Source organism: Magnolia sinica, chromosome 2, assembly GCF_029962835.1.
Source record: "Magnolia sinica isolate HGM2019 chromosome 2, MsV1, whole genome shotgun sequence".
NCBI lineage: Eukaryota > Viridiplantae > Streptophyta > Magnoliopsida > Magnoliales > Magnoliaceae > Magnolia > Magnolia sinica.
In genome coordinates this window covers 26,834,176-26,978,354 of record NC_080574.1, presented here as the reverse complement: position 1 = coordinate 26,978,354, position 144,179 = coordinate 26,834,176, and the positions used below count along the sequence as shown (strand labels likewise).

The window sequence follows — 144,179 nt, the reverse complement described above, 5'->3', positions numbered from 1 at the left end:
CCCATCAGGGGTCGGTTGAAGGTCTATTTAAGGAGCACATAGGTGCTCATTTAGGGAGGGGTAGCAGACACAAAGGGTCCTTAGAGGGATTCGGACTAACCGGGGTGAAGGTCATGTCAATTTAGCAGTTAAAGTACAATTACTAGAAGTCGATTGCGTGGGTTAAAATATGCTTCAATCCCTACCTAGCCAAAAAAAACGCGTGGGTTAAAATATGCTTCAACCCCTACCTAGCCAAAAAAAACCTTGACCATGCAGTCCCTCTGCCTCACTAAAAGTGCAAATATTCTAAAGAAGAAGAAGCTACCGGAGCCAAAAGAAAGGTTAATTAAGATTGAGGATATCCATTATTTTTATGGAAAGATGGTGTTTAGTCTTCTATTTTTCTTCGACATCCGGTTTCAAGTTGTATTCTGCTCTACTTATTCAAAGTATATCCACTACACCTATATATATATATATATATATATATATATATATATATATATACACACATTATTCTCCTTTGTCTATTTTCTTTCACTTTATTTGCTTGTATGAGGTTTTAAACCCTATAAAGTAAGAATAGATGCTATATATATATTTTTTTTAAAATAAAATTTGTTAATTTTTTTTAAATTTTTTGCCTTTTTACTTGCTTGGGTCTTAATTAAACCCTGTGAAGCAAAGGTAGACACTGCTTACTTTCTTTTTTCTTAGGGCCTTTGGTTATGTGAAGTAAGGTTAGGTCACATTTCATTTTATTTATTACAATTTTATTTTATTTGTTTACCTAAAGTCACTTAATTCTATGAAATAAGACTTAATAATTCTATTTTTTTTCATTTTTGTTTGCCCAACCTTCATAGGTTATGTGAAGCGCAGAAAAATATAAAAGTGCTAAAATTATACTATATTTTTAAAAATCATAAAATTTTATAAATTAAAGACCGCACATCTTGAAAAATGGTGTCTAACCTACTCCTTTTCTATCATTAAGGCCCTAGCTTGAAATCTATGGTCGCAGACTAACCAAAGGAGTCACTCGAGTTGGGAAATCTCTGTGTTCCCCAATCCAACCGTCAAGCAATTATATGATTTTTAGTGGGTGGTATAGTCTAAGTTTCATTTGACTAGTAACGACTTTAGCAGTTTCACATTAAGTCACATTCTTGTGTGGGAGCATTCATAGTCATGGGTAATCAAAGGTAGGGCCCACACGATGAACGGTTCAATTCACTGGTATCATTTATAGTGCAATCATCTTGGACTATCCATTTTCAAGCCATATTCAGATTGATGGGATGATTATGATCATTTGATTAGAGATAATTTCAAGGAATGCAAATGATAACATGTGGGCCAATGAACAATTTCAATCGATGATATATCAAACATCTTCTGAAATAATAATTCCAAACCAGCCACTTCCCTACCATTAGCCAGATGGTCTATATCATTGACCAAAGTGATTTTTGAGATGTGCATGCAATCAAGGGTGGGGGCACAATCTAAATTAATGACTCTACCTTTATAGAATCATTACCATGAAATATCCATTTTTCCTCACCATTAATCAAATGATTAGAATTGTCTTATCAAAATTATTCTTAAGAGTTACCAATAATCAAAGGTGGTCTAAATTTCCAATCTAATCAATACGGATTATCTACTTCCATTGCCATTGATCGGACAGTTCATGTCATCCAATCAAAGTGATATTTTGACTTAAAAGCACTCAATGGTGGGGCTTACATGATAGATGTTCCAAATCCAATAATCAAACCTTTTCTCATGCAATTGATCCATACCACACATTTCCAAATTTTCTTTAATCATACACTGGGTGTGGGACATCCTTGATATACTTTCAAACCACGGAATTACCCTCCGATGTTGCAGAAGATGGCCCAAGATTGATTTTGGTTGCTTCTTGTACTCTGGAGGCTGTTTCAATACTCTGACAGATTTATGGTTCTCATGGCTACTTTGATTTACCATAGTGGCATGGTCCTTGGTATACTGTTGAATTGCTGAGTTGACCATTTGATCAATGCGAAATTTGGAGCTGTTGATCGTGATGGTTGAAACTTTATCTGCCATTGCAAATACACCTTGAACGGCTTGAATCATTGATAAAAGATCTTGGCCCTTGCCATGTACGACTGCAATGTAAGATATAGAAAGAAAGCATGGTTTTGCATTAACTAAATATTATCTAAAATTGTCATTTAGGGAACAACATGGTGTGGACCGTTTTGTTTATTGGTATTTTTTTATTGCCAAAAAGGACAAATTGTTTTTTGGGCCATTGATCAAATGTTCAAACCATCTGATCGATGTGAATTTTGGAAATAAGAGTTGAGGCTTGTTTGGAGGTTTCTGCTTCATGATCCTTCCTTTTTCACGATCATGACCATACATTTTCTTGGCCATTGATCAAATTGAGGTGCGGCCCACATGATGGATAATCAGTACCAAGGAATTGGAAACCTTATCTACTGTACAAATTTTTCACTGAATGCATCCGGACTGGGGCTGTTAATGGGCCCGTGTTGGGCCTAGTAAAATGAAGATCTCAAATAGGCCTGGCTGCTAGGGCCCAAGATAACACCTGGCTCGGCCCATTGATAGCCCTAGTCCGGACCTTAGTCGCTGATTCTGTTTTTTCTTTAACATCCCAACCGTTTATATGATGGGCTCACGGTAGATAGGAGCCAATCCAAGAAAACTCTCATATTTAAATAGGGAGGTTTACAAAAAATAAAACTAATTAATATGAAATTTACAGCAAATGCAGCCCCTTGCTTGGATGAGTTCCATCATGATGTTTATGTAAGATCCATCTGACATCCACCAGGTGCATCAGCTCATGTTAGGCCAAGGGCCCAAATATCACCCCCATCCATCAGTCAAGTGAACCAAATAATTGGATACAGTGTACAAAGCAATGGTCACCCTTTAAACTGTTTCCTTGGTATGGCCCACCTAAATCATGGATGGGGCTTTTAGGGTCAGTCTAAATTTTGGTGTGGCATCTAATGGTTGGAGTGGATTATATATAATAATCATGGTGGGCCTGTGAAAATCAAGGGTGTATTTCTCTCTTAACTGTTTTCTTTGATGTTGCCCACCTAAATTATGAGTCATCTTAAATTTTTTACTCTGGACCTAAATTGGGATTAGACATCTAATGGTCAGAATGGATTTTGCATATATATCACAGTGGGCCTTATCAAAAATCAAGTTTGGGTGTCTCATGAGTGTTCAAAAAAGGGAAGGCTCCGCCTGTTTATGTAATATACACTCAAACCATTAGATATTTAGTCCCATGTTAGACTCAGATACAAAAATCAATCTGACTTGTGATTTTGCTGGGTCAAACCAATGGGAGAGAGACGTCCACCCATGATTTTTATAGGGGCCGCCGTAACAATCATATGAAATCCACTCCAATCATTAGATTCCACACAAAAATCTAAAATAACACACTTCCATGATTCACTTAGGCCACACAAATGGGAACAGTTTGGAGGGTGAGCGTTGTCCTACATAATGTTTCCAATCATGTTGTCCACTTACTCACAAATGAACCTGATTTTTGGGCCCTTGGCCTAACATGGGTGATGCACCTTGCGGTCGATGTTGATTTTATATAAGAGTCTATCACTAAGACATGAATAAGGACCCTAGTTTTAACCAACCTAAGAGTTTTTATATTACTTAGTTATACTTGTATAAAAACTCATTAATTGTAATCAACTCATCGAGGATGTTTGAGACGGATAACCGGCAAGATGAAGAAGCATGGAATTAAAATGAATACATTCAGGGCACTTAGGAGTGACATGGAGAATGAGAGAGAAATTAGACTTAAATAGTTTGATCATGTGTATGAAAAATAAAAACTACACCAATTAGAAGGATTGAGTGAGTACAAATTAACAACTTTAAAAGGTTAAAAACCCAGAAGAACATGGATAGAAGTAGTAAGAAAAGAATCAATGACCAATGGTTTAACTATAAGCATCATCATTGTTAGTGGAATGGCAAAATATGATTCATGTAGCCAACACCAATTAATTACAGTAATGGTTAGATGATGATGATGCGACCCCCCCAATGGATGGTTAGGAACATCCACCTTTGAAAATGATGAATTGATAGGTTTTTGGGTAGAGCTAGGTTGGGCCCAGCCAATTTCTGGCTCGGCGGACCTAGCGCAGCCAAGGCCCAACCCTAGGGATGATACATTAGCAGGTGATAGGGCTGTCACTGGGCCATCCTGGGGTTGGCTTCAGCCCATTTTGAACTTTTTGGACTGGACATGTTCGAAATTTTTATTTTGCTTGCCCAAGCCTGGCCCATTGACAGCCCAAGCTGGTGATCCACAATTTCTGGGGTTGGGATGCCAAAAGATAAAACTCTTAGACCGGAAGATCCTAACCCCTTGAATGATGACCATGGATAGACTTCCAAGAAAATACAACAATGATCCACATTTAATAAAAGAAGCCTATGATTGTAGTTTTAGGACCCTCTGATCTAAGAGACTTCAAGGGCATCTCTCATTCATGGCTAGGCCTATCAGGTCAATGGTCTAGATCATCAAATCACGAGTCTGGCAGGCATGGAATTCAAAGAATCTACTCTCACTGCGGCTCAAACCCTGTATAAACCCAGACAATTTGTGCCCAGACCATAATATGGCATTTGTCAATTAATCCAGCCTAACTTACCATCGACAAAACGCGCATAAGATCCGAGCCATACATCACGTATACAGTCTCTTGATAGTGTGTGACCTCCAAAATGACACCAATCTGATGTTAGGTAACAACAGTTGATAAATCAGTGCCAAGAAAGCTGCAGAAAAACAGAGTCAGGTACATGGCCCCACCACGGATTAAATAAAATTCTATTACGGAAAACTGATACATGAACCCCAAAAATCTGTCCTTGTTTTCTAATTTACAATGCTGCTGACAACAGTGCCAATACTGCAAACAACACTACAATACTCCTAACACTAGCATTGATCCCACTAAGAAACATACTAATACTACTAATACTATTAACACTAGTACCAACTACAGTGTTGGTCCTAGCACCATTGGTATCAGCAGTACTAGTATTAGCAGTATCAAAATCAGCATTAGGAGTAGTGGTGATGTCAGTAGTAATACAAGTACTAGTATATATCTAAAAGAGGATGAGGAAAAATACTTTAATTCGAGTAGTGAGAAGGGATATGAAAGCTTGTATGGTCACTGACAATAAATAAGAAACAGACATCCATCTATCGCTATGTCATCATGGGGACTGAGTACATTGCTTGTTGCAGGGTCAATTTTAAAAAAGTATGGTTGAAACATTTCATTGTGCATAGCTAGGCCTGGGGTTGGATAAGGGCTGGATTCCGTCGAGGCAAGCCTAGCATTCAAAAAAAAAAAATGGATTGGGGTCGGCACATTGCCGGATGTACTAATAGCTGAGACGATGACATAATAGTAGTAGAGTATGCATTTTGTGTAGTGATAGTTCAATTGGTGAGGGGGTCCATAATCATGGGTGCCCAAGAACCATGGTTTTTAGACTTGGTGGCTTTGATAGACTATAGTATGGTCTTGAGTTAAGTCACAACTCACTTGAATTGGGAAAATTGTTGGTCTGAAATCCAGTCACATGATGCACTAATGAGATTTGCAAGCGTGCCAGAACAGATTTGTAGTGCGATTCAAACCGAACACCACTGACCCGTATTGAGATAGAGCTGAGCTGTCCTCCGTATGTTTGGAGGATAACACAGAGATACATATGTGCCACGTGGCTGAATCTAGGCTGTTCATCTGGTGCTACCAGATTTGGTCCACACAGACTCGCATCCCATTTGTCAGTGTCTTAAAACCATGGGAAGAACATGGGCAGAAGCTTCAAATTCAAGCGCAATTGATGTCTGGCGGGATAACCAAGATGGTGTCAGGCAAAATGGTAAAATGAACTTGTAAGGAATTCCATGGAATGGGATCAATGGGACTTGTTATGGAATTTCAAGGATCCTGAGAGAGGAAAGATCTGACAGGAAAAGGTGGGAGCCTGGGCGACATGTCACAGGAGAGGTTGCTTGAAGAATCTGGTAATGGATTGGAGAGACAATGGCTAGGCTTTTATAAGCAAAAGACGAATTATGTAGTACAGTTAGGAAGGGGAGAGAGAGAAGCCAGTACAAAGAGAGAGAGGAGATAATAAGAGTCGAGAGATTCCTCGTTGGAGTGCATATGGGGTTGACGCGATTTTCGAAGGAAGCGGATTAGGTGAGATCCGGACTCGCCGGAGAGCGGTGCGACCCTTACCGTGGGGCCACCTTCATGTATGTATTCCCTATCCACGCCATCCATCCGTTTCTCCATATCATTTTAGGGCACTGTTCAGATTCAAATTTCAAGTAAACCACACCACTGAAAACTGTGGTGATTGAGGCCATAAAGGTTTTGGATCGACATGATATTTGTATTTTAACTTCATCTAGCTTGGATGGCAAATAAACATTACGGTGTGCCCTAGGTGGCCCCAAGTAGTTTTTAATGGTGGGCATTCAATCACTACTGTTTTATGTGATGTGGTCCACTTAAGATTTGGATTTGTTTAACTTTCGGAATCACATCCTCAAATGATATGAGAAAAAAATGGATGGACTGAGTAGATGGATAACACATTCATCAAGATGGGCCCCATGGTCAGGGTAACACCCATTAACGCTTTACCCCAGCAACACCTACTTGACTCACATGAGAGGAAGATGGATGCGGATTGCCCTGCTAGTAGCGAGGTGGCTACAGTGCTCTGTGAGTCCTACCATGACGTATGTGTTTTATCTACGCCTTATACCTACTTTCCACGTAATTTTAGGTCATGAACCCAAGGATAAGACAGATCCATTCTAAAGTAAACTATGCCACGAGAAAACAATATTTGATAGAACACTCACCGATAAAAACTTTCTAGCGCGATTGTAATGTTTATTTAACATCCAACTTGTTGATTAAGTCATGCTGATTTGGATGAAAAGAAATCACCAATATCAGTTTCATCGATAACTTATGCCGCCACTTATAAGTTTTTATTGGTGTGTGTTCAATCACAAATATTTCCATTGACACGGTTCACATGATATTTAGATATGGTCCACATGAAAGTTTTAGGCTAATGTCCTAAAATGATGGGGGAGGGGGGGGAATACCGATGATATTGAGGAAACAAAATACATCATGGTGGGACCCCAGAGTACCATCCAGTAGCTACCGGCTACTTGGCAATCCACGTCATAGGAAGATACCCTTGCTTGTGCTCCCTACTTTTCTGGTACTAACCCTACTGGTACTACACTTATTGGTACTACACTCACTGTGATATGGGTAGTACATTACTAAAATATTAAAAATTGTGGGTAGTACATTACTAAAATATTAAAAATTAGCTACTGGACCTCACACCAGATGTATACTCTGTGAGCATGATCATGATGTGTGTTATATCAACTGCCCATCTATTTGGCGAACTCGTCTTAAAGCTTTAGGTGAAAATTAAGAGATATAACCATCAAGTGGACCACACTGAAAAATGTAATGGGAGATTGAATGTCTATCATTGAAATCTTTTTTGGGTTTACATTAGTTTCGAATTAATATGAAATTTGTTTTTCCTCTTAACTCAGGGTTTTGTGGCCTTACAAACAGATTGGATGGAAAATAAGGGTTATGGTGGCCCTACAAATTGTTTAATGGTGAAAATCATTATCTACGCTGCTATATGTGGTGTGGTCCATATGATCTTGGGATATGATTGATTTTTTGCATAATACTTTAAAATGACCTATAAAAATGGATGAACGGTGTAGATATAATAAATACATCATATGTGGCCCATGTAACTTTAATGTCCTTTGAACCGCTCGTACAACTCGGAGCTCGAGGAGTGTCAGTGATCGTCTTGGCACGGACACGTACCTACAGCAGCTATATAGCTGCTGTGTGGTACACCAGCCAATCGCTTCCCTTCACCTTCAGGTAACTGATGGATAAAGGAGTGCGGATTAGGTGAGACGCTGACATCACCCAAAACCGGACGGACACGGATTTGATATTGACAGGTTGAGTAGCTAGGCTGCTACTGACGTTACGTGGACTCGGTCCTAATGTATGTATTATATCCGCACTAGCTGTTAATTTAATACATGAGCTAGATGTAGATCCCAAGCTTTCGCAAACCAAGCTAAAGAAAATAGCGGAAAAATTGATGCCCACCGTTGAAACCTTCCTAAGGCCATGATATGTTTTTTGAAGTTCAGACTGCTGAAAAGTTTTTTTTTTTTTTTTTTTTTAACATTAAAGGGTGGACCGTACCACAAGAAACAACGGTGATTGATTGCCCTACGAAATATCAGCTTACTCATAAACTTTTGTGTCCTATAAATGGTTAATCACCATTGTTTTTTATGGTACGGTCCACCTTATGATTGGACCTGCTTCATTTTTTGGGTAATGACTAAAATGATATGAGAAAACCGGACGGATGACATTGATACATATTACATACATCAAGGTGTGCCACGTGGTAACCCTACAGTAAATGCCGCACCCTCTTCTGTAAGGCCTGGGTCTCACCTAATCCACTCTCTTGATCCGGACCTCATTTTAATGATTTGGAAGCGGGTTGCTAGTATGCTACAGGGGCACGGATTGGATATTGACAAGGTCAGTAGCTAAATCGCTACCAAAGTAACGTCGCCTACCTCTATGGACCCCACCATGATGCATGTGTTGTATCTATACCGTCCAACCATTTTTAGAGATCTTTTTATGGCATTACAAAGAGAATGAGATAGATCTAAATTTCAAGTGAACCCACCACAGAAAACCGTGGGAGCCGTCACACCCACCGTTGAAACATTTATAGGGCCCACCGTGATGTATTTTTGAGATTTATCGTATTCATAAGTTAACATAGAGATAGATAAAGTGATAACAAAAATATCAGCTTCATCAGAAACTACTATAGCCCCTAAGAAGTTCTGAACTTAGGATGTACACTATTTTCTATGGTGGGGTCTACTAGAACTTTAGGTTTATCTTGTTCTCTTTGTAATGCCATAAAACAATATCTAAAAATGGTTGGACGGTATGGATACAACACATGTATCATGGTGGGGTCTAGAGAGCTTGGTAACATCACTTCAATAGCGATTTGGCTACTGACCTTGTCAATATCCCACCCGTGCCCATGCTGCACACCACCACTTATGTCACCAAGTTCTATAGGTCCCACTATGATGTATGTGTTATATCCACACCGTCCATCCATTTCGTGAAATCATTTTAGGGAGTAGGCCAAAAAATGAGGCACATCCAAAGCCAAAGCTTAAGTGGACCACACCACATAAAGTAGTGGGGATTAAACGCCTACCATTAGAAACCATTAGAAACTTATTGGGGCCCATAAGAGTTTTGAATCGAGCTGATATTTGTGTTTTCCATTCATCCAGACTTGCGTGATCTTATGAACAAGTTGGATGGCAAATAAGCATCATAGCGGGCCCATGGAAGGTTTTAACGATGGGTGTCAGTGTCCCCATTGCTTTCTATGGTGTATGAAAATACGTAGTGGGATACCACGACTATGTACGAAAGCTTATAAAAGCTATGGAATGAACACATGTATCATGGGGGGGGATGATTAACCCTAATTACAATTTTGCCAATGAAATCCAATTGCCTACTCACATGATAATGAGCTTGTGTGTGCATTACAAGTTAAGTGCATTAACCCTAATTACAATTTTGCCAATGAAATCCAATTGCCTACTCACATGATAATGAGCTTGTGTGTGCATTACAAGTTAAGTGCCTAATATGCAATTCAATTTAAGCAATCATAAAATTTAACAAATTAATTATATAAAAATATACGCAATAATCATAAACACAAGCATATATAATGGTTCAGTTTTTCAACTTCACTTCTAGCAGGCACATCTTCCTAAGTGTATCAATATTAACTATCAGGTGCTTTAAATTAAGTTCACTTCTAACCTTTAGAACCTTACACAATGACTGTAATCACACATAAGAACCTAGCGTACATTCCCATAGGATACTTCTGCAAGAGACTTTAGTTGGTTTACTATCAACCAACTAACAAGCTCAGGCCTATTTCAAGGACCTATGTTTATTCCGGCTGGAGGTTCCCATAGAGATTAACTCGTACACACTCGTGTTCGGTGAATTCAACCATGCACAAGAGCCTAAGTCTTACAAAAGAACCTATCAAGTTTGGGTTATAAACTCTTACCCTTAATCCTGTATAAGGAAATAGAGTATGGACTCACAAATTGACAAATCACTTGTCAAACTAAGCCCCGTTGATGCGTTGTCTCGAATTGCTTGATTGATGCTCTTCATGTTTCAATCAGCTTTCCTTTTGCTTATCGATTATTTATGTCGATGTTTGCCAGTGCTCCATTGAATCTCCTACAACTAAGGATTAAATTTGATACCTAGTAGAGATTCACCTAGATGGAGTGTTCTAAAGGATTTAGACAATATTTTTTACTATTGGTTTAAGTCCAATATCTAGAATAAGGTGGAGATTAAGTTCATCTTTTTTATTGAGGTTAAAATTCTCTTTTAAGTGATAAATCATATGTAAGATAACTTAGATCCCATGAATTTAGAGGCTATAAATGTGTAATATGAGTGAGAAATCTTCCAAGCTTCTATTGCACCAAAATTCATCTTTTTTACTTAAGAAATGAATGCCATTTTATGAGATATCTATTTACAACAGCTAATTAACGACTTTGTCAATCCAATCGAAAGGTCATTCGATGGGATTGAAGGTCCTTTAATAGGATCAGGATCTTATTGAGAAAATCTAGAAGAATGTCTATTGAGTTGCTAGATAGTTTCTTTGATTAGATTGAGTGGTCCTTCAATTCGATCAAAACTCATTGATAGGCCGTCGATGAGATCGAGGACCACTCGAAAGTTGTTGTTTTTTGTGGTTATATTTACTGCAGCTTAGCACATTTTTTAGCCTTGCTTATGATATTTTAGTTAAGCTTCTAAGGCTGATAGATGATCAATAAGGTTTACCTATGAAGGATGTGATCATCTAGATGTTATGGGGTTGCTTTGGATCAATGTTAGGGTTATTAGGGCACCTCATATACTTATTCTTTGCTCATTGATGCTTTAGTATTCATGTGTCTTCGGTCTTCAATTTTTAAGGGCTCAACTGATTTCTTGACACCCAAACGCACACAATTGACAGACAAGTTACACAAATAAGTGCACTAACAATGTAGTCCACTTGAGCTTTGGATTGCCTTATTTTTGGACCATGCTCTGAAATGATCTCAAAAAATATATAGATGGTGTGGATATAATAAATATATCATGGTGGCCCCCACAAACTTGGTGACATCAAACCCGATGTCCATGCAATCAGTTTTTGGTTTTAACCTGAGTTCCATTTTGTACCTATTAAGTAATTGGCTGGATACAGTTCTAGCCTTTTGGAGTAGGTTAAAAGCTAGTCCAAAAGTTGGAAAGGTTCTTTGAGGATGACCCGGGAGCTTCCAATGAAGTTGAGCTTTGTTGGCCCCATTGTGATGTACATTGGACATCTACACCATCAATTAAATATACCCTTTCATAGTGCACCATGGGCTGAAAAATCAGTCTAATCCATGACTTAAGTGGGCCACGCCATATACAACCATTGAGAGTAGATACCCATCCATTGTAAGAAAAATTTATTGTTTATAGGGCTCAAGAATTCGAACATCTTGTCCAACCATCGCGTGAGTCCCAATTGGACGAGGGTCACACCAAATTTTAGGCTATGCTAAAACTCAAGCCCCACCTACCTTTATATGTTCTAGCCATGAGTTTAAAAAGGTTTTTAACTGTGTGTGCCACATGAGTTTTGGCTATGACTAATGTATGGACCCACCAAATAGGAGGTGTGGTACACATCATGATGGGCCCACAAAGCTCAAGCTCATAGGAGTTCCCATAAACTCAGCGTCATAGAACCTTCCCCCTCCCCATATATATATATATATATATATATATATATAATCTCATGGTGCACCCCCAAATCTGCCACCGAGCTCCTTATTTCTTGGCATGGTCTTAAGTTTGGGAAGCTCAAATCCATCGTCTGGCGCATGACTATTCTAGCCATTTGGTGGGCCATATGGACTGAAAGGAATGACCGATGCTTCAACAATAATGCCTCTCTAAGACTTCCGTGGGCTCTAGGGCGAAGAAAATGATTATAGAATGGACTACTAATGTCTGGGATCTAATTAACTTCGACTTTGGTTTTTAGGTTGCTAGGGCGCTACTGCTACCTCAGCAGTCTCGCCTGTTTTCTTCTTGTCCTTTTTCCAGTTTTCTTTTCTCTTTTCAGCTTCTTGTATCCTTTTTGCTGCTTGATGAATTTTCTGTTTGTTGCCTTAGAAAAAATAAATAAATAAATAAAAATTTCCTAAGCCACAATCATGTGAGAGAGCAAATCAAATTTCTAAAGTTACAAGCTATCTAAGAGAGACTGATTACAACCATGAATGTCAAATCACTACATGTGTGTGCAATCTAATCTATCCATTTGAGTGGGCCAAAACCACATAAATAGTCTTATTTGTCTTGAACCGAACTCAAAACTGAGATCCAAAGACCCCATGAATACCAAACTCATATCCAAAATCAATTGTGGTCAGGTCTTTCAAAACGACACCCCAACCCGGCTATCTTGGTATATTATGGTTATTACAGGACCCAAACCCGAACCAGTCCCATTGACAGCCCTAAATACAAGAATCACATGCACCAGATTCTCAGGTGTGACAAGTTCAGCCCAAGGTTTCCTATTAGAGAGGGGGGACCATCGACCCAAAAAATTCAAGATTATAGCCAGGAATCTCAGGAAAATTTTATTTTTCCACTCGAATATACACAGTCTGGTTTCTCTCGACCGTCAATCTGTAGGCCACTGATCCAAAGGTTAAGATTATCCATATGTATGATGATCCGAACATTTTCTGCTATGGGCCGTGATTACCAAAAACTGCTTTGATCGGACTACCTAGAAATCTAATAATGGGGCCTTATCCTCACCAAATGAGAGCCATTGCCGATTTTGTATGCCACCGGTTAAAAGGCTAGGATCATCAGGACGTTGTTATTTTTTGGATCAAAGCCTATTACTGATGGAAATACCAAATGAGCGGTTTGGATCTCGTCTACGCATGTCATGCCTGCAGAAATGACTGAAAGACTCTTCTTGATTATTGAATCCGCTACCAAACTTTCCACCAGTAACTACCGCCTGCCTCAACTAACCTTACCTACTAGAAGGGTGGGATTTGATTTTTATTATTATTTAGGAGTTGATCAGGTGTCACCCGGGTAACACGTTAGCCTGACCATGGGGCCCACCTTGATGAATGTGTTATATATCCACACCGTCCATCCATTCTTCCATGTCATTGTAGGACGTGGTCCCAAATTTTCATCAGATCCAATTCTCAGGTAGGCCATACCACAGGAAAAAGTATTGATTGAATGCCCACCATTAAAAACTACCAAAGGCCCACCGTAATGTTAGTTTTCCATCCAACCTATTAATAAGGTCAAACAGGAGGGAAAATATACAGATCAGCTTAATCCAAAACTTTTATGGCCCACGATAAATTTTTAATGGTCAATTAACACAGTTTTCAGTGGTGTGGTCCACCTGAGATTTGGATCTGTTTAAGTTTTGGGATCAAGTCTTAAAATGTAATGGAAAAATGGATGGAAAGCGTGGATATACAATAAATTCATCAAGGTGGGCCCTGTATGACCACAGTAATACTCACTAACATGTGACCTCAAAACCATGTAGCTCAATGGGATTGGGACCCGGTGGAATTTAATCGGGCCCGGGCTCATCTCTGCAGATGGCTTAGTAACCTCAAAACCAGGTAGGTCAAATGGCATTAGGACTTGGTGGTATTTAACCGGGCCACGTGCCACCGTGAGAGATGAGCCCGTGAAAAGCATTTAGGTATGTACGTACTTGAGTAGGTAGAGATGGGCACCGGACGACTGGATCCGGCTAACTCTCTCAATCGTTCCGACCGAACCAGATGGGTGATTGGATGTGGTGTTTCCATCCGTTCTTTCATATCATTTTTGGATGTGGTGCCATAATGTAATCATATCCAAATATCAGGTGATCCACACCACAAGAAACTTGGATGCCCATCATTAAAAACTAAGGCCCACTTAAGGCTCATCGTAATGTTAATTTACCATCCAACCTGTTGATAAGGTCAAACAGACCTGGTTGAAGGACAAAATACAAAGATCAGCTTGATCCAAAACTTTTATAACCCACAGCAAAATTTTAATGATCAATCAAGACAATTTTCAATGGTGTGGTATACCTGGGATTTGGATCCACTTAAGTTTTAGTATCAAGCCTTAAAATGAGATGTAAAAATGGATGGAAAGTGTGGATATACAACACATTCATCAAGATAGGCCCTATACGATTAGGTAACACCCACGAGTGTGGGCGTTAGGTAACACCTTATCTCCTCCGGTTACAAGGTTGTTAGGCCGGGGCACATATCGGTGGATGGCTCGGTAAGTTTACAGTAACTTAAGTATTCTAAGAGTTTTAATTGTAGTTTGCTTCTGATTTCTCTCATTATTTGGTATCCTTATTTAAAGGATTATAAATTCATTTATTTTATTCATTAATCAATTTCGAATTTTATAGAATTTATTTTCTATTTTGTTTGCTTTCTTTTTCACAGATTTGAAAAGCCTCTGAAAGGAGTCCAAAGAAATTCTGTAGATTCGGAATAGTTATCCTTTGAAGGAAATACTCAACCTCATCACGTTCATCCTTACGTCAAGAAGTACCAACAATCAAAGATGTACCACAATTAATGGATTATCCAAATCAATTATCAGAAAATTTTTGATCTAATCAATGCAGATTGTCTACTTCAATTGCTATTGATCGAACAGTTTAATGTCATCCAATGAATGAGATATTTTGATGTAAAAGCACTCAATGTCAGGCTTATATGATGGGCAATTCAAATTGATAATCAAACCTTCAATTGATCCAGACCACACATATTTATCCATTGATCGAGTGGTTTAGATAATTGGATCAAAGCTCCTTTTAAAAAAAAAAAAAACAACCATGGTCGATTAAAGGTGTGGCACACATGATGAACAGTCAAAATTAATAATTGGATCTTTACATGATCAGTTAGTACAGATAAATGCATTTTCGAGTTGGGATTCTGAACTACCCATGTATTTTATAATAAACAATCACAACAGAACCATTTGTGAAGTGGGTTCTTTGGTGTTTGGGTGCAAACAAAACCCACTTTGATTGATCATTGAATGAGGAGTGGGCTTGCATCTTGGACTCTCTTAGGTATGGACATGATCACAGTGAAGAAGAAAGAAGAAAACATAGTTGCATTGCAGAAGAAGCCGGATGTCGCAGATAGATTGCCCTGTGGTACGTATGAGTATCAAGTTTGAATTTTGGCAGAGCATTAATGCTACTATGATTGTTAATGGGAAATCAGTTATTTCTATTTTTATTATATGCTTTAAAGGGTTATTTATTTTATAACTAACAAGTAGAGACATGTAGAATTGTTCTATTTCACATTTAGATTTTCAAAGTTTCATATATCTAATTTCCCCTTCATTATGCACTTGGTGAGGCTTGTACCATGGAGGATTCTGCTCCATGATCTTACCTTTTTAATAGGATCAATCATGAAAGCACATCAAGGTGCGGCCCACATGATGGATAATCTATACATATGAAATTGGAAACCTTATCTACTGTGCAAAGATGAATCACCTGTATAATTCCTTTCCCATTCAAAACTTTCACTAAATGGATCTGGATGCATTGAAATAGAATCCATTAGAACTTTAGCAGCTGAATCTGTTTCTTTTTTAAGAACCCAACAGTTTATGCCATGGACCTCACTGTAGGTAGGAGCCATCCAAGAAAACTCTCATATTTATTTTTTTATATAAAAAAAAAAAAAACCAACTTACCTTACTAATACAAAATTTACATTATAGTGACTTAAAAAAAAAAAAAAAAAAAGTTTTTAAAAAGGTACCTCATTAATGAATAAAAATATCATTTCACTACCTTTCCAATACATTTCTTTAACAACTAATTGGACGGGTGTGTGAACAAATGAGTCGACTGCTTGGATGGGTCCCATCGTGATGTTTATGTAACATCCATCTGACCTCCAGCTGCATCACCTGGGGCCGAAAAAATCACCTCCATCTGAATATTCATGATTTTGAACTAACATGGGACGCCCAAAAATAAAACTCTTAGACTGGAAGATCCTAACCCCTTGACTGATGACCATGAATACACTTCAAAGAAAATAATACAACATTGGTCCACATTTAATAAAAGAAGCCTATGATTGTGGGGTTAGGACCCTCCAACTAATAGAATTTGAGGGCATCTCTTATTCATGGTGATGCCTACCATCTGAACGGTCTGGATCATCAAATCAAGATCCTCATGAGGCTCAAACCCTCTATAATTCAGACAATTTCTACCCAGATCATAACATGGCACTTACCAATTTATCCTGCATAACTTACCATCGACAAAACATGCATGAGATCTGAACCGTACATCGGTGTCTTGTCTCTTGGTAGCGTGTAACCTCCAAAATAATACCAATCCATGTTAGATAATAACCGCTGATAAATAAATACGAAAAAAGCTGCAGAGAAAACAGAGTTAGGTATATGCCCCACCACAGATTAATTACAATTCTATTACTGAAAACTGATACATGAATCCCCAAAATCTCTGTCCTTGTTTTCTAATTTGCAATAATGACAACAGTGCCAATACTACCAAAAGACTACAATACTCGTAATACTATCTTCGATCCTACTAAGAAATATACTAATACTACTAATACTAGTAACACTAGTAACAACTACAGTGTTGGTACCAGCACCATTAGTATCAGCAGTACTAGTATTAGCAGCATCAAAATCAGTATCAGGAGTAGTAGTATCAGTAGTAATATCAGCGCTCGTATTTAAAGGAGGATGATGAGAAATACTAGCACCTTTCATGCTTGCTGACGATAAGTAAGAAATAGACATCCATTGCTCTTTCATTCACCGAGGCTGAGTATATTGCTTTTTTAGCGATACTTCAATTGGTGAGGGGGTTCATAGTCATGGGTGTGCAAGAACCATGGTTTTTAGACTCGGTGAGTTGGGTCACAACTCAACCGAGTTGGGAGGGGACGAATTGTGGTGTTGAATTGGACTAGTAGTACTGAATCTGAGTTGACTCGTACGACTCGCATCCTGCCTATCGGTTTTTTAAAACCATGGGAAGAACATGGGTGGAAGCTTCAAATTCTAGCCCAATATATGTTGCTCTCAGGCAAATTGGTGAAATTAACATGTAAGGAATTTCATGGAATGGGATCAATGGAACTTGTTGTGGAATTTGAAGGATCCTGAGAGAGGATGGATCTGAGGAAAAAGGTGGGAGCCCGGGCGACATGCCAAAAGAGAGATTGTAAAGGAATCTGGCAATGGATTGGAGAGATTTATAGAAGAGAAAGAAAGAGAGAGTTTTGAAAAAGGAGGACAGGCAAGGAAAACAGAGATTCCTTCTTGAAGTGGATGTAAGAGGGGAAGAGGATTCAGTGCTGCCCGGGCCTCCCCCGAGACGGTGCGGCCCTTACCGTGGGGCCTACCTTGATATATTTATTTTATATCCATGCTGTCCATCCGTTTTTACGGATTATTTTAGGGCGCTAGATAAAAAATGAAGCAGATCCAAATCTAAAGATAGACAATGCTATGGAAAAGGTGGTGATTGAACACTTGCTATTAAAAACTTCTAGGGCCCACCGTAAAGTTTCCTTAATGTTTATTTTCCATCCAATCTATTGATAAGGTGACAAAAACCTGGATGGAGGTAAAAAACAAATATCAGCTTGATCCAAATCTTTTATGGTCCATGATAAGTTTTTAATGGTCAATCACCTCTTTTTCTTTAGTATGGTCCATCTGAGATTTGAATCTAATTCATTTTTTGTATCATATGCTGAAATAATCTTTTGAAAAGGATGGACGGCTTGGATATAGAATAAATTTATGAAGGTGGGCCCCACGGTAAAGGCTGCACCGTCAGCATATCCGCTCGGATGTAGAAGGTAGATGCGATACTTTACTAATTACTACTGTGGGAGGAAGATACCCTTGCTTGTACTACAACTTTTCTGGTACTAACCCTATCGGTACTACCACGACACCTGCAGTAATGGTAGTACATCATTATAATATCACCAACAGTACCCTTACCAAGGATCCGACCCGATTTTAATAGCTCCGGGTTTCATTTTGGACCCGTTAGAAATTTAGCCGGGTATGGTTCTAGACCTTCGGAAGCATGCTGATTACCACGTACCACCAACCTCGCTGGTGTGTTGACGTCATCAATTTTTGTGAGATATGTGTTATATTCAAACCGTCTGTTTAATCAGCGAGCTTCTTGTAAGGCTTTAGCCAAAAATAAGATTGATCCAAAGACAAGTGAACCATACTACAAAAAGCATCATATGGGCTGACCAGAACACCTGGTGGGTAGCCCGTAGGGGGGAAACCTCCGGCCAATGTCCACGGACTCATACTTAAAATGATCTAAAAAAAAAAGAAGAAGATGGATGGTATGGATAAAAATCATACATCACGGTGGGCCTCACATAGCCATTTCTTGATTCCCACCAACTGCTTATGATTAATTAATGCTAATTGATGCCCAATTAGAGGATTTGAAAATTTCTTTTTGAAGGGTAAGTGGCTCGGGTGGGCCCCACTGCGATGTTAATTTTAAATCTGCCTTGATGTGATGGTAGTCTCCCTATTTTTGACCCAGGACTGAAAATTAGTCCCATCCATGGTTAAGAGGGTCTATAAGATTGAAAGCGGTGGATAGAAAAAGCTCAACCTCCAAACTACTTTCCTTAATGTGGTCCATTTGACTCTTTTATGGGGCCTTATTTTTGGGTCCCAAGCTTAGCCTTGAGTGTGGCATCAAGTGGTGGAGTAGAGTTTACATATTCATCACAGTAGGCCTACACAAATCAAGAGTGCTATAATGAAATTACATATCTAATAGTTAGAGTAGATCTCATATACATATCACGGTTGGCCCTTTCAAAAATCAAGCTTTAGATTTGTGTCCCTGCTGCTCCACTTATTTCCTTCTAAAGTAAGACGTAAAAAAGATTTTTTTTTTTAAAAAAAAAAAAAAGATGAAGAAGAAGAAGAAGAAGATGAGTGGATTAGGTGCAATTGGGCCCCTGGCCTTAGGGCTTACTTTTATGTGTGTTGTATATCCACATTGACCATCCATTTTTCTAACACATTTTAGTGCATGAGCTCAGAAATGAAAGAGATCCAAATCTAAGGTAATCACACCATAGAAAACAATGGTGATTGAACGCTTTCCAATAAATGAATTCTTAGACCCACTTTAGCATTTATATGCCATCCAACTTGTTAATAAGGTTACAAAGACATTGATGAACGGGGAAAATATTCAGCTTGATCCATAACTTTTGTGATTATAAAATGTTTTTAATGGTCAACCACCACTTTTCGTGTGGTGTGGTCCACCTAGGATTTTTATCAACAATGGAGTACTTAGATATTCAATACATACATCAAGGCGGCTTCATAATTAGGGCCGCCCTGTGTTGGGTGAGGCCAAGCCGCACTTAATCGACTCCTTCCAAAAAGATGAGTTTTTGAATCCAACTGATTGAAGCTATAGACTATCTACCTGATAATGTTGAAAATATTAATTTTATATAACATCCAACCCTTTCAATAGGTTAGCCCCATTACCAGGATCACCTAACCCAATTCTCACTAGTATCCACACATCAACCAGTACACACCATATAAAACAATGTTAACACATTGATGAATAGATAAACACAACTCTGGTGCACTCAATAGCTGTTGTGGAATTTTTCAATAGGTAATGCTCACCATTGCTTGTCTAGTAGCCAGGTTGGATTTTCTTTTTTACTCTTTTAAATGGCTGGTTGTTATATACACATGAAAGGTTGGGAGTTATAGACTCGGTAGACCATTACCTCTGGTTTGAGAGCCCGTAGACTTTAAACTTCCTCATTAGGAATAAAAATTACAACCACATGATAATGTGTTTTTATGGGGCCACCATTAGATGCATCATTTCGTTCTAAGTCCATCGCAGAAAAAAAAAAAATAATAATAATAATAATAAATCAAGCTGACTTGATACGATGAGTATATAAAATCTTATTTGACCGTTCGGTGCCACAGCAAAAGGTAGGCATGAGGACAAAAATTAGGCCTATATAGGATTCAAGTAGGCCACAACATAGGGTAATAATTTAGAGCCCTAGCTTTTCATATCCACTTTCGAATAATGATCCACATGGATTAGGTATGGGACTAATCTGTGGTTATTAAATCTAACGTAAGATGACACACCTAATGATAGGGATGAATTTTTTACTAATGCCACTGTGGGGCTAACCCAAGTTGGCCATCACTTTTTTCAAAGTAACTTGAATTTTCTCTCAGCCATTTAGTAGCATTCATTAGCATTAATTAATTAATTATTAAATTAAGGATCTGATACACGTCTGCCTATATATATATATAGATATATATATATATATATATATATATATATATATATATATATATATATGGAAAAGGTTCCATGCAGTCGAGCTCATGGGAACTTCCCATGAGGTCAAGCTGTGTGGGCCCCACCGTGATGCGTGTCGACCATCAACACTGTGCATTTGATGGGTCTCATTTAAATTATGGTATATCCCAAAAATCAGCCGTATATGGATCTCAGGTGGGCCATACCACCTAAAATTATATGAAGACATGCCTAAAACATATAAAAGCACTTGGTAGGGCCCACCTGAAATTTGGATGCATCTGAAATTTCTTCTACCCTTCATCCAAGTGGGACACACATAATGGATGGGCTGGATTTGTAAACCACATATCAGTGGGCCAGCATATGATTATGAATGTTTTAATGGAGGGTAACCCCTCTCAACTTTTGTATGTGTTGTGGCTCACACAAGTCACGGATTGACTTGATTTTTAAGCCCCAAGCCCACCATAGAATGGTGCATCTTACTTATGGGGCAGATGTTTGACACGGATCATGATGGGGCCACACAATCAACCTCATGGGAAGTTCCCATGAGCTAGATAGCATAGAACCTTAAATTAGATGGAAAAACGAATGGACGGTGTGGATAGATCACATACATTCAAGGGGGGCCCAACTGAGTTTACTCTGTACGATAAGATAAGAGCATACTGAGTAACTTACTCATTACGCAATCCAATTTCTAAATTAAGGAACTAATTACACGTCTGCCTAGTTGCGTGTGAGCATCTCTCTCTCTCTCTCTCTCTCTCTATATATATATATACACACACACACTCACACGCTATTAGATGTCCAATTACTTGCCTCTTTATTTATTAAGTAATTAAATGCTAATAAATATTGCTGGTAAAGTTATTTCCAAACTAAGGAAGGGAGTTGTTGGCGTGGTGGGCCCCACCGCGGTCTTAATATAAATTCTATTTACGCTTTACACGCTTGTAATAAACCCTACTTATACTCGTACGTACTAAAGTGGCACGTGTGTACAATCTACTCTATCCATCAAGTGGGCCAAAACCATATAAATGTTCTTATTTGTCTTGAACCTAACTCGAAACTGGGATCCAAAGACCCGATGGATACCCATATCCAAAATCAATTGGTCTTCAAAAACGACACGGACCCGGTTAGCTTGGTAGGTTATGGATATTAGAGAACCCGAACCCAGACCAGACCCGCTGACAGCCCTGAATGAAGGGACCACATGCATGGGATTCTCATGTGTGACAAGTGCGGCTGCGTCGGGCCCTATGGATGGACCACAACCCAAAAGCTCAAGATTCCTTGTAAGAATCTTATGAAATTTTGCCTTTTTCGGCTTGAATATTCTTGATCTTCGCCTAGTTTCTCCCAACCGTCTATCTGTAGGTCACCAATCCAACGGTTAAGATTGTCTTATATGTATGATGATCCGAACACTTTCTGTTATGGGCTATAGCATTGATTGTGTCATCACCGAAAATTGCTTTCGTCTAAGTAGCCATCCAAAAATGGGGCCTTTTCCTCACCAAATGAGAGCCATTGCCGATTTTGTGTGCTGCCATTTAAGAGGATAGGACCGTTGGAACGTTGTTGTTTTTTGGATCAAAGCCCATTACTGCTGGAAATATGAAATGAGCGGTTTGGATCTCATGCCTGCAAAAATAACAAGGTAATCAAGGACGCGGATTGCCTGAGACCACAGCCACAAAGTTCCTGTGGTGGGAAGCTATACAGGGACACAGAGATGCCCGTGACAAATACTTCCAGCTGTGATGGGAATCTATATGGGGCCCACGGAGATTCATGTAACTAAAAAAAAATCCGGTTGGGGAACGGATTGGCTAACCCCCTACACCAGCCAATGGCTAGTGGTCGGTGCTCTGTGGGCTCCACCATGATGTATGTGTTTCATCCATACCGTCCATCTATTTTTCTAGATCATTTTATGGCATAAGAAAAAAAAAATTAGATATATCACAATCCCAATTGGACCACATTACAGGAAACAGTTTTGAATGAACGTCAACCATTAAAAAAAAAATTGGGGCCATAAAAGTTTCGGATCAAGTTGATATTTATTTTTTAACCTTCATCTGGGTCTTTATGACCTACTCAACATACTGGATGACAAATAAACAGTACATTGGGCCTTAGGAGGATTTTAATGGTGGATATCCAATCACTACTGTTTTCCTGTGGTGTGGTCTACCTGAAATTTATATTCCTCTAATTTGTGGTCTCACACCATAAAATAATCTAGAAATATAGGTGGACGGAATGGATGAAAGACATACATCACGGTGGGGTCCACAGAGCACCGACCACCAGCCATCGGGCTGGTGGCAGGGGCAGTAGCCAATCCATTTCCGGTTGGGGCGTTGTGAGTGGTTTACATCATGATTGCTGCATTAAATGCCACCAGGGATGATGTGGCTTAATCGAATTGGAAGCGGATTGCGTAGTGAGTAACTCAGTACGCTAAACGTAGTGAGTAAACTCTGTGGGGTCCATTGTGATTTATATATTTTATCCATTCCTTCCATCAATTTTACCGGATAATTTTAAGCTTTAGCCCAAAAATGAATCATATAAAAATATGAAATGGACTACACCACGAGAAAAAGTGTGAATTGAATGTCTACCGTTGAAAATTTTTTGAGGGCCACTAAAGTTTTGGATCAAGCTTATATTTGTATTTTCCCTTCATCAATGTTTTTTTGATCTTATGAACAGTTTGGATGACAAATAAACTTCAATGTGGGGCCTAACAAGGTTTCAACGGTGGAAATCAGTATTCCCACTGTTTCCTGTGGTATGGTTCAGTTGAGCTTTTTATGTTCTTCAATTTTGGTTGCAACCCTTTAAATGAGCTGGTAAAACTGATGGATGGTGTAGATTAACCACAAACATTCACGGTGTGCTCAACAGTGTTTATTAAGTGCGATTTTGAGCGTAACAAAAATTTTCAGATTCTAAAATAAATACGGGAGATTCAAAACTCACGGCTGACGTCAGAAAAAAAAAGAAACAACAAAGCTCGGATTGAATGCAACCGAAGCGGATTAGCTACTGTATGGCACACACCAGCTATCAAGCTGGTGTATGTATACGATGGCACTTGGAGAAGAGTCGGGCGGTCATCGACCATATAACAGTGCCAACGATGAAAATAAATAAAAACAAAGTTTTGCAGGCTTTTCATAATGTATTTATTATATTTATATTGTTCATCCATTGGGCGAGATCATTTTGGGACATGCTCAAAAAATAAATTATATCCAATGATCAAGTGGGCTGCATCTAGGGTTCTACACGAGCCGGGCTAGCTCAGTTAACTCACTTGACTCGGCCTGAAAAAGCTCGACTCAATCCGACCCGGAACTGAGTTCAGTTCGAGATGAACCATTTTCTTCGGCTCGAAATTGAGTTCGGGCCAAGTTCGAACAGGTCCCAGTTCGGCCCAACTCGATCCGAAACCCGACTCGGCTCGACCCAGCCGACTCGGTTATATATATATCCTCACCGTAACCATTTGAAACTGAGAAGTAAGAATGTCGTCCGACTTATAAATTTACTGTAAGGTCCGAAACTGGCTCAAATTCACCCGATTGCTGACCGGGTCGAGTTTGGGTTGGACATGTTAGCCTAGTGATCGGGCCGAGCCTGGTTCGAGGTGGGTTTGGCTGGTGACCGAGCCGGGCCGGGTTGAGCCCAGTTCAACTTGGTTCGATCCGATGTACAACCCTAGCTACATCACAAATATCAGTGAGGACAATGATTCCCACCGTTATAACATTTGTAGGACTACCATAACTTTTTTTCTCCATCCAATCGTTAAAACATTCATATGGCACATCGTAATATATATTTTTTCTATCCAATTTGTCCATTACGTTAAAAAACATGGACTAAGAGAAAAAATAAACATCAAATTGATCTAAAATTTTTGTGACTCTAAGAATGTTTCAATGGTAGACCTTCGATCCCCACTGCTTTCTATAGTGTGGTCCACTTGAACTTTGGATCTATCTTCTTTTTGGATCTACCCTTAAGGATAAACTCGTAAAATGGACTAACAGTTTGGATATAATGCGTGCCTCATAACATGACTCATAGAAATTGGCGACATCAATACACCATTAAGGTGGCTGGTGTAGGTTACACCAGCCAATCCGCTTCCGAATGCTACCATTGAAACTTTGTGGGGGTACATGAGTTTTGAATCGGGATGATATTTGTGGTTATAGTTATGGCAGGATGGTCCTGTCAAGGAATCTGTGGAGTCTGTTATAATATATATGTTGAAATTTGTGAATTTTGAAAAAATCAAAATATTCGAAAATTTCAATTTTTTTGTTTTGCCACCAAAACATTTTTAAAGAAATTTCAAATAAAAAGTATAGTTAATGCTTTTGTCCCACATCGGAAATGAAAACGGAAAAATCATGATTTATATGTAGAGATGTATGTAGTACTTTTACTTGGAGCTTTGAAGATTAAGAGGCTCCAATTGCATGTTCTAGTGCATAACACACGCACATGGGCACGGGTGTGGGATTGCCACGAGGGGGCGAATTACGCTTTAATGGTAGTGAAATGAAAATAATTAACTTTATTTTATTTTTTATTTTTCGGTATTTCTAACACATTTTTCTAAGGGTGTATATTTTACCCATGCTACCTATCCATTTTAATATATTATTTTAAAGCATGAGCCAAATTATATATTTTTTTTAAAAAAAAATAAGTTTTAAAAAGAGCAAAATATGAAATACAAAAATCAAATTAACTGCTAGTGGACCACGCCATAAGAAGCAATGGAAATTGAAAGTTTATCATTGAAAATTTTCTGGGAGAGGCTGAAGTTAATATTTATGTTTTCCTTTTATACATGTCACGACCTTATCAACTAGTTGGATGTTTTTCAACTGTAAGAATTCAATTTCACTTCTTCCTATTGCATGGTACACTTGAGCCTTCGAAAATAAACTTTCAAAATGGGTGGATGAGATGTATAAAACACATACATCATAGTAGCCCCGTATATTCCCCGATGGGATCGTCTGTCTCTCGCCAGATCGAGGTAGTACCCAATCCGTGTCCAGTTAGAAGCGCATATAAGCAATGGTGGGCTCTAGAAAGTTTTCAACGGCTGATATTTCCATTCTCACTGTTTATTTTCTTGGGGTCCACATGAGTTTTGAATCGATCTTATTTTTGAAATCTTTTCCTATCATGAGGTTGAGCAACTAATGTAAGGAGTGGATTCCTCACGGGCATCTCTGTAGGCCCACATAGCTTCCGAACACAGGAACTTCCTGCCGCCAGGCAATCCGCTTCCGGAGATCAAACGCAAGCTCTGCTCGGGCAGTAAATCCAGTACCAGACTTTCAGAAGCGGATTGCGTCCTGCCCTCGCCTGGTCCGTATTCTGTGCAAGCACGGCTCTGTGGGGCATACCGTGATATATGGCTTTTATCCACGCCGTCCATCAATTGATCCAGGACATTTTGATATAAGAATCCAAATTTTAAGTAAATCCAATGCTCAATTGAATCACACCAGACGAAGAAGCAGTGAAAATGATACCCGCCGTTGAAACCTTCCTAGGGGTCGCCATAATTTTTAATTTCCATCTAACCTATTCATAAGGTTATATAGACCTGGAAGAAGGGAAAACACAATTATCAGCTTGATCCAAAACTTCTTTTTTTTTTTAACTTTTTTTTTTATATACACGCGGACACACACCCTCGTACACTCACGCTAGTAGAATTTCACCGCCTATGGTACTCGAACCCTTGACCGGGAGTTGAAACTCATGGTGGGCCCGCCCACGCCCACAGAACCGCCCGGGGCTAGGGACGGGCGGGGGTAGGGCGCATTCCGCGTCCACCTACCACAAGGGTTGCCGATTGCTTGCGCGCTGATCTCGTGGGGTGGTGGGAACGGATTGGCTACTCCCCCTTGGCACCAGCCCGTGGCTGGTGGTCGGTGATCTGTGAGGCCCACCATGATATATGTATTTCATCCATTTTTTAAGATGATTTTAGGGATTCATTCCAAAAAATGAGAGGGATATAAATCTCAGTGTGTTTCATCCATTCCGTTCATCTATTTTTAAAGATCATTTTAAAGGTCTATATTAGAAATAAGAGGGATATAATCTCCAGTAGACCACACCACAGGAAAACAATAGTGATTGGATATCCATCATTTAAATCCTCATAAGGCCCACTGTACTATTTATTTGACATCCATTCTGTTGATTAGGTCATACAGACCCAGATGAAGGTAAAAAACAAAGATCACCTTGATCCAATACTTTTATGGCCCCCAAAAAGTTTTTAATGGTTGATGTTCATTCAACACTGTTTCCTATAATGTGGTCCACTTGAGATTGGGATGTAACTCAATTTTTTGTATAATACCATAAAATGATCTATAAAAATAGATAGACGGAATTGATGAAACAAATACATCATGGTGGGGCCCACAGAGCACCGCCCATCAGCCATTGGCTGGTGGCGGGGGGAGTAGCCAATCCGTTTCCGTGGTAAACCCACCGTCATTATCCCAGTTGATGGTAAACGCACATCATGATGACATCGGCATGGCGTTTGCAAAAAGAGATTGTAGCTTTTCACTGATTCATGTTATCCATTCACGGAAGGGCTCAAGATTAAGAAGAGAGGGTTGTTGTATCTACTAGATATTTCAGTCATGGTACATCCATGATGTGTCCGAGTAGACCAACGGTCCAGATCAGAAAATCATGAATCAAACTCTACAAACTGAAAATCAGAGTATACCGTGTTGATCCTCAACTGAGGAGCATATAATTACCTATGGCCACGGTCGACACGGAAGAAAACCATTGAAAAAATTAGCACGTTAGGGTATTTTCGTCCGAAATGGATTTTTCCGTACATTTGAAGTCTAGTTTGGTATATTAAGTTTTGGGTCGGTTGAAAAAGGTTAGGTGTGCGGCTTTGGTGGATTCGCCGGATGCACCATCGCTGGATCCCTGACTGTGGGGCCTACTGTGATGTATTTTATTTACATCCATACCGTCCATACAGTTTTCATCTCAGTTTAGGGTATGATCCAAAAAATGAAGTGGATCTAAATCTAAGGTGAAGAATATCACAGGAAATTGTGGTGACTGAACATTAGAAAATTGTTGTGGGTCATAAAAGTTTTGTATCAAGCTGATATTTATCTTTTCCCTTCATCCAGAATTTTTTGACCTTATCAACAGGTTGGATGGAAAATAAACATTCCATATACCCCCAAAAAATTTTAATGGTGGGTATTCAGTCACAACTTTTTCTTCTGGTGTGGTCCACCCCAGATTTTTATGTCCTCATTTTTTTTTTATTAAAATGAGCTTTAAAAACATATGGACAGAGTGGATTTCAGTAAAATACATCAAGGTGGCCTCCACAGTTAGAGATTCACCAACCTCAGTGTATCCAGGTATTCACTGAAGCCACCTCCAATCAAACAGGCACAACAACATTGGGATGTGACGGTATTTGTTGGACTAAATGCTACTTAGGATGGAAATGGAGGGAGACCCAACAGGGAACGCGTGACCTAACAGGGAGGGGATTAGATGATGTTATCCTGACTGTATGGGCCCCACCTTGATGAGTATTTTGTATATCCACGCCCTCCATCCGTTTCTCCCCTCATTTTTAGGACGGATCCATATCTCAAGTAGAACAAGCTATTAAAAACAGTGGTGATCGACTATTAAAAATTTCTTGTGGACCACCAAAGTTTTGGATCAAGCTGCATCAAGTCTCTGTAACCTTATAAATAAGTTGGGTTGCAAATAAATGTCATTTTGAGCCCAGGTAAGGTTTCAACATTACGTGTCATTGTCTCCACTTCTTTCCGTGGTATGGTCCTCTTGACGGTTGGATCTGGATCTGGATCTACTTTAAGTCTTGGGAACACCTCATGAAATGAGCTGGAAAAATATATAACACATTCATCATGGTAGGCCCCACAGTCAGGGTGACACAGGACGCAGATTTCCTGCGAAAGGCTTTTGCATGAAGTTCCGGCGCAAGGATGTTGGGTGGGGCCCACCGAAATTTTTTTGAGAAATCCACCTCGTCCATCCAACACTCTATACAAGAGGAAAAAGTGGGCAGTCAGTGAGCACCGTTGAAGCATTTTTATGGCCATAAAAGTTTTGTATGGGGCTATAATTTTGGTGTTTTCACTTCATTCCATTAGGAATGACCTTGTGAAATGTTTGGATATCATATAGACATCAAGGTCGAGCCCAGTAAGGTTTCAACGGTAGAAATTTCTTTCCCTAATTTTTCGTCTCATGTGACCTGCCTGGGTGTTGTATCCACCTCATTTTTGATAGAATGTACTAAAACGGGCTCGAAAAATAGATGGACGGAATGGATTCATAACTTACATCGCAGCAGCCCCACCCAGCATCCTTACATACGAACTTTCTACGAAAGGCTTCCCCAGGAAATCTGCGTCCGGGTGACACACGCTAATGTGTTACACCATGGATGCTGGGTGTCTAACCGAAGCTAGACAGCATGGATGAAACACATATATCATGGTGGGGCCCACAGAGTGCCGGCCACCAGCCAAGGAGATGTGAACATGCCTCATTTTCATGATCATAACTTAAAATAATGTGAGAAAATCTTTTAACGGCATGGATAAAACACTTATATCACATTGGGCCCCACAGAGCCCTGCCCGAACGGATTACCATCCAGGGGTAGGACGCAATCCACATGTAACTTCGTTGCTGTAGGATGTACTGTAATTTGATTGGGCCATTTGCAGCTGTCACCGATGAAGTTCACTATAAGGAGGAAGTGAATTACATGGGCACCTAGGTGGTGTGTTGATGTGGCAAAATTTGTTGGCTTTACCCTGATATACGCATAGAGCTGGGCATCGGATCGAGTCGGATCGGATTGGGTCCAACACGAACCGATCCGAATTCTGCATGGCCTGACCCAAACTCGATTCAATCCGGGACCGAGTCCAGGTCACTTGACTCGAACAGATCAGAAATCTACATGGCTTGATCCGATCCGAGTCCGACTCGGTCAGGAAAACCGAGTCGAATCGGATTGGGCACGGTTCGGATTAGTCCAGATTTTTATTTTTTTTGAAAATTTTTTTTTAAAAAAAAGTACAAATGAACGAGGTGGATTTCCCACGAACATTACGGTAGGCCCCACTTAACTTCTCGCATGAGGGAATCCGCATCCTTCCATCTAGACTCCATAAATAAATAAATAAAATTATAAACTTACCAGATTGAGCTTGGAGGGCCGGACGAGCAGGTGGGTGGTTTCGGAGTTCAGATCGGACGCGGCCAGGCTGTATGAGAAGAGGGTTAGGGTTTAGAGAAGAGAGTTAGGGTTCGAAGTTCAACATTACTTACCCGATTCGAGTTGGGCAAGCAGGGATGGCTGGACGAGAGGAATACCGTGGGGCAGACAGCAGCTAGTGGGCTTCGAATCGACCTTTAAAGAAGAAGAGTAGAGGATTTCGGGCAAGTAGCAGCGCTTGCTATTCGTTCGGGCGGGAGAGGGTAGGGTAAGAAATGGGTAAAAACGATCGGTAGGATAATTTTGTAGGGTAAAAAACTAAAAATTATATACATACTACCCGACTCAGGATTGGGTCGGATCGGATCGGTCCGGATCCATTCGAATCGAATTTCGAATCAGATCGGTCCGGATCCACCACGATCTGAACTCGATTTGAAAATCATTAGGAACTGAATTACCCAACTCGATCCACACCGATCCAGGCCGTCGGTTCGGTTCGGATCGGGTCGGATCCACCGGATCAGATTAGGTTAACCCAACTCTATATACGCATTGTCTACACCACCCATTCATTTTGCGAGAGGTCATTTTAAGGTATGAGCTAAAAATGAAATAGATCTAAACCTCAAGTGGACCACACCATAAAAAGCAGTGGAAATACAATAACTACCATTGAAAACATCTTAACATTAATTGGAGTTTTGGATCAAACTGATATTTGTATTTTTCATTCAGGTCCATGTGACCTTATGAATAGGTTGTATGGCAAATAAACATCATGGTGGGCTTTGAGTTAGTTGAGCCTCTATAGGAAGACATCGAAGACTAAAGACTTGAAGACTTGAAGCATCGAGATTGAAGACAACAGGTAAATCATGAGGTGCCTTGGTAAACCTATCTTTAGACTTTGTAGATTCGAAAACAACCTACATCTATATGAATTATCCTATGGGTAAACATTTGACTTATCTAAACCAATCCTTAAACCATTAATGAACATGTTTAGTTAGACTTTGAAGAGGTCAACAATTGTTGTAAAACATACAGCCCAAACAACAGCTTTTAAGTGGGTCTTGATTCCATCGATAGGCTGTTGATGGCTCTTGAGCGAACTCTCGATCGATCGAAGCTCTCTTTAATTTTATTTGTTTATAAGTGGTGAATGTAGATTTATTATTATTTTTTTGCATTATTTCAATAGCTTACATATGTTACTGCAACGGTAACATTTCATAGTTAGATATTTGATTTTATGTATTATTTTATTTGTTGCATATGTTTGTTAATACCCATATGATTATGACCAGATCAAACGGTTCATATAATGTCATGTGTCAATTATGCTACGTGTGGTGTAGATGAACTTAAAAGAAATGAGCTAAAGACGAGTACATGTAACAACATTAAATGCTAGAGTTTCATCAAAAGCAATTATCTGTAAAGTAAGTCATATCAAAACAAGTATTTATCAAGCATTAAACACCATAGTCATGCTAAGAGAAACTTTATGCAAATACAAGAGTTTGGTAATGCGAAGATTCCAACAATGTTTCCTATGTAGAGCCAGTGATATAAAGACTCTAGGAAATCTTCATATACACGACCGGAATAGCAAAAAGCGTACATGGTCTCTTGTATACATGGCTTAATATAATGGATTATGCTTATGTAGAGAATAAAAAAGATTTATATGGTCAACTATCCATATCTCTCACATTGCATAATCATACATAAAGCCACAACCTTTCTAAATCTATAAAAGCAACATTTGAATAAAAGCTTCGGGCCCTCACCATAAATAATCAATTTGTTTATAACTCAGTGTTGTTGCCTTCCATGGATGTTTAATAATTTAACTTATTAACTTGATCACTTCACTTTTGTCCAAACCATGTTGTAGTAAGTTTGAAGTCATTAGGTTAGCTTAGTTTCACTACTGTCCAGTGCATCGCTATAGTATATATTAGGAGTTGGTTAAATACCCACGGCCTTGTCGTTGGATCCCCCGAGAAATAGATCTAAACCTCAAGTGGACCACACCATAAAAAGCAGTGGAAATACAATAACTACCATTGAAAACATCTTAACATTAATTGGAGTTTTGGATCAAACTGATATTTGTATTTTTCATTCAGGTCCATGTGACCTTATGAATAGGTTGTATGGCAAATAAACATCATGGTGGGCTTTGAGTTAGTTGAGCCTCTATAGGAAGACATCGAAGACTAAAGACTTGAAGACTTGAAGCATCGAGATTGAAGACAACAGGTAAATCATGAGGTGCCTTGGTAAACCTATCTTTAGACTTTGTAGATTCGAAAACAACCTACATCTATATGAATTATCCTATGGGTAAACATTTGACTTATCTAAACCAATCCTTAAACCATTAATGAACATGTTTAGTTAGACTTTGAAGAGGTCAACAATTGTTGTAAAACATACAGCCCAAACAACAGCTTTTAAGTGGGTCTTGATTCCATCGATAGGCTGTTGATGGCTCTTGAGCGAACTCTCGATCGATCGAAGCTCTAAGCTTGATTGATCGAAGGTAGTCAGAAATGTCCAATAAGCAAATCGTATATTTTGGAATTTCTCGATCCTATCGAAGGGACGTTCGATCGATCGAAGGCATCACTTAATCGATCGAATGTGTCATTTTTCTGTCCTTTTTTTTTTTACCATTGAAACTTGATTCCTTTATAAAGGGTATACGAACCTTGGACATCATAATGGTTTTTGAGTGAATTAGAAGCCCTAGTTTGTCCAATACTTATAAGCTCTCACCCAAAGGGATCGAGGTCATCTTCCAAGTGATTAAACACTCTAATGAGCATTCCAAGTTCTTTATGAAGATGAACTTAGTTCTTTGCATTCTCTAGAAGATAGACACCAATCCAATAGGTAAATCATTCAATTTTTTAATTCCTATAATGCTCATCTAGCTGAATCCCCATTGGAAACCAATTATCCCAATACTTGTAAGAGATTCAAACATCCTCCCATTACCTTGGTAGCATTATTGGAGCAAGTGCAAGGTAATTGATTCAAGGAAGCAGAAGAAGACTGACTTCAATGAATGGGGAAGCACAAGAGTAGCAGATTTAAAAAGTGAAGATGCTCTCGAACAAGGTGCAACAACAGACTCAATCTAACAAGTAAGGTTGTTAATTTAGAGTCGACACATTATTTCATTGTGTAGGATTGAGCGTAGAGTTTGTGACCTAAACTCGAATAGGTTCTTGTGTAAGGCCGCATTTACCGAACATGGGTAAGTACGTGTTAGTCTTCATAGGGAGCCTCCGGCAGGAGTATATGTATGGTCTTAGATTATAACTGTTAGTGGTTGTTGGTTAGCTAATATAAAACTAGCTAAGTCTCTGCGAAAGCCACCAAAATGGGTGGAAACATGTTTCTTTGACACGAGAGTGTACGTGCGTCAAGTCCTTGTGTAGGTATCTGATGCAAGTGTACACTTATAAAGGTTGGAGGTGAACTTGATTTAAAACCTCCGATAGTGAAACTCTAGTACACGCTTAAAGAGTGCGTCCATCGGAAGTGGAGTAGGCAAGCAGTCGAGCCACTATACATGCATATATTTATAATTGTCATTTGAACACATTTCCATTCATGCTTATGAGTTTGATTTGTTGAATTATATGAATGTTTGAATGGATTGAATGTTAGACATCTAATTGATTCACACACTCAAGTTCATTATCTCATTTATATACCAGTTGCATCTATTATAGTCTATATGATCGGACCCACTTGGCTTAGAAGTCTAAGTGTTATTTTCCTTATTAGTTTAAATTAGTAAATTATTTTTTAGTATGTAAGAATTTTTTATTTTAAATTAGTAAATTATTTTTTAGCATGTAAGAATTTTTAAGTGTTCCTATTCACCCCCCCCCCCCCCCCCCCAAAAAAAAAAGGAATTAGTCGTAATCTTACACTCCGTCAAGATTTCGCGTGCTGTGGTAGACAATCTACGCAATTTCAAATGCTATGCTAGAAGAAGTTGCATAGACATCCGCGACATGCGAGGTGACTTCTGATAAATAACAGTTAGTAACAAGACCTATGTAGAGTCTTGCAAGGATTATTGACGGCTTTTTCAAAAGGTTTTTGTCAATGACAAGTCTTTAACCTGTCAATAATTCTCCATATGAATTAGAGATAGAACGACCGGCTGAACCTCTAATTACGAGGCTCGGTCAGGTTGAACCTCAAGGTTGTCCTCTACCACTTCTTGTGATAGCAAGGAGAAACGTTTGTCTAAGAGACCAACGAGAATAAGGAGACTCTTAAAACATCTATATCCCTGGGAGCAACTCCATTTAGGCGTTAACCCGCTTGCAAGGCAACCACATGTGCCATCAGTGCCGCACAACTATAGAGTCGAGCTTCATAGGGGGGAACTTCCCGTGTTGCCGACAATACCAATCCCTCATGAAGAAATTTTTTTTTTTAAAAAAAAGAAGATATACCGCCCACACTGGTGTTATATGAACAATATGGTCAAAAGGTTTATGCAACTGACAGACATAATGCTCCAAATAAGTCATGAGATAAATCGTCACGACCGTATTTTCCACATCCAAAGCTAGTTTATTATGAAGATAACCCATCAGAAAGCATGTTGCTTAATTAAGCACATGTTATCTAAACAATGTTATCACAAGATCTATGCAATAGATAGATGGACCGATCCAAGCAAACAACTATGGTTGCATAGGGAATCATCATGGCTGCCACAACCAACTACAAGAAAATTCTCACGGCCACCTAGGTCACACGAGGAATGTCCTATTTAACGACCAAAATGACTATCCCAAAGGTTGATTTGACAAAGAATTGCTAAAAAGTCATTTAATATCTCTTCACATTCTCTAAGTGCAAAAGGATGTGAGGCATTGTTTACACCTGGACGATTACGACCATAACAAATGGTCCAGAAAGTGCCACGCAGCAATTATGCCACACGTGGTGTGGATGAACTTTAAACACAATGAGTTAGAGACATACATTTGGAAATATTTAACGCACAAAAGTAACTCCCTGTAAAGCAAGTCTTCAACAAAAGCAACTCTTTACAAGCATTAAATGTTAGACTTTCATCAAATCAACTCTCTACAAGAATTCAAGGATGTTAAGACACCAGCAAAGCTTTCTATACAAGAGTCAAATGACAACAAGATTCCAACAAGGTTTTCAACGAGTGTTGAAAGACCGAAATTGCAATTGCATATGGGATCTCTTGTACACGTAGCCGCACGTGATAGGCTATACTTAGTGGAGAGTTAAGGAGATTTTCACAACTATCCAAATTTCTCACGTTATAAAAACTTACACGCAGCTATTGCCATTTCAAATCTATAAAAGCAATACTCGAAAAAGAACTTCAGGCCCTCGCCACAAACAATCAATCTCTATATAGCGTAATATTTCTTATCCTTTTAATTTAGCTTCTTAGCTTTGGTCACTCCACTTCTATCTAACCATGTTGCAACAAATCCAATACCATTAGTTTAACTTAGAATCACTATTGTGTAGCGCATTGCTACAGTATGCATTAGGAGTGGGTTAAATACCCATGACCCAGTCGTCGAATCCCTCGATTATCGAGTTCTTACTTGATATATTGGCAGTTACATCCTACTAACTTCGCGCTGCGACCATCTGGTAGTTTTCACAGCCATTTTGCCAGCAGAAGTAGCCGTAGGTATTTTATCTCTCTCTGTTTAATTGATACTTATTCTCGCTAATTATACTACTTTTACATTCCAATCAATAAAATCTATGATTTAACCTTAATTTTAATTATATCTAATTCTTATTGCTTTCTTAAGAAACCCGATACGCTATCACCATTAACAGAAAAGTCGTTGGTTCCAATGCGAAAATATTACATTATGAAGGATTAACCCTCCCCTTCTAAAATCGTTTGATCATTGTAACAATTATTGGTAGCTGAAGGGTCAGGTCAATCTTCACAAATCTGGTCCTAATCTAGCTAGTTTGGCGCCAGAGATCACAAGTGTTCAATCAATTTGAGTCAGGTACGACTTTAGCAATCGAATTTGGGCCATTCATCACACTATAGCCACCTGTCCAGATTGATCAGAAACAGCCAATCTTGAATGAGTGAAAAAAATTTCCATCTGCCCCATCAATGGAGGGACCTTTATGGACGAACGATCTGGATCATCATGTGATAGGGCAGAAGGTGCGAACCATGCTAGCATATTTCGCCAAAAGAGTAAATGTTTGTTTGGCAGGAATGCTATGGAATTTGGATAGTGCCATAATACGGCGCAGCCTGCACAAAATTGGGACCCATGTCCATCAATCCAGACCGTTGACCCGATGCACCCCACTGTAGATGGGAGTTGCCCTGACAATCTTCCATGTTCGGGGATCGTAGCCATCCAAGATTTGGCCCTTTTCCCCTCACAGTTTCTTTTTTCTCAACCGTCTATATGCAGGACACTGATTAAAGGTTAGAACCTTAAAACCTGGGAGATTTTTGGGTCATTCCCCATCTACAGCAGGGCCCATCAGATCAGTAGTCTGGATCCTTAAACCATGCTCCCCACTTGAAATGTCCAGATGATAATGAAACGAGAGATAATTTCCTAAGAACCGGTTCATAAATAACTTCAGTGAGAACTCATCCAACATGATGTGCACACTGAATCTAACCCGTCTATCATACGCATCACCTCTTGAAACCCCTACGGTCCAGAAATCAGCCTGACCCAAAACTCAGGTGAGCCACCGCAGAGGGCACAAAGTAGGAGGGGAGTCCCAGCCTTGATCTTCACCAGGGCCGACCTAAGTTGCAAAACAACCAGATTTTTTTGCATGACCCTACATACAAAGGCCAGATAAAAGGGTTTGTATGGCCTGGATTGCATATATACTACACATGAGATGAGTTCTTAAAGAGTTCTCATAAGAACTAGTTCCTAGGAGATTATTATTTCTCATGAAACACCATTAATATCTTCCAAGTTTTAACAGTAAAGAGAAGTTAAAAAAAGAGGCATTGCTGCGGTGTGAATGTCATCTATGGGCTATAACAGCTATTACGGCCCTCGTAATGGCCTTTACAGTCACTTTTTTTTTTTGTTTTGAAAAATGACCTGAAAAACTTGGATCGACCCCATAATAAACCATTACGGGGCTGTTACGGCCTTCACGGGAGTGTAACGGCTGTTACGGGTCATTTTTTTTCGTAACGGGGCCATAACGTGTAACGGTTGCCACTGTTACCTTTACGTATTGGCCTTTACGGCACACCATGATCATGACGAATGGCATCTCATGTGCTATCCATAACATATCATAATGAACACCATAAATCTTCCATTCATTGCATGTAATATCAGAAGTCATCAATTCCCAATCCATAGCCCATCTTATCACAAATCCTTCAATTCATTAAAAAAAAAAAATTTTACATTAGTACACTACACTAAGTATGCGAGTATACGCCAACTTTAGAGCATTACAATTACAGAAAATCTCACAATCGCCCAACTCACATGAATCTTAAAATGCATTCATCTCAAATACACAAAAAGAAACGAAAAAACGAAAGAAACAAATGGGATTTTTAGTGCCCTTGACTTACCGAGTTAGCGTTATCTTCCTCGTCTACTTCAATCAGTTGATTCAATGAGTTAGTGTCAACTTCCTCATGAGCTCCGTTTGGTTGCTTCGATCGAACTCTTACACGCTTCCCTTTGAAGTAACGGTATTCCCATGTTGTGGGTGGATATTTCTTCTTTAGCTTTGCATACTTGTCCAGCATACCTAACTTCTGGAACACGTCTCCTATCATCTCCACAATTGAACTGTTCGGCTTCACACCGAGCTCTTCCATGTCCGCAAATATCTAGGAGATTGTTGTTTCAGGTTATCAGTCTCATTATAGGAGATAGAAAGTGTACAAGCAAATGACAAACCAAAATAACCCTCCATGCATGAACTACAACTGCCTAATGCTATATGAAACAGTTTTCATGTGAAACTATCAACACACATCATTCTGAAGATTGCAACCATCAAGAAGGCAAAAAAAAAAAAGGTTTTACAAGTAGAAGTGCCATGATCATCATCTTAGCGTTGTCCCAGCTATTTGGGGTTGGCTTTACAATTAGAAGGATGACAGCAAAAAAATCAAAGGAATTAAATGATATTTTTCCCTTGGTAAATCTCCAACAGAACTACTGGCACAGGCTCTACCACTCTAACCCTCACAAGGCAGAAAACACAACCGCCTGATTCCTACTGCTTAGAGGAACCCACAATTCCAATTCCTTCATTTTCTTGCCTCCAAACACAAGATTCAGTGGAAGCTCGAGGCCTTTTTCAAAACTATAAACTAAGGACATATTTGGGTGACACTTACAAAAATGGGTTCATCTCAATTTAGTTGATCAGAATTCTGTATTAGAGATCATGATTGTCAATCATATGAACTCATTTTTAAGTGGCACCCAAACAGGCCCTAAATCTCAAGGAATCTCATATAAAATTTGGCCCTGACATAGAGGTTTCTTCTCCACCTGGACTGCCTGCAGCATTGTTCAGGGAAGCTACTCATACACCAAAGAAATGGAAGATTTCTTTCCCACCATATAAGGGTTTGCACCTTTCATTAGTCTTTAAAAACAAGATTAATTAGACACATTTTATTTTGAACCATGGAATAATTACATGATCGAGTATTTGAACAACTGCATGAGTTTTTCCTCAACTCAGTCAAGTCCTACAACTTGAATAAATAAATAAATAAAATCTAAGGACTCAGTCAGGTATGCAAACAGGATTCCAACTTTAGGACTCAAAACTCTCGTTCGAGGCTAGAAAAGTGTTTCGATGTACATATGTGGGTGCCAGGTCATTGACGAGCCACCAAGAAAGAGGCGTCAACCAATGTCCATCAAGTATGACTATATCATACCTGCCATGCTGCCAGAGTGACATGAACTTGTAGGATAGCTAACAAGAAAAGGGTGCTAAAAACCAAGGCCAGGCAAGAACATTCATTTCCTCATTGCTTCTTAGTGTCCAATACTCCACAACAATTCCAATCTTCAAGTTAACCAACGCTCAGTTGAAAGTTAACTAAATATTGTAAAATGACCATAAAAGTTGACATCTCAGATTCGACCAAAAGATCTAACTTCATTACTTGCGGTTCTTCCGTTCCTGTTTAGAGATTCATTCCAATACATTCAGCTTTCCATATACCAACACCTTACCTTTCTTCTAAGCCATAAGGGCAAATATATATTTTTTTTAAAATGCAGTGTTTTGTTTTGTCAGGGCTACTTTCAGGGTTTGAGAATGTTGATGATGATGGGCATGGATATATGAATTAAGAGCCCTAAACTTGGATAGAAGGGAATACTTGCATTTTCATGGTTAATTCAAAATAGGAGCCAGTTTGAAAAATATTACTGTGATGTTGAAAATGTCGCGATATTATTGCGAGAAATCAACTAACGATATTGTCACGATGATCCCACGAGATTTTGAAAGCATCGGCAGTTTTCAATTTTTCCATGATTATATCTCGAAATATGCTGATATTAACATGAAATCTTAGAATTTAACTAATTCATTTTATAATTATATATTAAAATTTAAAACAGTATTTATTAATTTATATTAAAAAATATATATATATATATATTTTTAAAAATGGCAATATTTTCCAGATAAATATCCAAAGAAAAACCTCAAAATTCAAAAATCTCCCTAGAAAATCCCCAAGAATAAGATTTGTCACTATGATAGGAGCAAGGCGAAAATGACCAACATGCACACACGTGTGCGCGCACACACTCGCGTGGGAAGGTGCATTTGGTGTTCATGCTTTATTAATTTTGTTGTGTCAAATTGCTGAAACATGTCAAAAGAGGATGCTTTCATAACAATGAAAAGGGGTAACAGTCAAACAATTGAGATTTGTGTCTCATTGCAAATAACAATACTTCATCTTCATCATCCTTTTTTGAATTTCTCAACTGAGAGCAGTGTCTGAAATATTGGTATCGCGTTATGTATCGCATCCTGGGATACATATACATATCGGTTATCACACAGGAAATATCATTTGTATTGAGTAATTTATCGCACTTTTTGGGAAACATGGAGAAACATTAGGGAAATGGTTGAATTTTTCAATGAAACCTCAGGGATTGTTAAAAAAGACCTTAATACACACTTTTATATCATAAGATCTCAAAAAAGAAGTGCACTAGGTTTCCTTTGTATAGGGTCCTAAGCTATGCATTGTCTGACTGAACTAATGCAACTATATTCAAATTGAACGCATAACATTTAGAGTGTATGTGATGATCATTTCATCACTCTTAAATACTTTGAAATTAGTGTCAATTGATAGCTGGTTGAAGGGAAATTTTGAATATATATATATATATATATACACACACACTAATTTTTTTAATTTTTAATTAAAAATGATTTTTTTTTTTCTTTCTGAAAATTGACAAGGACTTCACAAATCAGTAGATCAGTCCTCATACATGCTTGATTTCATGTTTGGGGTGCAACACTACAAGCAATTTGGGAGAAATTGGGAAGATTTCAATTTTTTTCCAAATTGGACCGCCTACACTCAAATTTCAAAATTAGAGTGTATGTGATGATCATTTCAACAAATACTTCGAAATTAGTCTCAATTGACAGCTGGTTGAAGGAAGTTTTCGAAAAAAACACGAAGAAAATGAAGAACCAATAGATATCGAAATCAAAGTTCCAACTCTATGATTTTTCATGCAAAACATGAAGAACCAATGAATTTGTAACCATTTGACATTGATTTAATATAATTTCAATAAAAAAAAAATCGAAAATTGAAAATGATCACCCGATCAAACATGTGGAATATATTGGCACTACCTATGCGTTTCATATCGCAGAGGTGGGATACAAGATATATCGTGGAATATATCGGCCAATATCGTCGATATTTAAAACATTGACTGAGAGAATGAAATGTCATTACGCAAAATAGAAACCAACCCCCAACATCAGCTTTCACAGAAACCTACTAGCTTGGTTCCTCAAATATATTTCATGCACATGTGAACCATGGGAAGGCACGCGTCTTTACATATGTTGCAGGGAAAAAAAGAAGAAAAAAAAAAAAAGAACTGTAGGCAATGCTATCCCTATTAAAAAGATTAAAAATCATAGAGCTATACCTCAAACATCTTTTCGTGCATTTCTCTGCCATAGTAAATTGAAATCATTTTACTATAGAATTCACGAGGCAGGTTCTCCAAATTTTCAGAAAATAACTTCATCCAGAGCTCCTCAGCTTCTTCAAGTCTTCCATCCTCTGCTAAAGCATTTAATAATGTGTAGTAACTTCCCTTGGTTTTTCCTTGACCTTTGCTTAACATCCACTTTGTCACCTACAGACCAGAATTCATTATTGAATAATGAGAGAAGTTAATGAAGATATGAACAGTGAAAATTGCTGCATGGAACAACTAATTGGTCCAACTAAGAGAAAAGCTTTTCACATTCAACTGCAATCAACAAACCTGAATTATTCGTTTCCATTCTTTTTCATTTTCAAGGGTCCTCAGTGCTTTCTTCACTGCAATTAGAGGGAACTCTAACTCCCAAGCGATGAAAGAATCTAGCGCCCCGTAAACTTCTTCCTTGACATTCGACAATCCCATTATCTATGAGAGCATGGAAATAAAGGTCATTATTGGAGAAATTAAAAGGAGAGGCAGGCACAGACATCCAAACAAGAGTTAATGATATGCTGTGAAAACACCAAATCCAAATGTTGTTACAGTAGGTCGTCTGAAAACTAATATTTGTAAGTTATTGAAGAATATTAGATATTAGTTTCCCTATTTTTATCACCAAAAGAAGTTTCTGGTAACAATGTCTAGCATGAAAACTTCTCACATTCTTAAATGATAGACAGGTTTGAGCGAAAGTTAAGTGTTGTGGAAAAGAAGATTTCTTGTGCCAGGGGGCAGAAAGTTTCTAATCAAGGTGGTTCTGTTCTCTCCAGTATGCTTCCGGTATATCTATTGTCCTAATTCAGATGCTTTTCAAAATAGCAGATAAGCTGGAATCTATTCAAAAGAAGTTTCTATGGAATGACTGCCGAATGTCATCAGTACCATTTGTGGCTTGGAAGGATGAATTGCAAGCCCAGGAAGAATGGTGGTCCAGGTATCAGGCCAACAAGAAGTGAATTCAGCTTTGCTAGGCAAAGCGTGGCTTAGGGAGGAAATGATTTTGAAAAATATCCTTCTTGAAAAGTATGGAATACAGGAAATGTTTGGGACCAAGGTTACATGGATAACAGATTGCTTTGACATGTGGTACAGGGATGGGCACGTGGTATGGTACTCCCTCCAATACGTGGTATGCTAGGGGTCGGATTGCTACAATACATTGTGCTTCCAATATAGTTTTATATATGGATTCACACTGAAATTTTTATATGAAAAGATGAGACATAATTTCAGGTCACTAAACAAAGTGATCCTGATTGCAAATGACCAAAATCCAGATTGCTCGATCCAGAACAGAAAATGTGGGGGCTTTCATGTTTTAGGCAATGTTCGTTGGGACACCAGCAGGGTCGCAGAAAAGGCTCAACCAGCAGAGAGCAGTATCATTGATTCAGCTTAGTTGCAACATGCAAATCAGATATAGTTCAGCAAGCACAGAGCAGTATCATCGGTTCAGCTTAATTTCGACACGCACATCAGACAGAGTGGAACCAGGGACAGGATTCAGTTCTGGGAAGACGGGTAGTGAGGAGGCATGCCATTATGCAGGATTTTGAAACTTCACACCTTATTGCAGATCATAAAGGCGAAGCAGTTTAGAATATCCTCCAGCAGGTTGCCGTGGAATTCATGGGGGTGCCATTATTTAGGAGAAATCTTCAAGGTGAGCAGATCCTATTGCCGGCTTACATGCTTGATCCGTTGGAGAAAGGTTAGTTCCGCACTTAGACAGAAAAGATTGGGATCTGGAAGCAAATGGGGAGCTTTTCAGTGTGTTCTTTCTTTCACGTATTTATGGACAGGTCCAGGTACGTCATATCCTCACCCTCCAGCCTCTGGTTTCAAGTTGCCGCATCAACAGTAAATGTGTTCTGCCGGAGAGTGTGACGCAGGGATGAACGTGATGAGGTCAATCACCATCTTCCTCAAGGGGATAACTACTCCAAATCCATGGAGCTTCTCTGGACTCCTCACAGAGACTTCTCGAATCAACGAGGGAAAATAAGGAAAATAGTAATAAATTCTAGAAATTCGTAAATTGATTGATAATTGAAATAAATGAGTCTACAACCCTTTAAATAGGGATACCAAGCCTTGGAAGAAGTTTCGGAATTAAACTACAACTAAAACTCTCTAAAATTCGTAACTTACTATAAATAGTAAATTTACTATTTATAGTAAGTGTCCTATGTGGCTTAACCACATTATTCTCCTAATTTTTTTAAACACTTTTCATGTTGGACACAACTCCTAAAGCTCCAAGGATGAAGAGTTATAATCAAACTAAAACTTACTATAAATAGTAAAAACGGAAATAAAATGGATTTTCAACCATCGATCTGATGGAATCTTGAAAATTCGGCATGGGCAACCCGGCTATGCCGAGTTGGTTGGCTAAAGTAGCTTCTCCTACCCCAAAGTCATATATGGTACATCGAGTAACTCATTCCAGTTTGCGAGATACGCCTATTGTAAGGTTCTGACAGTCTGGATCACCTCCGCCTCCGATTGGGCCTTCTCTGGTCCATCTTGGACATGAAAGTGTCCACAACCCACTCTAAATCAGAGTGCTGCTGAACAAAATTCTTAATCTAGGTCACCATTCTCTCACTAATAGATGTTCTATGTGCTATGCCACGCGAGAGACATTTTCTAACATGCTCATTCACTGCCCTTTTGCTTGGAGAGTATGGTCCTCTTTGTTTGATGGTTTTGATATTGAATGAGTGCTTCCCTTTAGCTTAGAGAGTCAGGTCCTCTTTGTTCTACAGTTATGATATTGAATGAGTGATTCCTGAAACTATGGAAGATCTCTTTGCTGGATGGTGGTATAGTGCCGTTGGTCCCATTGCCAGCTTTTTTGGAAGTTTTACCGATCCTGGAATGCTTTGATGCATGTGGCTGGGAAGATTCAATAGGATTTTCAGAGGAAAATCCTGTACTGGGGCAAAATCATAGCAAAAATTATTGGGCTTGTAATGAATTGGAGGCCAATACATCCATCAGCATCAGATTAGGCAATTTCATCCCTGTAATTGTCAAAGGGGACTATTAGATGGGCCTGATCCAGTGGGTGCCCACGGAGGATCGCTAGTCTCAACGAAGAGGCAATAGATTTATGCATCTAAATCTCTCTTTTGTTAATGTTCATTGCAGCGAACTCTACGGCAGATTCTCTGGCTAAAGAACTGTCACAGAGTCCCTCTGCATTGCGAACAGAAGAAAGGGATGTTTCTTCTTTTTCATCAGGTTTTTAGCTTGTAACTGGTTTGATGATGTGGAACTGGGTGTTTTTTTTAAAACAATATTACAGTTTCTCATAAAAGAACAAAACCCATGTTCTCAAAGTAGTATGCACTAAGTAAAAGGCATAAACAGTCTTTTCAGATGCAACCACCTCTAACTTATGAGGTGAGCTAGACTTGATGGTGAGTTTGGGTGTGACAATTTGGTCCCTTACTCCATGGTTTCCTTCTAAATCAAATATTTGAAAATGAGATTTATCTTTTGATTGATAACCAAAAGAGAAACAGGGAAAGGCCATGTTAGGCCGTGTGGTCGATGCATTGGGAGTACCTATTGATGGAAGAGGGGCTCCAACCGATCATGAACCTGTAGGTCCTCTGGTCTAGTGGTGTTTACGAGATCATCCCACACATATCAAACCCATTCCGGGTCTTGTCTAGGAAGACTGAGATAGAAGACCAATAATGGATTGTCCTAAGCCAGGTGGGGGCTTGTACCACTTCCTCCATATTTGAAGTTGCTTCGCAAAACTAGTCGATGAAAGGTGGCTAGAAGCCCTGGTGAATTAACAACATAGGCGATAGTCATAGGATGATTCTTTCTATCACAAGGTCGATCCGGTGACAAGATATGGGCGGGGAATTGGAAATAGGGAGTCTTTTCAAGTGACAAAAGTGCATTAGCCGAAGAGCGGGGATCATTCTCATACAAAAAGTCAGTCACCATGAAAAACTTGCGAACACACAACATGTGATTCTCTTCAATAAAAAAGTGAAATATAAAATGGCTAACTTCTCACTATGAGAGAATGAATACAACAAGGGGGCCGACTCATTTATATAGAGGAGCAGCCAAGTGCAAAAGTTATTCACAACTACTTTCATTTCCAAATTTACTTGCGAAAAGTCCTTGCATTAGTATGAGTTCGTTGACCACATAAGGGCAATCCATCAAAGGCTTCCTGGCACTTGCACTTGTCCATTCAATGCCAATGCTAACGGCTTTCTTCAAAAGATCTCTTTTCACAGACCGTGTCCATGAAATTCTATCGTACGGAATCCTACACCTAATACATACAAAGAAGGAATTGATTACCTCTGATGCTACGAGTTTTTCTATTTTTACTTGCTCCCTCACCATGTTCGAATGAGAATGGATAAGAGGCTTGTGGGATTGACGTGAGAGGTAGGGATGGCCATATTGCTAGGAGTGAACTCCCCACACCAATCAATCTTTGAGCGGGAGTCATCTAATCCAAGGCAAGGCTAGAACACATCGCGACTAATGCTGCTGTCACACCCTACCCGCGTGACGAAGCCTTTTGGACTCAAATCTGCAGCAAGTGTTGTAGCAAAACTGATTCCAAAAGAGGCTCAATCGGCCACATTAAGATTACCATCTGGGGAGAATCTAGCCATAAAGACTTTTTGTTGCTTGCATATCGTACCAATCCCTCCTCCAATTAGCTTTATTTCCTAGAGACAGCCTAAGGGGCATTTTCATACCGGGCTCGAGCAGGGTTGCTTGTGGGATGCAAGGGCACACTCGGGGTGGGCGGCCCATGTGAGGCGGTACCCATGTGATTTGGGGCCCATGAGAGGGTTTGGCCGAGGTCCTAACCCATGAGATGTGGGGTCTGGGCTATGAGATAAAGGGATTGATTTGCTATGCTCTAACAGTTCGAGCTTTTGGAGCAAGTGGTTAATTGTCCTACATCAAATTAGTATCAGAGCAGGAGGTCTCGTGTTCGAGACTCCTCACCGAGGGCAATTAATGCAGGGGCATTTTCACACCGGGCTTGAGTGGGGTTACTTGTGAGATGCAGGGGCATACTCGGGGTGGGCAGCCCGTGTGAGGCGGGTGGCTCGTGTGAGGCGGTACCCATGTGATTTGGGGCCCACGAGGGGGGTTCGACCGAGGTCCTAACCCATGCGATGTGGGGCTTGGGGTATGAGATAAAGGGATTAATTCGCCATGCTCTAACAGTTCGAGCTTTAGAGCAAGTGGTTAATTGTCCTGCATCATAGCCGCTTGAAAGACACTCTAAGATCCTTTTTCAACCATGCTCTCATTTTGAGTCAAGAGATGACACACCCCATTGCACTGATCGGGGGGTGTTCATGGTGACTGAGGGGGTCGAAGACCAAGAAGTGAGCTATTTATACCAAGCATTCTTCTTATGGCTGATCCTGGCTCATGATTCAATTGCCATGTATTTAGCTATTGAGCCTCAAAATTTATGTTTTTATGCGATCACAGCATCAAAAAGAAAGTCTGAATTTTCCACGGAAGTCGGTTCGAAATATTTGATCTTAGGTGCATTTCCCTCTAGAATATTATTGTTCAGGTACGAAGGGAAATGAGTGCTACGACTGTTCATGGCGGAGATAGAGGCGGAGGCTTTGATAATACTCTCTTCCGAATATGACGCTCTTCTGATTAGATAATGAAATTCATGATGCCCCAGCCACTTTTCGTAACTAAATGAGAAAACCTTCATAAACAAAAGTTGATTCTCGATTGAACTCTCTTCTTCTTCATCTTTTCTTGAGGAGCGCTCCCTTGAGGATGAAAAGGAAGGGTTGAGAGCCTCCTTTCCTTCACCTCTTTTGAATCTTCTCACCCCCCCCCCCCCCCGGTTGAGTCACCAAGGATCTTAAGACGCAGTAACACCTATGATGCAAGGAATTATTGACTTGCATCACGATATCCTGTTCTTCCTCATTCTGATTTGGGTTTTTGTATCGCGGATGTTGGTTCACGTTTTATGGCATTTCTACTATTAATTTCATCCTTTCCCACCACATGGTCTTAAAACGTCATAAGATGAACAGTCTCCTGTTATGTCACACCGTGCAAGCGGGGCCATGGATCAACAATCCAGATCTTTAATCTTACGGTTGGAAAACCTTGAAGAATAGATTTGTTTTCTCAAGTCTATCTAAAGAGGGTGTTTGGTGCCCCTCTTTGCTTGACTGCCAATGGTCGATATAAGAGCGCAATAACAGAACTTTTTGAAGCAAAACTGATCCGGTTGAGATCTTTGGGGCTATGTGAATGCTGTTGGGAGTAATAGGGAATCTATAGATAAGGGTGAATGAGCCTTGGCCTTGTTCTCATCAGATGACTCCTCATCATTCATGCTTCGTCTCCTTTTGAGTTTTAATAAAATTTAGGTTTCCATTTTAAAAAAGGACCAAAATTTTTCTGAGGCTTATGTAGCAAGGTCCTAGATATCTTCTCAAGCCTAACTAAAAGATATAATGCCTAGGACTAGGGATATTCTCGAATTACAAATTACACAAATATCCTCTAGGTACATAGAAATTAGAAGAACACCTTAATTGTGCACATTATCCTTTTACACAAATATCCTCTAGGTACATAGAAATTAGAAGAAGACATTCATTGTGCACGTTATCCTTTTATACAAATATCTTATAATTACATAGAAATTAGAAGAACACCTTCATTGTGCACATTATCCTTTGATACTCCCCCTCCAGTTGAAAGCCTCTAGAGAGGCAACAGTCAACTCACTCTTAAGCCACTGAACAGTCCATTGACAAGCTTTAGTGAAAATGTCAGCAAGTTGCTGTTGAGAGCTCACAAAACAGAACCTTCAATTCAACGACAGAATCTTTCTTCTGAGTAAAGTGATGCACAACCTCTATCTTTGGTGCCTGCTTGAAAGGCCGATCCAAAGCTATGCATATATGATATAGCACTGCTATTATCACAAATTAATGGTCGGGGCGTAGAGAGAGAGCCCCAGATTGCAAAGAAAAATGTCATCGACATAGTGTCCGCCACTGTGGAAGTTAGAGACAGGTCTTCGGCTTCAGCACTGGAGCAAAAGCAAGGGCAGCTTGTCTTGTAGCATGCAGACAAGAGAGATTCACACCAAGATAAACAAAAATATCCAGCAACTGATCTACGATCATCAGGTTGTCAGTCCAACCAGAATCACTATATGCCATAGCCACAGAGGTGGAATAGGGATAGAACGTAACATCCATGACTAACAATTCCTTCAAGTGTCGAAGAGTTTGTTGGACAGCTGCAAAGCAGTTGTAATAAGAGCATGCATAAACTGGCACATACTCAATAACAACGGCACATGAGAGATCTGGAGGGAGAGATCTCGACACTTGAGTTCATAGATCCACTTGCAGCCCACAACATTTTATATGAGAGACTAATGAACTAAATACCATGTCTGATTCCAAAGAAGAGCAGCATAGTCTTTGTCCATAACCTCATGTCATTTGGTCTTTTGAAGCTTTAGAATAGGGGGGGACAGAAAAGCATCAGCAGCAAGGAGAGCTTGACACTCATTAGAAAGAGGATGTCGTGAGGAGATGGTTTGCAATGCATGAGTCTTAGGCCATGTAATCATAGGATGAAGAGGTTGATGGCGCTGAAGAAGTGAAAGATGGAAAATGGAACGGCAGATGAACTAGAGATAATGAAATGAATCACTCATTGAGGTCCCCTTGTATAAATTTGAATAGTTGGAGGTGTCCTAGATGCAGACACTGGAGGTGGGACAGAAAAGGCAGCCCAGGTTGAAAATGTTGCATTCACAGGAGGGAGTTCCACATACAGAAATGATAACTCATAAAAAACAGCTTGTCATGAAACTATCGATTGATCAGTTACCGTGTCAAGACATCTATAGCCATTATGAACAGTTCCATATCAAATGAACACACTTCTTTGCTTTAGGAGCAAATTTGTGAGGTGCAGTGCAAGCCATACTGGGATAACATGCACAACCAAACACGCAAAGGAATGCATAATCTGACTGTGACCCGAAGAGAAGCTCATAAGGTAATTGTCAACAAGAAAGTATCCACCCATTGTAGTGGGAACCTTGCTTTTAAAGAGAAGAGTTAGACCAATTGCTATCACATACTTGTATTTCTGCTCACCCATTGTAGTGGGAACCTTGCTTTTGGTCGAGTTGTGTAGGTCCATGAAACTGTTGAGTAATACCATTCACAACAATCACTGTGAAAATCTGCTTGAAACAAACAAAGCACCCAAATAAATTTGATTTTTGATGTGGAGGATAAATCTAGGAGTAATGGCAGCAATCAATAAACAGAGCATAAAATCAGTACTTTCGACTGAGCAGTCAGTTAATTTTAACCCGTGTGATGTCATGGATTAAGTATTTGGGAGGAAACAACAATGGAGGAAAGAAAGGGAGGAGGTGGAGGAAAAGAGCCATTTATGTAGCCTGGAGATCATGACTATGGGGAACATGGACAATTTGGTTTTCTCTAAGAAGGTAATATATGCTATTTAGTTAAATAGAACAAGAGATGAGATAGTAAGGAAAGAAGACAAGTCAAGGTTGGCTTCTTTTTCTTTAAAGGATGGAAAAAGAAGTTTTCTTTTCTTTGAACTCTTAAGAATAGGGTTAAGTTTAGGTAGAAAAAGATTTTAAAGATAAGAGGAAAAGGAGAAATTGATTTGAGAAAATGATGAAGAAAAACTCCTCGGAATAAGATTTTGGTGTTTGGGGGGGGGGGGGGTATTGTTAGGGCTTATAAGACAAAGAATAGGTTTTGAAGATACAATGGTTTTGAAGGGAAATAGAACAGATGACTGGAACTATACATATTGTGAATATTAGAAATGGAGGAATTAGATGAACAAACCAGAAGAAGATAGTCGGATCAAAGGATCTGTTCTGATACTACCTTGAAGAATAGAATTGTTTTATTGATAGAGTGAATGGATTGAATACAAGGGAATGGCATTTACAGATTTCTCAAATCTATTTAGGAAAATCTAGAAACCTTCTCAAGCTTAACTGGAGATGTCCTAGAGATCTACTTAAACCTATCCAGAAAAACTTTACCATGTAGGAAGCTTATACAATACCACAGATCAAGAATACCATCCTAGCATATAGCATACCATCAGAGTACACGTTATCCTTGAATAATGGGCTCCATTGTGGATGGGGTAGTGTTTCAAGTATCAACAATATCGGCCAATATATCCCACAATATATCTTATATCCCACCTATGCGATACAAAATGCACAAGTAGCGGGATATATCCCACATGTTCAATCCGGTGAGCATTTTCGATTTCTGATCCTTTTTTGTTAAATTTTACAAATCCACATGGATTGGGAGCTTCAATTTCAAGAGATTTGGAGGAGATGGTCCAAGTTGCAGAAAATTGAAAAAAATATATCAAAATTTCTCAATTTCTCGCAAATCGATTGCAATCTTTGTGTCCAAATATAAAATCAAACATGTATGTAACCTGATCTAGTGATTCTTCTTTTGCTTTTAAATGTTTTGCTTGTGTTTTCACACGTCTTCTTGCATTTATAAATTATATTAATAGACGTTGAATATACTTGCATCAATTCAGCTAGACAACACATAGATTAGGACCCATACAAAGAAAACCTATTATGTGCACTTGTTTTATGTAATGTTTTGATTTATAGGTGTGTATTGATGTCCTTTGTAACAATGACTGAAGTTTTATCGAAAAATTCGAGCAATTTCTCAATGTTTCCCCATGTTTCTAACAACAACGATACAACCGATATATCCCATGCAATAGCCAATGCATATCCATATCCCAAGGGTGCGATACATAACGCGATACCGATATTTCAAACACTGGGATGGGGGATGCCCCAAAATTTTCCCATGTTAAAAGAACACAAAATTTTGATGGGTGCACTGTAAATAGATGTAGTCTGAAGAAAAGGCCAATGATTGGAGGTCCATGATGTTTGAATCTGGGAGATACTTGTGGCATCACTTCAACAATTTCAATCAACAAAACATCCGTCGTATTTGCATGGTCTGGCACATTGGGACACTATTCAGACCTTGATTCAAATAAGAGAAAATGAAAAATGCCAAGAAAGCACTAAATCCAAAATTCATAACAACCGAAAGAGCATAAAACTAGTAGTGCAAGTCCAAGTAACTAACTTCTTAATCTATGCACCAAATACAAATTGGGTTTTAAGAAAATTTAACTTCAAGAGCTCCCTGTTTAACCTCTATCTTCTTGCTTCTCCCATTGAGAAGATTGTTTAAATGTTGGGTTTTGTCATGGAACGGCAAAGGGAAATAGAAAACATATCTTTATCGTGTAGAGTATAGGGCATAGACCTCCAATACCCAACATCCATGCCTTACAAATAACTACCTCATGATTTATTCCTCGGAAATCGCTAAGAAAGTAATCCTAACCATGGTTTTAAGACTTGGATTCTTTCAGTTTTGAGTCGAGTTGTACGGAACAAGTCAGGGCGACTTAGCTGAGTCACCCCCCTTCTTCTCTAAATATAAGGGAAAAAATTTATATATATATATATGTAGAAAATTTTCGAAAATAAAAAATGGCGCTGAGGCTAATTTTAAGATAAAATATAGTAAATGCGTGACATAAAAGGATGCAACAATATAGATTCGTTATGCCAAAATGCTAAATAGGTGTCCGGTTGATTATTAATAAAATATTATATTCAATTAATAAATTCATGGGAGGCTCCTAAATCATCTCCTGAGACTTCAATAACCTCAACCAAGTATTTGAAGATGAAATGGGCGATAAATGAAAGAAATCACAAAAAAAAAAGTACTCAAGTCAAGTCAAGTTTCATGGGAATTACTCATACTGACTCACACTGAGTCATTTGAGTCTCAAGCAACTCGTCGGAGACGGTCTGAGTCTCCCTCCTTTGCAAGAGTCGTGGTACTGGCTCAACTCAAGTCCAACCTAATCCGAGTCAACTCAGATGAGCCGTATCAGACTTGAAGGAGTCTTTGAATGGCCTATAATTTCTTTCTTTTAATGGCACTTTTCCAGCAATTATGTTTGTCAATAATTGACAATGAAATTGATGGATAGAAAATGTTTTGTTGAAATGCTTCCAATTTGAAATGAATTAATGAGTAAATAATATATGACTAATCATCATATCACTTCAAAATTCTTCATAAGTCAAATTAATGATGCAATTTGGCTCAATGGTAGGTTTTGAATGTCATTTAGGAAAACCTTAAAATTTTGTCAATGTCACTAGGAAGCAGCTCAATACAATAGGGTTATGGAAATATTTAAAAGAGTATAATTGCAACCAACTTCCAAATACCAAGTTCGTGGTTGTATCAAATCGTGCATATTCCCTATTTCATTTATTCTATGGTTATAGATTAGAAAGGGTTTGGTAGCACCAAATATCATCAAATTTTCATGATTAAATCAATTTAATTTGGTGTAGAATTCCAATGAAATTTCGTGATGTTTACCCATACCTTCTTGCATTATTCATGGACGAGTTAGCAAGGCATTTGCAGGAAGAGATCCCATGGTGTACGTTATTTATAGATGACAAAGTTTTGATTAACAAGACAAGGGTGGGCATAAACACAACACTAGATTTATGGAGGAGTACTTTAGAATATAAAGGATTTAAAATTAGTCGGACTAAAACAAAGTATATAGAGTGCAATTTTAGTAACAATAGGAGTGGGAACGAGGAATTAGTTAAGATTGCTGACTAAGAAGTTTCCCACAATGATTACTTTCAATATCTTGGGTTGATAATTCATGAATCATGAGAGTGGAGAGATCGAGAAGGATGTTGCCCATAGAATTCAAGCAAGGCGGAAGAAATGGAGATGTGCCTCTGGAGTTTTACGTGACCATCGTGTACCACTCAAATGAAATTTTATAGGATGACTACAAGACCATGCTTTATGGGACAATTTGTTGGGCAGTTAAGGAACAACATGGTCATAGGATGAGTGTAGCTGAAATGAAGATGTTGAAATTGATGAGTGGAAATACAAAGAAGGAAATGAATGCGTTCAAGAGAGTTTAAGAATAGCACCAATAGGTAATAAGATAGGGGAAAGTAGACTTAGATGGTTTATTCATGTGTAATGGAGACCAAGAACCTCACTAGTTAGAAGGATTGAGTTGCTACAAGTCGAAGCTATTGTACATGGGCAAATGTCTCACGGTTGGTCGAACCCCCCTTGGTGGGATGAAAAGAAAGAAAAATGGGCTTTTTTTTTCTCCTTTTTTTTGCCCTAGAGGTCTTGTTACACATTTTGAGAGAGAAAAGGGGGAAAGGGGGAGAGAGAAGAAGAGAAAATGGTTTTTCTTTTTTATTTTAGAAGAAGATCAACCACCTTCTACAAATGAAACCTTCGTCTCTGGATACGTGAGGATCAATCCACAATGCCTCAGGTCCTTTTTTGGGTTCTTTGTTCCAAATTGGTGGTAATGCTCCTCTCTCTTGTTTGCTTGTATCCACCTTTGGTGATGAATTTGTGTATCCAAAAGAGGTTGTTCTTTTGATGTCAGAAATCAGAATCTTCTAGTTGAGAATAGAGAAGACTCGTCTCCATTATTACCCTATAGTGGACTTTGTCGGCCTAAGTCCCATGGTTTTTCCCTTAAAATGGAAGGGTTTTCCATGTAAAGAATCTTTGCATCCCTTGCATCCTACTTGTTTGATTATTTGCCTGTTTGGGTTAGAAGTGATTATTATCCATTAATTTTTATTTTGTTAATCTCATTGATATGCACATAGAAGGGAAACATGTGTGGTTTCCCAACAAAAAGCTCTAAAAGGGTGAGGAGAAGGCCCAAAATGATGTGGGTGGAGGTAGTAAGAAAAGACTTGATGACCCATGGCCTCACTAAAGCCATGGCCCTTGATAAAGTGGAATGGCAAAAAAGGATTCATGTAGCTGATCCCAATTAATTGGGATAAGGCTTAGATGATGATGATGATGATTTGGTGCAACCAAATGCACCCTTTTAGGAATCCAAGTACCTAAATAATTTCATCAGTGAACTACCAATATCAGTTGAAGCAAATACAAGTCCAAGAAAAAACTTACACAATCAACAAGCTTCTGTGACTTGGAAATGGTCCCTATTCTCTTTTTGGATTTCCATACACGAGGGTATCTTGGTCTTGGGCCTTTTGTAGAACAAACCTGGGGCATATTGAAAAGCACTCTATATGAATAATGGATCGTAGGTGAAATATGTAGTGTTAGAAAACCTAAAGAGTGGATGCCAAGATCAGATTGCACAACTGTAAAAGGACAGTCTTGATTATTGAAGCGCCATTTCTTAACTAAAATTGAAATGGCTAACATATATGTAATAAAACCAAAAAACCATTAAAGGAACTCACCACAAAACCAGCCAACCTTTTTGAAGTGTGAATTAATTCAAAACTTCTTGTTGCAATGGTTGGTGGATATCTCAAACTAAGCATCCTGGGAAATTTCAAACGCAGAACGTAAACATCAGATCAAAAATAAAAAATAAAATATAATAATTCAAACAAAGCCAACCCCAGGTAGGTGGTATAAGGCTCAGATGATGATGATAATTCAAATAATAATCCTATGGCGTACCCAAGGTTTGATGTACTCGCCCCCAAGAAACCAATGTGACATGGGTTCATATCAGCTCCTAATCGGGATTTTCTTTCTGGGTTTTTCTAGGAGAATTCACTTGAAATTCCGAGAGGAGGGAAAGCTGTCAGAACGGGGATTGTCCGGGACGGGACGCGGGTTGCCTGCGAAAGCCTTCCGCAGGAGCATACTGTGGCAGGAAGCTGGGTGGGGCCACCGGGATGCTTGTGAGAAATCCACCTATCCGTTCGCGTGGGCCGCACGACAGGAAACAGTAAGGATTAAACGTCCACCGTTGAAGCATTCATGGGCAACAAAACTGGCTAATATTTTTGTGTTTTTAGTTCATCCAGTAGGAATGAACTTATCAACGGTACGTATGTAACACATATAAAGGTTTCAACGGTAGGTATTTTCCTAGCCACTTCTCTTGTTGGGAGGCCCACTGCCTCATTTTTGGGGCCATGGCCTAAGAAGAAGGATTGCTTATTGAGTAAATTCTGTGGCACCCACCTTGATGTATGTCTCTTATCTATTCTTTTCAAAGCTCAATTGAACCACACCACAGGAAATGATGGAAATTTAATGTCCACCGTTGAAAGCTTTCTCTCGATATTTGGGTCTTCTCGTCATCCATGTTCATTTGACCTTAGGAAGACGTTAGATACCAAATAAACATTATCGTAGGCCTAAAAAGGTTTCAATGGTGCACGTCATATTCCCACAATTTCCTGTTGCGTGGGCCTTAAGAAAGTTTCAACAGGTGAATGTCATTATTCCCACAGTTTCCTATAATGTGGTCCACTTGATGTGTGGATATGCTTTAATTTTAAGCTCATGCCCTGAAATGATTTGGATGGACAGCGTGACCCCATAGAGTTCACTCAATATGACTCACACGCCATCCGCTCTCTATCTCCTGTCATGGTCTGGTAAACGGATGGACATGGGTTATTTCTCACAAACATCATGGATTAGTGAGTGAGGCCCTGACCATAGCCCACATCTATGCTTGTTGTATATCCCCACTGCCTGACCTTTTTAGTCTACCACCAAAGCAAGTATACAGACTCTTTGAAGAGATACTTGTTTAAGGGAGTTTTTTTCCTTCTACAGTTAATACTTTTGATAAAATTATAGCATTTAATCCTCTTTTTAAAGTTTATTTATATCACCTTGGGCATGGCTACCACATAGCATCCACTGGACCGATTAATCTGATCATGCTAGACTAAGTGTAAATAATAACTTTCGAATGAATAATGTTGTCCGCGTATGCTATTGTGCATTTGTCTCACTAATCTGACAATGCAAATAGGGTAAATTATCGCACTATTTTCGTCTCATGTAGGGTGAAAATTTTCATATGATCCATAGGAAGTGCATTGAGACATCTAACATTAGCTGTGTTTATGGCCATAGGAAGTGCTTGAATGTCATCTGATCCGCTGATTTTCTGAGCCCTAACAGGATGAAGGGACACTCCAAAAATTAGGCCATGCAAAAATTAAGGTGAGCCCCACTACATCAATTTTATGAAGGATTTTAAACTACTTATAGTTTGGCCTAAATGAGTTTTGGATGAATTTGAGTTTTTGGATAGGGGGCGACATGAGCGGTGCATCCTGGTGAACTGTTTGGATCTTATGCAAATGAGTCGTTCCCTGATGTTGGCAGTGCAGTACAGTGATTAATATCATGCACTTAAAAATTTGTAAAGCTGTGATGATTTAATACAATCCAAACCGTCACAGCTTAAGTATGGATTGAGTGCAAAGGAAAAATTGAACTCATCTCTCACACACGTAACGATGTGAGAAAGTATACGTGTTCTTATCTCGATCAAGTAGTTGCACTACCAAACAATATATATCCATTGTCATCTTAAAATAAGCTTATTCAGGTAACGCAATCCACATGCCGAGAGCCAGTGTGCCTTGGGATGGTAATTTAATACTCTTGCAGAGTATGATGCCTGATATGCGGGCACCCAAAAATTATGTAGGTGGCATATATCAACTCAAAATAATAAGACTGAATTGAGAAACCCATTGCCAGTTGCCAGTCCCACGATAAATTGGTTGCTTGTTTGGTCTGTGAGATCAAATGGTATAGAATTGCATTAAATGGTACTAACACCATTACCAATCCAATCCCCACGTTTGGGGTTTGGGATCTAATTCTTCGTACGGAGACAATTTGCACTGAGTAAAGCCAGTGTTTGGTGGACTATGGAATTGTAATTAATGGACCAAATTCACAACTGATATGAGTACCTTGTATATGTATATAACTTGAATGTCATGTGTAAAGGGTGCATATGGATGGACAGCATGAATAAAACACATGTCAACAAATGTAATATATTTCAAAATCCACCGAAAATCCCACGTGGGACCAAATCATTTCCAAATGCCAAGGCGGGATGGAATTTGCATGGAACCAAATGCAATTCCATCCCACCTAGGCCCATGTACCAAACAGGGATACTCTGGCAGAGTATGATGTTTGATATGCAGGCAACCGAAATCACGAAGGTGGCATATATTAACTCAAACTAAACAGACCGAATTGAGAAACCCATTGGCAGTTGTTATTAAGTCACTGTCCTAAAATAAGATTGTTGGACAATCCTAACCTCTTATTCGTGGGAAAAAAAAAATTATTAAGAAAGAGCAAAGAGGAGACTCGGTAGAAGTATAAAACAAACTAGCAAAAGGACTCAACTTTTACAAAAGAAACATTTGCAAACAGTCTTGAGCGCCGAAGCACACAAAGTAAGATTTGCCCTGTAAAGACCTCTTCAAGGCTACAGGATTGATTGCGAAAACAGTAGTTACTGCAATCTAACCAAATCAACCACAAAGCCACAAAAAGATAGGCACCACTAAGCAATGCTCCTGTTAGAGACAACACCGCCACCCATGCCAAGCCAAAAGGAAGAACCCAACTACCGTGGAGCACCTTAAAAAACCCTTCCAAAATTTCCTCCTCTACAGGGCAGTGGACACTGGATATTTGCCGTTTTTAACCATCCAATAAATGTCCACCCGTCTGATAGTCAGATAATCAAACAACCTTAATATTTGGTTCAAGATACATCTAAACTGGGACCCATAATTGGGACATTTCAATTGGCATTACTTGATGTAGCATGCAATTTCAAAGTAATTTCTAGATGCCTGCATATCATCCATCACCCTCAGCCAGAGTATCAAAGTTTTTCTCCTCCTCTTAACCCCTAAGCATCATGACATGCTTATCATGTGAACAAGAGTGGCAGAGTTTATCAGCTTGAGAGTAATTTACAAATTTACGTTGCAGTTTGAAAATAAATAAACATTTAAGTTCCTTCAGGTTCATTTTGCCTTAAATAGATGACTCGATGTTTCTCAGAGAATAATATCATCTCTGCAATAGTTTCTTGGATGATTGATTGCATCAAATAGTTAATTTAATTACATTGAAAGGTCATTTACAGAACTGAAGGAGCATCTACAACCTAAGAAAGACAGATATGTTAGTTGAATTATCAAAGGTATCAGTTTTGTCCATTTACTCAACAGCTATCATGCTTCAATTTCTGTGTCTTGAAAAGAAGATGAACACAAACTTTCTTTTGTCGTCTGGAGTGGAACAAACCTCTTTTAAAGAGATTCCCAAATGCTCATACACCAAGACACAGCAGCTGAATGGATCCTGCAAAATATGTGCCATCCAATACTAATAATTAATAATAATGAGAAATATTTGAGGTATTACGATCTCATACCTTTCATGCAATGGGAGCTTTTGCTGACAAGGTATGGAATCCTAATCATCCTCTTAAAAAAACTTCCCTTCCCAATTACATCGAGCCACCAATCCTCTCTCCACTTTTGATATATCTAGGAACGATGCGGCATGTAGTCGATTGGGTCCAATTTGGAAACTGCATTGCCCGGCTCGCTTTCCTCCAACACAATCTTACAAGCAATACCCTTCAATCTCTTTTGCAGTGCAGAACTGCAACATGCAAAGCAAAAGAATGAAAAACAGCCAGCCAATGTTCTCCGCAAAGTGAGTGAAGAATGTACAGTCAACACATCTGCCACTAATTAAAGTTAAAGAAAGTGCACCTAGAAATATTAGAACTAAAAGATTCTTGATTCTCCAAATTGTGGCAGGAAAAAAATTCTCATGATACAATATACAACTGCACGGGTCTATGTATGCATTCGCATGGATTCCAACAATATTCAAATGTGAGAATAAGCCCTACATTTTCTTTTCTTGGAGAAATCAGGAGGGTTTCATAAATCGGTATCTGTTCACAAGCTGATGTGGTCATGTTAAATCAAATCAAACTGAAAGACCTCTGTTAGAATAACCAAAGAGTTTGTGGTTTTGCACAGAAAAAGAAAGAAGAATTATAGAATACCAAAAAAAGAAAAAAGAAAAAAAGACTTTTTATGAAGATAGAAATATCACTAGAGAAACTTCCAAAGGTTCTATTCCTCCAAGGCCATGTTTGGTTGCGATGATTCCATGCCAAACAATGCAAAAGGAAAAGGGTCATCCTTTGATGTGACAATTTCTATTATTTGGATGGCAAAGAAAAAGAAGGATTCCATAAGGCAAATATAACACTTTTCCATACTCTGTATTCTTGGGCACAAGAAATTAGGTGAGTGTAGTGAAACGTGATATTTCCACTTTCTATCCAAACAAGAACTCTAAAATTAGAAACCACGTTACAATAGCACCCATGGAAATCACCATTAGAAAGCTTTATTATCTTTTTATTCTTTTCTTTTCTTTTTTCTTGGGTTCCATGCACCCAAATATGCCCCAACTTAAGTTAAGACGGAGAGGGAAAAGGTAGTGTAGGGATCACAGGCTGGTTACACCATAGTTCAGAAAAAGAGTAAATTTCTTCTACTAAAAAAAAAAACAAACAAATAAATAAAAGAACACAATCTATTGTGATTTTTCCATCTGAATATACATATATTTTTAAGGGACTTTCCATGCTGATAATTAGTCTATTGAAGTGAAAATGACATTTCCTTTTGTAAATGCAGTTCAATGAGTTTATCAAAGTAGACGTTCAATCAGAATTCAACCAATGAAAAGTGCTATGATAGGTTATTGAATAGCATGTGGCATTATGTATCCAGACAACTGTGAGTTGATCAAGTAAGACATGGCGTTCCACATCCCGACAATGCAATCCCAAATTTCATTCCACAAACTTACAAATTTTTACAAAGTTATTTTCTAGTCTTTGCAACAAATTTAACAATCTTGATTGATCTCCTACATTATCGCTTATAATGTTGCTTCGTGTTGTAGTTCTTCCATGAATTGCATAAAACTTTATACCATGTATAGACACCCTACCCATAATGGACTAATCGATTGCGCCCAACTAGAAGGATCAGTTTTAACACAGAAACCCTAAACCACATACCCCTGTCCAACTCCATATAAATCAGTACAAGTCCATCCAAATCACCCTCAATCCAATCTGAACTGTCACCAGAGCCTGACTCCAGCCATCCAAACCCCAAAATAAGGCCAAACGGGCCACTTGGCCGAAAATGAAATCCAAAATTCGCCCCCGCCAAAATTAGTTGGTTCCAAAAATAGTAAGCTTTCAAAAATAGCAGAGGCGGAAATCCACTCCCACCTTTTCTTCCTCCAGAGGCTGTCAGGTGGTCCTGCAATCAACGGGCAATTAGTCCTATGTCAAGATTTGGTCAAAGATCATAGCTGTAAATTGGATTTCCACTTCTTGATGATGACTTTAGTTATGATACCCTTATTTAAATATGCTTAAAAGAAAATCTTTTTATCCTCTCACCTTAAACCTTACCTAAATTACCAAGACAACCATCCCACGAGGCTTCATGAATTTTTGCCACTAAATTGGACCAATCACGTAAAATATCCGCCATAAGGAAGACATCCCACACGAAGGAGAACTGAGAGGCTTTGTGAATTTTCACCACTAAACTGGGCCAATCACGCAGAATATCTGACGCAGTCCACCCACTGAATTTAGCGGACAACGATGCCTGCTCGATGGTCAACCCTTTGTTTTTCCAATGAGAGATAATGTGGACAGCTGAACATCCCTGCAAAATCCAGTTATTCCTTTCTCTTCACATGTCCCAGCATTTTGCAAATGGAACAAGGTTCCACAAAACCCTGCCCCTTTTTTATTGGCCGGACCACTGGACCACCAAGAGACTTCTCTTCAAGAGAATAGCGCCTGATAATCTTTGTGAATTTTTACCATTAAACTGGGCCAATCACGCAGAATATCTGCCGCGGGGAAGGCATCCTATCAGACAGAGAACTGAGAGGCTTCATGAATTTTCGCCGCTAAACAGTCAATCACGCAGAATATCTGATGTAGTCTACCCACTGAATTTAGTGGACAGCGATGCCTGCTCGATGATCAACCCTTGTATTTTTCCGATGAGAGAGAACATGGACAGCTGAACATCCTTGCAAATCCAGTTATTCCTCTCTTTCCATATCTCCCACCATATTGCACATGGAACAAGGTTCCACAAACACTGCCCATTTTATTAGCCGGACCACTGCACCACCAAGAGACTTTTCTTCAAGAGAATATCTTTTGACCACTAGATCTGGAATTCAGAGAAGAAAACCATCCACACAACTGTTGCCACTGGACAATGAAGGAAGAGATGGGAACCATTTTCTTCCTCATAGTTGCAAATCACATTGGCACTTTCAACATATAGCTGCTTGCCATAAAAAAATTCACAAGACATAACACCATTGGTCAATCAAATCTCACAATCTGATCTTCCGAGGGAGACGACCACACCTACTATGCACTCTCAAGAGCTTCTTCGCGAAACCTTGATTCCCAGACAATAGAAGCCCATTCACGACACGGTTGAAAGTGAATCTTCGAGGAACAAACCCTCTTCCCACCATCTCCATCAACAGCTTCCCAGCCATCAGAACATCATCCGCCTTCTTCGTCACAAACAATGCACTAATCAAAATATTGTAGGTGTCTAAATTTGGCAAGCAATTATCACCCATTTTTCCAAAAACATCGAGACCCCTCTCAATCTCTCCGGCATCACACAGATACCGGATCAAAACATTATATGTCTGAACATTCGGCTCGCACCCATCATCTCTCATCCTCTCAATGAACTCCGACGCCCTGTCCATCTCTCCTGCATGGCAGAGCCCCCTGATCAAAACATTATAAGTTGTAGAATTGGGGACATATCCCTTCTGCACCATCTCATCGAACACCACAAGGGCGTTTTCCACACTGTCCTTCTTACAAAGAACCTGAATCAAGCCATTGTAAGTCACAACAGACGGAAGGCAGCCATGCTCAGCCATCTCATCAAAGACTCTCCGAGCCTTTTCGATTTCACCCACGAGCCCAAACCCATGAACGACTGTCGTATATGTGACAATGTCGGGATTGCATCCCCTCCTCTTCATCTGCAAGAAGAATTCCCAAGCCTCCTTCACCTGCCCAGCCCGGAAAAAACCCTTGAGCAAGATATTATATGTGGCGATGGTTGGGATCAAGCCCCTCTCCACCATCTCCTTGAGAGTCTCCAACGCCTTCGGCGTCCTCTTAATCAGGCACCATCCATTGGCAATTATGTTATAACTGATGGTATCGGCATCGAATTCCCGCCTGAAAGTCTTCAAGAGCGAGCACGCCATTTCAACACGCTTGGACTTACAGAGCACATCCAGCAAGGTATTGAAAGAAGACAAGTCCTGAAGACAGCCATGCCGGTGCATCGAAAGGAAAATGCGAAGAGCTTTTTCGGCTTTACCGGCGGAGACGTGCCTCTCGACGATGATGGCGAAGGTGCGGGGCGTCGGAGCGACGCGGCGGGCCCGCATGCGGGAGAGGAGGTTCCAGAGGGTCCCATAGTCGCGCATCCGGCCGGCAATGTCGATGGCGTGGTTGAAGGTGGAGATGGTGTGCTTGTAGCCGTTGGGGGAGCGGCGGTCGAGGAATTCGAAGAAAGCGAACGCTTTGGGGCCATGGTTCCAGAGGCGCTTGAGGACGCGATCAGCAAGGTCGGGCGAGCAGGGAATTTTGTTGAATTCAAGCTCTAGGGCTTGGACTAGGGCATCTCCGTCGGTTTTCAAGACTAGATCGGTGATGATGGATTCTTGAGATGAGGCGTGAGAGAGATGTCTGGTTAGCTTTACAAGGGTCGTCTGAGAGGGTTTTCGAAGAAGAAACTGAAGCTTGTTTGAATGTGAGACGCATCTAAGCATCGGAAGCATTGATTATAGGAGCGAGAGACAGAAATCAACGGCGGACGAGAGAGAGAGAGAGAGAGAGGGACCATTTTCCGCGAGAGCTTCTCTTCCGATTGCAGCGGACGCGGATTGCGTACTGACGATGCCCGTACCGATGTCGCTACTGGTCGGTGCTGTGTGGGCCCCACCATGATGTATGCTTTTATCCACGCCGTCCATACATTTTTTTCACATCATTTTGATGCATGGTCCCAAAAGCTAGGTGGATCCAAATGTCAGGTGGACCACACCACAAGAAAACAGTTGTGATTGAACTTCCCCCATTAAAAACCTCCGAAGGGCCAAAAAAGCTTCCGATCAAGCTGATATTTGTGTTATCCCTTCGTCAATAGGTTGGATGGCAAATAAACGTTACAGTGGGCCCTCGGAAGTTTTCAATGGTGGCCGTTCAAGTACTGGATAAAGATCAACTAATTGTTGATGATTTCCTAGTATATGTCTGCCCCTATTTAGTTGGTCCAGCCAATCACTTCTTATATTCACCTTCCAAGCCATAAATGGGTCCCTATTTATGATACATTCAGAGAATCGCTATCACCATGAATTTCATGGACGGAAGATAGGTTGGGTACACTTGTTTGTTAAAATAGAAGCATGGAGTATCCTTCCGCAGTGAATATGCTTAGTGAAGCCGCCATGAACACCTCGTTCATGAAATTAGAAAATGATATGACAAATGGATAGATGATATAGTGGGCCCCTCACGATGATCCTAAATTTTGATGCAGTAAAGGAATTATAATAAATATTTACATATTTTATTTTTAAATAAAAAATAAAAATAAGTTAATAATTGAGTTAGCAGAGACAACTTTAGTTAAGAGAGAGAGGTATAAGGATTGATTTTTAAAGTAGTAATAATAAATTATTATTTTTTTATCAAATGTCATAAAAAAATGAAACCCTAAAAAAATGAGAAGATATTCTAAGAGGACTTAATCATGTAAGTTTCAACCCTTAGATCTTTTTAATTTTATATTATATTGTTAATTTTTCTCGATTTATACAATGGATGGTGTGGATCATCCACACGATCATTGTATAGGTGTGTAGAAAAACTTTTAGCAAAGTAATGGTTTATGATTTCAGATCTGGTTACTAATATTTTAAAAATAAATTTAATAGATGGAATCTAATTATGTTAAGATAGATCTAAATGGGTTATTTGATCTCGAGCACAAAAAAATAATGCCTTGAATTTCAGATTAATCTGACTATCGGATGGGCCACACTAATCAGATTTATAAATATTTAAATAAGAAAAGTTTAGATTTCTACGCAACTGATTGATATCACTTAGCGTAGAAAGTCAAAATGTACCATTGATATATATATGTGATTAGATCTACACCATTTATCCAATGTGTAGATGCAAAATATGTAAAGACCTCAAGAATCTGGATGATTCAATCATCCGTGGGCCACCCCAATTAATTATTTGACATTCAATTTTAATATCTTAAAAAGAAAATCTAAATTTCAATAATTAAATTTAATAAATATATAATTTTAATTATTTGATCATTTAGGGTTTGACCACCTATAATGCATAACAAAGTTAAGCTCTACCCTATAATATAATCAGATGAATAATAATGTTGTTGATGTAATTGATAGGATCTCTTAATTCAAACCAATCTAATTAACTTGTGGATTCTACACTACCAGATTCATGTGAATAACTCAACGTGTCTCATGATTTATTGGAATTAAAATAAAATATTTATTATTAGTTGATTGATTAATATATTAATTTGAGTGTTTTGTTGCAATATTGTATGCTATGGTAAATCATTTGTTAATTTGTGTCAAATTACATGATTATAATAATTGTATATTAAATTCACATATGAATATTCTCATTAAAACAAATATTTATGGCAGTTATGAAAATGATACATTCATACATTATCCATCATTCAATGCATTTACATAATGCATGGTCAATCCTAGGGGCTCTCCCTAAAAGAAATGTCGATCCTGGTAAAGCGTTACCAGATGCAGGCTATGCCCAAGCCTACTGAAAGGTGGAATCCTATCCAACGGGTGGTGCGGGTTAATGATTTTCAACTCAAGTGGATGGACGATCATCCCATCTAATGCATTCATACATCATTGCATCCATATCATTCTGCATACATGGTTACATTCAGTGCTTATATTATTTTAATTGTTATGATTATAAACCATGCTAGATTATTTCATTAAGCCTGACAAACTTACATTTTCATTGACGGAAAAACCGTATAGATGAGAGTTGGTGCATGAACAAAAAGTTGTGACTAAACTGGTGTACGACACATATGAGACGTGGCCGTATCTGTTAGGAGAGGAATTAACCACATTTGGATTGTTCCTAATTAATTAATTAGAATTTTCTTTATTATGATGATTTCATTTATATATAATGAATGGTGGTATTAGTTGTAGAATTTTTAAGTATACGATTAGTTTTATTTAATTAAATTGTTCAAGGTCTGTAACAAGTAAGTTGTATTGACTGATGAATGATGCCTAATTTATGCAAATTGAATGTTTATGGATGTTGAAAATGGATGAATGTTGTTGCTTAAATCATCTGTGTGAATGATTGTAAATGTACCTAGTTGGAATGTAAAAATAAATATTACTTCTGCCTTTAAATAATCGTATAATGGAATGAAATCAGTATACTTTGTGTATGAGTTACGACTTGAAACTTGAGTCTGAGGGTGCACACTTTATATTCGAATATCGGGGTGTAACAATGATGACCTATATCAAGGTGATCTCATATGATAGACAATCCACATCATAGGTCCACCCCTATTGATGAATAACCCATATCCAAGGCGAGCCCTGCATGATGGGTAACCCACATTGAAGGTGGGACCCACATGATGGCCAACCCACATCAAAGGTGAGCTCCACGTGATAGGCAATTAATAATGGTGGGCCCCACATGATGGATGATCCACATCAAGGTGGGGCCCACATGAATCAAAGGCCGCCCTAATGATGAGTGACTCATATCCAAGGCAAGTCTCGCATGATGAATGGCCCACATGATGGATGGTCCACATCAAAGGTGAGCTCCACATGATATATGGGCAGTGGTTATTGAAGACCCCATGTGATGGATGACTAACACCCAAGGTGGGCCCTACCTAATGGACTATGCGCATTAAAGGTCGGCTCTTAGTGAAGAATGGCCCACAAACAATGTGACCCCTGCATGATGGACGGCCCACACAATAAACATCCACATCAAAAGTTAGCCCTACATGATAGACAATAATTTTGAGAGAGACGGAGTAGACTTTCAAGATAATTATTTGTGATGTTGGAAACCAAGTAAGCTTTTTTACTATTTATATGATAAATTTGTTATCTATCAATCATACTTATCTATTGATTAAGTAAAAACTAGGATAAGCTACTTATGGCATAAGTAGCTTATTTAAAGTAATTTATTGTCCAAACACCTCTAATAAAAATCTCTTTCAATTTTCCTATAATCTCAAATGTTTAAAAGTATTCCATCATATTATAGCATTGTAATGTGTCTATATAATAACTATGGCCATCATAATCTATGCATAAGAGCATCAACATCACTGGCATATCAATGGATAAGATTTATAACATTGATTTTCTCCCACAAGTGGGGCACTCAAAAGTAAACCGGTCATTCGTATACAGGGGTTATAAACAGATTCTATGGACCAATGGCATTTGGACCCCTCTAGGTATGTCAAATTTTTTGGACCCACCTCACTTTTTTTTTTTTTTTACACACCCCCACACACTCGCACCTTAGTGGGGTTTCACCACCTATGGATACTCAAACCCTTGACCGGGTGTTGAAACTCCTAAAGTCTACCACCGGAGCAGGAGTAAGGATCCGTGACCCACCTCACCTTTTCACATAGTAACATCCATGGTGCGGACCACCTCATGCACTTCTCAGATGTTCCGCACACTTGCCAGATTGGCACGTGTGGTGTGCGTGAGGTGAGGGGGCGAGTAAGGCTAGCAAACCTCCGAAACACATGTAGGGCCCTCTACCATCCAAAGCATGTGGTTTGCATGCATCCCTTCATTATCCATTCCCTCTCTCATTCACTGCTTTTAAAATTCTAAGTCATACTTTCTCTTCGTATGGTTATAAAACAACAGCAACCACAACTAGAATCAAGAAATCATTGTAGGAATTTTCTTTTACTTTTTCTTTCTCCCAAAGAAATGGCCGAGCTCTCCACATGCAATGGTTTGAAGATCCTTTCCAAAGTACCACCCCGTTCTAACTCATGCATAAATGCACCCAATGTCCAACCGTGGAGGAAGAAGGTGTTTGGCATTCTCGCCATGAAATCCGGTGGTCCATCTTTCAATTTGGTATGTTCACTTCAAAATTTTAATTAAGAAGAATTGGAAATTCACCAACAAACAAAATTGGAAGAAGAAATGAACAGACGTCTCTGATTCGATGTGCTGGATCCAAAACGGTATTTCGTCGGCCAATATCATGGCAGGTGAGGCAGTGGATCCAGAATGTCCATCCAGATGGTCTTGTCTTGAGATGGAAAATGGCCCATGGTTGAAGTTCATTTTTCAAATGGCTAGAGTAGTCCGTTAGATGTGGTTTTAGACCTTGGGCAATCAACGGATAAGATCAACGAGATGCACGGTTTGGATCCACTACCCACAGGGCAGGTGTCAAGCACTAGGCCACAGGCACCCTTTGCGGATCCAGCGGCTGGAACCAACTTTGTTCTTGCAGAAAATTAACTAAATAAATCTGAAACGATCATCATAAACAAAAATAAACATGCCCCTAATATGATAGAGAGACTATCAGTTGCTGCCTTCAGTGCCTTCAACTTATCCTAGTGCACCTCTTTTCCCTTCAAATAGTCATCCATGTGATTGATCATGCATTGCAGCAACAAAGCATCAAGGTTCTCTAAATATAAGGTAGAATGTTCCATGTTTCTTAATTGTAATCAAGAGAAAATGTTGCAGGTTAGAAAGAGGTGCCAAACGTGTAGTGGGCAAGGTTCAATAGAGTGCCCTGGTTGTAAGGTATTGATATTCCTTTCTCTTGCATCAGACATCCTCATAGCCCAAATCCACATTTTTATTCTAAGGGCCTGTTTGTCAGACGCCCAAAAATGAGTTCATGTTATTTTAGTTAATTGCAATTAAATATAAAAAATCATATTTTTTTGGTAATCAAGACTTTTTAATCGTTACCAAAAAAAAAATATGATCTCTAATACAATGAATTTGGGTAGATAATATTTCAAGGAGCTTATACAAACGCTCAAACATAAGTGATAATTTGACTATAATTCCAATGCCTCTCACCTTCCTGAAGACACTGGATGGATGGAATATGCAAGAATTTGTTGGGGGCCTTTGCACAAAATCTTAAGATCTAGCCTCCCAAAAACATCAGAATTATGGGATAATAAAGTAATGAAATAAATCAAAGCACAAAAGACACAACACGAGAGATTTTTACGTAGAAAACTCTCAAAAAAGTAAAAACCACGAGACTTTGTCCAAATCAACAATCCACTATGAAGTAGAACGTTACAACCGATCACAGGCACACACCGCTTAAATCAAACCTTCTTCACTCACGCAAGAGCGGATAAACAATAAGAGAATAAAAGAAACACAGGGAGATCTCACAGATCACGAGGACATAGAAGCGCTGAGATGTTGATTGTACAGTAGATCACCTCCACGAGCATAACCTCCCTTCCACGAGCTTCATCTTTCTCTCTTTCTCTCTCTTTCTCTCACGCCTTTGATAGTCCTAAAACCTTTAGCAAACCATTGCAAAGCTTTAGGAAACCCTCTCGCATGCCCTAGAAAAGCCCTAGAAACCCCTATTTATAGTTTAGGCGACTCCCTTTCATACCTCTTGCGAAACCGCGTCAGATTTATGCAATCCATACAAAATCTGGACTGAATCTGCGTAGCCTCGACTAATCGAGCAGAGCCCTTGACTGGTCGAGCACTGTTTACTCAACCGGTCGAGCCAGGCCCTCGACTAGTCAAGCACTGTTTACTGAGCTTGCTGGACTTTGAGTCAAGTGAACCTCGACTGGTCGAGCAATCCACTCGACTAGTTAAGATGGTCAAGCACTGTTTACTGAGCTTGTTGGACTTTGAGTCAAGTGAACCTCGACTAGTCGAGCAATCCACTCGACTAGTCGAGCAGCGCGATGAAACACTCCAATTTTCAATCGGCTGCACTATCTCTCCTCTGAACTGAGGAGGAAAACCCCATCAAATCTTCTCCTTTCCGACTCAAGAGAAATTCGCCTTCTTCAAGCCAGTCCGGTTTCTACAAACCTTAAACTTGCCCTTGAACAAAGCCTTGGTCATCATGTTTAACTCATTATCATCCATGTGGACCTTCTCAAGCTGTAATACCTTCTGTTCCAAAGTATCCCTGATCTAGTGATACCGAATCTCTATGTGTTTCGACTTGGAGTGCTAATTTGGATTTTTGCTCAAGTGTATATCACTTTGACTATCGCAATAGACTATGTGTTGCTCTTGTTTCAGGTTAAGTTCCTATAGGAACTCTATGACTGCAATGTACTCGGCCTTTATCGTCAACAATACTACGACCTTTTGTAACTTGCTCTGCCAAGAAACCGCTCCTCCTACAAACATGAACATGAACTCTCATGTAGACTTCCTAGAGTTTATGTCACCTGTCATATCTGCATCTATGTAGCCCTTTAACACAAGTTTTCCGTCACCATAGCATAGGCTCAAACTGGATGAGCCTCTTAGATACCGCGGTATTCATTTCACCGCTGCCCAATGCTCATTGCCAAGATTGGTAAGATACCGGCTGACAACACCAACCGCATATGCTATGTTTGGGCACGTACACAATATAGCATACATCAAACTTCCTATTGCTGACGTGTAGGGTATCTTCTGTATTTCATCCACCTCTGCCTTCGTCTTGGGACACTGTCTGTCGCTCAATCTAAAGTGACCATCTAATGGAGTACTGACCGGCTTCGCTACATTCATATTGAACCACTCTAGGACTTTTCAATAGATCATTCTTGTAACAGCCAAAGCTTCCTAATGCTTCTATCACGGGTTATATCCATTCCTAAGATCTGTTTAGCTGGGCCCAAGTCTTTCATCGTGAACGACTTTTTCAACTCCTGTTTCAGCCTGTCGATCTTCTTGATGTCTTTTCCCACGATGAGCATGTCATCAACGTATAATAGCAAAACTAAGAAATCAACATCTGAAAACTTATGCGTAAACACACAGTGGTCCGACTCCGTTCTGTCATACCCATGCTTTAACATGAATAAGTCGAACTCTTGTACCATTGCCTTGGAGCTTGTTTCAGCCCATACAAGCACCTCCTTAGCCTACACACCATATACTCTTTGCCCTTGACTTCGAACCCCTCTAGTTGGTGCATGTGGATCTCTTCTTTCAGGTCACCATGGAGAAAGCCAGTTTTAACATCTAACTGCTCTATCTCCATATTACAGTGCTCTTAGCTGCATCAGGACACTTCGACAGTCCAACGACCAATCAGGGCTATCCATTTGGTTCATCACACATTTCTTTGCCTACCATCTAAAATTCACACCAATCTAGGGATTATAACCATTAGATCAATAGCCTATAAAATGAAAGGTCAAGATGAGTTCCAGGAATCTAGGCCTCTGTAACAATTGCATCCATCTATTTATTGTGCTCCATCATGGATTTAACCATCCAATCTGTGACTCGAAATATAGATGACTGTAAAAACCATGGCTAACTTAAGGATTGGACTATCTATTGAGGGTGATTTTCAGGTTGTATCCCCCCATAAGGAATGCTCAAGCAACGCCCGTATAGATGTCATCTTCACCAATGGCGAGAAAATCTCCTCAAAGTCTATGCCTTTCCTCTGACCAAATCTTTTCACCACAAGTCTGGCCTTGAACCTCGTCTGTGAATTCTTGTCACGCCCCAAACTCGGAAACCGGGCTCATAAAATTTTCGATCGTCGAATTCGGCGCCGACAGCCTTCGTAGTGCCCCATTCTCGAATTCCGGCACTTATATACCAGATTCCGATCCTGGGATCCTACAAGGAGGATTTTCCAACGTACATTTGTCTCATAAGAAGCATAACTACAAGTATACTCAAATCATAAAGTTAACATCATCACCACATATCCACTAATATAATCATTTGAATACAATGCTGAAAGGGGAATACATATATCGAAATCAAAGCTCTAGAGGACAGTTGCACGCTCCAAGCTCAACGCTGCTGCAACCTAACGCCACCTGCACGCATCTATCGTGCATAAGCTTACAAAAGCTTAGAGGGTAGTGAAATTGTATGCACAAGATAAGTGTCAAGTGTACAATAAAGCTCATAAATCATACATCATCAGAATAAGCGAAAAACTGATAAGATCATGAATCATATGGTATTAGAGTAAGCGAAAATATGCTTTAAGTCCATGAGTGCTATCAGCCCCAAGGCCATGCGATGCAAAACATAATAAGACAATAAAATATGCTGAGGATACAATGCAATATGCAAATCCTGACAAGTCACGAATACCATCAACCTCATCTAGGCCATATAAGTGCAAAAACATAGTAACCTAAAATGCTAAGTACTGCAGATGCAATGTGATATGCGGTGCAAATGAAATGACCATGTTAAAATGTGAAGTCGGGATGATAGTACGAAGTATCACAGGCTATGGGGTCAATCATAAAGGACCTCTATCGAAACCAGTCTCATACTTAAATTTGGATAGTCAGACATAATGTGGTAAACTCCTAATCTCAGGTTAGTCGCGCGCCCAACCGAAATCCTGGCCATGCAATGGTACACGTAACAAATAATTACGCACCACCAACCTGAGTGGATAGTGAATGAATAAATGAATGGATATGCAATTCCTACTCAATAAGTCCACATATCAGTACGGTTGCTCTCTGAAAAAATCACCGAGTCTATTACACTCGACACCGACTGCCTCCTCCCTATCTGCACAGCCTAGCGAGCGGAATAAACCTCACTACCCGCCTAACCAGTAGTCTGTCAATACCTATCCGGCTCGTCGATAGCGGACCCATTTATGAGTTGGTCATACTCAGCCTAGCTTATAGCCCCCTCACTCGGGCGGATAAGGCCACACCCCCTCCCAACCGACCACGACACAGTGGGAGATGCGGTCTACTGGTATTTGGCACTCGGGCGTTCATGTTCCACTCGGTCTAGACGTTGGGGCTACTCCTGGCCTCGGAGGTTCTGAAATTTTCACCCAAGGACATCCTAAGTGCCCATAGTGCTAGAACCAAATATTTTCGGTGTCCCATCTGGCCATCCACGATGTGTCTGTGGAGGCCATGACCCTGATGTCGCTAGGGCGTATAATGATTAAGTCACATATATGCGAGATGCATGAGTCACACCATCCAGTCATGTAGCAATCCTGCGCATATGGCGCGATAATGTGAGCACTCCGTCTGCCCAATGGCGTATGCAATGATCAGTCACTACTCATATCAAGCACACAGATGATACGTATGGCATGAGTTATGGAATTATACTAAGCATGTTATAAAGTAATGAACTATCCTTACAATGTAAATGGGCCTAGACGGCTAACACATAACAAGTATGGGCTTATCAATGGGCCCTATGGGGGAGTTATAATGTAGACATTTAACCAACATTATTCTTGCAATGTGGACGTCAAACCAACATTTGCTCCCAAGGCATGGCCCGCTATAAATATCATTACACAAACCATGGTGGAATCACACAATGCAATAGACCTTGTATACATCCCATTGGGCCTCAACTCATGGGCCTCAAATACATCAAATGGGCCGCATCAATGGGCCTTATGTACATTGCAATGGGCCATATCCCATAGGCCTTTAAATACATCACAATGGGCCTCGTAACATGGGCCTTATATATATCAAAGTGGGCCTCAACCACGGGCCATAAATACATTGAATGGGCCTCATAACATGGGCCTTACGTTCACATCAAAGTAGGCCTCAACAACGGCCTCATACTCATCAAGGTGAGCCTCAACAATGGGCCATAAATATGACAAGGTGGGCCTAATCACTTGGGCCTTATATATACCAAGGTGGGCCTCGATGGACGGCCACAAATAAATCAAGATGAGCCTCATACATATACCAAGGTGGGCCTCAATGGACGGCCACAAATAAATCAAGATGTGTCACGCCCCAAACTCGGAAAACGGGCTCACAAAATTTTCGATCGCCGAATCCGGTGCCAACAGCCTCCGTAGTGCCCCATTCTCGGATTCCGGCACTCTCATGCCAGATTCCGATCCTGGGATCCTACAAGGAGGATTTTCAGTATAATTTTTTTTTGTAATGGAGCATAACCACAAGCATAACCAAGTCACAAAACAACAACATCACATATCCACTATATCAAAAACTTTAAGTACAATGCGTATGAAAGGGAAATACAATATAATGAAAGTAAAAGAAACTCCAGAAGCTCGGCTGCACGCTCCAAGCTCAACGCTGCTGCAACCTAACGCCACCTGCACGCATCTATCGTGCATAAGCTTATAGAAAGCTTAGAGGGTGGTGAAAGTGTGTGTAAGGCGAGTGCCAAATGTATAATATTAGAGTAATGCGAAAATATGCGGTAAGTCCATGAATGCTATCAGCTATATCAAGGCCATGTGATGCAAGGCATGAATGCTATCGGCCATACCAAGGCCATGCGATGCGAGGCCTATGTAGCCAAATGTCATATGCGAGATGCAAAGCAAGCGTGCAAGTACTCATCAAGTACACATATTAGTACAGTTCCTCTCTGGATATCTTCGGGGTCTAATACACCTCACACTGACTGCCTCTTCCCCAGCTGCACAGTCAAGCAAGTGGAAGAGACCACACTATCCGCCTGACCAGTAGTCTGCCAATACCTACCCGGCTCGTCGATAGCGGATTCATTTACGAGCTGGTCAAACTCAGCCTAGCTTATAGCCCCCTCACTCGGGCGGATAAGGCCACACCCCCTTCCAACCGACCACGACACAGTGGGAGACGCGACCTACTGATATTCGGCACTCGGGCACTCGTGTATCCACTCGGTCTAGACGTTGGAGCATCTCCTGGTACCAAAATGGTTCTGGGACTTTCACCCAAGGACATCCTAAGTGCCCACAGTGCTAAAACCAAGCATTTCCAGTATCCGATACGGCCATCCACGATATGTCTATGGAGCCACGACCCTGATGTCGTTAGGGCGTGCAGTGATCAAGTCACACATATGCGAGATGCATGAGTCACACCGTACAATCATGCAGCAATCCTGCGCGTACCACGCGATCATGCGGGGCACTCCGTCTCATAAAGAGTCCCGTAAATGTCTCAGCCCAACGGCTTATGCTATGATCAAATATTCCTCATCTCAAGCATACATATGATGCGTATGGGCATGAATCATGGAAGTGCACTAAGCATGTTATAAAGTAATGAACTATCAACAAGTATGAGCCTATCAATGGGCCTTAAGGAGAGTTACAATGCGGACATTTAACCAACATTGTACTTACAATGTGGACGTCAAACCAACATTGCTCCCAAGGCATGGCTCGCCATAAAATATCATTGCACAAACCATAGGGAATCACACATTGCAATGGACCTATATACATCTCATTGGGCCTCGACCCATAGTCCTCAGATACATCAAATGGGCCACCTCATAAGGGCCTTATATAAATCAAGTGGGCCGCATCAATGGGCCTTATGTACATTGCAATGGGCCATGTCCCATGGGCCTTTGAAAACATCACAATGGGCCTTGTAACATGGGCCTTATGCATGCCAAATGGGCCTAATCATATGGGGCCTTATGCATACCAAATGGGCCTAATCATATGGGCCTTATGCATACCAAATGGGCCTAATCATATGGGCCCTAGATATATACCAAGGTGAGCCTTAATGGACGGCCATAAGTAAATCAAGATGGGCCCCAAACATATACCAGGGTGGGGTCCATTTGAACTATAGATCTATCTTATTTTTAGTCTCAAGCCTTAAAGTGGGCTTTCAAAATGATTGGACAGCTTGGATGCAGCACATGCATCATGATGGACCCCACTGTCATGGGACAGTGTGAATAAAACACATGAAGGGGGGGTCCCACCGTCTGCCTGGACGGTGTGACTAAAACACATACATCACCTGTGGGCTCTAACCGTCCACTGCCTGTGGACGGTATGAATAAAATATATGCATCATTGTGGGTCCCACGTGGGGCCCACCGTAATGTTTGTTCACCATCCAATCTGTCCATGTGGTCACATAGACCTGGACGAAGAGTAAAAAAAAATTTCAGATTGATCCAAAACTTGTGGCCCAAACAAAGTTTTCAAATGCAGACGTTCAATCGCATTGTTTCCCATGATGTGGGCCACCTGAGTCTTGGAAGAGGCTGAAATTTGGAGGGGGCCCGCCTCAGGAGGTGGCCCACCGAATGAACGGGTTGGATGACAAATGTACATCATGGTGGGGCCCACGGCTGGAGCCGTGGGTCTGCTGCGTCCGCCCGCCCGCCAGCAGCAGGCGCTGCCTGCGTCTCTGACAGCAGCAGCGTCTGCTGCATGTATATTTTTTTTTTTTTTTTGAAAACACGAAATGTCGTGGTTTTTTGTGTATGGGGCCCACATCAGTGGAATTTGACCCTGTCATTGGGTCCCATGGCTTAATACAAGGCAAATGAGCCCAATATTGAATATATTTTTATGGATAAAAATAGTAGTTGATTTTTCAACGGCAACCATCACAATTTCTCATACTATGGCCCACCAGATACTCGGATCAGCTTCATTTTTCGATCCAACGTCTAAAATGAACTCGAGAATAGAATGAACGGCGTGGATTGAACACTTACATCAAGGTGGGACCTACATGAATGGCACACCCAATAAGCTTTGGAAAAGCTAATATTTGTGTTTTCAATTAACGTCCAGGGACGTCCCTGGACGTCTGGACATAACACGTGCATTGGGGTGGGCCCTGCTTAGGCGGGCCATCACATGGTGAGGTGGTGTGGATCACATACACATGCAAGATGAGCCTCACCCACAAATGGATTGGGTCCAAACCATGCTTCATGGTGGGGTCCATTCGGGTGGGCCATATGGCCATTCTATCATACACAAAATACATAAATAACAAGAGAGGGAGAGAGAGAAAAAGATAGTGGGACACGTGTGATGGAGGGACCCCGGCACTATGGGCCCTCCGTTTCAAGCATCCAATCGTACATCAAGTGGGTTCCATTATACGTGGGCCCATCAAATTGAAAATCAACGGTGGAGATCCTTTCTCCACCAAAATAGATGGTCTAAATGACCCTATGCATGCAAGGAAGATAAACATCATGATGGGGTCCATGGAGAATGGCCCCATCATGGAATGATCATGAGCATCAAGGTGGGCCATCGGCCACACCTAGTGGTCCAAAGTGCGATCCATACCATTGATTCGGTAGGCCTCACTTTGTCCATCATAAAACATGAAAAATCTAGTCTAATAAGCACCCACCGGTCGATCTTCTTGGTCCATTGGAAAGCCGATCTCTTTGAGCTTCACTTCAACGGTGGAAGATGAGAAGTGAATGACTAGGATGGAGGATTTGGGATGGAAAAGTGGGCCACTAAAATCACATTTCTCTCACATGGAGAAGCTTGGACGTGAGCTCACTTGTTGCTTGGGATTGAGTTGAGAAATGAGAGAGAGAGAGGGGGGGAGATGGGATGTAAAGAGAGAGAGTGATGGATGTGAGTGATGGGTGAGGTGATGGTGTACTTGACTAGCATGGGTGTGTAAGAGAGAGGGTGAGAAAGGGTGGACTTTGGAGAGAGAAAGCATGGGTTGCTTTGTACTTGACATGAGGTGATGGATGGGATTGATTGATGAGATTGATTTGACATATTGTAGAGATTCTCTTGGGATTGCAAACGCGCGGTGTTTCTTCGAAATAAACGCTGGCTCACATCTTCCTGCCAGGGTATCGAATCGGTGCACGAGTCACGGCATTGGAACCGCGGCGACGATGCGGTCACAATGGTACAAGTCTTGAATTAAGCCGACTCAAATCTATAACATACGACTTATGATCGATCGTAAACGTCGATTTCCGATCGCAGGTTGCCGAAATTCGACGGGAAGGATCGCGGGATTTGATGGAACAGTACGGACTAGGATGCGGGTCTTACAGCTCTCCCCACCTAATAAGAAATTTCGTCCTCGAAATTTAAATCATAACATAACCAATACAAAGCTTATCAAGAGAGGGAAACCACACCGCTATATATATATAATCAGAACACAACATACCAACATAATCAAACATCTAAGGGATAAGGATAATGCCCACAAATCTCAAGCTCTAACTCCCAGGACACCTCATTCATGAACAATCTAGGAAGACGGTGTAGGGGCTAAGTCACGCGAATCGTCGACAACTGCTCCTGATGACTGAGGGTCCTGCTGGGCGGCATAAAATTTACCGTGGGCCTGCTGGGGAGGTGCAGGTCCCCTCTGAGGTCTCTGCTGCTGCGGGAGAGGTCCCAGAGGCTAGTGCTGCTGTCGTTGCTGTTGCTATGGGGGTTGTCGCGAAGGCTGATATGGTGCCCTCGGCTGCTGATGCTGTGGTGGCTGTCGCGGAGGTGGATGTTGTGCCCTCGGCGGCTACTGCTGCGGATGGGGACACTCGTGCACGCGATGACCTGTCCTACCGCATCCAAAGCAGGTACCGGTAAATGGTCCCGAAGGTGGTGCTGGGGGTACTGCTGGGGCTCGGAATGCTGGGCGGGTCATGTGTCGCTGCTGTAAACGATGCTGCTGCAGCTGGGAACTACCAGAGGGCACCTTCCTCTTCTGATCTCCCCTATGGTCACGGGCTCTCTGCAAACTGGCCCAATCTGACTCATAAATCTGGGCCCTCTCCACAATCTGCTCAAAAGTCGGAAGCATGTGTCCAATCACACGACTCCTGAGGGCAGGACGCAAACCGTTCTCAAAACGGCGGGCCTTCCGCCCCTCATCATCAACAAGATACGTCCCGAATCTCGATAGTGCAATGAAACGAGCCTTATACTGGGACATAGTCATGTCCCCTTGGACCAGAGTCTCAAACTCTAGTGCGCGTTGCTGGCGCACATGCTCGGGAAAGAACTTCCGGTCAAACCAGTCCACAAAGTCCTCTCAGGTCCACTCGAAATTGGCCGCTACAGATCGGGCCACAGATGCCCACCAATGCTGAGCCTCACCTTGGAGAAGGAATACAACTAATGAGACTCGCTGCTGAGTCGTACATCTCATGGTTTCGAATATCTTATCCACCTCGGAGCACCATATTTCTGCTGCAGTAGGATCAGGCTCACCTCGAAAACGCTGAGGATCGTGCTGTCGGAAGTCCTTGAGAAGGGCGCTCGCACGCTCCTGCTCGGCCTCAGCTGGTGTAACAGTGGGACGCCTACTCTGCCCCTGAAGAATCGCGATCATCGCCTAAAGCATCTGCTGCACCTGGGTGGCACTCACAGGTACGGTCGGATCCGCACTGGTCTCAAGTAAATGAGTGGCATCCTCGGGCTGGAAATCAGGAATATCTGGTGGCGGAACGGGAGTCGCCGGTGGTAAAGCGGGAGCCGCAGGTGGAGGAGCAGGAGTCGCAGGTGGAGGAGCGGGATTCGCTCGGGTCGATCTTCTAGCCATTATGTCCTATAGGAAGGAACAAGGGCCTATCAGCCTTGAGAATTCTCGAAGGCATAAACGTTAAGGGTCTATGTCGAAAAATCATTAAGTTATTCAGACCCGAAACCCATTCATTCTCGAAGGCATAAACGTTAAGGGTATATGTATGAGGCTCACAAAATTTTCGATCGCCGAATCCGGTGCCAACAGCCTCCGTAGTGCCCCATTCTCGGATTCCGGCACTCTCATGCCAGATTCCGATCCTGGGATCCTACAAGGAGGATTTTCAGTATAATTTTTTTTTGTAATGGAGCATAACCACAAGCATAACCAAGTCACAAAACAACAACATCACATATCCACTATATCAAAAACTTTAAGTACAATGCGTATGAAAGGGAAATACAATATAATGAAAGTAAAAGAAACTCCAGAAGCTCAGCTACACGCTACAAGCTCAACGCTGCTGCAACCTAACGCCACCTGCACGCATCTATCGTGCATAAGCTTATAGAAAGCTTAGAGGGTGGTGAAAGTGTGTGTAAGGCGAGTGCCAAATGTATAATATCAGAGTAATGCGAAAATATGCGGTAAGTCCATGAATGCTATCAGCTATATCAAGGCCATGTGATGCAAGGCATGAATGCTATCGGCCATACCAAGGCCATGCGATGCGAGGCCTATGTAGTCAAATGTTATATGCGAGATGCAAAGCAAGCGTGCCAGTACTCATCATATCAATACAGTTTCTCTTTGGATATCACCGGGGTCTAATACACCTCACACTGACTGTCTCCTCCCTAGCTGCACAGTCAAGCAAGTGGAAGAGATCACACTATCCGCCTAACCAGTAGTCTGCCAATACCTACCCGGCTCGTCGATAGCGGACTCATTTACGAGCTGGTCAAACTCAGCCTATCTTATAGCCCCGTCACTCGGGCGGATAAGGCCACACCCCCTTCCAATCGACCATGACACAGTGGGAGACGCGACCTACTGGTATTCGGCACTAGGGCGCTCGTGTATCCACTCGGTCTAGACGTTGGAGCATCTCCTGGTACCAAAAAGGTTCTGAGACTTTCACCCAAGGACATCCTAAGTGCACATCATGATGGGGTCCATGGAGAATGGCCCCATCATGGAATGATCATGAGCATCAAGGTGGGCCATTGGCCACACCTAGTGGTCCAAAGTGAGACCATACCATTGATTCGGTAGGCTCATGAAATGATCATGAGCATCAAGGTGGGCCATCGGCCACACCTAGTGGTCCAAAGTGAGACCATACCATTGATTCGGTAGGCCTCACTTTGTCCATCATAAAACATGAAAAATCTAGTCTAATAAGCACCCACCGGTCGATCTTCTCGGTCCGTTGGAAATCCGATCTCCTTGAGCTTCACTTCAACGATGGAAGATGAGAAGTGAATGGCTAGGATGGAGGATTTGGGATGGAAAAGTGGGCCACCAAAATCACATTTCTCTCACATGGAGAAGCTTGGACGTGAGCTCACTTGTTGCTTAGGATTGAGTTGAGAAATGAGAGAGAGAGAGAGAGGGAGATGGGATGTAAAGAGAGAGAGAGTGATGGATGTGAGTGATGGGTGAGGTGATGGTGTACTTGACTAGCATGGGTGTGTAAGAGAGAGGGTGAGAAAGGGTTGACATTGGAGAGAGAAAGCATGGGTTGTTTTGTACTTGACATGAGGTGATGGATGGGATTGATTTGACATGTTGTAGAGATTCTCTTGGGATTGCAAACGCGCGGTGTTTCTTCGAAATAAACGCCAGCTCACATCTTCCTTCTAGGGTATCGGATCGGTGCACGAGTCGCGGCGTTGGAACAGTGGCGACGGTGCGGTCGCAATGGTACAAGTCTTGAATTAAGCTGACTCAAATCTACAACATACAACTTAGGATCGATCACAAACGTCGATTTTCAATTGCAAGTTGCCGGAATTCGACGGGAAGGATCGCGGGATTTGATGGAACAGTACGGACTAGGATACGGGTCTTACAAGATGGGCCCCATACATATACCAAGGTGATTTCAGTGGTAGGCATTTCAATGCTCACATTGTCGTGTGGTCCACTTGATAGATAGATCTGTCTTATTTCGTTTTAAGCCTTAAAATGAGCTTGCCCAAAAGGTTGGATGGTTTGGATGCAACACATGCATCATGGTGGCCCCCATATAGACGGATGACATGGATGAAACAGGTGGGTTCCATGAAGGGCCCACCATCAAGGCCCATATAGACGGATGGCATGGATGAAACAGGTGGGTTCCATGAAGGGCCCACCATCAGGAATATATTATATAGTATATAATATATACAATATAATACACACACATACACACACACACACACACACACACACAAAACACACCAGGTGCAGGCCCCACACGTGTGGTGGGTCCCACCGTCCAGTACTATGGACGGTGTGGGTAAGACACATACACCATAGTGGGTTCCACCGTCCAGTCATCTGGACGGTGTGGAACATAATACATACATCAGTGGGTCCCACGTGAGGCCCACCATAATGCTTATATGTTGTCCAACCTGTTGAGAAGGTCACGCTGACCTGGCTGGAAGGAAAAACAAATTTCATATTGATTCAAAGCTTCTGCAACCCAAAAAGTGTTTCAATGGCAGACGTTTAATCCCTGCCGTGTGGGCCACCTGAGCTGTGGATACAGCTGATTTAAAGGGGGGGGCATTGTTTGAAAAGTGGCCCACCAAATGCATGGTGTTGATGTCCCACACACATCACGTGGGGCCCACGGCTGGGACCCGTGGTCACTGCCCGTCCAACGTCAAATGCAGCAGGACGCCTGCTGCTTAAACTTTTTTTTTTTGAAAAGTAGTTTTTCTGAAGAACTTCCTAGGTGGGGCCCTCATCAGGAGAATCCGACCTGTCCACTAGCTCCTACGCCTTAAGACAAGCCAAACAAGCCCAATATTCGATATATTTTGGTGCATCAAAACATCAGGGTGGATTTCAATGGTAGACACACTGTTTGCTAAGCTATAGCCCACCAAAAAACCAGATTGACTTCATTTTTCGGCTTAACGCATAAAATAATCTGGAGAATGGAATGGATGGCTTGGATTAGAATCGTACATCAAGGTAGGGCTTACATGAGTGGCCCACCCCCGAAGCTTTGAGCCAAGCTGATATTTTGTATTTTCAATTGATGTCCAGCGTCCCTGGACGCTGGACGTTTTGGGCAAGCCACGTACATAAGGTGGGCCCTGCTCAGGTGGGCCACCAAATGGTAAATGGTGTGGGTACCATGCATATATAAAGTGGGCCTCACCTACAAATGGCTTGGGAAAAATACATGCTTCATGATGGGGTCCATCCGGACGGGCCACACGGCCACATCATCACACACAATGGGAAACAAAATGAAAGAGAGAGATGGAGAGAGAGAGAGAGAAAAGGTGGGATGCACGTGAGATGGAGGGACCCCGGCATTATGGGCCCTCCCTTGCATGATTTAAAACATACATCAAGTGGGTCCCAATACATGTGGGCCCATCAAATCAAAGATCAACGGTGGAGATCCATTCTTTACCAAAATGGAAGGTCTTGATGACCTTTTTCCAACTTAGAAAGTAAACATCATGATGAGGTCCATGGAGAATGGCCCCATCATGGAATGATCATGATAATTAAGGTGGGCCATTGGTCACATCTTAGGGTCTAAAGTGAGATCCATACCATTGATCGGTGGGCCTCACTTGGCCCATCATAAAAACATAAAAACTAGCCTATAGAAGTACCCACCGTTCGATCTTCTTGGTTCGTTAGAAAGCCGATCTCCTTGTGTCTCACTTTGATGATGGAAGATGAAAAATGAATGGCTAGGATGAAGGTTTTGGGGATGGGAAGGTGGGCCACCAAAATCACATTTTTCTCTTGGGAAAAGGCTTGGACGTGCACCATTTTTGGTTGCTTGAAAAGTGTGTTGAGAAATGAGAGAGAGAGGGTTGTAAGGAGAGTGAGTGAGAGATGGGTGATGGATGTGAGTGATGGGTGAGGTGATGGTGTACTTGACATGTATGGGTGTGTAAGAGAGAGGGTAAGAGAGAGTTGACTTTGGGGTTGCTTTTGGGGATGGGACATGTACTTGATATGTGAGGTGATTGATTGAATTGATTTAACATGATATAGAGATTCTATTGGGATTGCAAACGTGCGGTATTTTCTTCGAAATAAACGTCGGCCCACATCTCCCTGCCAGGGCATCGGATCGGTGCGCGAGTCACGGCGACGGTGCGGTCGCAATGGTAGAAGTCTTGGATTAAGCCAACTCAAATCTACAGGATACAACTTAGGGTCGTGCGCAAACATCGATTATAGGTCGCGGATTGTCGGACTTCAATGGAAAGGATCGCGGGAGTCGACGAAATAGTACGGACTAGGATACGGGTCTTACAATTCTTCTGTCCAATCTTCTTTCTGAACACCTACTTGTTGCTCAAAGCTTTCTTGCCCTTAAGAAATTTCACCATATCATAGGTGTGGTTCTTATGCAAGAATTTCATTTCCTCTTGCATTACTTGTTGCTCGGAGCTTTCTTGGCCTTAGAAAATTTCATCATATCATAGGTATGGTTCTTATGCAAGGATTTCATCTCCTCTTGCATAGCTTTCAACCACTCCCCATTATGCTCATCGGCTAGGGCCTCAAAATAATCTTCTGGCTCTCCCCTATTAGCGAGCATAATGTACTCATGTGGCGAGTACCTCTTGGATGGTTCTGTCCATAGATGACCTCCTCACCTATGGCTCAATAGGTGGATCAAGTGGGGGCTGCTCCCCTAGTCCATCTTCTATAGAAACTTCTCGTCATCTACAACTTGTTGTACTTTCCCGTCATTAGGTACCACGAGAGGGATAACCAAATCCATGTCCTCTAGCTCACTTAAACTAAGCCGGTTCTTCTCTAGCTTACCAATATCCTCTATACACTGATCTTTAAAGAATACCACATCTCTGCTCTTGACGAGCTTCTTCTTAGTCGGATCCCACAATCTGTGGCTGAACTTTTCATCACCGTACCCCAAGAACACACATTGTCTGATCTTCATATTGAGCTTAAACCTCTCATCCTTTAGTACGTGCACGGATGTCCTGCATCCAAATACCCTGAGATGATTGTACTATGAATCTTGTCCAGTCCACACCTTCTCAGGTATTCCTCCATTCAAAGGGACTGATGGAGACCTGTTTATCAAATACACTGCTGTATGCATTGCTTTTCCCAAAACGTCTTGGGCAACCTCGCATGGGATAATATGCATCTGATTCTCTCTACAATGGTGCGATTCATTCGCTCAGCCACACCATTATGCTAGGGGGTTTTAGGAACCGTTTATTCATGTCGTATACCCAGGGACTTACAATACTCATGAAAGTCATCGATGTATTCACCACCATTGTCAGTGCGGATACACTTCAATGATCTACATGTCTCTCTCTCAACCATAAGATGAAACAATTTAAACACACCAAAGACTTCATCCTTGGATTTCAAAGCATAAACCCAAACCCTTCTAGATGCATCATCTATAAAAGTGACAAAATACAATGCCCCACCCAAGGTTTTTGTTCTCATAGGATCATAAACATCAGAATAAACTAAATCTAATACATGCACTTTATTAACATGAGAAATAGATTTAATAAATGAAACTCTATGTTGTTTCTCTGATAAACAATCAATGGAGGTTTTGAGAGGTATACCTGTCATGTCTGAAAGGAGCCGCTTCTTTGCTAGTAGCTGAAGCCCTTTTTTCATTCATGTGGCCTAGACGCTTGTGCGACATGTCAATAGTTGAGCCTTCCGCTGCGTTCAACCCACCCTTGCACATACCGACACTTACCTTATAAAGGGTGCAATACTTCTTTCTTCTGGCCACGATCAATGAACCCTTGATGAGCTTCTAGTGCCCACCAACAAATCGACTTTCATAGCCATCATCATCCAACCTTCTCGTCGACATCAAGTTGAGACGAAGGTCTGGGATATGCCTCACATCCCTAAGAACTAATGTGCAGCCCACATCGGTCTTCACACAAATATCACTAACCCCTACGATCTTCGATATACCAGAATTTCTCATCTTCACGGTCCCATAGTCACTTGACTTGTAGCTTGTGAAAAAGTCCCTGCGTGGAGTTGCATGAAACGAGGCTCCCGAGTCTATCACTTAGTCGGTGTCCTGACTTGTAACTATGAGACAAACATCATGATTTACTGAAAGAATAACTACAACATCACCATCTGAAGCAACCGCGGTGGAATCTAATTTATCTTCCTTTTCCTTTCATTTTCCTTTCTTATCATTCTGATTCTTACGACATTCATGCTTATAGTAGTCCTTGCCATAATTTCAGTATTCAACATCCTTCCTGGTACTCGACTTGCCTCTTAATTTATCTTAAGCCTTCCCGCCCTTTTTGTTTTTTCCTCTCCCTCGATCTTATATCACAAGGGCCTCTTGCTGAGTAAACCCATAAGACTTCCTCCTTATCTCCTCATTGAAGAGACAACTAGTTACCTATTCCATGGATACCTTTCCGTCTAGCGTGGAGTTACTTAGAGATACCACCAATGTTTCACAACTGTCAAGCAATGAGCTAAGCTATAGCAAAGCCTGTAATTCATCATCCAGGATCATCTTCATAGCGGAGAGCTGGTTCAATATATTACTAACCTCATTCATGTGCTCAATCACAGAATCATCATCTTCAAACTTAAGATTCACAAGTCGTCTTATCAGAAAAATCTTATTGCCGGCTGTCATCCTCTCATAAAACCCTTACAATTTTAACCATAGGCTAACGGCTGACGGAATTGTCCAACTCTTGTTTAATAAACTCCACCGCCTTCCAGTCCAATTTCTTTTAATCATCATCTGTCATATCCCTTAACTTTGCTGATATGCCTTTAATTGGATAATACAAGTCCCTACAATAAAGCAAGTCCTCCATCTTAGCCTTCCATATGGTCCAGTTAGAACCATTTAGGCTGATCATCTTTGATAAGCCACCTTCCATAATTCAGAACCGATCCCACTCTGTTCGATGAACTTAGCTCTGATACCACTTTGTTGGGGGCCTTTGCACAAAACCTTAGGACCTAGCCTCCCAAAAACACCAGAATTATGGGATAATAAAGCAATGAAATAAATCAAAGCACAAAACATACAACACAAGAGATTTTTACGTGGAAAAACCTTAAAGAGGTAAAAACCACGGAACCTTGTTCAGATCAACAATCCACTATGAAATAGAACGTTACAACCAATCATAAGCACACACCGCTTGAATCAAACCTTCTTCACTCACACAGGAGCGGATAAACAATAAGAAATAAAAGAAAAACGGAAAGATCTCACCGATCACAATGATGTAAAAGCGCTGAGATGTTGATTGCATAATAGATCACCTCCACAAGCTTCCTCTCTCTCTCTCTCTATCTCTCACGCCTTTGATAGCCCTAAACCCTTTAGCAAACCCTTGCAAAGCTTTAAGAAACCCTCTTGCATGCCCTAAAAAAGCCCTAAGAACCCTATTTATAGTTTAGGCAACTCTCATTCGCACCTCTTGCGAAACTGCCTCAGATTTACGCAGTCCGCATAAAATCCGGACTGAATCTGCATAGCCTTGACTATTCGAGCAGAGTCCTTGACTGGTCGAGCACCGTTCACTTGACTGGCCGAGCACTGTTTACTGAGCTCGCTGGACTTTGAGTCGAGTGACTCTCGATTGGTCGAGTAGCGCGGTAAAACACTCCGATTTTCAACCGGCTGCACTATCTCTCCTCTGAATTGAGGAGGAAAACCCCATCAGAATTCACTTGGTTTGTAGTGTATCATTTATGTCATGTAGTCCACCTTTTTATCTGGAGAATGGCTCATAAGCAGCTATTTGTAGTGTATCATTTATGTCATTTATGCATGCGTCGACCACCTATATATATAGAACCCAATCTTTCCAGCAGGCTCACTTAGCTCACCACATGTCAGTAAGATGCCCAAAAAAATCCGGGCAATCCAACCATTTGGTGGGCCATTGCTTGACTGTGGAAGTTTTTGGGTGGTTGCCAATTGTTTTTTGTGGTATTCCCACCGGACGATCGGATCAATCTCATTTTTCATCGTCCTATTTTCATAGTAGAGTGATCCCTTTGAACAGTTGTATGCCATGTATAATAGACCCGAGGCGAAATTCTCATCTACAACTAGTCTCTAAGACGTCATCTTTTTCTACTTGTAGGCCAATACTAACAAGTTCATATCTGCCCAGGGAACTGGAAAAAACAAGAAGAATGGTAACATCTTCGAGCGATGGAAGTAGGTTTTTATCTTTTAATTATGAACACAAAGCACACACAACTCCAATGTTTCCCTTAGCTACGTGAGATCATGTGTCACACCGTTCATCCATCAGTAGTGGGCGGGAATTCTATTATGCATTCGAACAATTTTGGAAGAGGTGGTGGGACGTGAGCGGGGATTCCCACCCATGATAAATGGATGTTGAGAGCTCCGGCCCAAGATCATTGCATCTTGAGATTTTGGAGCGTTTCTAAATTTTATGGGATTTTGGTGTGATTGTTTCAGGTGTTATGATTGTCAAGGTTTCGGACTGAAGAGTTGCCCTGTTTGTGGGAAGGGAGGACTTACACCTGAGCAAAGAGGGGAAAGATGAGCAAAGTTCTCCACCTGATATGTATTTGGGTTATCAAGCACTACATCTCTGCAAGTGTGGGACACATGTACATGATCCTGACTGTTTATCCACTACTCAATTACACAATTACACGTTGATGCTTGTATCTTGAGCTAAATTGCCTAATTTGTGGGAAATGTTTGGCATATAGCCGTCGATCAGATTGATTTTCTACTCCAAATATCTCATCAGTGGACACTCATTTGCTGAATTTTCATCTTTGGTTATTTTTCACAGAGTTGTCTGTTGATGGCATATCCACTCCCAAGCTCCACTACATCTATCAGCTGTGACTTCTCACGTTCACTGCATCCTAAAAATCAGCAAGCTCAAAAACTCATGTGGGCGACAACGTGATTAACATTGTAAAATCATCATCTAAAATCTTTTAAAGTTTGTGCACTGTTGTCCACGTGAATTTTGTATCGGTCTGATTTTTGGGTTTTCCCTCCATCATGGGCACCTGATGGACAGGCTAGATGGAATAAATATACCATTTTGAGCCCCACATGTGAGTGGTGTTCCCTCCCACTGATCCTTGTGTGGTGACTTATATTAGTTATGGATTGGACTGATCTTGGCCCCAGGCCTAGCATCGAGTGGCACGCCTGATGGATGGAGTAGATTTCACACAAACACGCAACAGAGTGGGCCCCACAGAGCTCAGGCGTTGTATCCACTACCTTCAAAAGGTCACGTGGAGGAGTCCTCTTTACCTTCCGCTGTTAAAATAAATAAATAACTGATTGGTAAATTCTAGCCGCCCAGCTTAGTCCTATGTTGAATGTGGACCGTTGTTGTATATCTGGAAGAAAGGAACCACACCATCAGAGTCAGATTTGATAGAGAGGACCATCCAATTGCTGACATGGCATATTTTGTTGGTACTTTGTTTTGGCTACGAATTAAAATGCAAGTGTTAGAAGAGGGATACGGATTGCCTGCTAACATTACCGGTGGGAACGGGCTACTGGTCGATGCTCTGTGGCCCCACTATGATGTATGTGTTTGATCCATGGCATCCATCCATTTTGCCACCTCATTTTAGTAGTGGAGCACAAAAATAAAGTAGATAAAAATCTCAGGTGGACCATACCATGAGAAACAGTGGTGATTGAATGCCTGCCATTAAAAACTTGTTGGGGGCACAAAAGTTTCGAATCAAGCTGCGGTTCATGTTTTCCTTTCATCTAGATCTTTGTTTGACATGTTGGATGACAAATAAACACTACAATGACCCTAGAATTTTTAACAATGGGCATTCAGTCACTGCTGTTTTGTGTGCTGGTCCACCTCTGATTTAGATTTGCCTCATTTTTTGGGCTCATGTCCTAAAATAATAATTCAAAAATAGATAGACAGCGTGCATAAACTTATACATCATTATGGCCCATAGAACACCCTTCAGTCCTCAGTAGAGTTACCTCCTGAAAAGGTATATTACAAGCAAGGCAGCAGCTGCCCAGGCCAAAATACATAAGTTTTATAAGCATGCGGACAGATGCAGCTATGATAGGTGACCGTCTCAGCAAGTAAGAGATCCATTCGCGTCCTTACCTCAAAGGAGTTTCCACATCAGGTCTTGGGTTCAAGACCCATAAGTGGTGAAATCCCACTACGGCCTGCGTGGGTGTATTGTCAATTGCGTGTGTTATAATTTAAAAAAGAAAAAAAAGAAGGAGGGATCCATCCTAGGAACATGTGACTCTAGCTGAAGTAATGAGCCTCTATGAGGGGGGGTTGTTCCTTCAATTCATTGTAAAATATTTATTATTATTTGTACTTGTATTTTCAACTCTTAGCCCAAGGTTGGCATTAACAATTTAAAAGTATTAGTGCAAAACAGCCCATCCAATTATGTGTGTCCCACTTGTACGAAGGGTTAAGCTAAGTTTAAGAAGCATCCAAATTTCAAATGGGCCCCCACTAAGTACTTTTATATATTTTAGGTATGCCTTTACATGATTTTTAATGGTATGGACCACATGAGTCCTGTATGGGGCTGATTTTTGGGATATCCCATGATTTAAATGGGACCCATCAAATACACGATGCTGATGTTCGGCATGCATCACAATGGGCCCATATAACTCGACCTCATGCGAAGTTCCCACTATGTCGACAGCACATGACCATTTCCTTTCTCTGCTCAGCCGTGCACTAATTCACACACCACTTTTTTTGTTAGAACTCGTACAAATGTGATGTGACTCTGGAATATGAACGGTGCAGTGGACGTGAAACCAACCTCATCCCGTTTTAAATTTTTACTTTGATTTAAAACTTTGTTGGGTGGTAAAAAATTAAAACAATTTCCTCCCGCCATTTGCATTTTTTTTTACGTGGCTCACCAGAATTTTAGATCAGCACGGTTCGGATAATACGTCCATTACACGTGTGCAAAGGTGCACACATGCACAAGTGCGCAGGTGAGCGTGACTTATATATTATTGCAGAGGTCATGGATATGTGATGTGGATCATTAATCTGATGGGTCCTGTGCGATGGACCAAAAATCTTTGAAATTGGAAGAGGATGATTAGATATCTGTTATTCCCACCAATCGACTTATCCAGATCTTATTACCCGGTACTAGTATCTTATCGGGTAATTTAGAGTGATCCTCCATCCATCGAGGGGACACCAGATCAACGGCTTAGATCACTGAATTATAGTCTACGGAGGCACGTTGACGGCATCATTAACCAAACCACGCATCTTGAAAGAAAATGGGGATTGATATGATAGTCAGGCAGTGTATAACACTTAATACACAGGCGATCAGAAATTGCACACGTGCCATAATTTTACTTCGATTAGACTGACTAAATCTCGCTACCAACTGTAGCCAAGTCAAAGTACCGAAATTAGATTGCTCGAGCAATCCTATCTGCTGATTAGTGGACACTTGTTCAGGGAAACATAACTATTAGATATTTTTCATTTTAATCGTCCAATAAACATTTAATAATAAGATAATCAGATAATCAAATACGCTTAAGTTTTTTTATCGTAACTTATCTAAACCGGGAATCATGATTTGGACTGTTTAATCCAGCTCACTTGGGCTTTGGATCTGCCTCATTCTTTCCTAAAATGATCCGACAAAACGGTTAGAATGTGAATAAAACACTTGCATCACGGTGGGGCCCACAAGTCAGGTCACCAGGCTTCCAAGCAATCCGGGACGCAGATTTCCTGCGAAAGCCTTTGGCATCAAGTTCCTGCGCAAGGATGGTGGGTGGGGCCCACTACGATGTTTTTGATCAATCCACCCCATCTATACATTTTTATAGCTCATTGTAGGACGTTTGATAAAAAATAAGTTAGATCCACAACTCAATTGAGTCACACAAGAGGGAAAATTGGGGAAAAAAATCTGTACCGTTGAAACCTTCCTGGGCTCCATTCTGATGTCTATGGGCCATCCAAACCGTTTATAAGGTCACTCTCAATAGGATAAAGTGAAAGAACCGAAAAAAATCCTGATACAGAACTTTCATGTCCATAAGAATGTTTCAGCGGTGCTCACCGAATCCCCATTGTTTCCTCTCTTGTGGCTCACTTGAGCTTTGGATCCACCTAATTTTTGGTCACATGTCCTAAAATGATCTACTAAAACGGATGAACGGAGTGTATTTCTCCAAAATATTTCGCAATTGCTAGTGCATGCGCATGATCCATCACAACGTCATAGTATCAAAGCTTTTCACAAATTAATTAAAAATCAGAATAATTAGATAAAGTATAGATGTGAAATTTCAAATGTACCCTTGCATTTCTCGCCAACGTACCGCTCATATAGCACATCAGAAGGGTGGACCCCACAGTGAGGATAGCCTTAGAGGCGGGGACAGAATCAGAATGCTCCACTAAATGGTTAGGCCACATCGGCGAAATTGATGGACGGATGATGGTCTAAATCAACATTAGCCTAATGAGTGGACCTGCCTCATTTTCACAGCAGGTGATCTCATGGCGTGGCCCATGTTTTGGACGGCTTGGATGCCCCAAGGCCCAAACACGTGGCATCTCTGATTCGAAAAGTACGCCGCGCACTCACAATGCTAAGTGCATCGGAGGGGGTGCAGAGTTTTTTGGAGCTGATCTCAACCGTGGAAAACGAAGTATTCAGGTGCTAGATCTGAGCCGTTATCAGGCGACCCTAACGAGAGTATGTCTTGATTTTGCTGATCTTATTATAATACGTGCCGCACGTGAACAAAACATATGGACATTGACTACCCCATTTTTTACTCGTGGCCCACCCAACGATTGAATCGGCATTGACTTTTGAGACGAGGCATCTAATAACGTGGGGATCGCAGGATGTGTGGCTCTGACACTGGACACGTGCGAAATTTTTACACGTACGAGGCTTGTGGCTTTTAAAAAAACAATGCACCGTACTTCATTGCACGAAGCACGCTTCCCAATTTCTCCCCCATCTTTGCCTTCCTTTTCGTCGTTTATGAACGGTCATCCCAGACGTCCGTCACCATGCACATAGGTCTAGATCGTCCATCCGATCCTGGTGGGCTACACCTAAAAAGAAATACCGAGTGTGACCATTCTATCCTCCAAATCGATGGATTATATCCATCCGATCCTGGATGACACTTATCGGACGGTCCAGTATTGATGCGGTCACTAAGCTAAGCCATTTCTCACGCTCGACGGAGCCCAAGAACGGACGGTCTGGATCAGCACACTCAGACACGTGGACATCGGAGATGGGGAAGCAAAGGAAGGCACTTAGGAGCGAACAAGACGGTAGTTATGTATCGTTTTAGTTAGAAGAAGGAAGAATGCAAGAGAGGGAAATTCGTTGCAGAGAATATCGTCGAACGGCTCAGAGACATTATAAGGTACGTATCTGCTCCTTTATGTCTCTTTTTTATTTATCTCATTTCAAAGCTCTCGTTTTCGCTCCCTTTCAAAACCCTATCTCTCCATTCCCTCATGCATCATCGTTTAAGATCGGAAAATCACAGAATTCGAATCCTTCATTCGGTGTGGTTACATCCATTGCTTGACTTCGCATCCATGCCGAGAATTTTGCATTTGTCGATTTTAGTTCATGGAAATCTATCTGTTTCCGTTATTTGAAATGGTATGTGTCATTCTGCTTCCTCGTTTGATATTTTGCGTGTTCTTATGTGTCACACCAATTGGTATGTGTCATTCTCTCTTCATTTCTCATATTTTGCCTCAGATATATATATATATATATATATATATATATATATATATATATATATATATATATATATATATATATATATATATATGAATTTTCAGCTGTGTTCGATGCCTTCTGATTTTTGGTTAATCTCTCCAATTTTTACTTCTGATCTTATTGGAAAGAAAGATGTAGATTTATCTGAGGCATTGGTAAGATTTCAATGTAAGAAATGAAGAGAGAACATGAAATGTGAAATTTACTAGGGAAAAGAAATTCTTGCTTGTCAAGGAAAATTTTTGGTTATTTTAGATTCAATATTAGGGAGTAATTCTTCTTCAATGTCGAATTCTATACTCTAACCTAACATTGTTTTTCTTGAAGAACTGATAAAAACATTATTGGAGAGGAGTACTCATATGTTCGCATTGCTTGGATCAATGAATAATTGCACAACAACTACAAAGTCAAAATGGAAATCTCTCCATGAGCATGGTTAAATCCTTGTCTAATATGAAGCATATTATATTCTTGTCCCTAACAGTACATGTATTTGTAAGTCTTTTCTATATGAGAGCACCAAGATGTGTTTTAGGAGAAATTTCTCAACTGCTAGGGTTTATGTAGAAAGTAGAAACTTCACAATAAACAAAATTCTACCGAAACAACGAACAATGAATTCACATAAGGGAAAGATTCAGTGCAACTATTTGCATTGTAGGATGCATCACAACAAGTTGTGCTTGAACAGTCTGATTGTCAATTTGGCTTTTGGAGTGTCCATTTGATCCAGTCCACATTTCACAGGCCACTGTGCAAAAAATCACACTGGTCAGATGGCCCAACCATCTAATTGGATGGTGAAGTTCATTTATGAGAAAATAGGTCCAATCATCAACCCTAACCATCTATTTGGAGCTTCCATTTTCTGGATCCCACCTTGGATTAAATATGGATTCAAATAATCACACTGTTCAAACAATGCTAACAATCTGACCGGCCAACAATTTGAAGTTATTTAGAACAAAAAGTAAACATTGGGATGCCTACGAGCATCCAATTGGTGTGATTTTGCAAATGGCCTTAGAAGATGGTCTTGCCCAAACTTGTTGAAAAACAAAGAATGGTCTTGACCAAATGGATAGTCTAGGTTGATGGTTGGCCTGTCATCATCATCCTTATCCCAGGTAGTTCGAGTCCCGTTTATGAATCCTGCCAACCATATTTCAACCAAGAATTCTCATGGTTCCCTACAAAATAAATCGGTTTCATTGTAGGCTACAAGGAAACCCGTTGCATTCGACCTTTGTCATGTAACTACCAAAGTGAATATAATGTATAAGCAGACTCATAAAACTCCTAATTCTAATCCTGCTAGGAAGACAACTGCGATAAGGGACTACCTTTAACAATTAGCTAATGACAACACTGCTAAAATCTCTACTAAATTTACCTCATTTGTCCATAACTAAAGAAGAAAAAACACCTAATATGGTGCTACTCCTGTACCGAAAGTTAAAACCAAATGGGAAAGCTGAAATTATGGAGTTTTGAGAAGGAAAAAGACTTATCCAAAACACGGTTCCATTCAATTGCCGGGTTTGGGCTCGTAGCTCAATGGTAGATAGGGTGTGTTTCCGCATTGTGGTATTGTGTTCTAGCCCAGATTACCGATTAAAAATAGGAATACTCTTGTGCAAAATTGGGTACCGAAGTGACATTCCTACTGTTTGATTGTGGTTGCATCAAATGGATTCATGACACATGTAGCTACTTGTTTGACTGGTACTGAGATATATCAGTTCAGGACCTTTCCTATACTTGCTCCAACACAGATTTTATATTGTGCCAGAAAGCCACCAGATAGGATTTTTGGTATGAACAGCAGGTCACATGATTGTCCCAGGAACCTTAGCAAGGAATCTGATCCAAGTTCAGAACGCTAATATATGTTTCCTACTATCCATATTCCTGATTGCTATCCTAGGCAAGCATACTACTAGTACCTTCTTCGTTTGAAATGGAGGCGCCCATTTCTACTAGCGCTCTCACTTTGTTGGCTTTACGAACACATTACCCGGTCTGTTGTATTTTAGTTCAAAGAGATGCTAATTCAGTCTATGAATAATCAATGCAACATCACCTTGTTGAAGCTTAGCTGGAGCATTTCCCTCTCAGAAGCATCCGAGCTGATGCCACAATCACATACCAGGCTTGGATCACACCTTAGAAAAGTCACAAAAGTTTGTCGTCCCCAAATGTCCCACAAGATTCTAACATTTGCATCTTTAAAAAAAATTAAAAAAAAAAAAGAAAAAAGAAGAAGAAGAAGAAGAAGAAGAAGAAAAAGAAGAAGAAGAAAAAGACTAACATTTGCATGGTGGCAGTTGACCATGTTTCTGTGCTCTCAAGCTGAAATAGCTATGCATGGTGACATCCCAAAAGAAATTTCAATTTGGATTTTATTTCCACTGCTTTTAAGCATGCTATTGCAGAAATGCCTACCTGGAAATTTTCTTTGAAAATATTTTCAACTTAATAAAAAGCAACAAAACTCCCGTCCACTAAAGGGGTCTTTTGATATTTCTTGCTGGCAACTCATATTTTTTAATGCTTCACAACACTTTTTTTTTTCCTTTTTCTTTTGAGACGGTAAATGCAATTTTGTTGAAAACAAAGTAAAAAAAAGAAAGACACTAAACAAGCAAAAGCACTGAGGAACAGCTGATGGGAACCCCATATATGTCTTTTATGTCTCTGTCAAAGATGGATATATCTTATGTTTTATGTACTGGTTGGGAATGCCTCTTATGAGGAGGTTGGTCATTCAAAGGATTCCAGCCTCTAGGTGAGCCAAGAGCTTCTCCCAATATCTCATATTCAGTTTGTGGATGACACGATTCTTTTTTGTGAGGCGGACAAAGCTAAGGTTGACAATATAAGCATGATTCTCTGATGTTTTGAAGCGATGTGGGGGCAAAAGGTTAATTTGGCAAAATGTGAGATGCTAGGAATCCACTTGGATAAGGAAGAAGTTGATAACTCTGCAAGCTTCTTCAGATGCAAGGCTGGTTCTTTTCCCTCGTCATATTTGGGTCTCCCCCTCTGTTTAGGTAAACCAGCAAAACATCTTTGGGACAAAGTGGTGGAAAGATTCAAGGGGAAATTGGCGGGGTGGCAAGGGTGGTATTTATCCTTCGGCGGCCGTATTACTCTTATTAAAGCGGCTCTATCTAACCTTCTCGTCTACTTCATGTCACTTTTTAGATGTCCAAAATTGGTTTCGGACCTTCTCGAAAAAGCTTAGGCAGGACTTTCTTTGGGGAGACTCGGCAGACAAGAAAAGGTTTCATCTTTTAGAGTGAAAGGAAGTGTGCAAACCCTACGATGAAGGGGGTACTAATAGTTGCTCCTTGGCGGTGATGAACGAAGCCCTTTTGGGCAAATGGTGGCGGCTGTTTAGCATGGAAGAGGTGAAGTCTTTGGAGAGAGGTTGTTGCTAGCAAGTATGGACGTTCAATTGGAGGATGGTGGACAAAGGATTCCTCTGCATATAGAGCTTCCTCGATATGGAGATGTATTATTAGCAGTGTTCGAGTTGTTGGTATCGCTACAAGTTTCGCTGCCCAGAGATGAAGATATAATATCGTTATTGCCGATAATATCTTTGATAACTGGAAATACTAGGAAAAAGAGGAAAACATGGGGAAAACAATGAAATTTTTCAGTGAAACTTCAGGACATGCCTGAATACACATAGTTACATATTCAGGAATGAAAAAATCATTATTAGAATTCATTAAATAATAAGTGGGGCCCACCGTGAAAATAAGTGGTTTATCCACACCGTCCATATGTTTTTTCAGCTCATTTAAGGAGTTGAGTCCAAGGTTGAACCATATCCAAATCTCAAGTGGATCATACCACAGGAAACAGTGGGAATAATGACTTCCACCGTTGAAACCTTCCTAGGCCCTACAATGATGTCTGTTTGTCATCCAAGCTGTTAATAGATTAATTGTGTAGATATTTCCACTATTGAAACCTTCGTAGGCCCTACAGTGATGTCATCCTTGGATATGATTCATTTTTTGGATAATGCTCTAAAATGATCTCTAACAATAGATTAACGGTGTAGATATAATAAATACATCACTGTGGGGCCCATGTAACTTTGATCTCCTTTGAACCGTTCGTACAACTCGGAGCTCAAGGAGTGTCAGTGCTCGTCTTCGCACGAACACGTACCTACAGCAGCTATATAGTTGGTGTGAGGTACAACAGCCAATCCGTGGAAGTGACGTCACCAAGCTCTGTGGACCCCACCATGATGCATGTGCTGTATCCATACCGTCCAACCATTTGTAGAGATGTTTTAAGGCATGAGAAAAAGAATGAGATAGATCTAAAGTTCAAGTGGACCGGCCACAGAAAATCGTGGGATCAGTCACACCCACTGTTGAAACATTTATAGGGCCCACCATGATGTAATTTTTAGATCCAACCTATTCATAAGTTAACATAGAGATAGATGAAGTGAAAACAAAAATATAAGCTTGATCGGAAACTTCTGTGACCCCTAAGAAGTTTTGAATGGTGGATGTCACTGTCCCCACTGTTTTCTATGGTGGGATCCACTTGAACTTTAGATCTATCTCATTATTTTTCTCATGTCATAAAACGATCACTCCAAATGGATGGACGGTATGGATACAACACATGCATCATGGTGGGGTCCACAGAGCTTGGTGACGTCACTTCAGTAGCTATTTGGCAACTGACCTTGTCCGTATCTAAGCTGCGCCCCTGCTCAACCTGTTATGTAGCTAATCCGCTTCCTCATGTTGGGGTCCATGTGGGGTCCACCATTATTTATTTATTTCATCCACTCCGTTCATCTATGTTAACACATAATTTTATGGCTTTACTACAAAACGGAAGAATATAAAAAACTCAAGTAGACCACACCACAGGAAATGAACAAATGGTGGACATTTAATCACTACTATTTTCCCGTGGTGTGGTCCACCTAAGTTTTAGATCTACCTCATTTTTGGATCAAGCTCTAAAATAATATTTAAAAATGAATGGGAAGCATGGATACAACAGATGCATCATGGTGGGGCCCACGAAGCACCGACTTGCACCGTCAAAGCCAGGGCGAGACTGGCTATTGAAGTGACGTCACCAAGTTCCGTGGGCCCCATCATGATGTATGTTTTGTATCCACACCTTCCATCCATTTGGGGAGATCATTTTAGGGCAATATCCAAAGATTGAGTTAAATCCAAAGTTCCAGTGGACCCCAACACAGAAAACAGTGGGGACAGTGACGCCCACCGTTAAAAAATTCTAAAGGCCACAAAAGTTTTAGATCAAGCCGATATTTGTGTTTTCTCTTATTTCATGTCTTTTTTAACTTTTGAACAGGTTGGATTTCAAATAAACATTATGGTGGGCCTTAGGATAGTTTCAATGGTGGGAATCACTCTCCCCACTATTTTCTGTGATGGGGTCCATTGCAGATTTTTATCTGCCTCGTTCTTTGGCTCATGACTTAAAATGATATCTCAAAATGGATGGACGGTGTGGATATGACACATACATCATTGTGGGCCCCACAGAACTTGGTGATGTAGCCGACTCGCTACTCAACTTGTCAGTATCTAATCCACGTCCGTCAAAGCCAGAGCCCGATCCCTAATTTCAGCTTAAACACCGAAAATCCCTCTCCCTCAACCTAAAATTTCAAAAATTCCTCTCCTTCCCACCCATATCTCCGGCTTTTCAACCCGAAAATCCCTCTCCCTCATCCCTAATTTTTTTTAAAAAAAACCTCTAGCATCCGAGAAGATCCCGAGATTTTTATTGGCGATAACCAGGTATTATCGAAATCAAAGATTTTTTTTTTTTTTTTGTAAACTTTTTTCCGATTTTTACGTATTTACGCAAGGATACAGTTGATATTCTCGGCGAGAATCCAAATTATCGACAATATCGAAAATTTCATCGATATTCCGTAGAGAAACGAAAAATTGGGGTTTCGGTTTTGCCAGTGCAGCGACACCGATATTATCAGCGATATTTCGATAATATCGCTGATAATTTAAACATTGATTATTAGCATGAAGCCCAAGTTGTTGAAAGACACAATTTTCTCTTTGGGGAATTAATGTAGGGGCATTTTCACACCAAGCTCGGGTGGGGTGGCCTGCGGGATGTAGAGGCATACTCGGGGTGGGCGGCCCGCATAACCCATGGATTTGGGGCCCATGTGAGGCAGGTGGCTCGTGTAAGGCGGAACCCATAAATTTGGGGTCCACCAGGGGGCGAAACCCATGGATTTGAGGCTTACGATGAGGGTTCGACCGAGGACCTAACCCATGGATTTGGGGACTGGGCTGTGAGATAAAGGGATTAATTCGTCATGCTCTATCACTTCGAGCTTGGTTAATTGTCTTGCATCAAATTAGTATCGGAGCGGGAGGCCTCGTGTTCGACACTCCTCACCGGGGGTGATTAATGTGGGAGCATTTTTACATCGGGCTCGAGTGGGGTGGTCCGTGTGAGGCAGGTGACTCGTGTAAGGCGGAACCCATGGATTTGGGGGCTTGGGCTATGAGATAAAGGGATTAATTCGCCATGCTCTATCTCTTCGAGCTTTTGGAGCAAGTGGTTAATTGTCTTGCATCAGGAATTGGATGTGGATTCGCTTTTGGGAAGACATGTGGTGAGGTGATATGCCTCTTAATGTTCGCTTATTGGCTATTGCTAGTTGTGCCCTGAACCTAAACATTATGGTTGATAAATGCTTTGAGCTTCGGGGAGATTCGGTTATTTGGTGCCCTCCATGCCGTTGATCTCTTTGGGACGATGAGGTGGATGAGTTTGTCGCTCTCTTGGAGTGGCTTCACCCTCGTAGGCCGTTGGCAGGCGATGAAGACAGTTTGATCTAGACTAAAGACAAGTCTAGGTGCTTTACAGTTAAATCTTTCTATATGTTGCTGCGGAATAAAGGAGAGATTTATCGGAAACTTATTATATTTGGCACTATGGAGCCCCTCCAAAGATTGGGGCTTTCGGGAAGAAGCAGAATTCTGGCCATCGATAATCTCCAAAAGCGATCTATGTCCATCCCGAATATTTGTCTCCTCTGTGTGTCCAATGCAGAATCGGCCAACCACCTCATCCATTGCACTTTTGCTAGCCAAGTGTGGGCTTCTATTATCGCCAGATTCAGCGTGGCATGGTCTATGCCTCTTGACATCGGTGACTTCTTTTCGGCTTGGCAAGGGGTAATCCTTCGCAAGAGGACGTGTGCGGTTTGGAGACTTTGTCTTCTTGCCGGCATATGGGCTCTGGGGTGAGAGGAATGGTACATGCTTTCGCAAAACTTCTAGAAGTGCTATTTGGGTAGCTAGTTGTGTGTGGGATATCGTTGTGGAATGGGCGGTGGGAAAGGGTTGGATGGGATTCATGTAATCCTTTTGTTTTTTGTTTCTGTGTTTGTTTTCCTTGCTTCTGTTTTATTTTTCTTTGGTGCTATCTCCACGCTTTTCAATGATAGTTCTGATTATATTTCAAAAAAAAAAAAAAAAACTTCATTTCGTGTCTCATTTTTACCAAAACTACTGATCATTACTTCTTAGTACCTTTTGGCTGCAACATTACTGCTTTAATAGGCAAGCATGATCCTATACTGCCATCTCATAAAAACTGTCATGATTGACATCTATTGCTGTCTTGTTTACCTATCATCACATGGATTTTGCGAACAAAGGTTGATAATACTGCAGTCATGTTTGTAATTCTGATTTAAATCCTAGATTTTATTTGTCATCCATTGGCTTTTTGTTTATACATTCTCTTTCAGCAATTCATGGTTAGTGTCATTATGACTTTATTTTGGTATTTGAACTTGTGCTTCCAGGTGGTACTCAGCGAATGTTTCTCTTACTGGAAGTCACAAATAACTGTTGTATTTTTATTTTTGTGACAAAATTGGTCAGTTGTAACATCTGAAACATCATGAGTGGTGCTCCCAAAAGATTACACGAGGAGGGAAACCATCCTACAACCTCAAAACGCCCACTTGATGACATTCCCATATTTTCACAACTTGCTGGGAAATTCACTCACTCAGTTGCTAATGAATACCATCAACCCTTTGAACATGGGCATGATGGACGCTTTGCCAAAGTCCAAAGGACCGAACCTCGTGATGGTGATAAACGATCACCTCTGCTTCCTCTTTATCGAATGCCTTCATCTTCTGATTCATATTTAGACCAGTCAGTTGCCTCCGAGAACAGGGCAGAATTGAGAGAATCCAAGGGCAATAGAGGTGCAAAGATTGAGAATAGAGACATGAAGGCAGAGACGGGGGAACTGTACACTGAAACAAGGATGGATTCTCAAGCTTCTAAAGGTGAGAAAGATGTAATGAGATCAGAGAATAGGGGTGATGACATAGAACTAAAATCTGATAGGGAGTCTAACACAGATTTTAAGGGTGAAACTAAGATCGAAAAGGATGGTTTCACTGCAGGGAATTCTCACATGAATGGGAATGAGCTAAAAGAACACTACAGAGGAAAAAGATATTCTGAATCACCGAGTGATGGTGCAGATCCATGGAGATTACGTAATAATTTACACAGTTCGAATGAAATTGGAAGGGAAGCTTTCGCCACTGAAGAGCAGGCATATTTAGAGGCACATGAGGCTGTTGGAGAAAACAAGGTCGACTTGAAAAGTGAAGACAAATTCAAAGAGAAGGAAAGAAAAAAGAAGGATGAGAAACATAGGGATTGGGGAGAGAGGGAGAAGGATCGAAATGATCGGCGAAACAATCTGCAGATTGCGAACAGAGAACCAGAGGGATGGGAGAGGGAGAGAAAGGATGCTCTGAAAGACAAGGAACGACTGAAGGAGAGGGAAAAGGATCATGTTAAGAGAGAAACGTCAAACATAAATGAGAACGAGAGTTTGCACAATGAGAAGGAACTAGTGGATGGATCAGCCAAAATTTCTGAGAAGGAAAGTCCAGCACTAGAACAGAAGAAATTTAAAGAATTTGATAGCTTGAAAGCTATTGACAGGGATGCTAAACACAGGAAAACAGAGAAGGATCTAGATGTTGAAGGTGACCAACGTGAAAAGCATGTCAGATGTTACGACAAGGAATCGGATGATGGATGCATGGAAGCAGATGGAACTGCAGAAAGGGATAGAGAAGTTTTTGGGTATGGGGTTCAGCAGCGTAGGCGGATGCTACGACCAAGGGGCACTACTCAAGTGGCTAACCGGGAGCCACGTTTTCAATCTTGCGCACGGGATGGTGAAGGGTACGCATTGCCGTTTTCTTATTTTTGTTCAAGCTTATGTGATTATGCTACAAAAGGGTTATCAAATTTAATACTGTTCACTGCTTGATCAATAGCTGGTAGACTGCTCCCCCCCACCCACACACACGCACGCACCCACACTCACCCAAAGAAAAAAATCACACATAAATGGTGGGAAGAAATCTCTTTCCTTGAAAAGTGTCAGGGTGCAGTGGACCCCTGAGTGGACTGCTATATTGAGGCCTCTTCCTGGAATATGAACCTGTAAAGCCTAAGTTTTGAATATTGATAGCTTGTTTCTATTAGCAGTCTGTGTATCAATTTTTGTCACTGTCCTTTTACATTAATCTTCTTTATGGCTAAACAGAAGCTGATTATATGTCTCTCTGTCTTCTTTTTTTTTTGGCAGATCTCAAGGTTAGCCAAGATACTCTCCTTAACTGATTTTTGTTGGTTCTGATTCTTTCTTGCAACATGGAACCATCAGCAACATCTCTCATTGTGGCAAAGCTTCTTTTCACTGTTGGAAACAATGACCTTTTCTAGTTTGCAGAACTTCGAGTTAGCTAGATTCTTTACCTTTTTCTTTCCTGTTATGGTGAATCCTTCTAGTTCCTTTTCTACTAGTCTTTGGTAGCTTCATTTGTTAGGCACTTAATTAGAACTTTCAACTGGTAGTCAAGTTCCCATATCTTGGAGTAGTTGTCGGCTTTGATTTTGATGTTATAGAGCAGGGCTGTCAACAGGTTCCTGATCCGCATGTAACTGATGAAACCAATCTGATTTAAGCAGTTGTGTATCGAATTCAGGACCTGTTAAAAAATAGGGTCGCACAGGCCCCACCATAGAGTCAGGTTGGGTATCTACTTGGGTGTCCAGTTTTTATTTATTTTATTTTATTTTGAATGTTAGCTTAAAATATTAATATTGAATGGTTAATCCAATATTAACATCCCCATTGAACTCTCGAGTTGAGTCGGGTCTCACAAGCTTTAATAATCCATTGATAATACTTTATTTATACAAGTAGAATACTATCCTAGGAAATCTATATAGCTGCATGTACAGCTGTCAATACATATCTTTACTCTGAGGATGGATATCATGCATATCCTAAGAGAGATCTTACTCTCATGGGTGGAAGGTTTAGGCAAAATGTTTCTCATGGTGGAAGAGTGGCATTTTCTCCCGATCCCTATATCTACTTCTCATCTGCAACTTGCGAATACAACATTATGTTGTGAAGGTTCGAAGTTTGAACACTAACTGGTGAATCCTTAGTTGATCCTTAGTAGATGGTTTGAAATGACTACCGGGCTTGAGAGTAAACCTTGGGAAAAGTGCTTTGATGGGCATGGAAATCAACGTGGATCTTGATGGTGTTGCCTATGATTTTTTCAACTGATATGTCAATATAGAAAGATCTCCCTAATGATAATAATCATGCTGCAATGTTCATCCTAGTCTCACATCCATTCTTGGGGTGCAAAACTGGATATTTTCCCCTTCTATGTTTGGGCCTCCCATTGGGAGCCAATCTGCACTCTCCTTCTTTATGGGATCCCATAGTTAAAAATGTTGAAAAGAGATTGTCATCGTGGAAACTTAGGTTTTTTCTTATAAATAACGGAAATGTAGTCTTTTATCTTTTCACTTGCATTAAATCTATTATTGCTACCAATCTCATTTCAAAATCTTGTCCATAATGGCAAAAGGTTAAAACACCTTAAGGAAATTATATGGCAAGGTAGGGGAGAATGGTGTTGGTATCATTTGATAAAATGGGGAATGTTCAAAAGGCAAAGATTGGGGATTGGAAGAATTGAGGAGAGGAATTTAGCCCTCCTCTAAATGGCAGCGGCGTTTTGGTTGTGAAAATGAGGTACTTTGGAGAAAAATAATTAGGAATAAATACGGTGGAAGGGGGAGGGGTAGGTGTATGTATGGTAGATAGGAGAGGAGCCCATGGGGATTAGGGGTGTGGAAGAAACTTTTGCTTATAAAGGTTAGGGCCTGTTTGGTTTTCAAATTTCCTATGAAATGCAAAGTAAATAAGCCATCATTATCATTTCCAAGTGTTTGTTTAAATAAAAATTATGGCTCATAAGTCAAATACAGGAAGTAAGTAAATTGTAATCACTACATTTTCACATTATAAAACTACCATTTTTATAGATGTGGATTGCATGCACACACCATCAACCACAATGGTCTGTTGACGTGGCAAAGTTCTATGGGCCCCACCACGATGTGTGTTATATCCATACCGTCCATCCATTTTGCAAGAGTATTTTAGGGCATGAGCCCAAAATTGAGGTAGATCCAAAGCTCAAGTGGACCAAACCACATAAAGCAGTGGGGACAATGACACCCACCATTGAAACCTTCCTTGGGCCCACCATGATGCTTATTTGACATCCAACCTGGTCATAAGGTCACGTAGGCCTGAATGAAGGGAAAACACAAATATGAGCTCGATCCAAAACTTCTGTGGCCCACAAAATTTTCAATGGTAGGCCTTCAATCCCCATTGCTTTCTGTGGTGTGGTCCACTTAAGCTTTGGATCTGCCTCATTTTTCGGCTCATGCCCTAAAATGGTCTTGCAAAATTGATGGATGGTAGATATAACCAGTGTTCGTAATATCAATACTACCGGCCGATATATCGGCCAATATTATTGTTATTGCGGGCCAACGATACGAAACCCCTCAAAAGTCTCTCAGAAATTAAAGAAAAAAAAATCATGGAATCTTGTGTATCGTGCGATATATCGCACAATCATGCTTGATATTCTAGATTTTCACTTGATTTTATACGCGATATCGCAAGACTGTAGACACTTACCACGATATGTGACATCTCTTCTCATCCAGAAATTGCATCTCTTCTCGTTGAGGATGATGGGATTTGAGTAGGGATTTGCAAAAAAAAAAAAAAAGGATTTTTGGAGAGATTTATGAGAAATTTGGTTGGAATTACCGGTGAGGATTCGATTAGGGTTGCGGACTTGCGGCCGTCTTTGACAGGGAAGAGAGTCTTTCAAAGTCTCTCTCTCTCTCTCTCTCTCTCGGTTTTAAGTTAGGGAGCGGATTAGCTGTTACGCAGGTAACAACTTAGTGGGTGTTAAGCTCACCGTGTGGGGCCCATCTTGATGAATGTGTTTAATATCCACGATGCCCATCCATTTTCTTGGATCATTTAAGGATGTTATACCAAGACTTAAGCAAATCCAAATCTTGAGTGGACCACACCATTGGAAAAAGTTCTGAATGACCATTAAAAGCATTTTGTAGGCCACAAAAGTTTTGGGTCAATCTAATCTTTGAATTTTCCCTTTATTCAGTCTAGATGATCTTAACAATGGGTTGGATGACAAATAAACATTATGGATCTGCTTACACTGGGCCTTGGGAAGTTTTTAATGGTGAGCAATCACTCATCACTGTTTCATGTGGTGTGGTCCACCTGAGATTTGGATGTGCTTAATGTTTTGGACCATGTCCTAAAAGAATGGACAAAGTGGATATACAACATATAATCAAGGAGGGCCCTACAGTAAGGGTAACACCGACTAAGCTATTACTTGGGTAACACCTAATCTGCGCCCCTGGATTCGGTGCGACTCGGTTGCACCAAAGACGGTGCGACCCTTACGGTGGGGTCCACCTTGATTATGTTTTGTATATCCATTCCATCCATCCATTTGGATAGATCATTTTAGGTTATGAGACAAAGAATGGGGCAGATCGAAAGCTCAAGTGGACCCCACCACAGAAAATAATGGGGATTGAATGTCTACCATTAAAAACTTCATGGGGCCACAAAAGTTTTCGATCAAGCTGATATTTGTGTTTTCCCTTCGTCCATATCTGCTTGACCTTATGAACAGGTTGGATCTCTAATAAACATCATGGTGGGCCCCCATAAATAGTTTTAAGTTTCAACGGTGGGCATAATTGTCTCCATTGTTTTCTGTGGTGGGGTACACTTGAACTTTGGATCGGCGTCATTATTTGAATCATACCCCAAAATCATCTCTCCAAATGGTTGAACAGTGTGAATACAACACATACATCAAGGTGGGACCATGATGGCAAGGTCCCACCCACGTGTATGTTCCGTATAGGCCACACATTGGGTACTACCCCCACTAGGACGAGCGCGGCTTTGGTGGATCCCCAGATCCACTGAGGTGGGTGGGATCCTTGACCGTGGAACACACCTTGATGTATGTTCCTTATATCCACGTCGTCCATTGATTTTGAAAACTTATTTTAGGGCATCATCCTAGAAATGAAGCAGATTCAAATCTCAGGTGGGTCATAATATATGAAACAGTGGTAATCGACCGCTAAAAACTCTCATGGGGCCAAAAAAGTTTTGGATCAAGCTGATATTTGTGTGGTCTCTTCATCCAGACTTTTTTGACCTTATCAACAGTTTGGATGGCAAATAAACATTCTGTTGGCCCCCATGAAGTTTATAATCACGACTATTTCCTGTGGTGTGGTCCATCTAGGACTTAGACCCGCTTCATTTTTAGGATCAAGCTCTTAAATGAGCTGTAAAAATGTATGGACGATGTGGATGTAATACACATACATCAAAGTGGGCCCCACAGTTATGGATCCACCGACCTTAGTGGATCTCGGTGGATCCGGGGATCCACCCAAAACCGCGCTCGGATGTGGATTGCCTATTGACTTGAGGTGGCTACTGGACGGTGCTCTGTGGACCCCACCATGATGCATGTGTTAAATCCATACCATGAATCTAAACTTTTGTGGCCCTGAGAAGTTTGTAATGGTAGGCATTCAAATACCACTGTTTCCTGTGGTGTGGTCCACATGAGATTTGAATCTGCCTAATTTTTTGGATTATGGTATAAAATTATCTGGAAAAATGGTGAACACAGTGGATAAAAAACATACATTATGGCGGGGCCTATAGACCACCATCAAGTAGCTACTGGTAGCTGAGAACGGCAGTAGGCAATCCACGTCCCACCAGGACCTAGCTAGAGACGGACGGTCCTGTGGGGCTCATGGTGGGGCCCACTATGATGTTTGTGAGAAATTCACTCTATCCATCCATTTTTCCAAAGCATATTAGGGCATGAGCCCAAAAATCAGGAAGATCCAAAGCTCAAGTAGGCCACACGACATGAAACAGTGGGGATTAAACGTCCATCATGCCCATTGTTTCTTGTGGTGTGGTCCACTTGAGAATTGGATTTGCTTTATTTGTGGTCCCATGCCCTAAAATGAGTTGGCAAGAAGGAATTGGTTGTGTTTTCATACATGTCTTGATGTATTTATAAATGCTATGCATTCAATTTGAATATAGTTGCATTAATTTAGTCAGACAACACATAGTTTAGGACTGTTTATAAAGGAAACCTATTATGTGCACCTTTTTTTAAGATTTTATGATTTAAGAGTGTGTATTAAGGTCTTTTTTTAACAATCCTTGAAGTTTTATTGAAAAATTCAACTATTTTCCCAATGTTTCCCCATGTTTCCCTAAAAGTGCGATAAATTATGCGATACAAACAATATATCCCATGCGATAACCGATATGTATCTGTATACCAAGAGTGTGATACATTGCGAGATACAAATATTTCGAACATTGGATATAACACATACTTCATGGTGGGGCCCACAGAACTTTGCCATGTCAACAATCACTACCCATTTACAATCATTTATTGTTGTAATTGGAAAACCAAGCAGGCCCTTAGGGTTTTTCATTGTTTGGTAATTTGTGCTAACCAACTTTTGCTACATCATGCTGAATCACACCTGTTAACAGATTCCACGTGGATTGATATTTTATCCATTTGAACTCCAGCATTGAGTTATGAAAGTAAAGTTTCATTCTCTTGGTCACCAATTCTCTATTTTTGGGTGAAGTACTAGGAATATGGTCTCTCCACTGGGGGTGGACCTGTAAACTCCCTCGAACAAACTCTAATAGTAGTTTTGAGCAATCAAAAGCTTGTGCGAGTTGTGACGTTCAAAATTTTGAGATAGATTAGAAAGAAGAAAAACACTAAGAAGAAGAGGCATTGACACTGGGCTTGAGTGATTTTTAGAGATGCTTTGGTCAAGAATGCCTGGAAATGCTGGAGAGTCCTATGGTGGGAATGGATATGCTAGTTGTGGTATGCTACCTGTCCAAAGCACTTGTCACTATTGCAGAATGAACTTTAAACCAAGCTTAGAGAATCTTAGTTATAACTTGGTAGATATATTCATTTGCTAGAAGAACTTGGTTTGCTGGATTTTTATGCAGTATGGAATCTGTAGAAGGTCACAATTGAGGAAAATTCAACACTATGGCTTCAATCCTCTTGTTCTATTGGAGGGAGATATTTTAGTCTTATCCTTTACAGAAGTTTGAGGTAAAACCCTATTGAGGTCTGTCTAGATTCTGGTGAAACCCAAGAGGCTTATTGTGATCTCTGTCACATGTTTAATTGGAGAGACATGCCATGGTGGATTTGTTGGCTTAACAAGGACTCGCCACTAGTCGGTGCTCCAAATGGCCCTGTTCGCCAATATGTGGGCATTGGTTGGCTGCTTAGATGATGTGCTTGTTTAATGAGTTCATATTCCTCAGTCTTTCGCTTCCATTGCTAAAAAGAATATATGGTGTGGCGATGCGCCACGTGGACCTTGACCTTAGGAAAGGAGGGTTGATGATGCAGGGGCATTTTCACATTGGGCTCGAGTGGGGTGGCCTGTGGGATGCGGGGGCATACTCGGGGTGGGTGGCTCGTGTGATGCGGAACCCATGTGATGTGGGACCCACGAGGGGGGTTCGGCCAAGGACCTAACCCATGGGATGTGGGGCCTAGGCTATGAGATAAATGGATTGATTCGCCATGCTCTATTAGTTCGAGCTTTTAGAGTAAGTGGTTAGTGGTCCTGCGTCAGTTGATATGAGCAATGTTTGCAGTTTCGGTATCTCGTTATGTATCATACCCTTGGGATACATATACGTATCGGTTATCGACAAAATACATCGTTTGTATCAGGTAACGATCACACTTTTTGGGAAACATGAAGAAAAAATAGGAAATTGGTTGAATTTTTCAATGAAACTTTAAGAATTGTTAAAAAATGACCTTAATACACACTTTTAAATCATAACATCTTACAAAAAATGTTCACATAATAGGTTTCCTTCGTATAGGGTTCTAAGCTATGTGCTGTGTGACTGAACCAATGCAACTATATTCAAAGTGAATTCATAACATTTATAAATGTATGAACTATGAAGACATTTATGAAAACGCAAAAACAAAAGAAGTAGAATTTGGAAACTTTCAAATTATCCCATCCTAAAGTGAATTCATAACATGTATTAATTTTTAATTAAAAATATTATTTAATTCCGAAAAATATAAAAAAAAAAAATACATGAACTAGTAGATCATGCCTCATACATGTTTGATTTCATGTTTGAAGTGTAAGATTGCAACGAATTTGAGAGAAATTTTGGAAATTTCGAATTATCCCCAATTTCCCCCAAATCAGACCTACACTCAAATTTCGAAATTAGTATGTGATGATCATTTTATCAAACACTCCTAAATACTTTGAAATTGGACTCAATTGACTGCTTCTAGGAGTGAAATTTTGCTTTTACATATAATATATATATATATATATATTAATTTTTAATAAAAATAATATTTTTTTCCAAAATTTCACAAAACAACATAAATCAGTAGATCATGCCCCATACATGTTTGACTTTGTGTTTGGAGTGTAAGATCACAAGCAATTTGGGAGAAATTGGGAAATATTTCCCAAATTGGGCCACCTACCCTCAAATCTCGAAATCGAAGGTTGAAATCCTTGATTTTCCATACAAAACATGAAGAATCAACGAATTCTTATGATTTCACATTGATTTTATATGATTTAATTTTTTATTTAATTTTTTATTTTTTTTTAAAGGATCAAAATGCAAAATAACTCACCTTTTGAGAAACAACCCCAAGTGCAAGAAAATCTTGATTCTAATTTCAAATGTAGGTTTTTCTCTTGAATCCAAGGAATAGATGGACCAAAATCCACCCACAAACAGGTTAGAAGAGAGAAAACTGAAGAGAAATGTGAAAAAATCGGATTTCGGGGGGTTTTGGAAGTTCCCTAGCCATTTCCGGAATATATGAAAAAATCTCTGTCGATATCAACTGGTATTGTCAATACTAAGAAATTTTGTAAAGGGAAAAGTTGTGATATCTCGCGATATCACGAGATATCGTCAATACATGATGACACATTGCGATATGGTGCGATATTTCGAGTGATACTCAGGGTTTTTTGTTTTCCAGTTACACTCCAGGGTGTTTCGTATCCCTGGAGTGCGATATCGATGATATCGGCCGATAGTATCAATACTGCAAACACTGGATGTGAGGTAGGCAGCCAGTTGTTGAACTTTTGCCCCTGCAATTATGACCATTAAACCGACCCCAAATAGCTGGGAAAAGTCTATGATGATGATTAACGGAATTTATGGCGGTGATCAGGAAAAAAGAATTTGATCTATATTTTAGGTTATGGAAGAACACAAGCATTTTTTAACCTTTTAAATTATTAAAACGAGATGGTCTGGTGCTTAATGACTGAAAAGAAGAATGATCTTTGGATATGGTTGTTTTATCTTTGGTTTTTAGACTTTTAGTCGCAATTTTTTTTAATGCCTTTTGAATCTGGTCTTTTTCTATTTGTAGGAAAACCTGAAGTCTCCACTGTTGTTTATAAGGCGGGTGAATGCATGCAGGAGCTGATAAAATTGTGGAAGGAATTTGAAGCATCTGAAGATAACAAAAATGGTTACAGCTCTCACAATGGTCCAACTTTGGAAATCAGGATACCTGCTGAATATGTTACTGCCACAAATCGTCAAGTGAGTGTAAAAAACAAATTCTGTTTCCTCAGAACTTTTGGATTCATAGTTCCACAGTTGAAATGACTGTCATAATTTTCTTTTTGTATTCACCCTATGCACTATTCTTTCACTTGTTTTTGCTTGTCAAATTTCATAGTTGTCCATGTGTAGGTGAAATTAGGAGGGAACTTACCTGAACTTTTAATAATTGCTTGGTTGGAACTGCATCTGCTTGCTACTTGACCATACTCAAATCTATAATTCCATTGCAGACTAGTGCTGACAAGTGAGAATGAAATATATGTCCAAAAAGGTTGACCAGAAAGTAGGATTCCCTATACCCATGATTCCAGTGGGGGGATGCAGCATCATTTTTCTGAAACCCATCAGCACAATAAAAATGACTTTTTGAAAAATCTTTTCTCTTTATCCCCTAATATCTATTATATCTCGTCACTGTAAGGTTATATATTATACCTTGCAGGATTATGCCTAGTCTACTTGTTACTCGTTACTAGCAACTCACATGTTAAAATGTTTGGGAACATCTTGAAGAATATTTAGATAAGTTGTTTATTATTTCAAATAAATATGTAATATTCTATAGAATGAGGGAGTCCTTTGTTCAACATTTGGAATTCCAGGACTAGAGAATCTTGCGACCCCATTTTGGATAGCCAAGTGTCACTAATGTTTAGGAACTGCACTGGGCTGATTAATTTTCTCATTCACCTTTTCTTTTCTGTTTATGTTTTGATATTTTGGAAATTGAGATTACTCCCGACCTTTTGTGTTATGGCAGTTGCCAACTGCTAGATATCCAATGCTATTCCTAATGTAATTGCTCTTAAAATTCGAAGGGGAGATATCCTGCTTACAAATGTTACATTCTGTCCTGGATTTGATTGGTGTGTGTATACATATATTGAATTGAATTGGTTCTGTATGTGTTGCATCAGTCTGGGGTTCTGACTGACATTTGCGTCTGGTTCAACTGTATAATCTGCTTCTTTTTGTTTTACGAATCAATATCATATCATTCTATACATTCTGAAGGTTACTTAGGTGGTTTCTGTGCAGGTCAGAGGCGGCCAGCTGTGGGGAACGAATATATATACAAATGATTCAGATCTTGTTGCTGGTGTGTAATTCTCTATAAAACTATGCGATGATGTTTTTACGTCATACAACTCAATCCACTGCCTCCCCTCATGAAATGAGTAATCATTTTCTGATGTGGATCTTATTTGTCAGTTCTCATGCACACTGGCTATTGCCGCCCAACGGCATCCCCGCCTCTGCCTGCCATCCATGAGTTGCGTGCGATCATTCGAGTGCTATCACCACAAGATTGTAAGTCAGTCTTTACACTGTATATTTTATCCGGTCCATTCCCAATGTTTTGAAGTTAGGTGAAGCATGTTCTTATATTGGACTTGATAATTGAAGTTTGTTTGCCTCATTGTCCATTCTCGAGTCTGGTAGTTCTCTACCTTTCCTTTTGGATTAATAGTGCGCTTCGAGACTAGTTAATTGCTATATAATGTTTCTTTTTAAGCCTCAGGTCCTTACTCATGGCTCAATGGTAGACTCACATGAGTTTCAACCAGAGGTTGTGGGTTCGAGTACCCATTGGGGTGTGTGTGGGTGTGTGACGGGTGTATGGACAGGCTGGTTGCCCGTACGGTTGGGTGGAGTGACGACTTGGGAGTGGTCCGGACAGCTAGGCTGATGGTTTGGGTTAGGTTTGGAAGGGCTAGGGTGATGGTGGTGACAGTCTTTGGTTGGGAAAAAAAAAAAGATAAGAAGAGAAGAAAGCAAAAAATAAGATTACTTGGAAAGAGAATAAAAGAAAGATATTTGGAATCACTCTATGACTTCACACCAAAATCCAATCATAGGAGGAATTTTTCTCCAAAACAAAGCAAGAAGAAAATTTCATTCAATAGCCAATAATGCCCTAGGCTTCACACGTCCAAGCCTTATATGCTCTATTTGGGGCACAGAAACACCCTTAATACTATAAAATGTTCAAAATACCCCTAATATCAATTAAATCATAAAATAAAACAAAATAATCAAACTAACTAAACAAAATATGTAAAACTAGTGTCTAATATAAGTTCACGATCAAGACGACCCAACGATCAAAACGGTCCAACAGACAAGATGGCCCATCGTACGAAATCCAACGGTCTGATAGACGTATCCAATCGATCTAACAGTCCAATACTTTCAACTAAGCAGCCCACATGCATCTTCCTAGTGTGGGGTCTTCAAAGATGCAGAAGATGCACGATCATGCATGTGGGGTCATCAACGTGGCTAGGAACTTGAATTGGGCACACTGGGCTCCATGTAGTGATCACTTAGCCATAAAGAAACTGGGGCAACTCTCCTCATTCTCTGATAAACTCTAAAAGGTGCTCGGATGTCCTCATCAGTAATTTTGTATTACCAATTGTATTATATCAATGCTGAACCTGAGCATTATGTTTGTGTAGGCTACACTTCAACATTGAGAAATAATGTCCGTTCCCGTGCTTGGGGAGCTGCAATTGGCTGTAGTTATCGTGTTGAACGGTGCTGCATGGTGAAGGTGATTGACATTTCTTTTGTTTCTTATTCTTTAGGTGACATTTATTTTGAAATGTCTGAGAACTAAATTGTATGGGATACCAGTTCATAAGCATTTTCAATTAGAGACTGTTCCCTGTTTACTTTATCTGAATTATTGCATCTTGGTTCTCTTAAGGAACGTATATCAATTTCAAGCCATATTTCTCAGTACTGTATGCTTGAAATTGACTGGATTATGAAGGCAGACCCTCCTTTTCGGCAACTCACCATCAACTGCTTCTGGCTAACCTGATTCTTTACTGCAGAAAGGAGGTGGCACTATTGATCTCGAGCCTTGTCTTGCACATACATCAGCAGTGGAGCCCACTCTAGCTCCAGTGCCTGTTGAACGCACAATAACTACAAGAGCTGCTGCTACGGTACTTTCTTACAGATTTTCTTTGCTGTTTGTTTCTACTCTCAGTTTGCTCTTTTCTGATTTTAGAGACATTAGGATCTTTTTTGTCCATAGATGATTTTGTCATACTTGTGCCAATGTACTATTCTCAAGCATCTTTCTTGCGTATAAATAAGTTTTCTTTTTTCCTTTCATGATTGGTATAACATTTTCTTTACGGTCTGATTGGCTTTTGAACCATGATGTTGGCTAAGCATTTTCCCTCAGGTTCTGCGTAGAATAAAGAAATCAAGCTAGAAGGATGCCCTGCCTTATGTGTATAAAAATAAAAATAAATTATATATAGATGGAGGAGCACTCTTGTTTTAGCTGAGCAAATAAATAATATATAGATGGAGGAGCACACTAGTTTTAGTTGAGAAATCAACTTCCCCGTTGGAGACTTTGTGTATAGAGTCCAAAGGAATCTTCTCAAGCTAATCTTGTCAATTGATGTGGTGATGCTATTTGGTTGATTAACATCCGGTATTTTGTTTGCTCATTTCTCCCCATGTGCTGGGACTTGCAATGATTCTTTCTGAACCATCGGCAAGCTTGTTGTTTAAATTTCAGAGTAATGTTTTTAATGAGTAAATTCCTAATTATGTCTTTAAGGTGCTATTGTTATTAAGCATTGCTCATGCATTGGGGATGTTGATGTTTCTGGCATTGCTATTTCGCTGAAATTTGTATAGTGTTTTCTGACGCATGAGTGATTTGTTCTGCTTTGAGTATTAACTGAAAAATGGCTTTCTCACCATGCTATTCTTTTGTTGTATGTCCTACTTCCACACACGCAAGCACGCGCACACATGCACACAGTTTTTGCAGTTTCAAGATAGCTATATGCCATTTGGAATATATGATTTTGTAAACGCATACACACTCAGTCTCGAAGCAGCTTTCTCTCGAATGATCACACACGCACAATGTTTGCAGTTTTGGGACAGCTATATGCCATTTGAAATACAATCTTGGAAACACACACACATTCTATCTCAAAGCTAGCGTTCTCTCAAATTATCTCCTTGCATTACCATCATCACATGCCAGAGAAGATTTTAAAGACATTTGCAGACACTGAGTAATTGGGCGTGAAACCCGGCAAAGACACCCTTGGAAGAGTGGCACATGCATTGAAGAAGTTGGGCTAAGAAGTCAAATAGAGGAAGTGTGATGTAGGACCGATGCATGAACTCAAATATTGTGTGAGATCAAGTAGCAAAATTAAAGTAAGTAACAAAAAACACAAAACTTACTATTATCATCTCAAATATCAAAATCCCAAGAGAAGATCATGCACAATCCTAGCCTAGGTTACCAAGCATCGTTATACAAGATCATTAAATAAAGGAAACTAGGATCTAATAGATGTAGGGACATCCAATTAGCATAGGGTAAAATCTATTTCAAAAGAGAAGATCTAATACTACCTAGGGTGAAATTAGGGTTTAGGAAAATTGGGGAAATAGGAAAAATAGGGATTTCTAGGTTTCGGGTTAGGGTTTGGGAAAGAGAGAACATGGTTTTGATTCAAGGTTAATGGAAAGCCAAAGGGACAAGAGTGTGGTTGTACGACCAACTCGATGGGTTCACACGTGTGGCGGTACGGTCACACATGTGGGCTAGGTTGTGAGGGTTTGGGTCTTTAGGGCTTGGTTCGTCAATAAGTGTGGAAGGAATACGGATTGGAAGAACGGTGAAGGTTTGAGATGGAGAAGATCAAAGAACTTGAAGAATACCTCGATGGTTGATGAAGGGATGAGAATGTGAGGATAAATTGAAGCCTCGCACCTCGGTTGATGAAGATTAGCTTCGCACCAATCTCCCTTCCAAATCACATGAAGATGGAAGAAGAAGCAAGGAGCTCTCTCTCTCTCTCTCTCTCTCTCTCTCTCTCTATATATATATATATATATATATATATATATATATAATCTAATAAAGAATGTCAGAAAACAATAAAGTACCCCCCCCCCCTCGGCGCTCTTTTTATAGCTTTAATAACTTTCAAAATTACAATTTCAACCGTCTTGTGAAATTTGATGAAGATGACCATAGTCTAAAGAAAAATCAACTAAAATCAATCATAAGGTGTCCAAACATAAAGTAATTATAAAGTAAATCCTAATACATAATAAAGTCTAAAAATTGATGAAGATGATCCACGATCAATGGCCCAATAATGTGATTCATGCGATCTAACGGCCCGATCGTCACGTCCCTTGAATCCGACTGTCTAGATCACTCCTTAAAGCAGCGCATGTACATCTTCCCAGTGTGCGGTCTTCCAAATGCTCGCACATGCATATGGGGTCTTCAACATGATTAAGTGTACTTGCCTAGCCACAGGGAAATCGGTGCAGCCCGCCTCCTCTGATACGTACACAAAGGTGTACGTGAAGTGATGTCATCATCAACTCTCCTCGGCTGAGAAGAGTTCGCCTCTGGCGGACTAAAACTTCTGTAGCGCTCCAAGATATCTAGATCCAAATGTTGTAGCTTGTCTTCTGTAATCCAAGTACTAGCTAAAATTGGCTCGTGCTTCCACCTGACGAGGAATTTTTGAAATCCCCCATGGCGAGTGGAAACCGCTTGTGCATCCAGTATGTCTTCAACTTGTTCACTTCGAGCAGGCAAGGAGAGTAAGGGTGGCAAAGGTTGGGATGATTGGTCAAGTAGGGGTTGGGACTAGGTCATGGTCTGTGGAAGGGCCTGAGAATGGATCAGAAGGAAAAGTAGTAGTACACTTGTGTCGTACTAGATCTTCCACATTAAAAGTAGAGCTAATTCCCATGGTAGGTGGAAGGTTACCTATATACGCATTAGGACTCAATTTCTGCAATATTTTGTATGGTCCTACACTACGCGCTTGCAACTTTTTAACGGCCTCATGTGAAAACCGCTTAGGCCTCATACGAACCATGACATAATCTCCTACTTGAAATTCATGAAACCTGCGATGAGAATTAGCAAATGCTTTGCATTTTTCATTACTTGCGTTAATTCACTTCATGATCTCACTATGCAATTCATGTATGTAACATGCTAACTAATGTCCTGACTCAGATGACCTATGGGACACATATAGGTATGAGATCTACAAGTTTCCTAGGTTTGTAGCCATGCACAACCTCAAATGGACTCATGCCTATAGACCTATTAATGGAACTATTATATGCTAACTCGACTATAGGCAAAACAATATCCCTAGTTCGGACGTGATCACCCACAAGGCATCTAAGCAAGTTTCCAAGACTCCTATTGACAACCTCAGTCTGATCGTCTGTTTAAGGGTGATAGATAGATGAAAATTGAAGCCTTGTCGCCATCATGTGCCATAGTATCTTCTAAAAATAGCTCATAAAGCGTACATCACAATCAGACACTATGGTCTTAGGTAGACCATGTAAACACACCACCTCCCTAAAGAAAAGCTTAGTCACATTGGAGGCATCTGACGTTTTCGAGCACGGAATGAAATGGGCCGCTTTGGAAAAACGATCCACAACCACGAATACGGAATCGTGTTTCTTGGAAGTTTTCGGTAAGCCCAATAAGAAATCCATATTAATGTCCTACCATGGAGCATGAGGTACTAGCAAAGGTGTATACAATCCTGTATTTTGCTTTCTCTGCTTTGCCAGTTGACAAGTCCTGCACTGCCCAACAATCTTGGTTACATCTCGTTTGAGACTTGTCCAATAAAATCTAGCCTCCACAAGGGCAATGTAGTAGTACACTTGTGTCGTACTAGATCTTCCACATTAAAAGTAGAGCTAATTCCTATGGTAGGTGGAAGGTCAACTACATACGCATTAGGACTCAATTTCTGCAGTATTTTGTATGGTCCTACACTACGCGCTTGCAACTTTTTAACGGCCCCATGTGAAAACTGCTTAGGCCTCATACGAACCATGACACAATCTCCTACTTCAAATTCACGAAACCTGCGATGAGAATTAGCAAGTGCTTTGCATTTTTCATTACTTGTGTTAATTCGCTTCATGATCTCACTATGCAATTCATTTATGTAACATGCTAACTCATGTCCTGACTCAGATGACCTATGGGACACAAATATAGGTATGAGATCTACAGGTTTCCTAGGTTTGTAGCCATGCACAACCTCAAATGGACTCATGCCTATAGACCTATTAATGGAACTATTATATGCTAACTCGACTATAGGCAAAACAATATCCCAAGTTCGGACGTGATAACCCACAAGGCATCTAAGCAAGTTTCCAAGACTCCTATTGACAACCTCAGTCTGATCGTCTGTTTAAGGGTGATAGGTAGATGAAAATTGAAGCCCTGTCGCCATCATGTGCCATAGTATCTTCTAAAAATAGCTCATAAAGTATACATATCAATCAGACACTATGGTCTTAGTTAGACCATGTAAACACACCACCTCCCTAAAGAAAAGCTTAGTCACATTGGAGGCATCTGACGTTTTCGAGCACGGAATGAAATGGGCCGCTTTGGAAAAACGATCCACAACCATGAATACGGAATCGTGTTTCTTGATAGTTTTCGGTAAGCCCAATAAGAAATCCATACTAATGTCCTGCCATGGAGCATGAGGCACTAGCAAAGGCGTATACAATTCTGTATTTTGCTTTCTCTGCTTTGCCAATTGACAAGTCCTGCACTGCCCAACAATCTTGGTTACATCTCGTTTGAGACTTGGCCAATAAAATCTATCCTCCACAAGGGCAATGGTCTTGTCCCTCCCCAAATGACCGGCTACCCCTCCTGCATGAAGTTCTTAAACTAAGAAATCACAGAGGGAGGTACGGGGAATGCGGAGTCTGTCACCTTTAAATAAGAACTCATTCATGATGACAAATCCGCGACCGTCGGTCGATTGATCATCTCGTAGTGACACATGCAAATCACTAAAGTTTGAGCACGTAGGATACTCTTCTCTTAGTCGATCAAACCCAATCACTTCTACTCTCATACTTTAGAGTAGCGGCACACGACGACTAAGGACATCGACAGGTTTGTTCTTGACCCCAGCCTTATGTTTGAGAACGAAAGAATATTCCTGAAGAAATTAGACCCATTTAGCATTCCTAGGGTTTAGTTTCTTTTGAGAACTGAGGTAACGCAAGGCCTCGTGGTCAGAGAACAAGACAAATTCTTGCGGTAATAAATAATGTCGCCAATGGCACAAGGATTGTACGACCGCATAAAACTCTTTGTCATATGTGGAAGACCGTTGCTTTGCCTTATTCAACTTCTCACTAAAATAAGCAATGGGGTGTCCTTCCTGACTGAGCACTCCACCTATACCTACCCCAGATGCATCACACGCAACCTCAAAGACTTTGGAAAAGTCTGGAAGGCGCATGACGGGGGCTTCGCTCATCTTGCCCTTAATATCCTTAAATGCTTTAGAGGCAGCTTTAGTCCATACAAACTCCCCTTTCTTGATGTAATCCATAATGGGAGCCATGATGGAGCTAAATCCTCTGATGAACTGCCCATAAAAAGTTGCTAAGCCATGAAAGCTTCGCACCTCGTGAATATTGCACAATTCAAGCGATTCAACTAGGACCCTGACTTTCTTATGGTTTGCTCTCGTGTCCTCAGATGATACGATGAACCCTAAGAAGATAACACTCTTTGACATGAATGTGTACTTCTTAAGGTTGGTGTACAACTTTTCAGTTTTGAGAACCCCACAAACTTACCTCAGATGGTGGAGATGTTATTCCTTTGATATGCTATATATAAGAATGTCATCAAAATACACCACAATGAATTTACCCATAAAAAGGTCTCAACGCCTGGGTCATCACTCTCATAAATGTGCTCGGGACGTTAGTCAAGCCAAAGGGCATGACTAGCCACTCGTATAGCCCATCATTCGTCTTGAAGGCTGTCTTTCACTAATCTCCTAGGCGTATATGTATTTGGTGATACCCACTCTTGAGGTCAATCTTCGAAAAGATGGTGGCACTTGCCATCATGTCTAACATATCATCCAGACGCGGTATGGAAAACTGGTACTTGGACGTGATTTTGTTAATGGCTCTACTGTACACACACATGCGCCACACGCCATCTTTCTTAGGCGTGAGAAGCACTAGCACGGTACACAGACTCAAACTCTCCAAAAATGAAACCTTTTTTGAGGAGCTCATCTACTTGCATCTTCAACTCTGCATGCTTCGTAGGGTTCATTCGATAATGAGGAAGGTTTAGTAGAGTCAACCTAGGGATAAGATCAATGGCATGCTGGATGTCCCTCATAGGTGGAAGCTCATCTGGTAAGTCCTCTAGAAATACATCGTGAAACTCATCCATAATCGACTTCACCTTAGAGGGTCCCTCTACACTAACATCGAGTGTAACTTCTCTAACTACTAAGGCATACACAATTGAATCCACCGTAGTCTCTCTCTCAAACTCCTTGGTGTTGATAACAAGGAGAGACTTAGGTTGGGATTTCCTCGTATCCCTTGGGTTACTTGATTTCCCCTCAACTTTCTTTTCCGCATTGCTTTTTGGTGGGAGAGGAACTAGTGATCATCTTGCCTTGATTCATGAATGAACACACATTCGAGTGGCCGTATATCATCACATCACAGTCAAATAACCAAGGCTGTACCAAAATGATGTGTTCAACATCCATAGTTAAAATGTCACACCACAACGAATCTGAATAGGATCCAAAGTTAACAGGCACGAGACATCACTGGGTAACAGACATGGAAGATGCATCCACCCATGACACTCTATAGGGCTGAGGGTGCGATTCAGGTTTCAAACCCAAACGAGATAAAGTGCTAGTGGAGACCACATTGGTACAACTACCACTATCGACGATCATCCATTGTGAATTCACCAAATGATTTGGAAGAATTTTTATGTAAGTATTTTTTTTTAAAAAAAAATCTCTTGGGGACTAGCTGGGTGATGCCTCAAAAAGTTGGAGACCTTTCCATGTAGCATTTTGCTCAGTTGGGTAGGAATGAAAAGACTATATGACACCTTGGTCTTATTCTTGTCCTTTTAACAACTTGCCTATAGTAGAATGATAGGATTTTTAATGACAAGTCTGTGTCCAGAGCAGGTTTTTCACAAGGCTAGGTGGATGGTTATGGAATAGCCAAGAGTAACGATGTATTCAAGGGTCACCCACTGGAGATGTTGTAGGAAAGCCGGGTGCTTTCTTCTTTGTATAGCCGGATGATTCCTCATCATCCCTTTTATGTTTTCTTTTTCCCTTTTCTATATTTTGGTTTTTCTTTGTTTTTTAATACAATTTTAAGCTACCCTTTTAAAAAAAAGAAAAAAGAAAAAGCCATTCATGTAACAAGAGCATGGCACTCACACTCATTTAGCCACATCATCTGGATGGAAGATCACCCTGTTAAAGAAATATGGTAGTTCAATCACCAATTTGATCTCAAGATCTTATTGTTTTCTTTGGAATTGAGTTGTCCACAAAATCTTCTTCCCCATTTACTCATAGCCCTCTTTAACAAGAGTTTTTATTTAACAACCTCTTCAACAAGCACATTCTGCCATTCTTTGAGGTAGGTAGGAAGCTGAGGGAATCTCTCGGCTAGAGTATAATCACCCATCTATAGATCTTTGAAGAAATTTCACCATCCCCAACCTTGAATTTCATCCCATTCAAAAAGATTTGAGCCACTTCCTTGGATATATCCCCAGATTTTGAATAGCCATGTTCTTCAATTGAAATGCGGATGGCATTGGAAGTAAAAGGAAAAAAGAAAAAGAAAAGAAAATTGAGTTTGAATCGGAAATAATGCAGGGGCATTTTCACACTGGGCTCGAGTGGGGTGGCCTGTGGGATACAGGGGCACACTCGGGGTGGGTGGCCTGTGTAAGGTAGGTGGCTCGTGTGAAGTGGAACCCATGTGAAGTGGGGCCCACAAGGGGGTTTCGGCTGAGGTCTTAACCCTAGGTTGTGGGGCTTGGGCTATGAGATAAAGGGATTGATTCGCCATGTTCTATCAGTTCGAGCTTTTAGAGCAAGCGGTTAATTGTCCTGCATCAGGAAAGGTCTATGCTTCCCTGTTCATATGATGCTACTTTGAGACTAATATAGTAGTGGGGGAATAAATTTATGGACCTTAACAATAATAGCGTAAATCAGATAAGAATGGTGGTACAATGATTTTGTGCACGTCCCTTCAATTTTGTCACTTTTCAAGCTGGTTAGTGAGTTGCATGCAAATCTATTTTGTTTAACTGTCTTTACTTTTCTTCTTTGAACTATAATTTGTCCACATATGTTGCAGTACTATATTTTTATCTAGAAGTACCAAGGGTTGGCAACTATTCCATCTACATGGACTAGAACTTCATCCATAGATTTGAAAATTTGAATATGAATTATCTTGCACTTCTTTTATAGAAAAAAGGAAGTCAGACTTTTTAATTGCTGTCTTCCAGAGTTTTCCTCTGTTGCCAATCTAGTTTCTTTCTTTTATCATGCAAAAGAATTTTTATTTTTATTTTTATTTTTTTAAATGAAAAACTTGATGGCTTTTGTTCCTCAGAACGCATTGCTGCAGCAGAAATTTGTACGTGAAGTCACCATACAATATAACCTATGCAATGAACCATGGTATGCTTCTGACCTTCCCTCGAGATATATTTTTGATGATTGATGCCCTTTTTATGCTACCAATGAGCACAAACTGTCAATATACAAATACCCTGTGATCTATTATGTTTGTGAATGCCTTGATTCTTCATTTGAGTGTGAAACTCTAATCAATTGAGTGTGATGATGCCCCCATTCAGTGTTTTGTGGTGATGTATTCTCTTGTGTCCATGCACAGTTACAATAACCGAAACCATTTAGTGCTCATACAATGTTCTGAGGTTCTTTCAAATAGTTCCCTTTAGGCCTGAATTTAATAAAGAAAAATAGGAATTTATGTGCAGTGAAGGTAGTTTATTATAGCCATTGTTTTCCTGTTGTTACTGTCATTTGTTGTTGTGGTTGTTACTTCTAGTACTGGTCATCGTGGGTTGTTTGGATTGTGGTAATTCGAATGCCTGGGTATTCTAATACCTGCTACCCTCACAAATCCAGTGCTTGGAGGATGATGGGCATAAAAAATCCCGGCAATTTAAATGCCCACCAGTGATTGCAACACTAAAAAATGGGCACTTTCAGTTTTGGAAAGCTAATGGAATTTCACTCCAATACCCATTAAGGATTCCATAAATCTTGCCTTTGGCAATCTTTTATTAGTTACCCAAGATTCCAACTAAACCAACACCTAACTACCAACCACCAACAAGAAAATGTTCAAAATATCCTTAGGATTCCCGCCAAATTTGAATTCAAACTGTACAAGTGCTAGACATATGTGTGACCCATGGTGTCGGCTGCCCTAATCAATCCTAGCCCTCCATATAAGTTAGGTCCACCTGCAATGCATCAGGTACCCACATGACGAATGCCTAGATCAATGATAAGACCATTTGTAGTATGATCAACGTGGACCATCCATTTCTCCAGGCATTGAATGGATGGTTAGGATCATCCAAAGTGATTTTTTGAGAGGGATGTGCAATCAAGGGCGGGACCCACATGATGGATAGTCTAGGTCAATGATCAGACCATTTGTGATATGATCTATATCGCTGTTCATTTTCCTAACCATTGACTAGACGATTAAGATCATCCAACAAAAAATTATTTTTTTGATAGTGATGGGCATTCAAGGGTGTGACCATATGATGGATGGTCTAGATCAGTGATTAGACTGTTTGTAGTAGGATCCAAATGGGCTTCCAACCATTGAATGGATGATTCGGATAAAATTGATTTTTTACAGGATGGGTGATCAATGGTGAGAACCACATGATGTGAGGTCTAGATCAATGATAGACCATGGTATGATGAATGGGCAGTACATTTCCCTAGCCATTTTGAATCACAGCTGCAAAATTTTCTCCCGTGGCAGCCTCCAATTCATTCATCAATTTGACTGCATGTTATATAATTTATATTCGAGAGTTGTAGTTGATCAGGTGATAGAGTGGGCAATGCTTGTTAATTTAATTTGGATGCTTCTTAAATAAATAAACAGCGCACACGTGATTCCTAACTTGTAAGCAAACCAAACACAGGCATAATAGTTTATGAGAATCACAATGCCCCACTACAGGATGTTACTCAAAGGAAGAAATTATGATTGCCAGCAATTACAGTAACCAGGCATTGCCAAATGCCCCTGTCCACGTGACCCCTGTATGTGCTGATGAAGATTTTTCTCACTACACTAGTTATGTTACCCTTTTGTTATGAAAGAATTTACTCATTTGATATAATTGATTTTTTTCCCAGATCCACTCTAAGAATAATTGATATATCCTATTGAATATCCTCTTTGTTAACCTCTGTCTCTGCCTAAGCCAATCATTATGCACTCCTCTCACTTTTCAGTTAGGCACACTATAACCGGCATATGTAGTATTTGCTTGGAGGCATAAATATTATTTAGTTACAGCCGGAAAAATCTTATTCTGAGCTAATTATCACATTTATGTTTATTATATTTTCGGGAAGTAACTTGCACCTTTTTCATTGCCCTCACTATTACCAGAAATTGAAATAGTAAGAAGCAGAATTTTAAAATTTTGACATTTCATGACTTATTTGACTCCTTACACGATCCATAAAAAATGGACTCATCACAGGGTAGTATAATGTATGTTGTCAGTCCATGGTTCTTCTGTTCGTCTGTTCTGTGTTGTCTTCTGTGACATTTTCCGAACTCTTCATTCCTGATTGTTATGGTTACTTGGTGGCCACTCACATGCCTGAGTTTCTCATTGGTTCTCGCTCGCATCCAGGGTCAACCCAGATGGGGCAAGAAAACTTGGTTTAAAATCTGCTTGTTTGAAGATGAGAAATTGGAAGAATTTAAATAAAGAAGAGATGAAACCAGGAAAGGGATTATCCAGATACGGACCTAAGTAAATTATAGGTACCAGAACTCGTTGCCTGAAAAGAAAGAAATCATAGGCACACTTGCCACTGAAACGAGTATCTATTCTTGTCATTGTTTTAAATTTCCGGAAATTGGGAGTTCTAGGTGCTAGAGAAAATTTTAGTAGCAGCAAGCTGAGAATCTATCGTAAACTGTTCCAGGTGTGACTGTACAAATTTGGACTTGTTTCATTAGTTGGTTTTCTTTTGTTTCTCTGTGGGGTTTTCTTTAATCACAATGCACCTATGAGATGATTCTAGTACTAACTGTTGTTCGGAAATTTGCTTCAGGGTTAAATATAGCATAAGCACAGTTGCTGATAAGGGACTGAAGAAGCCCCTTTACACGTCTGCTCGCTTGAAGAAGGGGGAAGTTCTGTACTTAGAAACACATTCAAATAGGTATGCATTCTATTGATATTCTGTCAAGTCCAATACTCATCTGAATATTTGATGGTAATAGGAAAAGGTGAAAAGATATAGAAGCTCGCCAATGTCCTTGGAGATTTACGTGGGATCTCATAGTTAGCAAAACTCCATTTCAAACTTTGTATTTTTTGAAAGAAGAAAAAACTCATCTCTCTCTCTCTCTCTCTCTCTCTCTCTATATATATATATATATATATATATATATATATCAGAAGATAAGTAATAAAATTCGTTTTTTCTAACAAACAGAACTAAATGCGTTTTTTAAAGCTTTTTATTTAAAAAAAAAAAAAAAAAACTTTTTGGGTGTGGTTTAGAAAGTAGATGTTGGTGGTTGCCAATTGCCACCCATTGATAGAATTGAGTGGAATTTTATTTTTTTAATTTTTTAATTTTTTAATTTTTATTTTGAGAATTTAGTAGAGATAGATCAATTTATATGAAGATTTCTTGAAAAGGAAGGATTTGAGAGAGGGAAAGAACACTATTTGGTTAACTATATACATTATTGTACGTAGAGAAACTCTAATTATTTTAATAGAAGTTTTCTATTTTAATCTTATTTATATATGATATATACACATATATAGCTGGGTTTTTTTTTTTTCATTATGTTTTTTTTTTTTTTTTTTTTTATCCAAACCTTGTTAAACCTGAACTTTTCATTCTCCAAAATTTTGGTCAAATTTTGGTGTTTCCGTTTCTTTGACCAAAATTTGACCCTATTTTTAAAGATTGAGACAATTAAATACGAATTTCCCGTGGTGTTTCTGACATGCTGTTTTGCTAACTATGGGTAGGATTCATTGTCCCCATCATCTCCGCTGTCAAGTGGCACATGGCTAGGGCAATCAGAGGCATTGATCTCCTTCACATGGTGTCCACCAGATTATTGGTTCCATATGCCCTAAAATGCGCCACATTTACAGTGGAGATATTGGAGATGAGCAAACCCCAAGTCTACGAGCCTACTTAGCAAACCTCTATTGGGAATTATCTCATGTGATTTTGCTTTTGGGCAATGAATGAATTTCATATCTTGGTCAGAAGCATCTAGAGAACTAATTGCTGAAGTTATTTCTCTTGTAGACCTTCTCAAAGGCTTGAGGACAAATTGCAGAAGGTCTCAATACTTGATGATAAATGGAAGCTTATCATCAAAGGAAAAATAATGGATAATGACCTAATACCCCCTTAAATATTTCTCGGACCAAGCACCCTTTCCTTTTATTTCCTTCTAATGTAATACCCGAGTTTAATTAGTAACCTCATCCACCTCCTACTTTAACGGAAACAGCAAGTGGCAATGGACCGTTTACAACACCCACATTTACAACACCCGTTTCACACAACTACGTAAGACACTCAAGCTATGCGGGGCCCACAATATTGTATATGTAAATCCACCTTGGCCATCAGGTGAGAGCCCTTATTTCAAATGTACATAAAAGAGATCAACTGTTTAATAAGAACCACGCTGTGTAGTAGTGAGTTGGTATCAATTGAAGACTCTAAAGGGGCGAGGTGAATGCCCAATAGGACATGGGTGGAGGTAATAAGAAAAGACTCGATGCCCTATGGTCTAATTGAAAGTATACTCCTTGATAGATGTTGAGATTTTTGTTCAAATGGGTTTGGTTAATTAAAATAATAGAAACGTTAGTCTTGCACATGCACTTTTCTACTTGAATTCAAAATGTTTTTAAATTTCTCGTTCCCTCCAAATTTTTTTTTTTGAAAAAGTGAAACTCTGTGAAATCTTTAGTCCCACATTGCTTAGAGAGAGAGAGAGAGAGAGAGAGAGAGAGAGAGGGATTTGTAAGCTCTGATTTCTCTAGCATTCTTACTTGGATAATGGAGAGAGAAGAAGGCTAGCTGCGCCCCCACCTGCGTTGGTGCTCGCACACGTGCACATGCAGCATGGGCAGTGGGTTGTGAGGTAGTGTGGGTGTAGAGGCACTAGTGGCACACTTTGCACTTTGCATGACTAGGCTAAGTTGTTGCTAAAATGGCCATAGCGAGAAAGTCCATCGCAAGATCGGCCATTTCAAAAATCGACCGACGGAGATTAGCCATTATGGAAATCGGTCAGCCATCAACGACGTTGCGCTAAGTGGCTAGAAGAGAGTGGTTGTTTCACCTATCGGCCAGTAGATACATACGTCTCATCGATCGGCCGTCGGATTGACGAATTTCAACCATTTCAATGTTTTGGCCGGTTAGATCTTTCCGTTGTGCTTTTTGGCCATGAGAAATGGTTATTTTCGCCTTCTTAGGTTAAGTCGCGTCTCTTTATAAAAGACATGACCATTGAGTCACGCCTCTTTTTAAAAGACATTACCATTTTGAATGGTTTTAGATGCGTCTTTAAGAAACGCCTCTTTGAGAAAATGCACGGCCCTTCATTCTCTATAAAACCCCGTGTAAGTCGAGGATTATACACATTTATTCTCTTCTTTTTCACTCTGAAAACACTCATAGAGGGTACTTTGTTTTTCTCAAAACACAGAGTTTGCCAGAATAGCAACTGCATACCGAGTTCCTGCCGTGGAATCTTTGTGATTGTTGCATGCAGATCCACCAAGGCTTGTTGTGTCCTGAAAGTTTTTGCTAAAACCCCGACAACAATCTCATACCGACGAGAGCTAGTGAATAATGCTTTAAGGAAACCGTTTCGGTTTCCACCATTACATAATTTCTCAACAATAGAGTGGAATGGTAGAACAAGATTCATGTAGCCGACCCCAATTAATTGGAATAGGGCTTGGATTGGAATCCTCTGCAAAAGTGGTGTTAATGGAACGGAATCCTCTGCAACACCGATTTTACGTAGTGTGGGAAACACCCAACTCTTTGGCCCACCACGTTGTAAATGCAAAATCCACCTTGCCCATCGGTTTCTATCCTTGATGTTAGGCCTTGATGTAAAAAAATCAAATAGATCCACAAATCAGATGGGCCACATCACAAGGTACAGAGTGGTTGAGATCCTGGCCATAGGTTTGTGTGTGGCTCACTTGAGTGTTCAAATGTCCTAATTTTTGAGGCGGCCCTTCATCCTGGTGGGGCATGTCAATTGAATAGATTGGATGGCATTTCTACACCAGATTGGACCTGACATATATACACCAGAGGCACCCATGTACAATTTGGATGATTTTAATGGTGGGCATCCTCATCTCATATGTTTCTTATGGTATATCCCACCCGATGTTTTAATTATGACGATATTGGCTGATAAATCCTACGATATATCTTGTATCCCACCTGTGCGATACAAAACGCAAAGGTAGTGCCGATATATCCCACACGTTTGTTCCGATGAGCATTTTCAATTGCCGATCTCTTTTCTTTTCTTTTTTTTTTGTTTAAATTATGTTAAATCAATGTCAAATGGTTACAAATCCATTGGTTCTTCATGTTTTTGCATGAAAAATCATGAAGTTGGAGCTTTGATTTCGATATCCATTGGTTCTTCATGTTTCCCATGTCAATTGAGACTAATTTTGAAGTATTTAGGAGTATTTGATGAAATGATCATCACATACACTCTAATTTCGAAATTTGAGTGTAGGTGGCCCGATTTTGGGAAAATTTGGGAAAATTCAAAATTTCCATAATTTCTCCCAAATTGCTTGCAATGTTGCATTCCTAACATGAAATCAAGCATGCATGAGGGCTGATCCACTGATTTGTTATTCGGAAAATAAAAATATTTTTTTAATAAAATAAAAATATTTTTTCCTGAAAATTTCCTTCAACAAGCTGTTAATTGAGACTAATTTTGAAGTATTTAGGAGCATTTGATGAAATGATCATCACATATACTGTAAATGTTATGCATTTAATTTGAATATAGTTGCATTAGTTCAGTTAGACAATGCATAGCATAGGACCCTATATGACGGAAACATACTATGTGCACTTCTTTTTTGAGATGTTATTATTTAAAAGTGTGTATTAAGGTCTTTTTTAACAATATCTGAAGTTTCGTTAAAAAATTCAAGCTTTTTCCCAATGTTTCCCATGTTTCCTTGAAAGTGTGATAAATTACCCGATACAAACGATATATCCCGTGCGATAATCGATACGTATCTATATCCCAAGGATGCGATACGTAACACGATACCTATATTTTGAACATTGACCCCACCTTAGTTTTGAATCGGGTTGATATTTGGGCTGGTCCAAACACAGGGTGGCGCAATTGATGGACAAGGGATCTCATACACATGAAGACGTTCCATCCACTTCAGCGAAGTCATGCCACATGTGACCGGAGTGACCTACAAAGTCACACAAACATTTTTCCATAAAATAAAAACAAATTGGAATTAACACTGTTATTACCAGGGAGCATACGAGGCTGTTTATTGAAAAAGGGGTTGGAATAAAAATAGGAGGGGGTGTGTGGTCTTGGAAACATAGGCGAGGGGGAGTTTGGTCCTTATCCCAAGAAATAATCAATTGCCCAAATTCTCAAGTGTGGTTTTTCTTTTTTCTGTTTTCTTTTTTTCTTGGCATCTTTTATCTCTATAGGTATGAGCTCTGTTTTAATGGAGAGAAGGCTGTCAGCAACGGCACAATGGCTCAGGCAGCAGAATTAGAGTCAGAAAAGCTTCAAAATCATAATTCACATGCTACCCAATTAAGTGATAGAAATCAAGCAGATCGCGAGAACACCATCGATGTTTTCCGATGGTCCCGTTGTAAGAAGCCCCTTCCCCATAAAGTCATGCATTCCATCGGAATCCCATTCCCCATCGAACATTTAGAGGTACTTTCCTTGATTCTTAAATGACCAAAATAGTCCTACTTTCATAAAACTGATGGAAATGGTCATAGGCATCTCTACACACCTGTCTAGAATTTTGAATATTTACATCAACATCTGTCAGATTGTAATGGATGTTTTGCCTGTGTGAACATTTTCATTATAACATTTGAGACTTTTTTCTACAATAGTTTTCTGTGATCTTCTCTTGTTTAAGGTGAATTCATCCCGATCCCAATTTAAAAAAATGCCATTACTCAATGCTGTTTATATATAAAAGTCTATTTTAGTGAGAAATCTTTTGGTAAAGAAACGAAAGGTAAGGAGTTGGTGTATCTTCAGGGCTTCTATCAAGGACTCAATGTCCAAGCTCCCATGTATGAATTATACACTGAAACTTGGTCTGTAAACCATCTCTCCCAGCAAATCAATGCAATGCCCGTTCACATGGAATGTCCAGATGATGAGCCACCTTCTATGGGTCGGTGTCTGAAGATCTTACAGAATTGATAGTCCTGCTTGTGTTAACTGTTAACTGTCCCTGAGAAGATTATCAATTGGATGGTCAAAGATATTGATTAGATGGTAAAGAACAGAAGGAGAAGAGTCAGGGCTTTTTCAGGGATTCTATTATAATTCTATTTTTGTTTAAGATCTCGTGTTATATCCGCTGGGGATCAGTTTGCGGTATCCTACCAGCAAATCAGTAGACATGCCCATCACCTGCACCATCCACACGATGGGGCACCTCTTGTGTGGATCATGGTCTGACAATATTGAGATTCATGACTCTAGCTCTCTGATCAATGGACCCATGACTTCTGCCCACTGTTCTAGGGCAGAATGGTGATGAGACAGTCAAGAATATCCAACCCTTCCCATTGTCATGCTGTAGCTCATCTGACAAGACGAATGGTTTATGCATCCATTTTCGATGTATGGTTGTATTTTGTTGTTACTTTCATCTTGCTTGATAAAATTTCAGTTTCCACTACAAAAAAATAAATAAATAAAAAGAGTTTGGATGTATTACCATTACATTTTATTTACCCTGTCTATAGATGGTATATGCATCTCGTTTTTGTGTATGAACATCGTATTTGAGTAATTCTTTTTAGAACTCAATATTAGCGTTTTTGGTAATTAACTGTCTACTTCTATCGGGACTTTCCAGGTATTGGAGGAGAATCTTGACTGGGAAGATGTCCGGTGGTCGCAAACGGGTGTTTGTATTGCCGGAAAAGAGTATACGCTGGCACGGGTTCATTTTCTCTCTCCAAGTTAGGGGTCTTTGGCTGGTGTGAATTGGTGTGAAACACAAAAAGTGAAGTGGTTTGGGAGGTGTGAATTGGTGTGAAATGGAATTCATTTCCAACAAAATACACACTTTTGAAATCTCTCCATGAAGCTGTGATTTCAATCCCAATTACCACCGAATCCTCCAAAGGTCCAAAATCTGACCATTGGAAAGGATGCTTTTAAAACAGCTACACACGCACCCATGTTAGGATCATGGCCCTGGTGGGCTTGGGTGGCCCCCACCATTTTTAAATATGAAATCCACTCCAACCACCAGGTCCATCACCCCATGGCCCAAAATTCAGCACATTCCATGCTTCAGGTGGGCCATACCAAGGGAACAAATGGGAGAGGGACACCTACCCTTGATTTTTACATTGGCCACTATGATGTTTACGTGAAATCCACTACAACCATTAGATACATCATCCGAAGCTAGGTCTTGGGTTAAAAAATTAAGTTGACATGTTATTACGATGGGCCACACCAAAGGAAATAGTTGAGAGAGAGATGTCAACCTTGATTTTTTCAGGGTCCACCCTGATGATTATATGAAATCCATTCCAGCCATTAGATGCCACACTAAATTTTGGTCTCAGGCCCATCCGTGATTCAAGCGGGCCACACAAATGGAAATAGTTTGGGGGATAAGCGTTGCCCCATATAATGTTTCCAATCGTGTGGTCTACTTAATCACGGATGGGGCTGATTTTTGGGCTCATAACATGGGGCGGCATATGTGGTAGTCGGGGTGGATTTCGGATTTCACATAAACAAGACGGTGGGCCTGTCTAAGCATTTTGAGCTTTCCATGTGGTTGGTTTCCAAAGTTTTGGATCTTGTGCTTGGAAAATCAGGCCATTTTACATTGAAGAATCAGTGGGCCCACTTTCGTAGCCCACATAGGGCTTAGAATTTCCTCATTTCCATCCAAGTATATATTTCGATGACGTTTGGGATATTAAAGCTAGTTCGCTTAAACAAATTTAGGTTCATGTGAATATATTGCAAAATTTCAATGCATTCTAATTATTAGTTGTCAAACACAGCTGCGGATTCAATTTTGAATTCATGATAATTGTTGATTTGGATTCCAATTCATACCACATACAAGCTACCAAAGAGCCCTAAATTCTTCATCAGCAGTTCTATTTTCTATTTTTTTTTCATTTTTTTTTTTGTATGTAAAATTATGTATCAGGAATTTTACTAATATTTACATTTTAAAACATGTATTCGTGACTTGTTTAGAGCTTAAGGTGTAATTTTCTCCCTCTAACTTTACCATTTTCATTTCCCTGATTAATCTATATATCCGCACCATCTGTTAATGGTCAGCCTGAATCTTTACATGCATCTCAAATGGCAGTTGAATTTTGTATTTTGGAATGCTCACGGGATTCTTGCTCACCATCCTTTAATGTTGGGAGGTAACTTGCTCAGACTCGGCACTCAGTGTGAGCATTGAAGTTGGGCTGATGCAATCATTGTCCTAGCTAGGGGTGTACATTGAGAAGAACCGAGTTGAGCTGGCCTCAGCTCGACCACTAGCTGACCTCAGCTCGAACTCGGCTCGGCTCAGTCCTCGAGCCTGACTGGCCAGCTCGGCTCGGTTCGGTCAACAGCTAGGGCCAGTTCGAGCCAAGATCGAGCTGAGTTTCCCTGTGCAGCATTTTCACAAACACCTGGACTGCATCTTCAAAATCCCACTGTATGTAAAACAGAAGCAATGGTTTTACAAGTATTTTATCAAACACCTTCTAAGCAACATAAAACCCAAGAAAAAAGAAGGTATTTGTTTTATGTACATACCTTCCTTGCCACCGGCCACACTTCATTGAATCATTTCATCAAACACTTGGTGAGCAACATCAATAGCAAAGTAACTGAGTCACCGCACTAGTTCGATCCGAGCTGGATTTGATCTGAGTCGAGTCGAGTTGAGCTGGGGCCAGCTCGAACACATTTTCAAGCTTAAAAAATCAGCTCATACTCAGCTAACTGAGTCACTGCACTAGTTCGATCCGAGTCGAATCGAGTTGAGCTGGGGCCAGCTCGAACTCATTTTCGTGCTCAAAAAATCAGCTCAAACTCAGCTTCGATCTGAGTCGAATCAAGTTCTTTCGAGTCGAGTCGAGCGAGCTAACCGAGCTAGCTCGGTTCATGTACACCTCTAGTCCTAGCCATTAATTGGAGGGCTTTTAGGGTGATGAATGGATGTCAGAAAAAGTCCATTCCCAATGCTCAATGCCGAAAGTCCTGGAATGGACCGCTAGGATTGTTTTTCCATTCATCCACGTTAAAATGAATGGGTTATCTTGTAAGCCCACCCAAATTATAGTGGGCCTCTTGGAAATGTGTTTGCATTGAAATCACACCGGTACGTGGATTTGATGATCCTAACCATCCAATTGCGAGCCCCTGTATGGGACAGTGAATGGAATGATCAGGAGTTTGAGGTTGATGGATGAAAACATAAGGTTAGTTAAATCAGTGTGGTTTTTATGTTATCCTTGGTCTGCTAGGCCCACGAATTTAGCCGTGTGGATTGTGCGGATTGACTCGGAGGCAGATAGGAATTGGCCGGGTGAGATGCCCAATCCAGATTAAGGGTACATTTGGTTGCCAAAATATCATAAAATTTCTTGGTTAATCCGTCTACTTGTATGTGTAGTTTTATGATATTTCATGATATTTGGTGCAATAAAGCACGCCCCTTTGCCAAAGGCATGCTTTACGTCTGTCTCCCACTGGAGTTTCTGGCAAGTATTTTTGAACTGTCCATTGACAGAGAGGCCCACTTGATAATTGATCCATGCCGAGCCAGTCATCACTGGCCTGGGCTGGTAGCAACACCACCTGATCCGCGCCCACATTATACATGCAGCGGTCCAAAGTCCGAACCATCGGTGGGCCTCACTCTAACAGAGTGCCACTGCGGTAAACATGTATAAAATCCAACCCATTCATCAGAAACGCTGCCTCAACTTCACCCTGCAACCCAAAAATCATGACGAACCCAAACTCATGTAGGACACACCATGATGTTTTGACCATAAATTTAGACAGTTACATGTGGATTAGATAAATGATAGTGTTTCCCGAGCACTATATCGACAGTGCTCATACTTCTATCGGGACCCTTTGGAAAATGAAATTGGTCCATCGAAATTGTCCATTCGGTACGGAAACATTTACTGGCTACTATGAAAAATCATAGTAGATGGTGGGATTCTAGCTGTCGGATTTTTAGCCAATAAAGTGGACCGTGAATATTTACTTTGATCAGACAATACTAAAATGTCATCCATGGCTTGGAAAATGGACGGATAGATAAAAGAAAGAGGATGCATTTTATCATATGATCGCTGATTTTTAAGTGGCGGCACATGAAAATTATAATGAACAGTCCAGATTGGCCAGACTGATATAGCGCCCATGCTGAGTGGTCCGACGATCGGAACCGTACATGTGGTGGACTGTAGCTATACGGCGCAGCACTTATGGGCGTCATTGTCCCACTGCTTTCTGTGGTGTGGTCCACTTGAGCTTTTGATTTGCCTTATTTTTGGTTTGGATCCTAAATTGATCTTGTAAAATAGATGGACGGTGTGGATATAAGATATACATCATGGTGGGCCCGAAGAACTTTGCCACGTCAACCACCGAGGTCGGTGGTGTGTGCCACCCACGCAATCCCGTCCAATTTTCCAATGGATGGCTTTCGGATCTAAAAATCACATCTTGGCCATCAATGAAGCGTAATTACGGGATACTAGCTTACTTACGGTAGTAACGAGAATACAGACGGTTCAGATAATCGGACTATCTCGGCATATGGACCCCGGTGGGTAGCGACGCACCGATGGACTCTGTGTCGCGAGAGGCAAAAAGAACTCCTGCTATATAAGCGAAGCAAGGATCCCCTTTTAACCCTAGATCCTGCACTGCACTTGCTTCATCTGAAGAACCCTAAAACCCTGGACGGACGATTTTCCTTTTTTTGGAGGGATTTTGGTGTTAGATCCGATGGGAGAAAGAGGGAACCGAGAAGGAGATGCATCTCCTTCGACGCCTAAATGCAGAGATGAAGGAGATGCAGCTCCTTCGACGCCTAAGTCCAGAGATATAAGGCGTTATTACTGCGATTTCTGTGGGATTTGCAGGTCTAAGAGATCTCTTATCGCGGCCCACCTCCTATCTCATCACAAGGTATTTTCTCAATATCTAGGGTTATTATTATTATTTTGCCGCTAGAAGATTTTGAAAACAAAGATTTCATTTTGATTTTGAGTTTTAATTCATCTCCATTTCCTATTCCGCAGGACGAGATGGAAGATAAAGAAATCAGCGACAGTGATGAGCGTACCTCGTTGCATACATGCGAAGAGTGTGGTGCGAGTTTCCGGAAACCGGCCTATCTGAAGCAACATATGCAAAGCCATTCTCTTGAGGTGTTTTTTCTTTCTATCCTCTTTATATTTTCTGTTGGAATTCTGAGATCTTTTTTTTTTCCAATTTATTGAATAATTTTTGCACGTATTGGAAGAGTTTTTTGTGATCTATTGAAAAAAGATTCCGTAAAGCATGTTAAGGTTTCTGAGGTGTGGGGTTATAACCTGTATTTATGGTTCGGCATGGAGCTGACTCACCCGTTTGGAATGGGTGCGTCCGTGAAATCAGCTGGTTATATTTGGCTTTCGATGATGGTAGGCAGGAATTACCATCTGTGATGAACAATCATTTGAGGTTATTGAGAGATGGTTTGGGTTGTTGGGTGGTGCGGCTAATATCACTAGAAAAGCTGTATACCAGGTGGGACACTGAAGATGAATGGTGTGGATGGTGACTTACCTTCTGTAGTTGAATCATTAGCGTTGGATGATCTGAGTTATTCGGGAGATGGTTTTGCACTAACCTTGGTCATGGTTTTTGCTAGAAAGAAGGAAAAGAGCTATATGTGGAAAGAGAAATGCAAAACAAGTAAATGGTTTTTGACAACAAAAGATTAGTGAAGACGAAAAATAATGAAGCGAATATGTGGATGATTGCTCTCCTAGACATCTCTTTTTGCGAAATGAGTCCTTGCAGTTGTGTTTGTTTAATAGTTGGTTCTTTTTGTTTGAAAAGATTTTCAGCATCCTCTCACTATCTAGTATACATGGCTATTGAGATTTCCTGAGGACAAGAAAGGAATCTGCTATTTATTGATGATCAAGATTCACATTAGATGGGATGCAGATAAAACTTATGTGAATGCTTGGCTGTGCATGTACAGCTATTCCAACACAAGTATACGACGTCCTCTTGTTCATTAATGAGGTTCATTTGCATAGGTACTCTCTCTCAGAAGAGCACTTTGTTTTTTCAGTAGCAGTTTCAATGGCAAAGTTGTAGCAGAGGGGAATTATGCAGTGTTAGTGATTGGGCGGAAAAAAGTGGTTTCAGAGGGAGTTGAGCTTTTTGTTAAACAAAAATGGTTCTTTTGCCTCTAGGCACATTTTCTTGCCCCTAGGCTTTGTTCACTCAAGTTGGAAGAGAGGCTATTTCCTTGCCGATATGTTGTCCAAGGAGTGCGGGCAGTTTGGCTCTTTGCATCAGGAACTCGTGTTTTTTTAAATGAAAATATTAATAATTCTTAAATAAAGTTTATTAACGGGGAAGCCTTCTTTCTCCCAGAAGGAGACATTGGAGGTTTTTCTTCAGATGTTCCAAGAATTGTTGTTTTATCAGGAATAGGTGGGAATTCATGTATCACAAGATTTGAGGGTTTTAAAATAAAAATGTAGTGTAGTAGTTAGTGTTTTATTTTATTTTATTCTTGGTATTTTTGACATCTGAAAATAGGTTTTTGGATTTTTGCCTTTCAATGAGTAGATGTTCTCTGAGTTTTTACTTTCTTCTGCCTTTCTGTATCTATGGTCTGAAGATGGAGACTTTTGCAGGTTTTTGTTTTTTTATGTGATGAAAATCATGTAGAAACCTGGATGTATAGCGTGAAGCATTGGATCCCATCTAAAGAACTCCAAAATGCAAAGGTCTTGAATGGACTAGTATCAGGGTGGGGGACCTCCTGTGAAGCTCCTTCAAGCTAGCCTCAGTCACGCACCTTGTTATTCTGTAAGGTCTTTTTATAACCATTCCATAAATGCATTTCTATTCTTGGCATATTACATATAAATTTGTTTTGGAAATATTGGCCATTGCATGCGAGCTTTGAATTAGTTTTGTTGGAATTTGGTTCAATTGTTATTGATTTGTAGCTGTTGATTTCATATTATTATTCTATCATAATGCCTGTTTTCTTCCTCATGAATTTTGTTCCCAAGCTGATAAATCAGGTAGTTTGCATGTCCTGCTTTCTGTCCTGAAGTTGGGAAGTTGTGTAGGATTGGTTGATGCTTGTTTAAGTCTTGTAACCATGCAAATGTTTTATCTATGGCATTTGTATTATCTGTAGCCTGTTAGAAACTAGAGTTCTATCAACAACCAGAAAAAATGTTTTGGAGGTTTCCTTTTGTAGATATGTTGAGTTTATATTTTAAGAGATTATTCTGGCTGATGTTGTCATGTGGGCTTGTTTTATTTATTATCTAGATACTTGAATAGGTGTGTCATGTTGGATTATGATAAACATTTGGCAATCTCTTTGATGACCTGAGCTGAAAGTTTCCTTCTCTGTTTAAATAGCTCAGCTCATTTCCCTTTTCAATTAATAGAAGTTGTGTGGTTTGTTCAAAAAAAAAAAGAAAGGAAATGAGAGAAAAAGGAAGACTGCAATATCTATGTTTTTACTTTACCGGAGTTGGTTCATTTAAAGACATGGTCACTTGCTTTGTATAAAATATTTAAAGCTTATTGTGCCATTTGGTCCATACTTTTGTTTCAAGTTCTCAATTACTCAGGATCTTTCCATTTAAAGTCATGGTCATTTGCTTAATATATTTTAAACAAGCCGTGTATCCTGAAATTGGTCATCCCTTTCCTACTTGTTGTAGAGGCCTTTTGCTTGCCCATTGGATAATTGCCATTCTAGCTATAGACGGAAAGACCATTTGACTCGGCACTTGCTCCAGCACCAAGGGAAACACTTCACATGCCCGGTAGAGAGCTGCAATCGCAAGTTCGTTTTCCAGGGAAATATGACACGTCATGTGAAGGAATTGCACGATGATGAGTCTCCTGTGGCTGCCAGTGAAGGTCAGAAGCAGCACATTTGCCAGGAGTTTGGATGTGGAAAGGCATTTAAGTATGCATCGAAGTTGAGGAAGCATGAGGATTCACATGGTAAGTATTTATGGCAGTCAATTTGTTGAACTTCTCATCCTCAGATGCATTTGTACATTGGGTGCCCATCCCATTGTTTGCCTTTCGTCCCTGCATTTGTTTTCCAACTTCAAACTTGCGTTTAATCATCCTATGTTGCCTGTGGCAGTGATCTTTGTTAATTTATTTGATGTCTTAACTTTTATTTCTTCAATTTTCTATTTCGTTGATTGAATATCTGCGTAAACTCTGTTATTTTTTTTCCCTATCACAGTTAAACTGGATTCTGTGGAAGCTGTCTGCCTTGAACCAGGCTGCATGAAAACTTTCTCGAATGCCAAATGTCTCAAGACTCACCTCCTCTCCTGCCACCAATATATTCCTTGTGAGGTCTGCGGGACTAAACAATTGAAGAAAAATATCAAGCGCCATCTACGCACCCATGATGAAGAAGAAGTTGAGAGGATCAAGTGCAGTTATGAAGGCTGCCTCCACAAATTTTCAAATGTATGATTCTGCTAACATCCTTGTTACATTATTCCTGTCTTGATTTTTAAAAAATAAAATAATAATAATAATAATATCATTCTCAGGGTTAAGGATATAATGTTGATGAAAGGAAAAAGAGGTTTATTTGGTAGAATGGTAGTTGGTCTGTAATTCTCTGGAAGCAAGATCATGGCTTTAAAGCCTCAACCCATATTGTTGTGGACAACTAGACCTTAACTCAGTTACCACTTGTAAATCCAACACTGCCCAGTACGTTGACAAACCCATTAAAAGGCCAAAAGGCATTTGACAAGGCAAGAAAACTGCCTGATCAATTCCACAGTAATAATAATAATGACAATTCCACAGTGGTGATGAAATGGGATATTACCATATATGCAATTCTTGTTTGCTAATTGGCCCTCCGCTATTGTTTTATGTTCTTTTGCAGAGATCAAACCTCAAGCAGCATGTAAAGGCTGTCCACCTTGAGCTCAGACCATTTAAGTGTCGAGTCTCAGGATGTGGGCAGAAGTTTTCCTATAGACATGTGAGAGATAATCATGAGAGATCCGGTGCCCATGTTTATATTCAGGTGATTTGTCTATGTGCTACTTGGAATGGAGTTCAAGCTCTTAATTTATGGTTATCTTGGCCTTTTGAAGCATTTCTCGTTGTGGTATGAGTGATGGTTTGTGGGTTTTGATTGCAGGGCGACTTTTTAGAATCCGATGAGCAATTTCGCTCGAGACCTAGGGGTGGATGTAAAAGGAAGCTTGTGACCGTGGAGACTCTGCTGCGAAAGAGGGTTGTTCCTCCAGGTCAGGATTCTGTTTTGGATGATGCATCAAAATACGTGAGTTGGTTGCTTTCTGAGAATCAAGAGCCAGTTGCAGATGTTTGAACTCCAGTCAAGGACATCGACTTATGTATCATGTCAACCTCATTTTCTGTATCGGAGTTTGTCTATATGTTTCACATCTGGTCCCTTTTCCATGTATATGTGCTATGGATTTCAAATGATATATATAGTGTGAATCTCTTCATGTCTTGTGCAACTCTCAAATCTCTTCATGTCAGTACACACACTCCATGTTAGCCACCCCCACTAGGGATCGATGCTGTGAAAATCTCAGATTGGAGATCCAAACCCTTTGATCAGTGACATTCTAGTGCAGGTTGAGAATGCAGCATTGGTATTGAACGAAGGTCTAAAAAGTGATGTTTAAGATATGGGATTTTGACCAAATTAGCCACGTGGTGATGCCAAATGCCCTCAAAATTGGGACTTAAAAAAATATTCCGGCGATAACCCCCTGACAGCTTTTTTACAATTTTTGGACCTTGAGCCCGGTGTGTGATTGCCGGAGGGATTCAGATGGGGTAAATACCATGGGGGCCCACTATATTGTTTGTGAGAAATTCACTGTTTACATGTTTTGCCAAATCATTTTATGACATGAGCTCAAAATTGAGGTAAATAAATCCAAAGCTCAAGTGAGCCACACAATAGTCCACCATTGAAACATTTATGGGGCTGCAGGAGCTTTTGATCATGCTAATATTTTTGTTTTTTCAGTTCATCATTACTGTGGTAAGGACCTTATTAGCATTTGGGCTATTTTATGGACTTTCTATTGCCTATAAACACACCTACGGAGCTTTAGAAAGGTTTGAATGGTAGGCCACCTATTTCTGATCATGTGGCCCACTTGAGTTTCAGATCGGTCTAATTTTGTGTCTCATATTTTAACATGATCTTTCAAAATTTTGTCTTATATTTTAACATGATCTTTTAAAATGGATGGATGGAATGGATTTCTCACAAACTTCATAGTGGACCCAATTTTGGTTTCGGTGGCGTTGCAAAAGGCTTTTGCTTGAAGTCCGCATAGCTTGGGTAGCAGGACACATCCAAAGACGGATGGTGTTATGAGGCCCCCTGTGGTGTATTTTATTTACGTGGTTCATCCATTTAGAAAGATCATTTTAAAGCATCAACCAAAAAATAAGGCATATCAAAGGCTTAAGCACGCCACGCGGTGAGATTAAAAATCTATCATTCAAAACTTTGTTGCTATAGAATTTTTGGATGCAACTCATTCTTTGACCCATGATGTTAAATTAAAATTTAAATCCAATAAATAAAGTAGAGTTGACACATATCCCGTATGGGCTTCACAACTCTTAACACAAGACAACCTTGACATTCAACACATGTCAATCACAACATAGACCCTTAACACATGGTAACCTCAACTCTTAACTAATGATATATGTTCACGGTCTTTCAAAGCAATATATTATAAAATCTAAAATTTTCTTTCATTGCCTTCCACATGATAACCACAGTCATTAATCTTGACTTAAAATTCCTTCCTGCAATCATTTCTCTATCAGGACAATAACCATGACCATTCCTCTCTATCCATAATTCAAAGTTGCTTTCATCTGTAAAAAAAATACTATTTTGAAAAAAAAAAAAAAAATCAAAGTTGCCTTCCACCCAACAATGACTTTTATTTCTAAAAATTATAGTTGTTAAAGTTAAAAAAAAACATTTGTTTTTAGGCCTATAAAAGTTGTTGTTGGTGCCCGTATGCTGAAAAAGTTAATGGTAATAATCGTACACTGAAAAATGTAATCAAATGGGTAGTAGTGATGATAGGTCCTTGTAAGATACGTTTGAAAACGAAGAAGAAAAAGGCTATATGTGCATGCACTGGCCTCCAAATAGAGGCAATTTCATCATAACTTTTTAGAAATTTGTGTCATGGAGGTAGCTAGGGCATTTTTTAGAAATCCTAATTTTCAAGGTGTTTGACTATATGACAAGGCTACTTTGGTCAGATCCCTTAAGGCGTGTTTGGGCGGTGGGATTAGAAGGGATTATGGGGGATGGGATTCAAAAAACATAATTATTACCCCATGGCAGGGATTGTCCCCTCTTGCCATGAGATAAGATTAATGTCATGCTTTGTTGGTAGTACGGTGGTACATTGAATGGATATACCCACCATCATTTAAAATTACTGAGAATAACACACATGTTATATTTAAATCGTTCATTTATTTTGTAGCCTCATTTTATGGCATACGCCTAAAAATGAGGTAGATCTAAAACCTATGTGGCCTCAAAGAAGTTTTCAGTGGTAGGTATTCAATCCCCGTTGCTTTCTATGGTGGGGTCCACTTGAGCTTTAGATTTAACTGATTTGCCCATGCCCTAAGATAATCTCAAAAAATGGGTGGGCGGTGTGGATATAGCCCACACATCATAGTGAGACGTACAACTTGCTAACATTGAGTGAAATTGACCCACGACCCAATACAATTCCATCTAATCTATTCCCAAACATGGAGTGGAATTGTCACAGGACCAGATGAATCCCATGCCACCTAATCCCTTCTAATCCCACTGCCCAAATACGCCCTTAGATTTTGGACTTGTTTCAAAGCTAAATTGAGATAATATTGAAAGTAAAAAAGAAAAATAAAAAAAGAAGGCATTGAAATTGAAAATGCCATGACCATGGTGAATGGAAAAATTGGATAGGCAATGTTTCCCAATCAGCTACCAAGACCATGCTTGGGAACTTTTCATTGAATTCCATGGCTGTGCCGTGCCCTGTTATGAACTATTGGCTCATGAAATGGATGGAAATTCTAGTCGATCCATGTTTTTTTTAGCTTCTTTTTTTTTTATTCTCTGTTGGTAGTATTTTTAAAGAAGTTCGAAATTGTTGTGGGTTCCATGTGAGTCCTTAGGGCCCGCTAGGTGGGTCCATCCAATTTTACAGCTCATTTTAGTGCATGAACCCAAAAGTGAAAGCATATCCAAATTTAAAGTGGACTACACATGAAATGGTGAATGAATACTTACCATTAAATACTTTTCGGGGGCGTAGGAATGTTTAATTCCATCCAACCTGTTGATAATGTGATAGGCCTGGACAAAGGGAACACAATCATTGTGTGATCCAAAACTTTTGTGGCTTATAAAAAGTTTTTAATAGTCAATCATCATTATTTCCTATGGTATGGTACACCTGAGATTTGGATCTACTTAATTTTTTGAATCATACCCAAAAGTGAGCTGTGGAATGAATGAACAGTGTGGATGCACGGAACATACATAAAGATGGCCCCAAAGGGGATCCATCGAAGCCGTGCGCCCTTGGTGGATGGGTAAAACTAGTGGAGATGTGCAGAACTTGCATCACTCACTATTTTACTTGATAAAATGGATGATTAGGGTTGCTCAATCCGTGTGATTTTAGACTATTGGACCCAGCATGGATCCGAATCTTTATATGGGACGCGGTTTGGCTAGTGAGGCCACCGCCAGCCAGGTGGCTAGTGGTCGGTGCTATGTGGACCCCACCATGATGTAAGTGTTTTATCCACGCCGTCCATCCATTTTGAAAGATAATTTTAGGGCTTGATCCCAAAAATGAGGTAGATA

The 144,179-nt window shown here is 40.2% G+C and overlaps 5 protein-coding genes and 2 long non-coding RNA genes across 11 annotated transcripts; 3 read left to right on the top strand and 4 right to left on the bottom strand.

Annotated features, from left to right (window-relative positions):
• Nucleotides 1-1,793: 1,793 nt before the first annotated feature.
• LOC131236781 (uncharacterized) lies at nt 1,794-6,127 on the bottom strand. The gene is made up of 3 exons (XR_009166875.1): nt 5,737-6,127; nt 4,719-4,845; nt 1,794-2,144 (listed from the first exon to the last, which is right to left on the bottom strand). It is a non-coding gene; the product is annotated as an uncharacterized LOC131236781 (long non-coding RNA).
• A 10,292-nt stretch (nt 6,128-16,419) lies between these two features.
• Nucleotides 16,420-17,763, bottom strand: LOC131236780 (uncharacterized). The gene is made up of 2 exons (XR_009166874.1): nt 17,192-17,763; nt 16,420-16,774 (listed from the first exon to the last, which is right to left on the bottom strand). It is a non-coding gene; the product is annotated as an uncharacterized LOC131236780 (long non-coding RNA).
• Nucleotides 17,764-37,406: 19,643 nt separating this feature from the next.
• LOC131236779 (pentatricopeptide repeat-containing protein At4g21190) lies at nt 37,407-55,353 on the bottom strand. Of its 2 annotated transcripts, XM_058234215.1 has the most exons (7): nt 55,146-55,353; nt 54,920-55,004; nt 54,618-54,716; nt 41,746-41,889; nt 41,401-41,613; nt 37,794-38,057; nt 37,407-37,590 (listed from the first exon to the last, which is right to left on the bottom strand). In XM_058234215.1, the coding sequence occupies exons 1-7, from the start codon at nt 55,193-55,195 to the stop codon at nt 37,582-37,584; spliced, it is 864 nt and encodes a 287-aa protein (XP_058090198.1). In that variant the 5' UTR covers nt 55,196-55,353; the 3' UTR covers nt 37,407-37,581. The 2 variants fall into 2 exon arrangements, with proteins under 2 accessions (XP_058090198.1, XP_058090197.1); XM_058234214.1 differs by lacking the exon at nt 37,407-37,590 and having other exon boundaries at nt 37,607-38,057; nt 55,146-55,352.
• A 3,197-nt stretch (nt 55,354-58,550) lies between these two features.
• LOC131236778 (pentatricopeptide repeat-containing protein At1g74900, mitochondrial) lies at nt 58,551-63,576 on the bottom strand. 3 transcript variants are annotated; one of them, XM_058234211.1, is made up of 2 exons: nt 60,598-63,576; nt 58,551-59,150 (listed from the first exon to the last, which is right to left on the bottom strand). In XM_058234211.1, exon 1 carries the CDS (start codon nt 63,441-63,443, stop codon nt 61,956-61,958), a length of 1,488 nt encoding a protein of 495 aa, XP_058090194.1. In that variant the 5' UTR covers nt 63,444-63,576; the 3' UTR covers nt 58,551-59,150; nt 60,598-61,955. The 3 variants fall into 3 exon arrangements, with proteins under 3 accessions (XP_058090194.1, XP_058090195.1, XP_058090196.1); XM_058234212.1 differs by having other exon boundaries at nt 61,003-63,576; XM_058234213.1 differs by having other exon boundaries at nt 61,136-63,576.
• Nucleotides 63,577-67,577: 4,001 nt separating this feature from the next.
• On the top strand, nt 67,578-88,176 carry LOC131236777 (uncharacterized). 2 transcript variants are annotated; one of them, XM_058234209.1, is made up of 4 exons: nt 67,594-67,856; nt 68,484-68,543; nt 87,577-87,623; nt 87,894-88,176. In XM_058234209.1, the coding sequence occupies exons 1-4, from the start codon at nt 67,620-67,622 to the stop codon at nt 87,979-87,981; spliced, it is 432 nt and encodes a 143-aa protein (XP_058090192.1). In that variant the 5' UTR covers nt 67,594-67,619; the 3' UTR covers nt 87,982-88,176. The 2 variants fall into 2 exon arrangements, with proteins under 2 accessions (XP_058090193.1, XP_058090192.1); XM_058234210.1 differs by lacking the exon at nt 68,484-68,543 and having other exon boundaries at nt 67,578-67,856.
• Nucleotides 88,177-92,656: 4,480 nt separating this feature from the next.
• LOC131236776 (uncharacterized) lies at nt 92,657-132,877 on the top strand. Its single transcript, XM_058234207.1, has 12 exons — nt 92,657-92,870; nt 101,115-102,531; nt 102,941-102,948; nt 111,285-111,460; nt 112,523-112,583; nt 112,697-112,795; nt 113,947-114,041; nt 114,328-114,441; nt 123,008-123,075; nt 125,749-125,859; nt 130,426-130,663; nt 131,835-132,877. Exons 2-12 carry the CDS (start codon nt 101,213-101,215, stop codon nt 131,943-131,945), a joined length of 2,400 nt encoding a protein of 799 aa, XP_058090190.1. The 5' UTR covers nt 92,657-92,870; nt 101,115-101,212; the 3' UTR covers nt 131,946-132,877.
• A 2,967-nt stretch (nt 132,878-135,844) lies between these two features.
• LOC131236775 (transcription factor IIIA-like) lies at nt 135,845-140,765 on the top strand. The gene is made up of 6 exons (XM_058234206.1): nt 135,845-136,171; nt 136,285-136,413; nt 138,958-139,246; nt 139,500-139,732; nt 140,166-140,309; nt 140,427-140,765. Exons 1-6 carry the CDS (start codon nt 135,989-135,991, stop codon nt 140,616-140,618), a joined length of 1,170 nt encoding a protein of 389 aa, XP_058090189.1. The 5' UTR covers nt 135,845-135,988; the 3' UTR covers nt 140,619-140,765.
• The last annotated feature ends 3,414 nt before the right edge of the window (nt 140,766-144,179 follow it).

Bases quoted from the DNA above. Each gene is read 5' to 3' on its own strand.
- LOC131236776 (XM_058234207.1), top strand. From the start codon at position 101,213: ATGAGTGGTGCTCCCAAAAGATTACACGAGGAGGGAAACCATCCTACA. The intron at 112,796-113,946 runs GTAAGTCAGTCT...ATGTTTGTGTAG, and splicing joins AGTGCTATCACCACAAGATT to GCTACACTTCAACATTGAGA. The intron at 114,442-123,007 runs GTACTTTCTTAC...TTTGTTCCTCAG, and splicing joins CTACAAGAGCTGCTGCTACG to AACGCATTGCTGCAGCAGAA.
- LOC131236777 (XM_058234209.1), top strand. From the start codon at position 67,620: ATGGTTATAAAACAACAGCAACCACAACTAGAATCAAGAAATCATTGT. The intron at 68,544-87,576 runs GTATTGATATTC...ATATCTGCCCAG, and splicing joins TAGAGTGCCCTGGTTGTAAG to GGAACTGGAAAAAACAAGAA. The intron at 87,624-87,893 runs GTAGGTTTTTAT...TGATTGTTTCAG, and splicing joins AACATCTTCGAGCGATGGAA to GTGTTATGATTGTCAAGGTT.
- LOC131236778 (XM_058234211.1), bottom strand. From the start codon at position 63,443: ATGCTTCCGATGCTTAGATGCGTCTCACATTCAAACAAGCTTCAGTTT.
- LOC131236775 (XM_058234206.1), top strand. From the start codon at position 135,989: ATGGGAGAAAGAGGGAACCGAGAAGGAGATGCATCTCCTTCGACGCCT. The intron at 136,172-136,284 runs GTATTTTCTCAA...CCTATTCCGCAG, and splicing joins ACCTCCTATCTCATCACAAG to GACGAGATGGAAGATAAAGA. The intron at 136,414-138,957 runs GTGTTTTTTCTT...TACTTGTTGTAG, and splicing joins TGCAAAGCCATTCTCTTGAG to AGGCCTTTTGCTTGCCCATT.
- LOC131236779 (XM_058234214.1), bottom strand. From the start codon at position 55,195: ATGAACCCATGTCACATTGGTTTCTTGGGGGCGAGTACATCAAACCTT. The intron at 55,005-55,145 runs GTACGCCATAGG...GAAATTTCCCAG, and splicing joins GCGAGTACATCAAACCTTGG to GATGCTTAGTTTGAGATATC. The intron at 41,890-54,617 runs GTAAGTTTTTTC...ATGCTCTCATAG, and splicing joins CACAGAAGCTTGTTGATTGT to ATAATGGGATTGTCGAATGT.